Below are 144,179 nucleotides of genomic sequence, written 5' to 3' on the forward strand. Positions count from 1 at the left end.
ATATCTGCATTGCTCAAAGTATGTTTTATTCTCTAGCTCTAACTATATACTTTGAAGATGAAAAAGTATTTTTAGTTTGTTTTATTTTTGTATTGCACATTAACAATTTTAGTATCATTGGTGTATTTATCTGTTTCTGGATTACAGCTACACTAAATATGTGAGTTTGTAATTCAGAAAAACACCCACTTTCTTTTGTCTGTCCAATGATTATTTATGTAGAAAACAGAAAGAAGGAAATTTTGATATTGTGTCGGGGACTCGATATAAAGGAAACGGAGGTGTGCATGGATGGGATCTAAAACGAAAACTGATCAGGTCAGTGTTTCATCTATTGCTATTGAACCACTAGCAAAAAGCATCTCATGAAAAAGACCATTTTCTTTCTCTGAATTACTTTTGAGAGGGTTCCCAGGCTCAGATTCTAAAAAGATTTCTTTAATTTTGAGAACACTGAAAGAAAAATTCTCATTCTCGTTTCTATCCTGCCCAGGTACACATCTTTTTATCTAGTTTTATTTTATAAACATATTCTCCGCATGGGATATTCTGAAACTGAATACCATGTTCTTAAACATTCTTGAAAACTCAGCTCAATATTATATCCAGATTGGAGAATCTTAACCTCAAAATTACTAATGCACTAATTGCAGGAAATGAAGGTAGGAGACATTTATGTCTCCATCCTGTTTGCAAGAAGCAAAACATTGAACTAGCATTGGGCCTTATATTTCAGGGATCCAACAGAGTTGTGCTTAAAATTATTTTGTTAATGTAAATTATGTTATTCTGTGTTATTCTAATCCTTTACTGAAACATCTTTAAAATGGGTAAATAGCTCGTTTTAAAATTCTGATTGCATATTAAAACATTGTATCTTACTTTGCAGCCGGGGTGCCAACTTTTTAACTCAAGTTTTATTACGTCCAGGTGCATCAGACTTAACAGGAAGCTTCAGGTAAGCTGGTTTCTAAATGGCACGGAACAATGATGAGCAAGAATGCTTCACGATAGTGGCCAGTCTGATAAAGAGATCTACTGAACTTATAAAACGGTTAGATAACATTTGGGAGGCACCTGCACACAGGCTATTGCTATTATTTATTTATTTTTTACTACTTATTTATTACTTGAAATTATGTGTGTCTGTAACTGACCTGTTGTAAACATTTTATGTGTACTGAATTTCAGGTTATATAGAAAAGAGGTTCTACAAAAACTGATGGAGAAATGTGTTTCAAAAGGATACGTTTTCCAAATGGAAATGATTGTCCGGGCCAGACAATTGGGTTATTCTATTGGAGAGGTATGCTAAAAATCTAAAACGTAAAGAACATAACTACATTTACATTTTGTGCTCAAAGTTTACCTTCTGGCTATTAGAGATTGAACTGATTGACAAGTAAAAACACTGAGGATTCAGATAAGATCATATAGCATGAGTGGCTTTCACTAAAGTTCAGTTACTGATTTACCCGGTAGTTTAAACACAAATGCTAATTGGCCATAGCATCATAAAGTTAATCAGATGATGAATCTGACTTTCAGTGACACACAAATATGAACAAATAAGAGGTGCTGTTACAATGTGAACATTTCTTCTATCATTTAAAGATGCAGGGATGAGAAAGGCACCCACTTAAATTCAAAGAAGCTTAATGCCATATTTCCAGCTGTAGCTTCTACAATTAGCCTGTAATACATCCTCTCTAATATTCCGGCATCATGGTAAATTTGGTCTGATGACTTCATCACTAGTCATGTAGTGAAGGTGAAAGTTATTAATCTCTTTGCCATGGTATATTTAAAAAGCCATTTTAATTACCAAGGACCTAGTATTGTGCCTGATAAATCTTTGTCTAATATTTTATCACTTGTTACATTTCACACAAGTTTCAGGTCACAAGGTACTGCTTCTATAGAGAAGTTATTTTTTATTTATTAAAAATTCTTATATATTATTTTTGTGTTTGTGGAATTCTTAGCAATGTAGAGTGCAAAAACAAAAACAAAGCTTACTTTTTAAAACTGTCAGATTTTTTTTACCAGTTGGGAAAGAGTAAAAAAAGGTTTTGAGAAGGAGTTCTTGGTTCTGTGATTTGCCCCATAACCAGCAGTGAAACACAGTTCCTTTTTTCACTTCTGCTGGCTGAAGTCCATCAAGATGTTTAGTATCTTGGGATAGGGTTACATTCATCTGCATTCCATATTGTACATTACTTCGCTAGTTGTAGATTGTCTTAAATTAGCAATGTCTGAGAATCCTATTTAGTGTAAAAATTCTATACCTTTCATTCCAATTTGAGATATGCCCCTGGGATTCTTGAATCCTTTAGCCATGTTTGTTCATGAATTTATGCCAATGTCTGCTGTGTGTCAACAGAAAATTTACAAAGCAGTCTTCATTGGAATTTCCACAGGCAAAAACAAATATGCATAGAAATGCAATATATGTTTGGCAGAATAATTTGGGTGTGGGAATTTTTCCCTCCGTTTCTGTTTGCCAGTTGATTTCTAGCAGAGTATACTTACTGAAAATTTCTAATTGGATTTTCTTGTGAATTCCAAAGACTGAATTTGGGCTTTGGATAATTTTAACATATAATCTTATATGCTGAAATGTTACCATTCTTGTTTTGTTATACTGAAAATAAGCTGTAGCTTAAAATAATGCAAAAACAGTGTTGGCTATATTTAATGAACAGTTAGTGAATTGAAACCATGTGCAATTTCACAAAACCATTACTTCAGATATTTGCTATAAAAAGAAAATAATGCAGGTCAATATCTCTTGAGAGTAAGAATGTTTTACAATTCCTTTTGGCCCTTTGAGACATTATATGACTGTATTCTGCAAAAATCAGAAAAATAGTAATTTCCACAAGGTATATGAATTTACCACTAAATTGGGAACCTATACTTCTTTAGAATAGATACACTAGCCACCATAATTTCCACAAGGTATATGAATTTACCACTAAATTGGGAACCTATACTTCTTTAGAATAGATACACTAGCCACCATAACACTAAAATGTACATTTTTGTTCTATTACACATATGGATACTGTATTCAATAAGATATATATGGTATCTTTAAAAAGTGCAAAGTTGTTATTCTGTATTGTAGCAACAATAATGGATTTCATTTCAACATAAGGAAGATACAGATACTTTAGTAGATTTAAAAGGAACCTGATTATTTTTTCTAATTCATTTAAAAGATTAGAATTACACCACATCATAAAACAGCACTAAAACAATCAGTACAGATTATAGCGAATCAACAATCAAAATTAAATGATTTGCAACTTGAGTAAACAAAGAGTTGTTGGCAGTGTTTGAAAGATGATAATAATCAGAGAGAGAAAAGACAGTCCTGAATATGGTGTTTCTTTTTAGCATGCCATCTTCATATTCAGGCTTTGGGTAGGCTGTTTTGCAATAATGATTTTGTAAGAAATGTTCTTTGAGCATATTTAAATGTGAGAAAGCTATTACTTCATACTCTACATCAAAACACATTCCATTAATGTTGTTCTGACCCAAGCCTTGTTCAAATCAAACACAAAGCAAACCTTTTTAATGCAGTGCTGTGAATTCTATGCATTCACAGCCAAGAGTCATTCAAAACTAACTGTCCCAGATAACAGCAATCCCTTTCAAGGTTGCGAAAGGCTGCCAAGAGCAAAAGACTAATTGCAGATAAATATCCAAAGCCAGAAGTTTCAAAAAACAAACTGGAGTAAGTAGGGCTTCAACAAGGACTCTGAGCAGAAAGAACTTATTTGCTTCCTGAAAAGAAGCTAACCCTGAAGGCTGGCTTTTATCCCTTATGGGAGGGGCCATCACCTTCCAGCCTTACTCTTGAGTTGTCCGTGCTGCTTCAGCTGCTCTTTCCTTCGAGCAGCCCTGAGCACAGGCTCCCCGGGGTCCTCTTCGTCACTGCTACAACCTCCAAAGGCAGCACCCCACTCTCCGATAGTTCTGGTCCCGTCCCTGCATCACAGGCAGGCCCCTCGTCTGAGTCCTCGCTCTCAGAGACCTCAGCAGTATGCATCTGCTGCCGGTGAACCACAACACATGTTGGTAGATAAAGACAGAATCTTGAGGTGAAGTGTTCCTGTTTATCTTTTTATTGGATCTTGTAACTGATATGATTTTATTATTTTTTCATTTAAGGTTCCTATATCATTTGTGGATAGAGTCTACGGAGAATCCAAGCTAGGAGGCAATGAAATAGTTTCCTTTCTGAAAGGATTGTTAACTCTATTTGCCACTACATAATAAAGAGATTCAGTACTGTGCCAGTATTTCTATAGTTTGACTGAATAATTTATATTGGACTGTGACAGAGTATGGCTTTAGAAAACAAAATTTCAAGGTCTCTTCCATTTGATGTTATGACAGAGCTGAAAAAAGTTTGTTATCTCACATGACTGCCAGAGCAATCACATGTTCAAAATTTGGATATTTGACAACTGGCATGTATTTATGACAGTACCAGCATTCTGGGGTCACATGATTGCCTATTGTGATCTTCCCAACTGCCTTCTGACAAGCAACGTTAATAGGGAAGCCAGATTTGTTTAACAACCATATGATTCACTTAAAAATATTGAAAAAAGGTTGCAAAATTGGGCATAAGTCTCTTAACAACTGCTTCACTTAGCAGCAGTCCCAACCTTGGCCATGAGTCAAGGGCTACCTATACTTCATATTGGATAATGTAAAAGTTACAGTTTTAATTCTTTACCATTTTAGTTTTAAAAAGTGCTTGTATTTTAAATGAATTACAGGTAATTATCTGGAAATAATATATGGATTTCTGGCAGGACACATTTACATATGGCAGATCATAAAGGAAATTAACACAACTAGTAGATACCTTTCTGACTACATTTGCATATACTACATTTGTATATTTTAGAAAATGACTGGTATTGATTAACAAATTCCAATTGCAGACTATCCAGGGAAAATCAAAATTTACATTCCAATCTTTAGTTATAATTATTATGGAATAAAGTTTTGTGCTTCAGGCATTATTTGCAATTCAAATAAATAAATAAAATACATTATCAGTTTTGGGGGACGGGGTTTTCAGTCATTTGTTTTAATTTTTTGTTTAAATATTCTACTCATTCTGTAAAAATTGACTGGATGTGGGGGGGAAACAAGTAAAAGGAGTACCTAAATAATCAAAGTACCACATTTTTCATATGTGAAAAAGCTAGAACAAGGGGATTTTTTTATTTTACAAAATGAAATGGACAATCTAAATCCATAAAATTATGCAATGTAAGGTAAATACTTCTCTATTTGATAGAAGCTAGGATGACATCATTATAAAATTTCTCATTAAAAGCATAAAACTTTATTCATGTAATGTGATCCTTAAGAATATTTCAAACGTATGTATATGTACTTACAGATAATTACAAAATATAATTGGAATCTTCAGATTTTGAGGTCATATCTTTCTAAATGCTCATTACTGGGGAACTGATCTACGTGTGTGTAATGATTTTCATACAATTTCAAATGGTTCGGACAATTACTATGATAAACTAAATTGTCTTGATCAGAAAGGTTGAACTTTATATGGTAAGCTATGTTCTTTAAATCTCTGCTTTTATCTCAGGTTGAACTGACTCCCTTTTCCATTTATTCCTGATTGTCTTCATGTTCTGAAATTTCCTTGTACTGTTTGTCAGTTGTTTTTCCTTTTTGTAAAATGTAAGTAATTTATTTGATGACATTAATTCTGAATAAATTAATTATAAAAGACAGTTTTTTGTCTCCTATATCTTTGTATGATAAACCATTATGTCTAATATACCAGTAGATGTCAAGACCAAATTCATGTCATGCACAGCAAAAGTATCACCAGATGGCAGCATTTTGCTTGAAGCTAAGCAGGGCCAGATCTGGTTAATGGTTGGATGGGAATCCACTAAAGAATACTAAAGGTGTAGAGTATAGATAAATATCTTGGGGAAAAAAACCATATTAGCAGAGAATTATGGTTCTATCTGCAGAATCACAAGGAGTCAAACACAACTTGAGGCCAACTTTACATCGCAAAGACAACTGTTAATGGAAATATTTGTCCATCATAAGTCAAGAGTAACAGTGATCTCATCTATTTTACCATTTTATCTACAATTCTATGGTAGGTGAGTTGGATCCAACTATTTTTGGCAATTTTTTCTGGGACTTTTATTAGGGATAGGTAGACAGTATCCAGCAACTCAAAATATGTATGCTACTGGTAGTATCAAGTCTTACACATGGACATTGCCTGGCTTTTATCAAGCTAATTAGGAGGGACTCCTTCAATAGATTGTCAGTATTCTGTACAGGAAGGTACTTTTTAGCACTTACGATTGGGACTGGCTGAGGTAGTCACTAAATGTAGACTGCCTATTATGGAATGCTGATGATAAGTAGAGGATGCAATTTTAGTTCAGACGTTTGTATCACTACTTATCCTTAGAACGGGTAGAACTGAAATGATTGGTTTTTGCTTTTTTTTTTTTTGCTCTCCAGGAAGGTTTTTAAAAATGTATTTTTTAAAAATCATATTTTTTGCTATTGCCTACTTTTAAAAATAAAAATAAGATGCTAAAATGTTATTTTTGCTGCTAATGTTTACTGGGTAGAGCTTTAAGAGCATATATGGATGCAGCGGGGGTGGGGTGGGCACAGTACACACCTGCCTATCACCTTCCTGGTCTCTTCTACTCTTTCCTAGAATTAAGGCAAGATAATCCATGCGTCATCCTTCTCAAATATTAATTTGGCATCTTTTGCAGAGTTCAATTATTTGAATATTATAAAGACATGGGATTCAGCCATGATAGGCAGGTTTCAGCTCTAATTCATGAATTATGCTCAGCAGTAATATTGTTTGCTTGGAACTGACTTTGCATGCTATGTGAACTCACTGGCTGCACCTGTTCAAAGTAAACACAGTGGAATAACTTCCGAGAATTCTCTGGTTGCTGCTGTTATGTGAGGTGTGTAAAAGTAACTGATTGTACTAATATAATTATAATATATAATTGATACTAATTGGTATGTCTTCCTATTGTTTAAATAATGTAAGAAGTACTACTGTTTAGTGGTAAGATTTGATGGAACCCTGTATTTCCCATAATGCTGGTCCAGTAGGGTCAACTGATCTGTAAATCCGTAGAAAGTATATCCTGCCACTTGTTCTCTTGTTTTTATTTTACATTCTCCCTGACAAAATTCTAACGTGAAAACAAATTAACCATATTTATTTATAATTTCTCATCTATGAAATGTTTCTTGTGCTGAGAGCCATAAAGATATTTTCAAACATAACCTGGGTTAACAACTATTTCATATTGTCAATATGAAATAATTTTAAGGCATGCCTTAAAAATATTTCAAAAACTACATTAACCTTAGCTTTGTTGTATCATAAGCATCCTTGCTATCCAAATCTCAAATCGTGCCCTTCTAACTCCAATAACCTTCTATTAATTCAAACTTAACAATTAGCTGCAAAGTATAATTTCAGACAAGAACCAATCCTCTTTCTTTTGCATCCTGCAACATCTGATATTTAACTAATGCTTTTTCTCAGCCACACAAATGTATGTATATTTCTGCCATTGTTTAAATGGTGCATCAGTTGTTAAAACAGATATTTTCTGAAACAAAAATAGCATTCTAGACAAAAAAATTTCTTAATCACAGAAATTATCTTCAATATTGACAATTTTCTCATGTTTTTAACTTCATTCCATCTCTGCAAGTGACTTATTTGAAACTAGCATTTTATATTTGTTAATACCTAAGTATTTTACCTTCTTGATTTTAAAGCCTATTTTATTCATTATTTCTATTTGATTTGGATCTACATATTTCTTGGTTCTTTTTGTTAATTTTGAAATCAGCTAACACACCAAATTCTTTTAATTTTCAATTTTTAATAATTTAATTTCTTTTAAGGGATTTCCAAAACCAGCACCAAATCATCTGCAAAAGCTCTCAACTGGATGTTTCTTCTTACATTTTTATTCCCACTATCCTATCATCTCATATTGTCTCTATTCAAAACTAAAATAAACAGAAGAGACAGTGGGTAACCCTGTCTTGTTCTTTTATGTATCTCACGTAGTTTCTCCATTAACAATAATTTGTCCCTTCTGTGACATGTAGATCAACTTTACTCATTTTATAAAGTTTTCTTCAAAGTTCATATCTTCTAAAGCTTTAATTAGAAAAGTTCATATCAGATTATCAAAAGATGCAGATTATCCCTGCATCTAAAAAAGGCTGCTGCAGCTTGATTTTCATTTCACTGTTCTAAACAAGCTAGAATGTCCACTTCTGACATTCTCTTAACTGGTGAACAACTGCTTAACTATGAGTCAGCAATATGCTGCAGCTGTCAAAAAAAGGCCAACATCAACAGATGGATAGCATCAAGATTAAGGGAGGGGATAGTTCCACTCTATATTGCCCTAGTGAAGTCACATCCACTTCTGGTAATCGCAAAACAAAAGATATACTGAGGTCCTAGAAACAGTGCAGAGAATAATAATTAGGTTGATAAGGGATCTGGAGGCTAAATGCTATGAAGAATGGCTAAAGGAACTAGGTATGTTAAGCTTTATGAAGAGAAAACTGAAACATGTTACCAGTCTTCTAATAATTGAAGGGTTGTCACAGGGAAGAGGGAGTTGATTTAAATCTCCACAGAACCTGAAGATGAGCACGTGTTGAAGTTCATCAGAGAGAGATCTAATCTGGAAATGAGGAATTTCCTGACAGAATTATTAAGCATTGGAACAGCTTACTTCCTGTAGCTATGGGTCCTCCATCACGGAAGTTTTTAAAAAAGATTGGTCAATCATTTGAGATGTTCTAAGGATTCCTGCCTTGGCAGGTTTTGGACTAGACGACTATTATTCTCTAAACCAGGGGTGTCAAACTCGTGGCCTGCAGGATGAATGTGTCACATGCTGGCCCCGCCCCTGCCCGGTTTTAGCGAACAGGGAAAAAGTCCCAATACATCACATGATGCCAAGAGTTTGACACCCCTGCTCTAAACTGTCTTTTAAATAACAAAAGACACATTGATCTTCATTAATAGATTCTTGCAAGATTATTTTGTCTATTGATTAGAATCATTGTGAACAATGTATTCAATGATATTGATCAATAATTTCTCATTAAAGTCAGATCTTATTTGTTTCTATATATTACTGCTATTTCCAAGTCTCTGCACTCCAGTAAAATGGAGTTAACATATTTTGCAGAAGTTGTAAAAGCTCATTCTCAAAACATTTGCAATAAGAAACTAATAATCCAAATGGTCCTGGTACTTTTTTTGATTTGATCTTTTTTATAGCTTCAGAAACTTCCCTTATTGTTATTAATGCATTCACAATCTTTCTTTGCTTCTCTGTAATTTTTGGTAAATTTTGTTTTTCATAAAAGCAATCATCTATGTTTTCCAAAGAAATGCAGTGCCCTTTATATAAATAATACTAATGAAATGTTTTTGCAACTGTTTTTTTGCAACTTTTACAACTGCTGTTGTAAAAGTTTAATTTGTTGAGAAATGCTCCTCTGGTGATTTCTTTAGTTCTTTTTATCTCATACAAAATACACTATTTTCTTTTGGCTCTCCTTTTCAGTATTATGTTGTGTGAAATAACTGCTAATAAAACTTTATTTGTATCCCATACCACTCATCAATCAATGCCTTTATTTAGATTGTTTTTTAAAAAAATCTTTGAAAAAATATAATTTCGTCTTACTATCCTTCAATATTATTTACTTGTGTAACAACATTTCATTTAATATCTAACAGATAGGGATTTCCTTTTATAAATCTAACTCACAAATTCATGATCAGAAAGTCTTTGGAGAGGACAGAGGTGAAATCCAAATCATATCTATTCTTGAAGAGGATCTGCCTTTCTGAAGAATAGGTGTATTCTCTAGAATTATCAATTTTCTGTCTCTGTCATCCACTAACTGTAGATGGTCCATCATATTAAAAAAAAAAAAGCCTTTTGATAGTTTCCATGAATAATTTTAATATTTTTCTCTGACATTCAACCTAGTTGTGGGGAGATCATTGCATTCCAATTTTGCATCAGACCAATTTTCATATCAAAGACTTATTAATCTGTACATAAGTCATTTATAAAATGATACTTTGTCCGCATAAATTCCTAGTACTAGACCTCATGAAATTTGGCTTCCACCCCAATAAAAGTATCATGCCCATGACTCCATACATATTCTGGTTGTAGTTAGGGGTTAATACACAGGACAACTCCAGTTGCTTTTTTTAGTACTTGCTGCAATAAATACTTCACCCTAATTTTTATAAATCAAATATGACATATTATTTTTCCTAGTATGAGTCTCTCATAGACATTATGTTTTAATTTTTTTAAATAATGATTTTTTTTTCTTTTTGGGGGTTCATTGGCTTTATTTATATTCCATATTGAACATTTGTAATCCATAGTCAAGATAAAATTTAAAAATGTCCATACTTGTGACACTTAATAATCTCTTTCAAAATCCATTTACAATTGTTGTGGTTTTTGTATAGTCTCTTCTGTGAATGCCATTTAGACCTCTTTCAACTCTCCTTTAATTTTTTTGAAAAAATATCTTAGTCTCTGATCGGAATCCAGTCAAAATGTCAGATATTTAAAAGTAAAAATCAAATCTTCTAATTTAGCCCAGCCAAAAAACCATCACTTTACTCTTTCACTCTAAAAGAAGTATTTATTTTTCTTTTGTAGAGAGCATTTATTTTAGGATAATTCTATCTATATTATTAATCTTCAATCCTGTACTGAAATGCTGTCGCAGAACATTATTCTTTGTCTTTTTCCTCACAAAATGCACCCTCCCCCCCATCAAAGCTTATATAATTCTTTATCTAATACTTTCATACAAGTTCTCTAGAATAGCTCTAAATTTCACACAATTTTTCTCTCTAAATTTCAATAGAGCTAAATTATCCAGCTCTCTCCAATTCTTTATCTAGAGCTTCTGCTTTTATTATCCAAAATTTTAATCTTATCATCAACATTTTGTCTATCTATCTATCTATCTATCTATCTATCTATCTATCTATCTATCTATCTATCTATCTATCTATCTATCTATATTAGATATATAGATATAGTTATATAGTATTTTCCATCTTATCCAGCCTTTCATCTTTTTTTGTGTGTGGAAGGACTGTAAATTTAGTTTCAAGTGCAACAGGCCGTTTGGTGCTGAATTGATCAAAATTTTCTGAAGTACTTTAAATCTAATGAAATTGATTTCTCTGCAGGCTGTTCTAAGGACCCTCTTCTGCCTTCCAGATAAGCCTTACTTATCACACTAGATTCCAAAAGTGAACATGTTAAGCAAGGGGGGGGGATTACCCCCCCCCCCAAGTTTTTTCTCTTTTCTTCTGATGCTTTTGATGCTGGTACATGTCACATCTGCACTTCCATGGTTACAATTAAGAACTCGGTCTACTCAAGTTGCCTTTATCTTTTGTTTTGTAAATTCCACCAAGTATCTACTGTCTTTAGTAAAAAAAACAACAACAACCAAGTCTGAGTTGCCTAATTCAGTTTTTCCATGCAGTTTCATAGAAAAATTAATCTTTTTAATAAAAAAAAACACGTTCCCTTTCATCCATTTTAAGCTTTCTTGTATCACTCCTTGTTAAGCTTTTTGACAAGTAGTCTGTATACTTTAAGTCTTTAAATCTTTTAAATGTGTAATCCAGAAAAAGCAAGACCCACCAAGAGGAGTACTTATCTGTAGTAAAAACAAAAATTGCTCTCAGACTGTAGAATAATCATTTCCAAATGTAACTAAGAAATGAGGCTTGGCAGATCTTGCACTTATAGGTTGTATTGCAGCTATGAATGTGGATAGAATCTTGTGCCTCCCAGCTCTCATTTCGTATGCTAATTATGAAAGGTTCTGTTCCTGGAACTTACTTACAAGGAGTGACTATCCAGAGAATTTAAGTGGGTTATTTTACACTCACTCCTTCATCCCTTCACTCCTGAAGGGATTTTGGCATCCAGTGGTGGCTCTCTGGGTGCCAATCTCCACTTCAGTACAGTCTCCACTCCTTCAAGATGATTAGATCACCATTTGTCCCCACCAGAAGTCCCATATTCCCATATTACCTTTGAGTAATGTATTGCTCCAAGAGACATCTGAGATCAAAATGATATAATTTATAATAGTTACATATTTAAATTATATAGGATTTATTTTAACAATACAATGATTTGTCATTATGAATTACAATACTAAAATACATAAAATTTTTGGAGGGTGGGGATTATACTAACACACAGGGGTGAGATTCAACCAGTATAACAATCGAGCGCGTGCTTTGCGCATGCTTTGCGCATGCTTTGCGCATGCTTTGCGCACGCATGCACCAAACGTGTGTTCCACATTTTAAAAAGATAATACTTACCTTCAGCTGCAGCTGAAGAAAACAGCTGAGGCGTGGCAAACCACTCTGGCGCGTGAATCAGCTGTGCTTTAACAAAAAGACATAAAGCACAGGAAAGAGCAGGGGTGGGCAGGTGGGCCCACATGCTAGGCGGAGAGAACTGGCTCAGATCCAGCTGATCATCAGAACAAGGGGTTTGCCCAAACTGGTCCGAACTGGGAGAATCCCACCCCTGCTAACACACTAAAAAATTCCATCAAAAGGCATAGAAAAAAATCCACTTACGAAGCGATGGTAACCATGAATTCCACAAATTGAGAAAGAAAAAGCTTGCTACAAGGCAGCAGACCAATAGGCTTAATTAATGAAGAAATTTGTTTCTAGAAAGGACATCCAGAGAGCTAAGGAAAGCCTTTAAGATGAACCAGATTGTAACAATATCTTCCTCTTTGTTTATATTAGCAATAGACATGAAGAATAGTGATGTTTCTCCTAGTGGAGATAATACTTGGACTGTAATTATAACTTAAAGTTGCCACCATAATGCTTAAATCAGATAATTTAAAGAAGAATGCAAAAAAAAAAAAAACAGTTAAAACTCAGGCCGTGCAAAGTATTTCAATTCAAATTGCATCACACCAAAAAAACCTCAATTTGAATTCAATAGAGCTTGTTCCAGTTGTGAAATGGACATTTCAAAACAGTGTTTTGTGCTTGAAATACTTCCATGATGTTCAGAACTATTTGAGCGGAATCATTTTGCCTCACAAACTTATTCAAAAAACATTTAAAACATAAAAAATAGCATAATCTAAATATAAAACAAATATAATACTTAATAATTAAAACTTTAAAAAAAGATACATTATGAAATTCCTTTTGAAAGCAGAGGAAGAGGAGACCCATTATAATAAATACATTTTACCGAAAACAAAAGAAGACTTGTGTCCTTCAAAAAAGCTAATCTCTGACAGATCTTAATTTCTTGAAGATAATTTTGGTATGCCACTCACTGAATTATGTATTTATTAAACTTATGTATGATCCAATTCCCAACAACTTTGGTTGGTTCATAATAAAATAAAATACTGGAAAGCTGATAGCCCAGCTTTGAGACCTGAGTGCTGTGTTTTGGGGTGAGCACCTATTACTTGCCCAGGTCCTGCAAACCTAGCAGTTCAAAACCATGCAAATTCAAGTAAATAAATCGATACCATTTTGATAACAAGGTAACAATGAAAAACTCACAGTGCACCTCGACGTTATAAATCATGCTGACCACATGTTCACAGAAAGTGTTTTCAGAAAATGCTGGTTCTCTCAGCTAAGAAACAAAGCCCCCTAGAGTCAGACATGACTGGACAGGGGAAACCTTTACCATGAGTAAAAAACAGCAAAATTGACCAAAGGAGAAAAATCAATAATAAAAGAAACAAAAGAAAGGGGGGCTTTACCACTTTGGCTAAACCTGGGTGAAGAGCCAAATCTTCAAGACCCTTTGAAACACCAGCAGAGGGTGTAGGAGAAATATCAAACAAAACAATACAGGCACACTTTTGAGATGTTATAGGTTCAGTTCCTGACCATGATAATGAAGCGAATATTGAAAAAAGTGAGTCACACACATTTTTTTTGTTTCCCAGTGCATATAAAAATTATATTTATACTAAAATGTAAGTGTGCAACAGCATGCCTGCAAAAAATGAGCTACATACCTTAATTAAAATATTTTATTGCTAAAAAATGCTAAACAGCTTCTAAGCCTTCAGTGAGAGTTTTTTTTTTTTTTTTGCTGGTGCAATCTTGTAGACAAACTGCAATATCAGCAAAAAGCAGTAAAGCAAAGCACAATAAAATGCGATATGCCTGTATATTAGCATTTCTTACCTCCCTCCCCAATCAAAAATCTTCCTTGTGCACAGAAGGATACACAGAGACACAAAAAATAATCACATGCAAACAGCGATAATTTTATTTTGAACAATAAATTGCATCTCAGAAGTTTGCTTTTTCAAACTTTACCAGGGAAATTTACATATCAAAGCTGAAAGATTTCCATCAAAGCATCTTCTCAGGCAATTTACATTAATTATATAACTTAGAGGAGATGTAGCGAAAACCTCTGTACATTGCAAGACCAAGCAGATAGAAATTTTCATTTTTTAAAAAAATCATTGAAATATGATTGATCTGAAAAGTATCTTAACATTTACCCCCCATCTCTCTACTGAAGCCATGTTCTGGGTCAGATCAGAACACTTTTCCTGCAAGAACTGCATTGGCTGGTCAAATCAGGTTGCTTTACTTCTTATAAAGTCTGTTGTGACTCAAATACTAGTTACATTTGAAGCCATTGACTTGTAGAACACACACATCTAGTATTAAATAGCCAAGGGTGTGTGCAAGAGATATCTCTATCTTGAGTTGTGTGATGGGTAAGGGCCAACAGCCACAACTCCTCAGACAGCCCCTTTCTATTAACATTAAAACCATTCAGATGGCTACCTTTCACAGATCCCTTATGCTGTGGGGTACAGGGTACTGTGTAATTTATGGAAATGGTTCATAGGTTATGATTTTTAAAATGGTTTTTACTGATGGGTAGATAGATTCTATCATGGTATTTATTATGTGATTATTGGAACTACTGTTTTTATCATGTTGTAATATAAATTAATATAAATTTAAGTATTAATGAAATAATAACAATCTTTAAGACTGCACCTTTTGATTCCCAGTGTCTCCAATTGTTTTATATGGAAGTCATTGCACATGATTATGGAGGGGACTCAACTGATACATTTGAAACAGACTGTACTCCAGTGGTGTCCAAGTATTTGTTCCATGCAGTTAGCATACATGAAGGAATGCATTTTATTTCAGTGGAGGAACATAAAGTATATTAGTCCTCCTAATCCAGATGGTCTTGTTTCATTCATTCATTGGTGGAAAGGAATCTCTCTGCACCCCTCCTCCCCGCCATCTCTCTGAGAGGATACATATGCATAAACTGTTTTTTATTTGAAGTACACAATGTCCATGATGGGCATCTTCACATACAACTGGTAGATCAAGCCATTTTAAACACAGCTTGATGCTATTGAAATTGTTGAAATAACAGCACCAGGTTATAATTTGAATTTTGTATTCAGAATGTTCTAACATACAAAGTTCCAAGCAACTTGAAAGCAGGATAGCTGAAAGGTTGATTTTTTTTACTACATTGGTAGTCTTTGACTTACAACCATTTATTTAGTAACTGCTCAAAGTTACAACACCACTGAAGAAAATGATTTAAGACTGGCTCTTGCACTTACAACTATCACAACAACCTCACAGTCACATGATCAAAACTTGGCAATGGGAATGTATTTACAACGTCAACAGATCATGTGTAACCTTCCCAAGTCAGCTTCTGGGAGAAACTGGATTTGTTTAATGACATGATTCATTTAACAACTATGGCAAAAGGGGTTATAAAATTCTGGTCTGTATTGTGGTCATAAGTCAAGGACTACCCATATCTCTGTTGAACCACAGTAATATCAATAACTCTTCTTATGACAATAAGTGAATATTGCCTGGAGATATGCACCCATGAAACACTTTAAAGGAATAAGTTATTGTTATTTTACAATTTACAAGATCTCAAATTAAACATACTTGACAGTATTTGAATCATACTCAAATTTGTGTGAATTTTCAGCTGGTCTATCTGAAATGAAAATTGTACTTCAGAAGGTAATGATTCATTTAAACATTGTTGTCACTTAAGTTTGTGCCATCTGCAATTCAGGATCTTCAATATAGTGTCATAAATATTCATACTCATACTGCACTTTATGCAGTGCACACAACAGGTTTTCTACTTAAAATATCAGTCACAAACACAACAGGAAGCTTTTTAAACCATTCATTGTATCTCTGCATGTCAGCTATTTCATCTCTTCAAGATAAAGCTGAAATTAGATAGAGTAACGTAAATGGCTCTTTCAAATGTAATAATTTTAATCTTGCAATCAAATTATACACATATAACTGCATCAACAACATCATGTAACATTTAAAGTAAGGGAAACGATAGGGGAAACATCTGGAAATATGTAACATGGACAAAACATTGGTCAAATTGTTTCAGAATCTTCATCTCTGTTGGAAAAAAAACCTTCAAATGTTGACAAACAATGTGTATCAACAATCCATTACCACAAATCAAATGTCAATTTATCTTTCCAGTGTTGTACAGTAATTCCTCAGGCCATGGTCTGTGCATAGTAAATCTGTAGTTCTTTATATTTTGAAAGATTCCAAATATTGGGGATATAGCCAAAAAGAACAGATGCATCCTTGGCATGTAACAATCAGCCTAAAGTCATATTAATAATCCGAACATGACTTTAGGCTGATTGTTACATGTCAAAATCCTAAATGTGTAGTCATAAAATTCAGGGTTTTTGGAATAGTTAACATTAATGAAGCACTCTGAACAATTGAAATGCAATATATAATTAGATTATTAGTTCAATATTACAATTACTAGTAAAATATCCATCATTATTAGGGTATTTTATGTTGTGGAAGGCACCCATGCTGTGAAGGTTTCGGCAAGGGATGTGCCCTCTCAATAGAGGTGCATAGCATATTCCTAGCTCATTCAGACATTCAATAGAGACCATGCTACCCCAAATCACAGCAATGAACATGTTTTAACACCAACTGAACTTCAATAACTGGGATTGGGAACCATGTCATTTATCAACATGGTTGTAAAGCATTACTTCATGTGATCATGCTGACTTATGACAGATGTTTCAACTGATATTGTTAGGCAAAACTCATATGGTACTAGATATAATGTCAAGTGGCTGCCATTTGTGATTTTCTGCTGGCTTCTCCATTGGCTCTTCCACAAACAACTTTTTAAAATTTTCTAAAATATCATGAATTGTATAAGAATGCGCTAGATAGGAAGCTGAATAAAATTAAAATGGTGGTACTAATACCTTAGATTGGATGCCAAGCCTGTCTTGGGTGTAATTCAGGAAATAGAGGATTTAGCCATTAAATACCATTTATAACTTTAAAGATAGTCCTTGACTTAAAACTGCAATTAAATCCAAACTATCCATTGCTGAGCAAGCCAATTGAGTTTTGACTCATTTTATGACCTTTCTTGCCACAGTAAATAAATCACTGCCGTTGTTAAGTTAGCATTATGGCTTCCCCATTCACTTTGCTTGTCAGAAAGTCACAAAAAGTGACCACATGACCCTGAGGTCTCACAACCATTATAAATACATGCCAGTTGCCAAACATCTCAATTTTGATCACATGATTATGTGGTTGCTGCAATGATTGTGTGAAAAATGGTTATTAGTCATTTTTAGTGCCATTGTAACATTGAATGGTTATTAAACAAATTGTTGTAAATCGAGGACTACCTGTACATAGCTTCCATTGCATATGTGGTTCTTAATATTCCTAACTAGAATATGATATGTTGTTGGGATTATGAACTTACTTTCAGATATATAGGTAGATGGATACAAAACTAAACCTGATTATTATAACGCTGATAAATAGAATGAAAACTTCTGCTGGTGGGTCTACTCTATTGCTGTGGCTAGATACATGTTTTTCAGTAATTCTAGCTTGATTTGCATTTTTGTGTGTGCTGCAGGATATTTGCATGCATGCACAATAAAGTCACATGTTTTGTTAGCTATAAGATCTGGTGATCAACTATACCATTGCTATATAGTCCTTATAACCATTCATTTAGTGACCATTTGAAGTTACAATGGCACTGAAAAAACTTATAAGAGTTTTTTGTACTTAAAACTGATCACATGATCAAAAGAGAATAGATGGGGGCAGGGCCAGTCAGAGGTGGTATTTGCCGGTTCTCGAAATTTCTGCTACCGGTTCTGCAGAACTGGTCAGAACCTGCTGAAGACCACCTCTGGTGCAAATGCTCTCCGTGTATGGTTGGTAGTTTGTAATCTTGGTAGTTTGTAATATATAAAAACATACTCTGTTTTTGCATATTGCCAAAGATGTAATTGTTAGCATTTACAAACATGTAGTAATTATTTATCCTACTCGTATTTAGAGTCATGCTGAACTTTCTATCAATTTCCATTGGGACAGCTCAACTTTGTAACACAAAATTCCACTGTGGAAATTTTTCTCCAACTTGATACCATCCAGCTAGGATGAACTATAACTTTCACAACTTGAGTTGTCCATCCTAATTGGAAAGTATGGGTTTTGTCGCTTAACGCTTTTGGAAGTCCTACCTGCATTATCCATTGGTCACAACTAGCAGTGTTCAGGGCCTGGGACCCGATTGCTTAAGAACTGGAGAAAGTTTCAGCTTCCTTCCATCTCAGATGATTAAAAAGTGGGACAAGAAATTACGCTAAGTTAATTCTAGTCATTTGCTATTAAACATTTTATCATACTAATTAAATACATATTGGAGCAGGCTCCTGCCTCTGAGCATTTGCAGGGCTTGTGAAATCTGTAATCCAGCCCTCTTGAGGAGTCACTGTAAAAATGTCTCCAATTCAGTTTGATGGACTCATGCAAGGACTCTTGGGCTCCACCAGTTACCTACTTTGACATAGTCCTAAACACAACACAGTGGAGCACTCAAGGCCTTTGTGCAGCCATGCCTCACAAACCGTATTTTTGCAAAGGGCACCTGCACTACCTTGACTTAACGTTGCTCAGGGCGCCATGGCTTCAAACTTGCAATTGGTCCACCCATGGCACAACAGATGGGTCCAAAGCCAGGCAGCCCACCCGTAATGTCCAATGAAAGAATGCCTTTCTGGAGGTCCAGAGACTTGCTCTGGCCAAGGCTGGGGCACAGGGATGCTTGTCTTGACCTGCCCTGCAGATGCCATTCACTCCATGCACGAGTGCAAGCCGTGTGATCATCAGCTTAGCAGCACGAGGTGTTATGCTGCTCACTCAGGTGAAGCTTGGGTCACGTGGTGTCCTCCATGCCGGGTCACGTGGAGAAGGCTCATTCTCCCTCCCCCTCCTCCCTTCAGTTCCCCCTTCCCCAGTGACCCTTTCTCCTCCCCTCAGGGAAAGTTGTAGTCCCGGCTGGGGCGGCGGAGGGATAACCGTGCTGCGCTCTTCTCTCCGGCCCCAGCCGCAGGGCGCGGCGCCTCCTAGCGGAGCCGGAGCAGATCCCGCCGCCGGTTCCCCTTCTCGCGAGAATCCCCCCATACCGACGGGGTTATGTAACCCGCTCCCCTCCATCTCTCTCTCTCTCTTTTTTTTTTTAAAGATCCCGCTTCCTGTTAGGACAGGATAAGAGGAGGAGGGATGACGGGAAATCAAGTTCCATTCTTGGGGTTCAGTCACCCCTTTATTCCCCTTCACCCCGGGGGGCTCATCCCCCTCCTCTCCGGCCGGACAATAAGTCCCATATGCTAATGAGGACCCCGCGTCACTTCCGCTCTTTCTCGGCCGCCATCTTGGCCAGGGCAGGTTCTGGGCAGGAGGGACCCGGCTGTATTGTCTGCAGGGCCCCCTCCCCTTCCCCGCGGCCCGGCGCTCGACACCCTTCGGCCCGGTACCTCAGCCCCAAGGAGCCGCCGCGTCCTCCTCCGTCCCAGCGCAGGCCGAACCCCCGCCTTGCCCCACGCAACCTGCCCCCTCCCGCCATCCAGGCCCCTTTGTCTCCCCCGCACCGCCGGCTCCGCTCCCCGCGTTCGCCCAGCCCTGCCGCCAGCCGGGAGCCGCCAGCCAACAGCGCCGCCGCTGCCGCCGCCGGGGGAGGGAGCTCCCGCCCGCCCGCCGCTGAGGAGGAGGAGGAGGAGGAGGAGGGAGCGCGAAACGCAGCTAGGTAGGTGCTTGAGCGCGCGCGGGAGCCCAGCGCAACCCTTTTCCTCCCTCTCTTTTCCCTCTCTCCTCGTTGCCGTCTTTCCCTCCAGGGTTGCCGGGCCCGGTGGCTGCTCCTGGACCCCCTTCACACATAGTGTTAAAAAGAAAAACGTCTCTCCCTTCCTTCTCTTCCGAGGCCGGCTCTCCCGGCGCCAGAGGCGGTCTCCTTGCCGGTTTTCTTGCCTCCCTTTCCTCCACCTCAAAGACTCCCCCCACAAGAGTCCCCCCCATTTTTTTAAGGGGTGGGGGGAAGAACCCAGAAAAGCTTCTCTGATCGCGTTCCGGCTCAATGCCGCCTGTGCCTCCGCTGCATCTCGTTTTTTTTTCCTCCCTCCTTCCGTTCCTTGTAGGGAGGTGGCCCAGAGATGTTGCGCCCTCGAGTGTGGCTGTGATTGCACGGTCTGCGTCGTGGAAGAAGGAGGGAATCGTTGGAGGTGGTGGCGGTGGTGGTGGCGGCGGGGAGGGGGAGAAGAAGAGAAGACCGGATTGCGAATGCTGCCATCCTCTTCGACATGCTTGAGGCTCCCCCCTTTTTTTTCCTCTCTCCCAGCATGTGCGGCGGGGAAAGGAAGGGTGTCAACGAGGGAGGAAAGCCCCGTTATGACTGCAGAGTTGGCGCTGGAAATGTGGAACAGGCTGCGGTGCAATCAATGGGAGAGCAGCCTCCTGTACGCCAACCTCCCCCCCCCCTTTCAATAGCTAGAGGTATCGGGTGTTGTTGGAAAAGGCGGGATTCGTGACTCAGTCAGAGTATCCAGGTCTCCGAGAGAAGCAGGCACCCTTCTACACCTCTGCAACTCTTTGCTGCATCCATTCAGGGCAAAATAGTTGTATTTAACCTATTTCTCAAACAAAGAAGGTGGGGAAGGAGGATTGCTTCTGCTTCTATAAGGGGAGAAAAAGTCTTCCTCCTAGGATGTCTTGTCTATGCTTAGTTATGGCTTTGTATATCTGTGTGTTGTCTTTTTGTTTTGTTTTTTTTCCCCTGCAGCTCAGTTCAGTTTTGCATAGGCATATACCTAATGAGCATGTGGCTTCACTGCTGCGGTTGCTTGGGTTTATGACCATCGAAGGCAAAAATACCAGCCCCCACCCAAAATGCACCGCAGCCAAGTCCGTTGAATGAAGAAATGAGTGTAGCGAGTCAGTAGGGGGCGCGTTCCCAACGTTGGGTAAGGCTGCTGCAGAGGGGGGGAGGGGCCCCAGATGCACAGATAGGAGTTGCTACACAGCGCCTTCTATAGGCCTGGGAAAATGGGCCTATCACTGCAGGCCGAGTTGCTCTTCCGAGCTGACAGCAGCATAGGCAAAAGGTTTAGTGAGCAAGAGCAATGATTTAAAAAAATCTGGCCCTCTCTTGGAAACTCATGACCAAAGGTGTCATCCTGATGTGGTACCTAAAATCTGTGTCATCCTTGACCCACATTACTTGTCTGAAGATTTTGCTGAAATTCAGTGAAGCTAATCTTCAGTGTATCACTAAAGCTTTCTGATACTAGTTTAGAAAATGGAACTATAGTAGGTTCCCTAAGTCAGAGGCATTAATTCAGGTGGAAGAATGTAAGATTCAATGCACACAGAGTGCTTGTCTCTTTTGTAAACCATGATGAGGAAGAGACTGCACTTAAACTTATTACTGGAGATAAACTTATCACTTATATGGTTGAGTCTCATCATGACAATAGAGATAATTAAGGGTTTCTATCATTGAAATGCTTTTCAAAAGACTGATTTTGTTTGACAGCTACATGTTGCTTGGAAAACTGGATAGTTGAGTAGTTGGTTATTGGGATTTTTTGTGGTTATTATCTGATAGAGACTTGTATTTATAGAAAATACAAAAAACTTTAAAATATGTTTTGTGACACAATTTTATTCTCTAAGTGTCAATATTTAGTAGAGAATATGTAAAATGGAAACAATACCTCATGTGTTACATATCAGCTCATATGGAAGCAATTCTTATAAAACTGTCATTCAGTTTTTTCCTTCAGGAGCTCAACCACCACTTCCTCCATCTGAACAGAAGTGGTCATTTAATTGCTTTTACTGTTATTTTACTCACTTTAAAATGACCAAAAATAATGGTTTCATATGAAATAACTTAGTTGCATTGCAACCAATCAATTTACCATAAGCAATGACATCAGAGTATCTTAAAGAAGTCATAGAACCTTGGCTTCAAAGGTTCATGTTGCCTTTCTGAGTATCACTGGTTTGTGTCATTTTGAGGGAGATTAGAGTAAGTACCTTGGTAAACTAATTGTTTTAGCCATAATTTATAGAAAAAGCAGTAATCTAGTTTGTGCATAAGAGTTTATACAGGCCTGTTCAGATCACAGCCTATCTTAGAAGAAAGTAAGTTGTGTAGCTTAACAAAATGTGTGAATCAGGCCATTGATTCAGGCATATATCTTGAATCCAACTATAAATATGGAAGATTACAGAGCTGCATTAAAAATACAATGTTGAAGATCCATGTGAAACCAAATCATCTGAAAGATATTGTAGTATTAGTTATGTGTGAGAGATACCTGTCCAGCTACTAAAATATTTCTATTACATGTGTTTATGTGCATTTTGAGTAAATAAGCTTTTGCAAGCATACATCTTTTGCAAGCAAACAATGTCAATATCATTATATCAAGAAAGTTGTAAAGGAGTCTGGATTTTTCAGTTATTGCAATAATATGATTGTCTGTTAAAAACAAATATTATAAAGAAAGACATTGCAAAAGAATAAATTGTCTGGCAGAGTTCTTATTGTGAGAATGAAGCTTTGTAATTATTGGGAAAGGTAAGAATATATTTCTCAGAAACATTTGGAACAGAAACAAAACTTGTAGTATATGAGTTGGGGTAAGTTTTCCTTACCTCAGTGATAACAGTCTTATCATCTCATGAACAAAGAGCGCCTAGAACTGATTACATGCTTTGCATTTGGAGAGTGGCATATTCAATTCTTAGCTTCAACTGAAGGATTTCCTGTACTAGTTCTAGAAATATCTCTGCCTAGAAAGCCCTGCATGTTGGAAAGGACATCAGCTAGATGGACAAGTAGTCTGATATACTTTATTTTTCACATTTCGGTTGTAGATAGACTAAATACATTCCATTGTCATGCTGAACCAGAGTTCTGGGGCAAAATTTAATTGTGTGTTGGTATGCCACTGCTCCATCATTCTGACTGCAATGCAGCCAAAACAAAGTGATTAAAAAGAAACCTTGGAAATTCCTTCTATGAATTGTTTAGCAAGATGACTGCACTAATAATTGTGGTTGTTCCCTCTTCACAAGTCAACAGTTGATAGCAATGACTTGTTTTTGCTTTCCAGTTTTAGTTGGTTAGGAGAAGAAAGCGAGAGTTCTTAGTTTAGGCATTACACTACCACTTAAAATGTTTCATTTCAGGGGAAATCTAATGAGCATGATCAACCAGCAATGAATCAGTTTGTAGCTTGGTTAAGCCAAGCTAAATTCTGAAAAATTGTCACTGGTAGTAGATATATTTCTATCTCATTCATGTTAGAAATTCAGACTCTAAATCAAGTTTAAATAAAGCACCAAATTATGCTGCAATTAATTTAGACAGGTGGAAATAGAAATAGTAGGAAATATAGTTTACTATAGTTGAGCTATATAAATAGTTATCCAATCTACCGTGCTACAAGGGCATCATAGTTGGAGGTTCTGGCAAGCTGGACAGTATCAGCAGTTGAAAATCTCTCTGGTTCTCTAGTAGTGATTCTCTGGCTTGGTGAACAAAAAGCCAAAATAAATCCTGTGTGCTTCAGTGATGCACTTTCATTGTAAGTATTTGGTTCATTTTTCAAAACAAGTACATTACAGCTAGTCCTTGACTTATGACCACAATTGAGCTCAAAATTTCTGTTGCTAAGCAAATTTTAAGTGAATTTTACCCCATTTTATGACTTCTCTTCCCAAACTTGTTAAGTGAATAGCTGCAGTTCTTAAGTTAGTAACATGATTGTTAAGTAAATCTGGTTTCCTCATTCATTGCTTGTCAAGGTTGCAAAAGGTGATCACATGACCCCTGGGCATGCAATTATCATAAATATGAGCCAGTTGCCAAGCGGCTGGATTTGGTCACATGACCATGGGATGATGCAATGGTCGTAATTGTGAAAAATGGTCATAAGTCACTTTTATTAGTGCCATTTTGATTTTGAATAACCACTAAATGACTGTTGTAAGTCAAGGACTATCTGTATAGCTGATTGATACATAAAAGCATTTAAATATATTGTAGAATTCAGGTTTCAATATAATTCCCACCTAATGTGTGTAAAACAGGGAATATGATGTTGAAAGCAATCAGTGGCTGCTCTCCTAGTTTTATTAACAGAGTAGGGTAGACTCATGATGAATCAGTGTTTGTACTTTGTTTGGGATTGATTCTCACATTCAAATAGGTCCTATTTATATTAATGTGCCAATCTGCAGCAAAATATTAAGTGGGTTCATACTCTAGACTGGCTGAAACGAATGTTGATGTCTATAGCTCAACCTATGGTTTGAACCTGTTTTATGACCATCACATAAAATCTGTTTTGTATCTCTTTATTTTAACCATTTTAACTGTTTAAGTACTAATCAAATGTTTCTTTACTGTCATCATCACAGAGCATAAGTATTAACAAATTATTTTTGTTTGATTTGGTCACTCAGCCTGTGTGTGTTTCTAGATGCTTAATAGAAAATTGCTTAAGTTGGGAGCGTGCCATTGTCTGCTCATTATTAGGGTTAAGGTTTATGATGATAGTTCTTTCGGATGTAATTGGAATTGAAATGCCCTATGAGCTTGATTCCTACTCGCTATATTCATAAACAAAGATGGATCAAACCACAACTTTCCCTGTTACATTCAGACTTGCAAAATGCTTAAACTTTGAGGATTATTCCTCACTGGAATATTAAACAGCAATTCTATTTGTGAATTGATAGGAAAACTGACTTAATAAAATAAGAAACATTTGATGGGGGAGGTTCAGCTTCACTGTTGAATTTTGTTCTTACAAAGCATACTTCTTTATAAATCATAGTGTCCAAGTTGGCCAACCATTTTGATTGCAGACGTTATATTTGAAGAATGTATACCTTGTGCTTCTTAACTTTTCTGGTTGAATGTATTTCTCTCCATCAAGCTTTAGTTTTAAGTACATTGAATCTTGAGATTGGTAGCCTTAAGATTGCAATTATATTTCAAGAGGTAATTTCTAGTACAATTTTTATAGCTGAAAGTGTTAGATTAAATACCTATTTCCTTAATCCCATGTTGATTTGAATTATGTAAGTTTATGTCAGAGATACTACTGTTTTGAAAAGCTTCATTCATTCTAGTAGCTATAAAACATGAATATACATAAAATAAACTATACTTTAAAATTTAATAAAGTATCAACTTTCTTCTTAAAATGAGAGAGTGACTATAACGGGCAAATTTATCTTCAGTATATTTGGTTTTATTATTTTTGAATGAAATATACAACGAAGATTACCGTGAATTGAAAAGAACTGCAGCATCACTATTTAGGGTACAGTGCAATCAAAGATAATTTTTTTTTGAAATTATTTGAATAGCATAATTAAGTATATATTTAAAACTTTGGGGTAAGGGGATGATCACACCATGGTTTGCTTGGATTTTGTTTAACATGTCTAAACTAAAATACGTTAGTTTGCAAACCATGGTTTATAATTCAGCATGTTATATAAATACATCCAATTATGCTTTTCATTACAACTCTATACAAACTTTATTAGTTGAAAGTTAGAAACGTCCTTTTTCCTATTCACACAACAACTTTAGAATGCTTATGGTTTGTGCCACAAGTTTCTTATTCTTTTGAGATTAATATTTTGCTCTTCAATTCTAAATGGCTTTCCAGGTTGACAGTTTTAAGAACTGTATAAAACAAGTATTGATTTGCTGTATCTCATAAATGCTCAAATCATTCTATATAAGCAACTGCAGTCACAATTGCTCAAACTAACAAATCTAGCCATTTTGTTGGCTAGATTTGCATATAATACTAAGTTTGGATTCATGCATTACAGTAAACTACAAAATGAGCAAATTATTATACAAATTATTCCATTAGTATCATTATAGATAAACATGATAATGGCTTGTCTAAGATAACTCAAAAGAATAGGATGAACTTTATTTGCAGTTGTCAAAAACATGTTACAGAGATTATAATTATACATTTCCTACAGTGGAGTTCTTTCCACCAATCAATATTCTATGAAATCACTTTCCATTATTGGTCTTTTTTTTTAAGAATGTAAAATCTTACATTTTAGGCAATTTTCAGTAGTTGACAAATCAAAAATTCTTTTCTCTTTACATATGATTCAGGTATCATTAGATTTATTTAAATTGGCCTGCAAGTTATAGTTTCTGGGATCTATCTGTTTGGGATCAATATATGTACAATTATGATTGACAGGTACCTGTTTTCATAATGGCACTTTCTTATTGCTTACACATACACACACAGGCGTATATGTAGACAAAAAAGGTTGCTTTCATGAATGAAAATTATATTCTAGTAACCTAAAACTTGAGATCATTTTGAAAAGTTTCAACATTTTCCATGTTTTTATCATTGAATAAGTTGTGTTTTTATAAATTTTGCAAGCATGAATACTGCATTATAAGTTACCTTTGTGTAACTATTAAAAAATGGTTAATTTCTTTTATTTTAAGACATTGGCTACATGTCCACTAGATGGCATTTTAGCTGCTAGTGGAAAATTCCAGAACTTGCCATGAGTGAAGAATATGTGAGTCCGGAAGAAAGAGCAATTTGCTGGGCTCCAGAACAAATGGGAGAGCTTATGTTAAATATGGTTTTTATTTTAATGTCTTATTACAAACTACCTATGAAATTGGAAGCACTTTTGTTGACCATATGATCCATCAGCAATCTAACTTGAGATGAACCCTCCCACCCAATATTAATATATGCATTATCTGAACAAGGGTGAGGAGGTTTATTCAAGTGCACACCAGTTCAGTCCTTAGTGAGAACAAACCTCTGTTCCTGTGTTTTTAATAGAAAGATTTCCTGATCATTATTGAAATCTTTAAAAAAAGTTTTAGAAATTAAAATATTCAAACTATAATTTGTTCAAATGAATCTAAAAATGAGTGTGTTTAATCTATTTCCAAGAATGTTGCCTTAACTGTTAATGAGCCACCACTTAGTAATTCTGGGACATACAATGAATAGATAGTGACCAAGTTACAAACATGATCAAAATGATAAATGTTTGTTCATAGTTCAAAATGTGTAATATTTTATCAGCAGATAAGTCTTAAAAACATTGGCTCTCAAAGTTATTTTCAATAAAGGCTTATATAGGAATGCTGCTACTTTTGCTACAAATATTGTAGTTTACATTCTAAATAGTTTTATATGTAAGTAAAGATGCAAATTTTTGTTTCACTCCTGAAACTAAGTTGTTGAAGCTTACACCTGAAAATGAACTAAAGTGCATTATTATTTGGGGTTTGTTTTTTGATTAAATATTGGGACTGAAAAAGTGTACATGATAGCATTGTGGCAAGAATAACTACCTTTTCTAGTTTCAGTTTGTTTATTTATTCTGGTTTTTTTTTGTTTCTAACTAAATCTGTGTAATGAAGATTGTAAATTAATATTTCAGTTCTCTTTGTTTTCATTTTATTTGCTTTTAGATTGTAAATCTTTTCTATGAAAGAGTGTTGCTTTGTCTCCCCATCCCTATCATTGCTTTCAACATTGTCCTTAGAGGACTTCCCAGAGCCAAATAAAGTTTTTTTTCAAGTTTTGGGCTACAGGAGGAAGGGAGCTATGACCAAAGCCATGCCTTCTCATCTTTTGCCCTATGGATAATCTACATCATGAAGTTTTGGTCTACAATACTGTTAATGCAATTCTTTATGTAGAAATAAACTCTGCTATGGAGGAACTGATGCAGATTGCCATGAAAAGATTGGTGAAACCAAGATTAGAAATGTATTCTTTTATAGGGAAAAAAGCATAAAATACAATAAGGGAATCCTAAAATTAGTATACTTGTGGATCTTCGCTCTAACTTGAAATCTTTATATAGATTGTATTTTTACAAAAGATATACATTGTTTTGGCATATTTGTGAATTACTCTAGATAAAGCATTTGCTGAATCCATTATGGAACCTGGGAAGCATGTATTCTGCATTGTGGCACCTATCCTGTGGAACACCTTGCCTCCCTCCCTTCCCCAGATTGGAATATCCCAGCCTGGTTGCTCTGTTGTAAAGCTGTAAAGACTTCACTGTTCTCATGGGTGTTGGTCTAGACCAGGCTTGTCCAACCCGCGGCGGGGGTGGTGGCGGGGCAGAAATGGCGGCGGCAGAAGCGGCGGCGGGGGCAGAAGCAGCAGCGGCGGCGGGGGCAGAAGCGGGGCGGGGCAGAAGCCTTCCCGCCGCTGCTTCTGCCCCGCCGCTGCTGCTGCTGCTTCTGCCTTCCAGTCCTGCCTCATCCAGCTATTTGCAGGAGGAGAGGTAGGCGTGAGGCAGGCGAGCTTCCCCCGCAAAATTTGGCCTGAAAATAAACTGTGATAAAAAACCGTGATAAAAAATAAATAATTTTTAATAAATAATAAAAACATCTCACTAACTTTATTTCCAAATAAATTTAATATATTAACTATGTTTTCTATGGTTTTTTGGGATGATCGGGTATCGTTACTGTTATTTTATTTTATGTGCGGCTCAAACCAAATTTTCATCTTCTAATGTGGCCCAGGGAAGGTGAAAGGTTGGACACCCCTGGTCTAGACTAAATTATTTGCTCTTCTAGATGCACAGCATAGTGTATCAGTGATTTTCCCTAAATAATGAAATCCTTTTCTATAATTTTAAAATAATCTAAAACATTCTAGCGTAGGATTAATTTAAGTGGGATAATATATTGATACAAACCTTTTTAGGAATCCTAAGAAGCCCTGTTCACCCGGACTCACCAGAAAAAAAATCAATCATTAGTCTTGTCTCTGTTGTTGTATCAGTTATATCTATTAAAACGCAAGCATCTGCCTATATAGCATTCTGGATGTCTTTGTATGTATACTGGGGCCATTTGTATAGACTGGTGCCTTTCTTTTGCTTCTGCGCATTGAGTCTTATGCGATCCATTTTTTTTTCATCTTGAATGGGAAATAAAAGGGGAGATAGAGTTGTGTGATTGAACCTTATTTTGTCCACCTTTGATCTCCTGTATTACCTATTGATTATTTGCAGATCTCCTATGTAGTCTGGGATAGACATGTGGTGGTTGAATGATCTTTATCCTTATCTAATTCTTGAATAACCTCTTCCAATTATGTTTTCCCAAAATAGCTAGAGGCAATATGCTATTAATCCAGCATAGAATTTCATGATTACACAGGTACACTTCATAGTGTGGGATTTGAAGACTTGCTAATATATTAAAGGTGAGCAGAAATTCACTGCTTGATGACAACCTGCCAAACATTTTACATATTGAGAAATTAGAAATTGTATTTTGCTGTTTTGCCTAAAATACAGGGAAGTAATGAATGCATTTATATTGTGCGGTAGAGGATTGATAGCTTACCTTTTAATATCATAGTAAATGTTCAAGACACATTAAATCATCAATATGGATGAGCTTGTATATTTTCCTGTTTTGTCATATGTACTACTTGTTTTCCAATTATTATTTATTTCTGTTGTGGTTCCTAATTACTTAAAATTAAGAATAAGAAACCTTTAACAATAATTGTCTTTTTATTTAACACTTTGCTTTGCTCAGAAGTTTTCTCCTTGACCTCAAGTTATCATTGTTATGAATTTGGGGGGCATTTTGTATAAAATGTCTTCAGTAAATCTAAAATTCTGAAGCACTATTAGTTTGAAATACCAAGTATCTATGCTCTGTGCCTCAAATAATTAAAGACTTGTTGTTAATGCTCAAGTAGTTAATATTTCTGGAATTTTTAGTTATGTTGAAAAAATCATAATTTTGTTGGAAGTTATGTGTTGTGGTCTACAAAGATATGCAAAGGAGCACAGTGGCTTACATGGTTAGGACCTTGGTTGTAAGTTAGCAAGCCCACATTCAGGACCCATCTGCTACCATGGGGCAGGGTGAGCTCTCATCTTTCACTCTAGCTCTTGCCAGGGACATGAAAGGACCCCCCATCTGGGTGTCCCTAGGCAATGGTGATATCACCAGCCAATCTTTTCAACCCAGAAGCACCTCAGCTTCTGATATGAGTGCAATGTGATACAAAGACACATTTCTATAAACTGGTACCCTTCATTAAAAGATATGTCATTTAACTGCCTGGAGACGATTATATGACCTAGATATATTTAAGACTATACCATTAGTCCAATTTTTACTTTTCAGGCACTATCCAGCTGTGTAGGAGTGTGCAACAACCAGAAGATATGTTTTGTTTTAAACTTGGAAAAAGCATTATCCTTCGTAAACTCTGCTGAAATATTTTGGATTAATAGCAGTTCTGCAGAAATAACCTCCAGTATATTTTGATTTCAGCGAAACAAAATCCAGAGAGATCCCAGAACGGCCTTACTTGAATAGTTGGCCGAACTGGCATACCCCTCTCTCCCTTCAACAGTTCCTAGCATTTTGCCAGTCTTCCTGATATCTTCCCATTCCTCTCCTCGCTTTCCTTCGTCTGCTGTCAATATATTGGTCTGTGTGCCTAAATATTATTCTAATGGTCTCAGCAATAAGGATTCAGCTTTCCAACATAGAATACCTAACAGTCCCAATATTTCCCCCTTCTTCCCCATGATTGCTACCAATGTGTTTCTCCCCCCCCCATTTTAACTCTTACACCAGATTACTTCTGCCCAGAATAGCTACATTTCAGCCTATATGCAGAACAATATGGTCCTATTTCATTCCGTATATGGATTAAAACATCCATAATGAATGTGTTTTATTCAGCTATCATCTGAAATGAGCATGTAATAGTTACACATGGATTATTTTGCACATTTGTGTTATTATCACTTAGCAGAATTTGTGAAATTATCACTTAGCAGAAATGGCAACTATACTTTCCATCAAGTGGATTGATGAAAGGTCCCAAAGGTGCTTTTTTAGGAGGCAACTGGACTTTCCTGTTTTTTCTTTGAAGACATTTTGCTTCTTATCCAAGAAGCTTCTTCAGCTCTGACAGGTTAGTGGGGAATGGAAGGATTGATATTCCTTGCAAACAGCTGGTCATGTGCATCCTTTTAGAGCAGGGGTCTTCAAATTTGACATGTTTAAGACTTGTGGACTTCAACTCCCAGAATTCCTCCTCCAGTCATGTTAGCTCAGGAATTCTGGGAGTTGAAGTCCACAAATCTTAAACTTGCCAAGTTTGAAGACCCTTGTTTTAGAGGATGAAGGATAGTCCTATTGAGCAAGTGAAACTCTATTCCTGTAAATTTCACACTGGGCACAAATGCTGATTCTGTAATTAGACCTCAGGGAAAAGGGATCTCACCACATGAGGTAAGAATTTGGGGTGTGGTTTATGAAGTTAATTCATTTTCATTGGTTGAGAACAACAGTTGCTAGACTCAGGACCATAATACAGTGGCATTGTAATGATGGAGAGATGTAGTTTAAGATTTTGCATAGTAGTAGTATGTGATTTGGTGATTTGCTCCAGGGGGTCTGGTGCTTATTTAAAAAGATCTTGGAGCTCCTAATGCCTCTTGAGTTGCTCTACCCCCATATGTGAAGAAAATAAGAATTTCTGATGTAACAGAACAGATTTAAAAACCTGACTAATAATACTTGGAAATGACTGTTGAAAATAATCCAGATGTTTCAAGCTTGGAATGTTGATTGTGTTTTAGTGGAGTTATTTTTAGAAAAGTTGCCAGGCTAACCCTGATGTAATTGCAACTATTTGGAAGCACAAATGAAATGTTCCTCAGCTTGATTTCCATCATATTTGTGAATGGCAGTTCTCAATTGTGCTGAGTAGAGAATCCAAGGAATGGGTTAACTCTGTCCTTCTGCTTGGAGACTGAGTTATTCTCCTTAGAGCTGCTCGGAGTATCCAGAAGTGGGTGGTGCTTCAGTCTCTGCAGTTGTAGGCTGAGCTTAATTTTGAGGAACGCTCCTCCTTCTACCACGTGACTCCACTGTAGCGTTCCCCAGTTTAGCTCAGCCTCGTGCGAGACTAGGCATTGATTCGAAGTTCTCCTTGGCCGTTTCAAGAAATCCTTAGTTTGATTCATTGTTTTCACTCCTCTCAGGTTGTCTTTTTCTTTCCTTTTTCCTCTTAGCCCTGCGCATTTGGTCTGGACTGCCAATTCCCCTGGGAAGCGTTTTTCTTGCCCCAGTGGGTGACAAAGGGGAGGGCTAGCAGGGTCCCCCGCTGCCCCCCCCCATTCCTTCCTTGTTGACTAAACCCTGCCGTTCCTTTTGCATTTTTTTTTCTTTTCTGATCTCGTCTGACGATTTGATTCAGTTCGTTTCGATTCGCTCCATTCACCCCACCACCACCACCACCGAATGCAGTTTATCTCTTACCGGAAGAGTTGTTTACCTCTTCCTTTCCTGTCCTCCTCTTTGCGGACCATGATTGTCCCTGGGGAGGTTTTTTCTTGCCGCTGCTGAGAGGCCCCGTAATTCCACTTCGCAGGCGGCCGCCATTTTAAGCGCCACCTTGTGGTCAGGCGCCATTTTGTTTTTTGTTTCTCTCGATCCGATCGCTGCGGTGTGATTCCAGCTCAAGCAGCAGGACCCTTAGGCCTGCTCAGAGCCAAATTTATTTCCTTACTCCAGCCTTTCGCTTTGGAGACTAATTCCCCACTCTACTTGTTGGCTTCCCGCAGCCTGTCTTAGATGGCGCGGCAGGGGGAATATTTTTTTTTTTTTTTTTTTTTTTTTTTTTTTTTTTTTTTTTTTTTTTTTTTTTTTTTTTTTTTTTTTTTTTTTTTTTTTTTTTTTTTTTTTTTTTTTTTTTTTTTTTTTTTTTTTTTTTTTTTTTTTTTTTTTTTTTTTTTTTTTTTTTTTTTTTTTTTTTTTTTTTTTTTTTTTTTTTTTTTTTTTTTTTTTTTTTTTTTTTTTTTTTTTTTTATAGCACCACTTCTGCCTAGTCCCGCCTGGAAAGGCAGTTGGTAAAGGCCTAGCTTTCTCTCCAAGGCCTCTGGCGTTCATTGGTCGATTGGACCCGTTTTTTCTTTATATTTTATTCTATATTTTATTTAAAAAAAGAAAAGAAAAGAAAGAGGAAATATTATTTCTAACAATAATAGAGAAGAAGTAGGGGGGGGGGGCGTGAAAGAAATTTTTCAGGGCTCCCGGCCTTGTTGTAGGTCAACCCCTAGGCGTGCCAACTGCCTTATATTGATTCTTATCTTCTTCAATTATTTTTGAAATGGCAGAAGGCAATCCTTCCAGAGGCCCTTCTTTGAAGGCCAAATCTAAAACCCACCATCTGCGCAGGCAGGCTAAGGATACCTCCAAAGCTTCCCAGAGGGACGCCTTAAGACGCCACAAGGCGCTGGAAAAAGAAATAGATAGACGCACCAGGCAGGCAGGCTCTGTGCCTCCAGTACTACCACCTTCCACTCCCTCTACCTCTACTCAACCCCCCCCCCCTTTAGTTCATTCCTCCCTATCCAGGCGCAGCTCACCCTCTCAGGGTCATCAGGCTCCTGGAACACCGGCCAGACGAACACCAGAGGCTACCTTCACGCCCACAGCAGCCGGCCTATGCCAGGAGGAACCACTCATACAAGAGGTTCCGGAACAACTGAGATCCTGGATGGAGTTGGCCATCTGCCAAGGAATCGCAGAAGGACTCCAGCAGATAGTTAGGCCAGGCCTACATCCGCTGGCCCCTGAATCTGAGTCTCATTCTGTAAGATCCCTCCCACTCAGATCGGAACCGCTCCAGGATCAGGTACCCCCTCAGGGGGATGTTTCCCCTTCAGTAAGGGAGGAGGAGGAGGCGGCGGCAGGGGACTTAGACCTATGTAGGGAGGAGGAGGAGGAATTTGACTTGGGGTCCTTACAATATAATGAACCCCTTTCCGACATGGATCCATCAGAGGCGGAGATGTCCGAGGATGAGGGTCTCACTCCCGACCAACCCGCCTTTGTAGGGCTATTCAAACCCCAATTATTCAAATCCCTCCTGTTCAAGGCCAGAAACATCTCGGGGCTAAAGACTCAGAACCCCTCTGATCCCTCTCCTCTTGTCCAGGAAGGTCCAGGGGACTCCATTTTCAAACAGCCAGTAGTGGAAGCCGAGGTCATCCCAACTCCTCCCATCTTCCTTGGCCTCATCGGTGGCCCCCCCTACCCCGTCGGCCCACGATAAAAAGTTTTTCAATCTAGATCCAGAACTTTCCAACTTATTGGGCACTTCGGAGGTAGATGAGCCCATTGTAGGCCTGGCCTCTTCCTCCACCCTCAGCGACCCTTTAGAGGCCGGAGGAGAAACGGGCCGAGCTGGCCTTGCGCCGAGCTCACCAGTCAGATGCTTGGGCAATCAGATCGGCCACGGCCGCCTCCTTCTTTACCAGGTCTTCCATTCACTGGCTCCGTCAGCTTAAGCAGCATGTCCCAATCTCCAATGTCCGTGCTCATCAGGACATAGCCAAGATTATGGCCGCAGCTGAGTTCTTGGCCGACACTACCTTCCACTCTGTCAAATTTTCCACCAGAGCTATCTCCTCCCATGTCTCTGCCTGCTGTCTGTTCTGGCTAAAGCATTGGCAGGCAGACCTCAAGAATAAAGTAAAATTGGCTTCTGTTCCCCTCGTGGGAAATAAATTGTTTGGACCATCTTTGGATCCCCTTTTAGTGGAAGGGCGGAATAAGAAAAAAATTCTTCCATCCCTCACCCGGAAGTCAGAACCCTGATCCCTGCAGCCCTTTCGGAGAGTTCCCTTTCGGAAGTCCCTTTTTCCAGGCCTACTTCTCTCCCAGGTACCAAAGGTCCCCTCTCTTTGGGTCGGTCAGCCACCGGACAGGACCGACTCTTCTGACAGAAACAGAAGGGGCGGTAGCTTCAAAAGGCCCTTCCAGGGCTCTGGCAGCATGCCCTTCAGGCGCTCCAGATAGGTGACATGATCTAATTCCCATTGGCAGGCGCCTTAAGGCTTTCGCCAACCAGTGGGACGCTTCCACTTCTGACGCCTGGGTTAGGGACACCATCAGGTTTGGCCTTGCCCTCGAATTTCAATCTGCCCCCCCCCCCCCGACTTTTTCATGCCATGCCCTCTCTCCAAGAACCGCACTAAGCGCAGTCTCATGGACTCAGCCATTCAGCACCTACTTGACATAAAAGCCATCCAGCCCGTCCCTCAGTCCCAAAGAGGGCAGGGATTCTATTCCCACTTATTCGTGGTCCCTAAGCACTCGGGGGGGATGGAGAGCGATTCTAGACTTGAAGCGGTTTAACCGCTATCTGGTATATCGCAAGTTCAAAATGCACACATTGCAATCCATCCTGCTGGGCGTTAGACAGGGGGACTGTCATCTGTTGACCTCTCAGAGGCATACCTGCACATACCAATCCGACCTTCTCATTACAAATTTTGCGTTTTTGTTACAATAACCTTAACTTTCAATACGTGGCTCTCCCATTTGGGTTAGCCTCTGCCCCCAGAACCTTTACCAAGGTTCTGGCCGCACTAGCTGCCCACCTCAGAACCCTCCCTGTATGCCTCCACTGTTACCTGGATGACATCCTCATCCTATCCCCTTCTAGGGATCAAGCAGTGAGGGATACTCAGATTACCCTAGCCACTCTCCAGGAACATGGGTTCCTTATCAATTGGAAGAAAAGCCAATTATCCCCTTCCACCAGGATAACCCACCTGGGGACAGTAATCTACACTGTGAAGGGGAAGGTGTTCCTATCTTCGGAGAGAATCCTCAGCATCCAAAAATCTGTCAGAACCATCAGGCGCCTTAAGAGGGTTTCCCTTCCAGAACTATCTCAATTACTGGGTAAAATGATATCTTGTTTTTCCATTATTCCCTGGGCCCATTTACACTCCAGATCCCTCCAGTGGTTCCTGCTCCCGTACCAAAGAACCGGATCAAGCAATTCAAAAATCAAGGTCAGGGTTCCACCAAGGGTGCTCACGTCCCTCCTTTGGTGGAGCAAATCGTCCATCAACAAGGGCTGCCTCCTCAAGGAGCCCCCAAGACTCACTATCACCACAGACGCCAGTCTGTCCGGATGGGGCGCTCACCTTCAGTCCCTTACAGCACAGGGCAGATGGTCAGCGACAGAAAAACTGCAACATAAACTGGTTGGAGCTTCATGCCATCCACCTGGCCCTCCGCAGCTTTCTTCCCCAGGTACGCAGCTACCACATCTTCATCCTCACCGACAATATCACTGCCGAGTGGTCCTCCGGCTTGACCCTTTCTTCTTGCCCAAAATCAATTCGGTTTTCCACAGGGCTCAAGAACTTATCCTCCCCAATTTTTGCCCCAGGCCAACTCGGGAGAGGGAGAGGCAATGGCACACTCTGGACGTCAGACGTGCCTTGCGGGTTTACATTAAACGCACTGAGACCTTTCGTAGGTCTGAGGCCTTGTTTATATCATTCCAACCTAAATCACTAGGGCTCAAGGTTCCTCCACCCACCATAGGCCGTTGGATAAGGGCGGCCATTGCCAAAGCATACCAGTCACAGGCCCTTCAGGTACCCAGGGGTATTACGGCTCACTCCACTAGGAGTGTGGCGACTTCAGCTGCCTGGGATACCCAGGCCCCAATAATTGACATCTGCCGGGCAGCGACGTGGGCCTCCCCGTCTCCCTTCATTAGGCACTACAAGATTGACAGGTATGCCTCAGCCGAGGCTTCTTTCGGTAGAAGGGTTCTTCAGAGGGTTCTTAGGGAACCCAAAGCGACTACAGACCAGACGGCGCCCCTCCCGTAGGACAGGCCCAGCTTTGGTATGTCCCACTCTCTGGATGCTCCGAGCAGCTCTAAGGAGAATGGACGTTGGTTCTTACCTGACACGCCATTTCTCTTCGAGCTGCGAGGAGCATCCAACCCCTCCTTTATCTTGCACCGTCTGGTGGGGTCTTGTTTCGGCCAATGAACCTTTAAGTCTAGTTAGATGAGAGCACGAATTTTTGTTTCCTCTCGTCTTCGCTAAACTGGGGAACGCTACGGTGGAGTCACGTGGTGGAAGGAGGAGCGTTCCTCGAAATTAAGCTCAGCCTACAACTACAGAGACTGAAGCACCACCCACTCCTGGATGCTCCTCGTAGCTCGAAGAGAAATGGCGTGTCAGGTAAGAACCAACACCCAATCTTTTGGTCATGCTTCCCTTGCCTGTACAAGACTGAGTTTTGACTCAGTCTTTGCTCAGAAGAGATGCTCTTAGAACAGGACAGAGTTATTCCTTGGATTCTGCAAAAATTACAGTAAGATCCCGGCTCCGTGTAAGCCTTCACAAGACAGTGAATGGCTAGGCTGGCTCTCATGGTCCATCTGGCATAGCCTCCTCATCCCATCTGATCAGCTGGCTCCCTCAGTCTGTCCAGCATAGCCGCCCTTGCCATGACTGGCTTCCCAGCTGCCTGATTAAACTGCCTCTGCCCTACCATTGGCTTCTGGTTCATCCAGCACAGCCATCGTTGCCCTGGCTGGCTCCCCAGTCCATCTGGCATAGCTGCCTTTGTTCTGGCTCCAGAAGAGTCAAAGTCCTTAACTGAGGAGGGGGCGGGAGTCACTGCCTGGTTGAATCCTGTGGCACACTCTGACTAAGAGAGAAAAGCCGTGGCAACAAAATTCCGCTTAGGAACAAGCCTGCCTTGTCCGAAGGGGCAGAAAACTAAAATGGCGGATACTGGTGACTCGGAAATTCCATAGGCGAGTGGGGAGGGTCAGGGGTTACAAGTTCAGACCCAAAGTAATCCAGAAAGCTCTGCAGGATCAAAGTTGGCAACTAAAGGAGCAGTGGCCAGATTAAAGACTAAAGCCCTTTACTCCCAAAGAGCTTCAAAAGCTGAGGACGCCTGGAGGCACCAGAAAGCCATTGACATTGGTCTGTAATAAGGCTTTTGTTAATGATTTAATCATTGACGAGAGGGTTAGGATTGTGTTTGGAAGGTGTGTTGCCCTTTCTGAGATATGCCCAGTGGGGCTTGGGGTGTGGCATTAGTCAAGGCTCTGGTCAAGGTATGAGTGTGGTGATTGTCATCCAGGAATCCATTACAGCTTTCAGGAGGCTGTGCAACAGGTCAATGAATGTTAGGCTGTTCATTAAAGTGGACTCTAGGGATTAGTTGTGATTGTTACTGTTATACCAGCATCTCTTCTGCATAGCAACTTCCCTCCCTGAGCACCTTGATTCCATTTTTGGGCTGGTAGTGGAATTCCTCAGACTTTTGGTCCTGAAGGACTTCAATCTGCCTTCTCTAGGAAGAGGGGCTGAGGTGGCATGGGAGTTCATGGCAACCATGTACCCATTTCAGGTTGTCCAGAGTATGGGGCAGTGGTCATATTCCAGATCTGATGTTCCTGTCAGAATAATCCCCATGTAATCCAAAGTTGGCAAAGATTTGTTACCGCCCTTGTCCTGATCAGACCCCAGCCTAATTTCTATGAGATACTCTAGTGCTACTACTCATCATATTGCTTTAGTTTTTAGTTGCTAGTTTATAGCAGCAACACATATTTAGGGCATATTTACTCTACTCTCTGCTAAGTAATTTTATACTTGTTCTGGTGAACAAAAGAAACGTCTCTTCTATTGTATCCCCAACTTTTAGGATGAAAGGAGTAAATTACAGGTGGGTGTGAATCTGAATATATAAATTTGGAGATTATTTGTGGAAGTCAGATTTATAAAATATGCCAGTCATCTTGGAGATAGGATGAAAAGATACAAAGCAAGCCAGATCTACATCATCTTAACGCAAGTAGCAGCATTGCACTTGAAAAACTGTAGAGAATAAAATTATTGATGGGGAAAATGTGCCACTTTCATTTTTATGTCTAAAATCAATCTGAATGTTCTTAACTACTTTAGGAATGTACAATACAAAACGTTGGCAAGATTGAAATTGCTCAAAACAATTGGATCTAAGGAAGGCTTCTTGAGAAAAGGACAGGCCACTACCTTATTCCAAGAAGATAGGATTGTCCACTTCCATAGAGAAGCATTCGCCTCAGTTGGGATCCAACTACATAATGTTTTCCAGAGACATGATTCTGAAGCACAGATGACAGCACTCCAGGGATTCCCTCCCCCCTTTGTCAGATCAACTGGCTGAAAAATATTCCCTCATAACTAAACAAGGCCATGCCTCAGTCAGGTTTATAGGACCTGCTGACCCAGAATCTGAACAGATTTGTAGTGGATGTAGGCTTATGAGAGAAATCTGTTCCTTCAATGTGAGGTGCTTCTGTTAATAGAAGATACCTTTGAATTGAACCCTAAATTGTTTCTTTGTTACATTTGAGGCAATGGAGTAAAGGATTAAAGTGCAAGATAGTATTGATATATGAACAGAGTTGTCAAAGATTACAGTAACACAATTCTCTACAATGATATGTGACAGGCTCCAATCTGGGTCAGTCACTGGGACCAGAGGTTTACTCTTTCAGACTCATGCTGGAGCCCATCCTCGGGGAATTTTTTCTCACCAGAATATGTGTAGAGAAGTTCCTTGAGGATGGGCTCCAGCATGAATCCAAAAGCTTGGAATACTAAATCTTTGGTCCTGGTGACTGACTCAGATTGGATCCTGAAACATCCTAGGATATGTATATTTTCCTTCATTTGTAGTAATGTGAATTCGCCCAATCTACCTCAGGAATGAAATGTAAGTTTTCTATATACAGACTACAGAAACTTGGATCCAGAAAAATCAAGCGCTTCAATAAGAACTATTGACTCCAGATTTCTGCAGCCCAAGTACAGTAGCCCTACAAAAACTGTTGTAATTAGTGGATGGCTTTAACTTACATTTCCTAAAACTTATTTTGACTTTGCTTCCTGTTTTGTCAGCGTAATGCCACAGCAGTCATGCTCGAGCAAAGTAGGAATGTTTCTCCAGTGTGCTGGAAGGATAATCCAATTGTGTGGGTGTAGACTCCTGCTTGGAGGCTGAGTCAGTCAGATTCCTGGTCACACATCCTCCTCCTGAGCATGCCCAGTTTTGACTCAGTTTTCAAGTGAAGGAGACACATGGGAGAGGTGCTGGTGATCAGCCAATAGAAATGGAGCAGCAGATTCCTTGTTTTCAAGAGGGGCCATTGGGTGGCATTGGAGAGCAGTTTCTCCAGCCTTCTCTTTGTTCAGAACATGACGACAATATTGCTGTAGCACAGGAGATTTCTTTGTAATCAGGTAGCCAGTGGGAACTGATGTCAAAGAGAAGGAAAGTGTTGCCAGAGGCAACATTTAGTCCCACAGTAGCAGGGTTACGCACAAGAGAAAATCAAGACCTGGAACCAATGGATCAGATGAAGTTTCTGATCTCAATACTGGCCAGCTGCAATGGTGCCAGACAGCTACACTGCCACAGGAAATACCTGGTAGTCAGGACCAGTTCAGGGCACCAAAACAAGGAGAGCTGGAAGGCCACCAAAGGGCACAGTCAAGTTTCTCCTCCACACAAAGTGAGGCTTCTTTTCTCGGGAGAGGAGGATCAAAGGGATTCAGATCTTTCAGAAGATGAGGGGAGGAATCCTGAAGCCCCAGCTTTTGCTGTTTTTTTTTTAACCAGCTTTTTGAGTTCCTTGCTGTTTAAGGCCAAAGCAGCAACAAATCTGGGAGTTGAACCAGCCACAACGGAATCAAATACAAAACTGTCAGAGCCAGAGCAGAACAACTATTTGATATACAAGAAATTCAAAATGCAATCTCTTCAGTTGATACTGGAGAGCATTCAGGAAGGCAACTTCTTGACCTCCATAGACCTTACGGAGATTTGCCAACACATTCCTATTCTATCAGCTCATCGAAAACTCCTGCGTTTTCAGTACGCTGGCCAGCAGAACCATGGTTGGCCACTCAGAGTGGTGACTACATCTAGACCTGTTCAGGGAGCTGTCAGGGAGGTTCGGAAGTCTGTTCTCCATGCTGCATCGAGAGCCCTGGATGGGTTGACTCCTTCCTATGATGTCATAGCTGAGTCTGTACTAAGATATAAAAGCCAGCCCCCAGGAGAGACTCCAGCTTTTGACTCAGCTCCTTTCAGTCAGTAGCTGTGTCTCAAAGTGTTCTGTTAGATAGCAATCACCAGTGATCTTCAGTACTTTTTTCCTCTCTTCAAGCAGCTCCCAGGGATCTGGACAGCTGCTCTTCCAGGAGAGCAGGTCTCTCCCTCTCCCTCTCCCTCTCTCTCCCTCCCTCCCTCTCCCCTCTCCCTCTCCCTTGCAAGTTGGGAGCAGCTTTACACAGCTCTGTGCAGGCAAGCTGGGCAGCGTCTGCAGACCTTCACCACGCCTGCAGTTTGGAGGGATTGTAAACAAGATCAGCAAACTGATAAGAGCTCAAGCCAGCTGATCGTGTAGCTGGTTGCTGTGTTTTTCCCTTGCTGACTTCGCTCGGGGCTCTGTATAGCCTAAGGAGCGATTCTTCAATCTTGGAGCCTGTTTTCCTGTAGTCAGTGGCCATCTTGGATTCAAGCCTTCCACCACGAAGTGAGTGGCCATTTTGTAAGCCCGGAGGCCATTTATACCCTAAGGGGCTTAATAGAAAAATTTCTAAACAGCTTTTTTCCAATGCAAGAGCCTTTATTTTACAAATGGAGCAAGATAAGGCTCTGGCAGAGCTTTCCCCCCCCAGTGGAACAGTCTCTTAAGCCCAATAGGAGAAAAAGACGTAGGCAAGGCACCCAATCAGTCCAGAGGCAGGTGGCTGCTAAAATCAAAACTAAGGCTCTAGCCCCTAAGAAGGCAACTCAGGCTGAATTGAGGACAGAGAAGCACAGACATGCAGCTCTAGAGAGGCAGTTCAACAGAACTATTCAACAGAAGGGAGTGCAACTACAGCGTGTTTCAGGTGATACTAGTGGACCCCAACCAAGCCCTCCCAGGGGAGGAGAAGTTATCTATGAGCCTTTCCATCCTCCATCCTGGTCTCCTGAGGCTCTTGCTGTACAGTCAGATCTTCAGGATTTAAGCAGATCTGGGCCTTATTTCCAACAGGTTTCTGTGCCCTATGCTCCTCCCCCTCCCTCCAGGCCTCGAACCTCTCCTCAATCTAGGCCTGAAGCCACCTTCACTCCCACAGCAGCGGGCCTTCTGCCTCTACCTTTGAGCATAGAGCAAGGGATATCCAAGATGTAGTCTCATCAGCCATTAGGCAGGTATTGGCTGAAGGCTTCAAGCAAATTCCTCAACCTCTGGAAAGGGTTCAGGCCCTTCTCCCTTCTCAATCTATAAGTTCCTTGCCTGATCCTGATTTACACAGGCCTCAGGACCTAACCCCACCCCAAATTTTTTTTTTTATCTGTCCTGTGTCTTGGGACATTTCCAGGCAAGCCTTCATGAATCAGGCCATTCAGCAGCTTCTTGAAATCAGGTCTATTCAACCTGTTCCCCTGTCTCAACGGGGATGTGGGCTTTACTCTCGCCTTTTCATCGTTCCCAAAGCCTCAGGGGGGTGGCGAGCCATCCTTGATCTAAAATTTCTCAACCAATTTGTAAAATACAGGCGATTTAAAATATAGACTCTGCATTCTATTTTAGAGAGCATTTGGGGGGGCGACCTCCTCTCTTCCATTGATCTCACTGAGGCTTACCTCCACATCCCAATTTGGCCTCATCATCGCCAGTTTCTCCGTTTCTGTTATCAAAATACCCATTACCAGTATCGAGCACTTCCCTTCAGCCTCTCATCGGCTCCAAGGGTCTTCACAAAGGTTCTGGCAGCATTGGTGGCATCTCTGTGTTCTATTCCAGTGAGGATCCAATGCTACTTGGATGACATTTTCATTCTTTCCTCTTCCATCCTTGTGGCCCATCGGGATCTGCAAATTACCCTGTCATGTCTCCAAAGCCACGGATTTTCCATCAACACCAAAAAAAGCCAGCTGTCTCCTACAACCAAATTGCAACACTTGGGAGCAGTCATCGATACCATGTCGTGTGAGGTTTTCCTGTCCCCAGCTCGTGGAAAGAGCCTTGCACAGATCATCAGCCAGATCCAGCAACATCAAATTGTCTCCCTGTTGCTGCTGTCCAAACTTCTGGGGAAGATGGTTTCCTGTATTGGCATCGTCCCGTGGGCTCGGCTCCACTCCCGAGCCCTCCAATGTTTCCTGCTTCCCTACCAACGAGCAGGAACCAGACACTCATCCATCAAGGTCCCACTCCTGTTCAGGGACCCAGACAGGCTAGTGATAACCATCGATGCCAGCCTCCTGGGTTAGGGTTCCCATATGCAGGGCCAGATAGCTCAGGGCGTTTGGTGCAGATCGGAACAGACCCTTCCCATAAATTGGCTAGAGCTCAGAGCTATTTTTCTGGCTCTCAAGCATTTCAGGCAATCAGTGACAGGTTCTCATGTTCTAGTCCTTATGGACAACATGGCTGCAAAGGCTCATGTCAACTGGCGAGGGGGGACGAGGTCCAAAGCCCTCATGAGAGAGGCTCTATGGCTGGGGTTATGGGCAGAGAAACACCTGTTATCGATCTGGGCAGACCACATCTCCAGGGTCGACAACGCCCAGGCCGACTGGCTCAGCAGGAGCCTAGTCAACTAGGCAGAATGGTCCATTCCTCCATCTCTATTCAGGGATCTTTCCCTCAGATTTGGAACACCGGAGGTGGATCTTTTCTCCACTCCTCAAAACGCCCAAATCACCAGATTCTTCACCAGGTTTCCTTGCCAGGGAGCAGAGGGGACCAATGCTCTTTGATGCAGATGGCCTAAGGGTCTCCTCTACACTTTTCCCCCCGCTTCCCATCATTCCGGCAGTAATTCGGAAAATGTTGGAGGAACCTGCGGAGCTCCTCCTCCAGGCACCCTATTGGCCAAGGAGGCCCTGGTTTGCGGACCTGGTCAACCTATCGGTGGCTTCTCCTTGGAGGATCCCTGCCCATTTAATCTCCCTTCACCAGGGGGCCCTGCTCCACCCAGAGCCCCAGTGGTTCAAGCTGACCATGTGGCACTTGAGCGGCAGCGGCTAGAGGAGGCTGATCTTCCAGAAGGGGTCATCCTCACTATCCTGGCTTCTCGCAAACCTACAAGGCGCATCTATGATGCCACCTGAAGGCTTTTTCCCGATGATGCCTCAGGGAGGGTCTTTCTCCTGCTTCAGCCCAGTTGGCAGAAGTTTTTAGCTTCCTTCAGCATGGGCTGGAGAAAGGTTTGGCCCCCAACACCTTAAGCAGGCAGGTTGCAGCCCTCTCCTTGGTCCTTTCATGGGGTTCGCTTCCTTCCTTATCCCATTGCACTTCAGTCAGGAGGTTTTTGAAAGGGGCTTCCAACCTGCACCCTCCGTTGGTTCACAGGTATCCTTCCTGGGACCTTCATTTGGTCCTTCATGCCCTTACTAAGCCCCCCTTTCAACCCCTTAGAACAGTGTCTCTCCATTTCCTGACTCTGAAGGTAGTGTTCCTTGTTGCCATCACTTCTGCCAGGAGGGTTTCCGAGCTTGCTGCTCTTTATCCATCAGACAGGACCTTTGCTCCTTTCACAATGATAGGGTTGTTCTTCGTCTGGACCCCTCATTTATTCCGAAGGTTAACACCTGGTTTCACAGGTCCCAGGACATTGTTTTGCCTGACTTCTGTCCTCTCCTGCATCATGACTTAGAGCGGCAGTGGCACATGCTAGACGTAAGAAGAGCTCTTAGAATATACATTAAGCACACTTCCTCCTTCAGGAAGTTGGAAGCCATGTTTGTTTCCTTTTTCTCTTCTCACTTGGGGCACAAGGCCTCTTCTACTACTATTAGCAGGTGGGTCAGGTCTTGCATTGAGCAGGCCTACAAAGCTGCGGCCCTTCCAGTTCCCCGAGGTCTGATGCCGCACTCTACCAGAAGCGCAGCCACTTCTGCTGCCTGGGCGACCCAAGCATCCTTGGAGGAGATTTGTCCTGCGGCCACGAGGACATCCCCGTCTCCTTTCATCAGACACTACTGTCTGGATGCTTTTGCCTCGGCGACTGCAGCCTTTGGCAGACGGGTGCTTCAATGAGTGGTTCCACAGTCAGTGTGATGAGCCAGATGAGGACCCGCCCATGGACATGCAAGCTTTGGTATGTCCCATCCTGGGTTCTCAATGCAGCATGGAGGAGAATGGGCGTTGGTAGAAGTTACCGTGAATGCCCTTTCTATCTATGCTGCGAGAGAACCCAGCCCCTCCCTTGATTTGTCCGGAGAGGGTAAGACATATTCCTGTATTTATTTTGGGCTTTCAGAGACACCTTTCAGTCTGTCAAGTATCTTCGTCAAAGCTGGGGTCTCTTCCAGGCGCTGGCTTTTATATCTTAGTACAGACTCAGCTATGATGTCATAGGAAGGAGTCAACCCATCCTGGGCTCTCTCACAGCATAGATAGAAAGGGCGTTCATGGTAACTTCCACCAACACCCAATCCTGGACCTCTTCGCTTCTCCATCAAATGCCGAGTTACCAAGATTCTATTCCAGATTCCCAGCAGCAAGGGGGGAGAGAGTCAATGCTCTCTGCATTCCATGGCCCCAGGGTCTGCTATATGCCTTTCCCCCACTTCCACTAATCCCAAGAGTTTTAGAGAAACTGATAAGAAGAGAGGGTGGAGATACTTCTCCTGGCACCACACTGGCCAAGACGCCCATGGTACGTGGATCTGGTCAGCCTGCCAATAACCAGACAATGGAGGATCTCTCAAGACAGAATGGCTCTCAGTCAGGGAGCCTTACTTCATCCAGATCCCAATGGTTTCAGCTAACAGTTTGGCACTTGAACGGTCAGCTCCAGTAAAGTCATACAAACACTACAGGCCTCCAAGAGGCCTTCAACTAACAGAATCTACGATGCCACTTGGAGAGCCTTTTGCAGCAGGTGCTCCAGAGAACATATTAATCCAACTGATGTGTTGGTGAGCCAAATCCTGGTGTTTCTACAGGAGGGATTGGACAAGGGCCTGTCCCGCAACACCTTATGGAGGCAAGTGGCGTCTCTGGCATGTGTGTTAGGCTTTGGGAAGTTAGAATCCCTTGCCTTACATCTGCTGCTGTGCAGCTTTATTAGAGGCGCAACCAACCTAAAGCCCCCAGTGATACACAGATATCCCCCTTGGGATCCACCTGAAGTATTGAGGGCGCTCATGACAGAACCATTCGAATTGTTATGATCAACCAGCCTACTATTCCTCACCTGGAAGGTAGCATTCCTTGTAACCATGAGTTCTGCCAGAAGAATATCAGAGTTAGCCCTCTCCATGAGGGAGGACTTTTGTAAAATTCACTCAGATAGGGTGATTATAAGGCTGGACCCCACCTTCCTTCTGAAGGTAAATTCATCATTTCACAGGGTGCAGGAAATTATCCTACAAGATTTTTGCCCGAAGCCAAATCACAACCTAGAGAAAAAATGGCATTCCCTCGATGTCAAGAGAACTATTCGCATTTACCTGAAGACAACAGCCTCTATCAGGAAAACTGAATCACTGTTTGTGTCATTCCAACAGAACATGTTGGGTATCCAAATCACACCTTCAACCATATTTCAGTGGGTACAATCTTGCATAGCAAGGCTTATGAGACTCAGGCTCTACCATTACGCAAATGGGTAACAGCTCATTCGACCAGAAGCGGGGCCAAGATGCCTGTGTGGAATACACAGGCCTCTATTGAGGACATTTGTAGGGCAGCAACGTGTTCTTCTCCATCCCTATTCATAAGACACTATAAATTAGACATATTTGCTTTGGCAAAAGGGTTCTACAAAAAATGCATTCAGAATCAGGGACTCAAGACCAGACTGCTTAGGGTCTGTCCCACCCTTAGGACAGTTGGCTTTGGTATGTCCCACACAAATGGATTATCCTTACAGCACACTGGAGAAAGAGCTTTGGTCTTACCTGAAACACTTCTCAGTAAGGATAATCCAATCCCACCCTAGCAACTGTCTAGTCTAGAGTTCAGGGGTAGTCATCACTAGCACCAATACTATTCAAGTCAATCGACACATCTTCATCTAAACTGGGCATGCTCAGGAGGAGGAGGCTTGGCCAGGAATCTGATTGACTCAGCCTCTAAGCGGAAGAGGAGAATATACCGACACAATTGGATTATCCTTCAGCCCACTGAGAAGAAGTTTTTCAGGTAAGACCAATGCTCTTTTTTTTGACAACATATCCACTTTCCATAAGTTTGATCAACTAAAAGGGGAAAAAAGCAGATGTCCTGGCTCCCAATGACCCACATCTTATGGATCCATGGTGTTTAGGTTTCTATTCATAATTTTTATCTAAAAGATTATAAGTAATCTTCAATCACCAACTGCCTAGTTTAGTGTCTGTTTGAACAATGTGAAAGAATAATTTTCTCACCAATCAACATATATGATTGTTGTAGCATCCTGTCATCACCTAATCATCATATATGTGCTTCACAACTGGCAGAGTTAATAGAGAAGGTGGAAGTAAAATTGTATGCTGCAGTCACATGATGTTTGCTTTAATGACCACAGCACTTAATGATCAAAGGAGAAGGAAAATAACATAATGCCAATTATATTATGGAATAATTGATAAATATTGTAGTTCAAATTTGGCACTTAGTGGGATAGATGAGTTAAATTGTATGTAATTGAACTGGTTTTTTTACTGAAGTTATAATTAACTGTTTCATGGCAAAATATTTAAAACTTCATTTATCACTATTCTGCAATTAGCAGAGTATCTGAAAAGTTGAAATCCTTTGCCATTGTTTTCTGTATGAATGCCTGACTTACTCAGTGTGTCATTGGGCAACAGAGAAAAGAAAGGAAAATAAAATCAAAATCAGGAAATGCAAGAATAATACATATCATTAAATGGAAGTAGACAATAAACCCAGCTAAAATTTGTTATAGACCCACTTCTCGGTAACCAAATTATGTTCTGACGACCAGATGATTAATCCGAATGCTCAAAAGATGAACATGTGACTAAGAAAGAAATGCTACGAAGATCACTCGTTGCTGCTGTCTTATTCAGATAAAGTTTTCTTGTATAACAAGATATTCTGACATGCTGTTAGGCATGCAAACTTTGGTTGTAAATGCATTTAGGTTAGAAAATGACTTTTTTCATTATAGTCTTATTTGCAAATAATCTCTGGCTGAGAAGTTAAATGACAAGTTGATGTAACTCCTAAAAATGAAGTTCTCTATTTTGTGGGCCAAAAGCATGGGGAAGAATCAGGTTTTAACCAACTTCCTGAAAGTCCAGAGGTGAGATATTGCATTTTTTTTGTTACTATATCAGTTACTATATCAGTGGTAGGATTAAAACATTTTTACTACTGGTTCTGTGGGTGTGGCGTGGCTTTGTGGGTGTGGCTTTGTGGGCGTGGCAGGGGAAGGATACTGTAAAATCTCAATTCCTTCCCCACTCTTGGGGGAAGGCTACTGCAGAATCCCATTCCCTCCCAACCCCACTAACCTGCTTTCCCACTCCATTCTTGTGTGCAGGGCAACAAAAGAAGACCAAGCCGATCAGCGGGGACTTAGGAGGCAAAGAATAGATGGGGGCGGGGCCAATCAGAGATGGTATTTGCTGGTTCTCCTGAACTACCCAAAATTTTTACTACCGTTCTCCAGAACTGGTCAGAACCTGCTGAATACCATCTCTGCCTTATATCTATATATTCTTATGAATTAGATGCAAGAATTAGCCCTATGTATATAGTGACATTGTTTTAGATTATTATTATTATTATTATTATTATTATTATTATTATTATTTTATTAATTTTATTTTAATTTTTAAATACTCTGTAGTATGATGTGGAATTTGGGGCACTGTGCTGGAGTAGCTTTCAAATTTCATTGTATTTGTAGAATGCAATGACAATAAAGATATTCTATTTGTGTGTGTGTGTGTATTTATTATATAATTTTTTCAGCACAAGATTCTTAATGATTTGGTAATATAAACTTTGAAACAAAAAGTTTAGTTTTCTGATGTTTTCTGTTCCATTAAATAAGTTCTGTATCAGGGGTGTCAAACTGGCAGGCTACGGCCCAGATGCGTCATGCGCTGGCCACGTCCCCCCCAGCTCTGTGAAGGGAAAAATTGTTGCGATTTGTCATGTGACAACAATGTGATGCAATGAGTTTGACACCCGTTTTCTGTTTGGTTTTTTGCATGTTTATAGTACTTAAGTGTTTCCTGATACTTTTTTAAAAAGGTGACCAGTTTTTATTGGTCTTTTGTATTATTGAATGAGTTTATGCTACTTTGTTATAGAGGTTGTTAATAAAATTTGTTTTCAGATAAACAGGAAATAGCACAAGAAAAAGCACTTGCTTTGATAAATTCTTCTTAACGTGCCAGCCTAGTTTGTAATTCAGTTTTTTTGTATTCTGTCACTCTCAACCTTAGCAGGTTTCTGCCAGCAGGAAATACAGATAGTCATGATCTCAGAACAGTTAATTGACATAAAGCTCTACCTTTTAGCATTTGTTTTTTGTGGCACTTAATTCTTTCAGCCATAAATTTTCACTACTTTGTTTATTTACTGTATTTTTATTTGAAATACTTATATAACTGCCACATGGTGACCCTTGAAACATGAATAAATAAAGTGTAGGATAGTTTTTTTTAATATCCTTTGTTAATTTTATATTTGCAGTAGTAGAATATGAGCTAGTCTCTTAAAATTTAAACTGTTAAATTGAAATTCAGAGGATTTCGGCCTGATACTCTATTGGCAAAAATGAAATGTCTCATGAACTTTGAGGCCATTTATATAATAACAGTAAATATGATTTGTTAGAGAATTTGTGCTACACATACTGTTACTATCAGATACTGTCTTCTTGAATCGGAATCAATGAATTAGCCCTTGGTGCTATAGCTTTTGTTATTGGGGGTTCACTGGATTTGAGAACTGGGTCCATTTAGATGAAGTATGACCATTTTTCTAAGAGAAATTTTAACCTTTGGTGAAACTATTGCATTAGTTTCCATTGGTTCTTATTGCTTTATTGAAATAAAAAGATCAATTCTGTTTTTCACTTTTAGAGCACAACTTTTAGTAAATCTATTCAGAAGTGATGCAAAAGCAGTTTTTATGCTACACTGTTTAAATTATTGTTTGGGATACTATCGGTCATTTGATAATTGAATTTGGAAGCTTTAAATTTATGTTTAGTTTCTCAATTAAAAGCTAAAGGGATTTTGATGTCTGGCTAACGTATTTTTCTTCTGCAGTAACATTTGTGTGTTACTTTGGCTATATCAATTTATTCAGTTATAAAGAAGTTTTATTCATACTATAATTAAGGGGATATTGCAGTCCTTTAACCAATCAGTAATTGCTAAGATCCAGTAAAAGTATGCATTACTGTGCATCAGTTTTGAAACATAAAGGACCTGGGAAAGCTTAAAATTAAAAACAGATAAAAACAGCCTGGTTCAATTAATTGTTTAAATTGGAATACTTGGTTTTCAACAACATTATAGATTAAAATAATTAGATCCAGTTTATCCTTCCTTTTATATCTTACAGTATGTAATAAAGTTGATTTGTACATTAGCTATTTATTATTTTGTAGTTCATTCAGTTAGGAATATAAGGTCTGAATTAGTCCATTTGCTTTCTCAAAAAACTGCAGGAAGAACATCATTCAAAAAAGAACTTTTTTTCTTATAGCCCCTTGTGTTCATAGAATACCTACCTAAGTAACATGGGGCATAAATTAGCAGAAATCACTCATCACCAGTTCATGCAAGGGCTTTTTTGATTGAAGCTTATGAATGAACTTTGATTTCCATTTTTTTTATATTCATTCTGCTATAGCATGGGTGCACAGTCTGTGGCCCAGGGGCCACATGCGGCCCCTCAAGGCTTTTTGAGCGGCCATGAGACCTCTCCTCAGTGCTCAGTTGCAGCCAACTTTCGGTAAGTAAGTAAAAGTTCGACTTAATAGTTTTCAGAATGAATAAGTTGGGAGAGGGTGGCTGGGAGAACCTAAATGTTTTTTTTTTTTTAAAGTTGAGGCTTAAGAAATTTAGTCCTTTACTCTGGATACAGCCATTTTCTGTTTTGAACACACACTTTCCTCTTGCTCTGCTCATATGTAATCTCCCAAATATATAATCCACATGTGGGGTTTTTTTTTTATTAAAAAGAAAGAGTGCACCTGTATGCTATAGCAAATATAAAATTATACATGTTTAAATCTTTTTTCTCTTTAAATGATTAATAGTTCCTAAGAATAAGATGCTCATTATCGCCAGCTATAATGCGGCTAGGTTGTGGTGCTTCATAGAGGATTTTGTTCAGCTTGTATGTCTCATTCTGATACAATAGTTAGTGAAATGCAAATATATTTAAAATGGATAAGCAGTCTTTGACTTCCCAGTAATCTTAATTTCCATTGATGCTAGTTCTGACTGGGTGCATCCCCAATCTTGGTTGGTGGAAATTGCAGTTCATCAGTCCTGGAGGGTGACGAGTTCTTACCAGATCTAATAGGTCAATTCACTTGAATAATTTGTTTTACTTTTGACTCTGATACAGTCATTGTAATTGTTTTTATTTCAACTTGTACTTAAGTTGGCAATACTTTTAGTCTTTGTAAGGATCCCAAATCAGTATTACATACACAGGTTGTCTTAAATATTTTGGTAAAAAAAAACACATTTAGAAATTACTGCTGTGGTATTTTCAGTGTTAGTGCAGAACATCTATCTGTTTTGTAGGACATGCTCTTCCCACAGTTTGTGCAGGTTTCAGAACTCCAGATTTAGAAATAGATACCAATAAGCAGTACCCATTTGAGCAACATGGAATGCTATTGGTATAAATGTTTCACTTCTTGAAATTCAATATTGTTTTTTGTAACCATGAAAATATATAAATAAGACACATTCTGTAATAGAAAATATTTTAAATATCTATGCATCCTTAAAATGTATACTCAGGAAATGACCTTCTATATAATAATCCCTAGTATTTAGGACTACAGGCAATTCTCAGGTTACAGCCATTCACTCAGGGTTACAACTATTCATTCATTCAATAACCATTCAAAGTTAGGACGACATTGAATGAATAGTATTTATGATGGGTCCTTGTACTTCTGGACGATGCAGCATCCCCTCAGTTACGTGATCATCATCAGGGCACCTAGTCAGGATTATGAGGTTGCAGCATGCCACAGTCACAGGATTTAGATTTCTAACATTCCCTGTTGGCTTCCTGCAAGCAGGAAATAGGGCAGTTGGCGGTCATGTGACCTACTGTGTGGACATGGGGCTTACAGCAATAAGTAAGCCAAGGACTACTTGTACATCCTCAAAGTGATATACAAGCTGAATTAGAGATCCTCTCTAAGGAAGATAAGTGATTTAGAAATAGGAAGTAAATAAATAAATAAATAAATAAAACAAGTAAATAATAAATATGCTACAAAGAAAAAGAAACAAAAAAAACCCATAGCAAAAGCAACATCTATTATCAATTTCCATTTGCTAATAGAAAGTAGAGGCCAGCACACTACTGAAGGGTGATCCTGAAGTATGTTATGTGTTAGTAACTCCTTAGTGTCCATTCACCCTTCGTATGACACAGACACAATCTGCACTACAGCATTGCACATTCAGACACCATTTTCTTTCTACTCAGCCTCCCCAGTATAACCTCCCTTTTTTTTACAAAAATGACTCCCCCCCCCCCAGCTATTTTGCTAATTGCTAAAGCTTTATTATGTCTGCCTTCTGGTGCTTCTGTCTTACATAAGTTTAAGAGGGAATGCTGAATGTCCTTTATTGGAGGCTGAGAATGAAGATGTTTGCTGTTACTTGGCCTAGATAAATGACAAGAGAGGGAAAGAATGCTAGACCTTCTGGCTGGCTGGTTGTCTGCCCCATACCTGTGGAAAACAGCTTCCTTGCATGATCAAGCATTTTGATGATGTGGCTTAAAAGACTACCTACCCAGGTGTACACTAACTGCCTGAGCTTAGGACTTGTAGAGAGGCTTTTAGCTAAGAATGTGTGACTTATATATTCTGTGTTTTTACAAATACTAACAGGAAAGGAGATGAGGAAAAATATATGGACTGCTTGTTAATTATTTAAGAGATAGCGAGTGAGGAATGAAAAACAGCTGGAGAGTGAACACTGAACTAATAACTAGCAAGGGAGATATGTCTGAACTCTGAAGCAGCAAAGAATGTGTCATCTCCAATGCATCCACAGATCAGGATAGCATTGCGTTATTTGTGGGCAGAGTTAATCAGTTCCATCCTCATTTTAACTCTTATTAAGTCAGATCTGGGCTTTCTTGTTACTTTGGATTCTTTATGGCTTTTAGATCTTGGGGATATGGCTAGAGAATGGAGGGCTGCTATTTAATTACTTAACCGTTGCGCTTTCTGCCATATTAAAATCTTGTTTGATGCAGAGAATGCATGCTTCTTTGCTGGATGGAAATATATTACTGAGACTACTAATAGGACTTCTATTGAAGAAAGCTTTCCTTTGACCCAGAAAATCTCTATAATTTTGGCCAGTCTCAATGATAGCCTCCAAATACATCTAAATTGCTGATTTTCTAGATGTATTTCAACTATGATTTTATCCAAGATAATGTTACTGAAACTGTGTTGATTATCTAAATAGACGATTTGTGTCTGGACAACTAGAAAGAGTGGACTGTGGCCATAATATTTTCCTGAGCTTTTCAACAACTTTCTGTACCATCAGCCATGATAATAAGTACAATCATGAATGTATGGGCGCGTGGTTGTAGAAATAGAAATATTAAATAGTCAGCCTTTTGAATTTTCTTGTGGAATTCGCCATTGTTTCAAGGTTTGTATTTTTTTGTGATGTTCCACAGAATTTTCTCATGCTATTCAGGATCTACATGAAACTGCTGGAATGTTGGAGATTTTGAGTAGAATTTTGCTTCTTAATCACAGAATATTGAGGAAGAGATTGCTGCTCTTGAACATTGTCTATTCTCCAGCATGCCTATTGGAGAATCCACACACGTAGGTTGAATCTACCTTTCTGTCCAGAGACTGAGTCATCAATCTTTGCCATGCCTCTTCCTGTCAGGGCCAGGAAGCCCCCAGTCACAACTCAGTCTTGGCCCGATAGAGACGTGGTAGAGGTTGGCTCCGTGTTTTTGAAAAGCAGCATTCAGCTACAGTGTGGATTCTCTAAAAAGGTTGGAAAGACATAGAAGACAGGCAGCAAAGGATTTTAAAAGCCTGTTCTTCGCTCTGCTATAGCACGGCTTCTCCAAACCACCAATAATGGCCCAAACAGGCCAGGCAAAGAGAGGGCAGCTCTGTCACTAATTCCCACCATTTGGGGGGTGCACACCAGAACCACAGCCGCTGCTAACAGAAATGCACAGATTTGCACACTCAGGCTCACCCAGATAACTTGGGCATGGCCACCCCACAGAGCCCCACAGCTGATTGTCAGGGCCATCGGGCATCATTTTGGAGGCAAATGCATGATGAGTTGTGCAGGCTATCCCAGGGATCTGGTCTTGCTGCCACTGCCACAACCCAGGGGAGAAGACCTGGGCTGAAGACTGCCCCAGGATTAAAAGGGAATTGAGCCATTAGCCTCTCCTCCCAGGGCAGTCTCTGGGCTCAAGTTACAATAAGGACTGATCACTCAGCAGATAGTGTGAAGCTCAGACATTCTAAAAAACCTTCCAGGAAGGCTAGAACTGCAAGCAAGGATGCAGCAGACAAAATAAAGGGCAAAAGCCATTTATTCCAGGAAACCTAGAGCAGAAGAAAGGGATGCAAACAGAAGATAAAAAGCCCTTGAAAAGCAGCTTTCCAGAGCTGACAAGCAAGCTGTGCAGGAGAGGTATTCCCCTCCCCCCAGCTAGAGGCTACCTTTTCCCGCTCTCAGCAGCCATTACTGCAAGCCTTCCCTGCAATTCAAAGAGCATGGTCACCAGAGGGAGATAGAGAGCAGGTTTATGTCCCCTTAGCAATGGAAATTCAAATAGAATCATTTCCCTTTGCTTGCATGGCCCCTGATCCTGCAGAATCACAGATGAGGGAGAGAACCAGGGTTCCAAGGCCACTTTTACCCCTACTGCAGCGGAGCTCCGCTCAGCAGAAACATTTGAACCAGAGTTGTCTGCGGAAATTAAGGCTTTTATATCCCAGACCATTTCACATGGGGTTGTCTCTACCCTGCAGAGGAGGAATGATCCCTCTTCCTTGGGCTCTGAGCCTCCATTGCAAACCATGTAATACCAAGTTCCTATGGAGGCACTTAGGCACCAGAGGGCAGAATCTCCGGCCCACTCTATTAGGGGTAGGGCATCTGTGATAGAGGAGGAAGACCAAAGAGAACAAGGGTTCTCAGAGAATGAAGACTTAATTCTTAACCCCCCCCCCCTTCACTGGGCTATTCAGCCCAGCATTCTTTAAATCTCTACTGCACAGGGCTAGAACCATGGCCCAGATAGGCACGCCTTGCTCTTCAGCAGTGCCAACTGACAACTAGGCCCTAATAACAAGGTGTTCTCTGAACCCACTGTCATGCAGCAGGACATACCCTGCCCCAAGCTGTTCCTAGACATTGTTCAGAGACAATGGATGCTGTCAGGTTTCCTTTCACAGATCCAAATGACTTCCGGAACCCTCCCACCAGCAGCCGGCTGGCCCTATTTGCAGACTGATGGGAGAATATCACCTCCAACTCTTGGGTCCTGAAGACGGTGCAATTTGGTCTCACTCTGGACTTTCTCCACGACTCTGAGGACCTTCACCCAATGCCCCACCTCCAAAAACCTTTTAAGAAGAGGACTTATGAACAAGGCAGTCCAACACTTGTTGGTCATCGAGTCGGTGCCGGAGGATCAGAGAGGGCATGGGTTTTACTCTATTCTATTTGTAGTCCCAAAGACCACGGGGTGGTGGTCGTGGTGGTGTAAAGCAATTCTGGATCTCAAAAAATTAAATGTACACCTAGAGTACAAGAGATTCAATATGCAATCTCTGCAGTCAATTTTGAAGGGCATAATGGGGGGCAACCACTTGATATCCATTGATCTGAGGGAGGCCTACCTCCACATTCCCATCTTTTCGTCCCATCCCTGCCGTTTGGCCTATCATTGGCCCCCAGAACCTTCACAAAGGTGCTGGCAGTACTGGTCGTCCACCTCAGAACAATCCCAGTGCAGGTCCAGTGCTACCTGGACAATATTCTCATTCAGTCATTCCAGCCAACAGGCATAGGCCGATGTGGGAACTATAAAAAAGCCAGCTATTTCCATCCACCTGCCTGCTACACCTGGGCGCAGTGATAGACACCAGTCTGTGCAAGGTTTATGTCACAGGAGCGTCAGGACAGCATCAACCAGATCATAGCGGAACGAGTGGTTCCATTGGTGGTGCTTTCCCAACTCCTGGGAAAAATGGTATCATGCATAGCCACAGTTCCCTGGGTGCATTTACATGACAGAACTCTCCAATGGTTTCCCTTGCCATTTGAGAGGGCAGGGACTAGCACCTCCAATATCAGGGTTCGGGTAACTCTAGATACCCTCAGGTCCCTCAAATGGTGGGTTTCCCCAGCACTAACCAAGGGAACCCAAACGTGTGACAGTAACCTCAGATGCTAGCCTATTAGGATGGGGAACCCATCTACAGTGTCAACTAGCACAAAGACAATGATCCCCAGCGGACCTGAAACACAATATAAACTGGTTGGAACTCTAAGCAATTCCTAAGGCAATTCTATCGCACTGTCTCAGGCCAGCATGTATTGATCCTGACGAGCAATGTGGCGGCCAAAGCACATGTCAACCAACAAAGAGGGACCCACTCAAGGTCCCTCATGAGTGAAGCAGAACAACTGGGAATCTGGGCAGAAGCTCACTTTGGCCATCAAGGTAGAGCACATATTGGGTGCAACAAAGGCACAAACAGATTACCTGAGCAGAACCAAGGTGGACAACTCTGAGTGGCATCTCCACCCGGATCTCTTCAAGGAAATGTCCCAGAAATTTGGAAGGCCGAACTGGACCTGTTTGCCACTCCCAGCTTCCCCGATTCTTCTCCAGGTTCCCAACTCTGGGTGCAGAAGGGGTCAATGCCCTTTACAGCCAATGGCCCAATGGCCTATTATATACCTTCCCTCCTCCAGAGGTGATACGGAATGTGCTACTTGAACAGGTGGAAATTCTACTCATTACTCCCCATTGGCCCAAATGGTCACGGTATGCAGGTGTGGTAAGCATGTCGGTGTCCTGTCCTTTGAGAATTCCTCAAAACAGGATTTCCCTCAGCCAGGGGGTCTTGGAACATCCAGATCCTCAGTGGCTCCAATTGGCCACCCTGCACTTGAGGATCCTGAGGAAGGACAATTTCTCACGGAAGGTAATACAGATGATCCAGGCGTCCAGGAAACCTTCCACTAACAGAATCTATCTACCTGGAAGATGTTCTGTAAGTGGTGTGCCAGGGGAGAGACGGATTCCACGGTGACCTCTATTTTGCAGATCCTGGACTTTTTATAGGACGGACTCGACAAGCACCCTACGCAGACAAATGGCCATCTTGTCCACTGTGCTGTGCTACCTGACATTGAAAGTCGCCTTCTTAGTGACTATCACCTCGGCCAGGCACATATTGGAACTGGCAGCTCTTTTTGTCAGAGAAGAACTTTGCACCTTCCACACAAACAGAATAGTTCTGATTGTCCTACTGGATTTCTGCCCTCCATCTCACGACCTGGAGCACAGATGGCACACTCTGGATGAAAGGAGGGCAGAGTCAGATATATCAAAAGAACATCATCGTATCGCATAACTGAAGCCCTGTTTGTCTCATTTTAACTGTCTTCCATGGATACCAAGGTCTCACCATCAACCATAGGCTGTTGAATAAGGGCTTGTATAGCCAAGGCCTACGAGACTCAAGCTCTTCCTGTACCCAGATGAGTAACCTTCCATTCAAAGTGCAGCTATGACAGCTGCATGGGTGACGCATCTGCAGGGCGGCGATATGGTCCTGTCTCCCTTCGTAAGGCACTACAAACTGGACACATTTGCCTCCGCAGAGGCGGCTTTTGAACTACGAGTTCATACAGACGGGGGGATCATAGGACCAGACTGCTTCCCACCCATAGGGACAGCCAGTTTTGGTATGTCCCATGTGTGTGGATTCTCCAGTAGGCATGCTGGAGAACAGGCATTGGCTTACCTAAATGCAGTTTCTCAGCATGCCTTTGAAGAATCCATTCCCACCCTGGCAGCTGTCTGGTCCAGCGTCCAGATGGGAGGCCAAGCCAATACTGCAATGACGATCATCAGGTGGTTGCGCTTTCTTCATGACTGGGGGCTTACTGGCCCTGACAGGAAGAGGCATGGCAAAGATTGATGACTCAGTCTCTGGACAGAAAGGCAGACTCAACCCATGCGTGTGGATTTTCCAAAGGCATGCTGAGAAACTGCATTCAGGTAAGGTAACACCTGGTTTCAATAATGGACTGGATGTGGTAGAACAAAAATATTTAATTTAAAAATAAATCCAGGTAGAATAGTGATGCTATTATTATGTAAGGAAATTAGAACACCGTAGTGAACAGTTCATCCTCTTTTGAGTTGAGTTGTACACTCCCAAAGCAGACTGGGAGCTCTCTTTGATGCTTTGCCATGGAGGATTTGCAGTAAGCTTTCTATGAAGAAGCATCTTCATTTAATTATGGCCACTGTATCAGCTACAATTCTTACCGAACTACTCAGATTTCACTATAGTTATCCATGCATTGATGCCCATACTGATTATTGAAACACTCTTTATGCTTGAAGACCATGTGAATGTTACATGTATGGCTAAATATGATATATAGGCAACTAACTGATGTAAGACACAGGGGTCCTACTTACAAAGCATAAAGGTCCTAAACAATTTAAGTCCTGAGATCTCCCATCCCCCATTGCCAACCTGATAGGCCATTAAAATCTTCAAGAGATATCCTTATAACGCTTCTCCTGTTCCTGTCTGCTTGGCACCTAATAGAAGACCACCTGTATTTTCTCATGTATATAGAACATACTCCTTCATTAATGATATTTGGAGTCTACTTTCTCAACAGTCTGCAAACTCTTAGAAAATTTTGTTAGGCCTTTAATTGTTCATTTTAATACCAATTTCAGTATCAGTTTAATTTCTTACTCTGCCTTAAATTATCACTGTGAGAAAGTGGGGCATAAAATAGTCAAATAAATACGTTACACTGCATGCAATATCAATATCTTGGCCAAAATATGCTTGCTTGAGCACACTGATAGTGGTTATTTGGATTACAGTGGTCCTAAACTTAGAACCATTTGTTTAGTGATTGTTCAAAGGCACTGGAAAAGGTACTTATTTTTCACTTACTGACCAATGTGGCATCCCCATTGGTAATGTGATTAAAATTCAGGTGCTTGGCAATTGTCCTGTGTTTATGACAATTGCACTGTCCTGGGGTCATATGATCACCATTTGTAACCTTGCCAGCCAGCATTCTACAAGCAAAGTCAATGGGGGAAGCCAGGTTTCCTTAACTGTGTGATTCATTTAACAATTGTAATGATTCGTTTAACAAATGTGGCAAAAAAGTCATAAAATGGGTCAAAACTCACTTAAAAATCGCCATGCTGAGCAATGAAAATTTTGTGCTCAATTGCGGTTGTAAGTTGACAGCTAGCTGATGTACTATGTACTGTTTCATACCTTACATATTGTTTTCAAACTCTTAAGTAATTGGAATGTTTCATAAAGCATCCCAATACGTTTAAGAAACTGAAATAATGGCTAAATGGCTTTCATTGAAACTAAAACTAGCTATACACAAGTTTCAAATAGCCTATATTTCATCTTTGAATTTATACACTTTCTGCAGTTTGAAGGAATATTTTTTATTTTTGCACACAATCACATTTTTTGTATTTCATTCAATTTATACAGCCATCCATTTCACATACATGACTGTGGGTGACTCACAAGTAAAAATGATAAAAAAAAACAAGTTAAAACATATTAACCAAAAACATGATGCTATGCTATGATACCATCTTTTATTTTTTGTAAAAATAACATTTGTATAAACACTTCAATTATTCGAAGTGGTTTTAAAATATATACAATAAGATTTTTTTTTCTTCAAAAAATGATATCAATGCACAAAACACATAGTGAATGTGCATAAAGGGTTCCTTTGTATTATGATATATATTAGTGCATATGTCAAGAATGGTAAATATTTTGTCGTTAATGGCTGTCCTCATTTTTTATTACTTCTTGAAGGCTCTGAAGGTGCGTTCTGGTTGAACAGTTTACATTCAATTCTTTGAAGGCTTTAGCATTTATGTAATTTTCTTTGCTGGTTGGGAATGTGTAAGAAATTGTACTACTAATATTCTGTTATTTTGTGCTGGATTTCAGAGAAAGAAATCTAGAAACCAGAAAATCATAGATTGAAATTCATACTTTGTCTGCTCCAAACTTGTTGAGTATTGTTCCTTTTTATTGGCAGCTATTCTTTATTATCCCAGGCACTACCATTGGAGATTTTATAATTAGGGATGTCTAGGATAAAGTACAACTTTTCATAAAAGGCATGTTCTGTCAGCGAGCATAGGGAGTACAGGTGGCTTAAAGAAAAATTGCTGTTTTTCCTGAAAGGGGTAGTGAGTATAATTTTGTTTTAATGAATCAAAACTAATCATGTTACTGAAGCTTGTTTTTTATCTGCTGCATAGAGGTGTGAAGCAGTTTTGAGAGAAAATATTTGTCTGCTTGTTGTTTTTGGATCTGGGAAACTTTACAAAAGTTAGCTTGTCCTTATGTCAAGAATAATACTTCAACTGTATTATTTTATGTGGTTTTTCTATTAGTGGTACCTAAATATGAGCCAGTTATACTACATTGTGCTACAGGCCATACATAAAGAAGTGACACAAATGTGAAAAATAGATATGAACTTGGATCTACCTAGTCACTTGCATTGACTTGTTCACACGCTATTGCCACAATTATTTTATTTGCTTAATGTTAATGTTTGCAAAATTTACCATTTCCACTACAAAATACTGCTCGTTCCTATTTGTTCTTCCTTTCCATCCTTTCTTAGATATTCTATTTTCTATCCTTTCTTATTCTATTCTACTTATTTATTATCTAATTCTACTGATCCAATTATTTAATTTATGTTTCTATATTTTCTTTTTTCTTTTTTGAAAATCTACCATAACATTGATTACTTTTTGAATGAAAACTTTAAAATTTTATTTTCATAATTAATATTGATTCAACATAGCTTAATAAAATACAATCATAATGTAATGTTACCCAGTTATTTCCCAAGTAGCTAATGGCATTGGTTTTCTCCCCTTTATATTAGCTGCTGCTTAAGCTTTTTTTTAGTCTATAATGAAGATAATTTAATTTCAAAATATGTCTGCTGAGTTTTTATTCGATAAAATGGATCTTATTTCTAGTGTTCCCATGTTCTGTTGGATCATTCTCTTTGATAAATGTCACCCCCCTCCTCTTCTTATGTAAAGTCCTTTTGATGGTAAACCAATGTTTCATTCTGATTCATTACTACAGGCATTAATGCTACTTCCTACCAGAAGTCATAAGATTAAGAAGCTACAGAAGAGGAAGTTGCATGAATAGAAAGGCTCCAGGAATTCATTGCCTTCAACAGCTACAAAGGGGTAGGTATATGATTCTTTATACATCTGGGTTTGAATTCTTAGATACTTGATAAGGTAGAGGTCAGTGATTCAGGAGGATGATTTCCAAAACAAAATTGTGAGTATTGTTGTGTCTGTGATCCATGAACTGAAACTTGGTACATTTTGCATATTATCAAATGAACATTTTTGTAATATAATTACATATGGATTTTACAGTATCACTCATTTCCCTGTCTGCACTTCCAGTATTAACTGGTCACTGAGCCATTGAAATATTTCTTACAGAAATGTGAAAAAGAAAAATCCCCTTTGCTGTCCCTTTTAAGGGGAAAAAGTGGTCAACATTACAGGAGTAAACAATGATACCTTCGGTCTCCCCATTTTCTCCTCTTTAATTCTTTTGCCATAATCATTTGAGACTTGGTAGTTTTGACTATTTTTGATAGGGATACAGTATATGAGATTTAACCAAACCTTCCTTTCCCTGATCTTTCCACCCCTTTGCAGAGCAGAGAAATTGGATTTCAAGAGAATAAGTTTTTTTTGCTGTTCTGCACATTGAGAGCAATATAATCATGCCAGCAATGGGAAAGACTGCCTACAGAAATTACTTGCAATCTCTTTCTCTCCAGCCTTTCTGGTCTGCATCAGGGGACATACACATACTGACTGTAATGACAATCACATAACTGAGAGATTGCAAGGATCATAAATGGGCCATAAGGTTATTTTTTCAGTATCATAATTTGAAATAAATAGTTGGTAAATGAAGACTATCTATATTTGGAGCGATATTCAAATATTTATGTGCTATGGTTTTGCAGAAACCATTCTTGTCAAAAGAGCTGATGTAGAGAGGCAGTCCTTCTCACTCTACTTTATCAGGATAATAGTGCATGTAGCAGTTGAGCCCTAGTTATTAAAGAATGAGAGAAACATACAGCTGGAAAAAGATTTCATAAAAATTAAAATTCTGTAATGAAAAAACATTTCTAGAAAATAAATAGATATCGGGCTCATGGAAAAGAAAAAGTCAACAAAGAAATCCACAATTTAGCCATCTGAAATATATACTAAGCGATTCATTGTCACTATAGAATTGTACTGATTTATGCCTCTCAAATATTTTCAGAATGTGTTATTTCTGAAGCTTTGAACTGGGTCTCCAAATCACATCAGTTTATTTCTGAATGCCTTTAACTTCATAGATATATATATAGAGATAAACATAGAGGTAAACACACACACATATATGCCCAGACATAAAAATGAACATTATGAAACAATTTAGTCAACATTTTTTGAAAATGACAATTTCTGTTTTTGTATTACATAATTTTATACAGTTTACATTTCAGCATCAAATTACTAAATATTTGTATTTAATTGTTAATTAAAAGAAGTGAATTATAAACTTCCGATTTTTCATAATATATGTAAATAAGTCATTATGGTTTTGAATCATTTTGGATGAACTTCATTGCTATTAAGTCGATGGTGCTGAGTATAATTACAGGTCTAGTAACCAGATGAATGTTGATGGTTGATACTGAAATTTTATATTATTAACAACTGAGAATATTGTTTTTTGTTTGTAAATTTTATTTGAGTTTTCACAAAAAGAAACAGAATTAAAACATCTTTTTTGAAAGCAGCATAATCCTGGGTTACATTTCTTCGTGCAGACACAAATTCAGGTTCATGCTCATTTTTATATTCTATTTCATATCCTATTACAATTTTACATTTTCTACATAGCTTCTCCCCTTTTTTAATTTCCTCAATTTTATTGTATTTATTTCATCTCAATTCAAATCATTATATTTATATTTTTTTTGTCTGTCCTGTTTCAATTGTCTATTGTCTTTTCTCATTAAACAAAATTTCTCCTGTAGTTACTGATTGGAGCATGACGCCTTTATATTTTTCCCCTAAAGTTATAACACTCAATATAATACATAAGTTCCATTTGGATTCTGCTTGGTACATTCTTAAACTACACACAGTATTCTTTAAAAAAAAAAGAAAAGATTATAAATGTATATAATTAAAACAACATTCCATTCCAATTCAATTCTATCATTAATATTAATATTCATTAAAGTCTTAAGATTTTTCACGTTACTTTTCAATTAAATATCCTACTTCTATGGGAAAAAAATTATAAACTTTCCATAATCAATTCCCCCGCTCTTCACTTATATTTTATAAAACATTGACTAATTAATGTGTTCCCATTCCTTCCTAATTCAATTTTCTCATTTATTTTATTTCATTTACTTTGTTCACAAACATTTCACTAAGTTACACTAACCATTCTATCCCCCATTCTAATCGTATGTTGTTTCCAATTTTCTAAAATTATTTCTATTCCAAATATAACAACACAATCTCATATACCTTTACAGAATCCCCTTTCAGTTAGATTTTCACCCATTATCTCTAAATAGGTCCTGTTTCTTTATATCTTGCTCCGGACCTTTGTAACTTCTTTTCCTTCCCTTCTTTCCTCTCTTCTTCTCCCTCCCCCTTTTACCCCTTTGTCTCTCTACCTCTACTTCCCTCTTCTGTATTCCCCTTTTCTGTTGCTTTCCAGTATTATACTTATTTTTTGAATTATTTTTCTTTTCTTTGGTTGTTTTTTTAAATCTTAAATTCTCCATCCTCTTTCCCCCCTTTCCTTTTTCTTCCCCACTTAGAGTTACTTGTTCATTAAAGATGGCTTCTTCTTTGTCCCAGTCTTCTTGTTTTGCAGTCTTGTTGTTTCTCATAGTTCCAAATCTCAATTTCTAAGAATTGAAAAATGAAGCCAAAGGAACCCTTCCCTTCTTGTGCATCTTCTTTGTACTTTTTAAGTTCCATTTTCAATTCATCCAAGAGTAATGCCATTGTAGAAATTTTTAAACAACTACCCGATTGATTTTAGTCATTCAAATATAATAGCCAAAAATCCAAAAGTCAGTAAGTAATCCAAATACACACAAACTGTTTCTTTTTGCTCTTCCCCCCCCCCCCCACTTTCTCTTCCTGGGGTTACTATTTAGTTGCAAAGTTTCAGTTAAAATGTATCTTTTAGAAGTCTTGTTGAAATTTAACTTTAGATTCTTTTAAAGTCCAGGCAGTCTCCTCCCTCTTCCAGATCCTGCCCTTATTCTTTTTCTCTCCCTTCCAGCTTATAGAAGAAATAGTTTTTAATGTCCAGAAATCTTTATTGTCCCTTTGGCATTTAGTTATATTTTCAGCTTAATTGCATATTAATGCCAAAGCAGATTTTTCCAATTTCTTATTCTTGTCAATATAAGGAAGGAGAGAGAAGAAAAAAAAAGGCAAACCTTTCCCTTTTCACTTTCTTTCGCTGCTTCTGACTCTTCTTTGGGAGCGATGTTATTTCGTGTAAAATTTAATTTCCAGGGTACCTTAGTTATTGCTTTTTCAACTTAGCCCGGTCAGCCAAAACTTTCACTTCTTATCTTCCCCCTGCACGTTCTTTTCCGTTTGAGTACTTCTTTGAGGTGGCCATTTCTGACCACCGCTCCTACTGCCTTCAGGAAAGGGAGTTTGACCAGCTGAGGAGGAGAGATACGGCTCTCCTCGACCCTGCTGGCAGTCTCCCCCTTCTTCACCACCTCTACGGGGTGGCTTAGCCCCGAAACCAGCCAGCTCGGGGTGCTCCAGTGGCGAGCCCAGGCAGAAACCGTGCACGATCGCGGATTCCTGTCTTTCACCAAAGCCACAACTGAGAATATTGTTAAACTGTAAAGTTATATTGAAATGTATTATGTAAAATATTGGGAGGGGGTTATAAGGCTAATGAAAGTTAATTGCTTCAACTTTTCAAGGTATACATTAAAGTTTAAGATTTTAAGCAGAAAAGCACTATACTTTAAAAAAGAATGGTTTCAATAACTTTTTGAGGCATTTATCTCATTTAAAATTATTTATTTATAATTTAAATAAAAGCAGTTATTTATATGGTAGTATTTTACTTTATTTTAGTTCACTTTAGATGGTAGTATTCATTTCAACAACAAAAGAAAAATACCAAGCTGTAGATGAGAATAAGAGAACTAGTGACAGCATGAACATTTTAATGCTTCTGAGACTTTCCATAATTGCTCTTCAGATATATTTTTATGTTATATTGACTATTTAAATTTGTGAAAGCCAGCATGTTTCTTATAGATAAACTATTTAATTGTTAAGCATGGTGACTGCTATATTTCTAACATAAACATCACTAATTGCACAGGTCAATTCTTTTATGATAAATTGCCACAGTTTTTAAGTGAACCAATGGTTCGCTATCAGTTTGCTATTGACTAGTTTTATGAAAACCAAAAGTAAATGCTGGTTTGTGACAAAAGTAATGGCATGTGACTGCAAACACCCATAAATGTGGGTCAGTTGACAACCACCCAAAAATGCAGTGACATGACCACAGGGGAGTGATCATTAGAACTTCGGAACTGAGTCATAAATGCTTTTTTGGGGTGGTCCATCATAGCGTAGGTCACCAGCTGTAGGTCGAGGACTACCTGTATTCTCTAAATCACTTCAACTTTGTCAGAACATTGCTTAAAAGTTCTTCTCTTGATGCAACCTAAAATTACAATTGTCATTTTTTGCAAAGACAATATAACTCACTTTGACAGAGATTTAGCTTTAATAGAGACAATACTGCTTATACACAAATGCTTTGCATTTACTTGTTTATTAGATTTATAGAGTATCCCAATCTGTTGGCCATACATGCTTTGAAAACTCCATCCTTTGCAGATTATTTGTGCTACTGTTCTTGATTGTATGTTCTGCCTATTTTGCTACAAGTGAAGCTTTTGTTACTTATTGCAGCTGCCTGTTTTACAGTCAGTTATGGTGGGTAACTTAACTGTGAAAGTCGGACTTCATGACAGCATGAATGATGTTATATACATCATAAGAATCAGTGTGCTTTGCATTTTTTTTTTTGCACAGTGAAAAATTCTTAATGTGTTTTCACAGTTTTCTGTCAGAATGCTATGTTGTTTGTCAGATTTGTACTTGAATGGTTTTTTTCCTATATTAAAAATTGTTGCATATTAGGTTAGGGCTATCTATTCAGCATCCTAGAGATTAAGAAATTATTTTTCTGTGATTTGTGAATAAATGCTTCATTTTGTTAAGTTGGGTGGAAAAGTGAGGGAGGGTATTAATATTAGCTTAAGATAAAGATCCATTAGTTGCTTCTATTCAGTAAATGTTTCTGGCTTGAGCCAAGTTACTTTTTATTAAAAACACTTCTTGGTTTGAATCAAACTAATTTTATTTATGCAGTGGGAGAGAGCTTATTGTTTTTAACTTGTAATAGACAGTCTCTTACTTATATGTCTCAAAATATTTGATTTCCTGCCATAAGCATAAAATAAAAGGATTGCCTTTATAACAGAATACAGGGTTGGAAAGAGACATTGGAGGACCTCTAGTCCAACCCTCCTGCTCAGGCAGGAAACACTTTCAGACAAATGGTTGTGCAATCTCCTTAAAAACCTCCAGTGTTGGAGCACCCACAACTTCTGGAGGCAAGTTGTTCCACTGATTAATTGTTCTAACTGTCAGGAAATGTCTCCTTAGTTCTAGGTTGCTTCTCTCCTTGATTAGTTTCCATCCATTGCTTCTTGTCCTGCCTTCAGATGCTTTGGAGAATAGCTTGACTCCCTCTTCTTTGTGGCAACCCCTGAGATATTGGAAGACTGCTATCATATCACCCATAGTTCTTCTTTTCATTAAACTAGACATACCTAGTTCCATTCTTTATATATTTTAGCCTCCAGTCCCCTAATCATCTTCGTTGTTCTTCTCTGCTCTTGTTCTGACCCAGCTCCCCAAACACAACAAACCCTCTGACGTGAACTCAGAAGATTCCTTTATTAGGAATGCCAGCAGCATTTCTCTTGCTGGCTAACAAGTCCATCTGGCCGGAAGATGAATAGTTCTCTGCCATACCTATTCATCTCCACCCCCTGCCTTTTATCCTTAGAGCTAGGGTGGGGCCTTGCTAGCAGCAGTGGCTCTTCCTTCCCCAGGATTGGCCCACAGCTTTCAAGTGCTCTCCTGTTCTCTGCCTTCTGCGCAACCATGCTTCAGGCACTGGATCCAGCTGTTCCTCCTCTTCATCAACCACCTCCAAACCTGGGGGCTGTTGACTCTCCATCTGAGGGCTGACGGAAGGCCCAGGCTCTCTTCTGTCTCTTTCTCTGCCAGCTCCATCCCCTCTTCTTCCTCGGAGCTCCCAGGTTACCCTAATGCTGACCCTGATTCCCACGCCGTGTCCTCCTCTTATTTTTCTGCTGGAGGGGCCAGAGGCCGACAGGCCACAACAATACTCTTAGAGTCTTAACATCTTTTTTATATTGTAGCGACCAAAACAGGATGCAGCATTCCAAGTGTGGCCTTACTAAGCCATTATAAAGTGGCATTAACACTTGTTGTGATCTTGATTCTGTTATTGCAGCCTACAACTGTGTTGGCTTTTTTGGCAGCTGAAGCACACTGCTGGCTCATATTTAAGTGATTGACTACTAGGACTCCAAAATCCCTCTTTACTTTTGCAGTCAATTTTTTTCTGCTTCCATCTGTATTTTTATATTGTTTGTGAGCTTGTTTGTTTATTTACTTACTTATTCATTCAATTCCTATACCTGCCCATCACAGGAAATGACTCTGGGCAGCTTAGAATTCAAATTACATTCAGAAACTGCCATGTTTTGACTATATGGAGAATGATATGAAAATATGACCAGTTACTAAGAATCACATGTGTAAAATTGGGTAATATGGTAAAAGAGTAATGCAGTTGCTATGTCTGAAGGCATAGGCATTTTAGAGCAGGGGTGTAAAACTTGCAGCCCATGGGCCGGATGTGTCACATGTTAGCCCCATCCCTGCCTGGTTTAGTGAAGGGGGAAAAAGTCCCGATATGTCACGTGACGACGCTGGGATAACTCGAGTTTGATACCCGTTTTAGAGTGATTTTAAAATTTCAATTATAAATTAAGAACATGAAGTTAAAATGCAGAATCTTTGAAACATTGTAATCGTGAATGTATTTATTAATTTGTGAATTACATAAACAAGATAGGACCTGAAGAATCTGGAGTTGATTTCAATTTTGAAAGTTTCAGTAGTTGCTGCTTGGTTAGAATGTCTTAGGGATATCTTCTTAAAAAGCGAGTATTGTTGTTTAATGATTCTAAAGTGTTCTCAAGATAGACATCTAGTGGATTCTCTCTCTGATAGTTTCCTCTGAAGAAACCACAGGGTGTTGTATGCACTATTGAGTGTCTCTCAATAGCAATATTTAGCCAATATGTTTTATTTCTATAGTAGGTCTCTTAAACCAGGTCAAGGTAGCATTCTGCTTTTGTAGGGGAGATAGAAACCTATTGGGATAAAGATTGGAAAATTATACAGTTCTCAGTTTTTAAATCTAATTTAGCATTTAATGATCACAGATATTCATTACAAATACTTCAAGTGTAAAATTCCACTTTTGTTACGAGTTTGGCTTATGATTTATGAAATTCTGTGTGAAAGATAATTCTCTCTGCAGAAGTATATCAGATCAAATCTAGGCATCATGATCTCTGTTTTTGTATTTATGTTTTTATTTTTAAACGCAATCAGCTTCCAGGTTCATCTTTACAAAGCAAAATATAATGATGATGTTTTCTTTTGATTTGTGAAACTACCTAGAAACCAGAAGAATGCACCGTGTATAATAGTAAAAAAAAAGATGAAGAGTGATCTCAAATGTTTTTTGTTACTTTGAGTTAAACTATTTTGAATAAAACATTTTCATTAAATTAGTTTCTCATTTTCCTTCTCTTAGAAACTATGTTCCAGCTTCCTGTCAACAATCTTGGCAGTTTAAGAAAAGCCCGGAAAACTGTGAAAAAGATATTAAGTGACATTGGTTTGGAATACTGTAAAGAACATATAGAAGTAAGTATCATTTTGTAGGGAACATTTGTTAAACTCTAATGTTGGTAATATATTCAGTTGAAAGTAGGGGGGTGTTTTTTAGAAGAAAGATTATTGTTAGAATCTGAATGATTGTAGCCTTCACCACTGAACTAGGATTTACAATTTTTACTTGACCTTAATTGCTAACCAAAACCTCTAGCAGCTGTAGCATTCGGAGTGGCTGTCAGGGCTGTTTCTTGATGCCATGATTGAACAGGAACTTGGGTCCTCTGTTTCTTTTCCTGATGAAAAGAGATGCGGAGTAACTTACAACTATTTGTTTAGTGGCTGTTTGAAGTTGCAATAGCACTGAAAAAAGTGACCTCACACTCAGACCATCAGACCATCCCTACGGTTACATGATCAGAATTTGGGTGCTTAAGAACTGCACTGATTCACTCATAATGGCCATGGCAAAACAGATGGTAAACAGATTCGAACACATGCAACTCAGTTAATAACCACCTTGCTTAGTAATGGAAATTTTGGTCCCAGTTGTGATCATAAGTCAAGGACTACCTATATATAACTGCTTGTTTGGGACAATGGTGGCCATTTGATCAGCGTTATTTGGATATTGCCGAGAGATTATTCATGGCTTGAGACTTGCTCTTTAGTTTTATGCCTACCATGCAGTTCTTTCCTCCTTACGTAAAAACTGAAAGTCAAGGACTAGCACGAATGATATTACCTAGTTTGGGTAATGAAATGCCTGCAAGAAAACTACCAGCTCAGAGAGCACCAAGGACCTCTCATGTATCTATCTGCCATGGGAACCTTTCAAAGAAATACTTCGAGTAAACATGAATAGACCCGCAAAGTTTTAATATAAATATTTGGTGTTGTATTCTTAATTCATACTATCTTTGGTAAATACTGTAATATTTTGAGATAATTAATAACCACTATAATAGAACAGCAATGTACACTATTCTTTTCAAAGAATGCCTTAAACATCTCTGCTTGCATTGAAAATCCATTTGTTGCCTCCTAACGTGTGACTCTACAGAATTCCTCTTTTTCAAAAGTATGTGAATCATGCTTTCCTTGTATTCACACTAATAAGTTGAAGGTTACAATTACATGACTGAAGGGAATTTTTCCTATAAAACTAACAATGTAGATTTAAGTAAATGAAATATAAATATGGACAATATGTATTTATATAAGTTTCAGGAGTGCGGAATGATTGATGACAGAGCAAATGCTTCAAGGGATAAATCTTTCAAAAACCAAGTGTATAAAAGGGATAGTAAAGTCTAATGCTGATTGTCTATTGGGCAGAAAATGAACTTCATCTTCATATGAAACACTCCTCTGTTTTTTTCCCCACTTGGTATACTGTATATTAGTCACTTTTCCTTCTGCTTTCTTAGTTTTATGCCGACAAGATACAGGGATTTCTTAGTTGCAAAATGGAAAAACAAATGTTGGAAGTACTTTCTCTGTTCAATATGGAAGCTTTATTCTGCTAGGCATACTCCAAAAGAGTAGCACAAGCACCTTTCCTGCTCATATTCCCTTTTACTCTTTTGGGTCCAGTACTACAGGTAGTCCTCGACTTACGACCACAGTTGAGCCCTAAATTTTTGTTGTTACGTGCGACATTTTTTAAGTGAGTTATGCCTCATTTTATTACCTTTCTTGCCATAGGTGTTAAGTGAATCATTGCAGTTGATAATTTAGTAATATGGTTGTTAGGTGAATCTGGTTCCCCATTGTTTTGGCTTGTCAAAGGTTGCAGAAGGTGATCACATAACCTTGGGACACAGCAACAGTCATAAGTATAAACCAATTGCCAAGCATCTGAATTTTGATAAACGATAATAGGGATGTTACAAAGGTTGCAAGTGTGAAAAACAGTCAAAAGTCACTTTTCAGTACTGTTTTAACTTTGAACAGTCACTAAATGAACTGTTGTAAGTTGAGGACTACCTGTACAGCATTTTTGTACAATTGCTACTTAGTCTAGATTTAGATTTTTTTTTCCTTTCTGGTATGAAAAAAAAAATCTCAGATACTAATGCTATAACAAAATAAAGGATTTGTAGTGCAGAAAATAATTTGTTTTTGCAAATACAGTAGCCCCAAATATTGAACAACTGATTGAAGTCAAGACAGCACTGCAAAAAGTGACTCACAGTTACGACTGTAGCAGAGGTCCTGCGGTAAATAGGGCTCTTAGTGATCAGCAGGTAGTTATGGCAGTTGCATCATTCTGGGTTTCCCTGATTGTCATCTTCAACCTTTCCTTTCAACAAGCAAAGTCAACGTGGGAAGCCAGATTAATTACTATGTGATTGGCTTAATCCCTGCAAGAAAAAAGTAATAAAATCTAGTGCAACTCACTTAATTTAGCTACAGAAGTTTAGATCCTAATTTTGGTTGTAAATCAAGGACTATCTATTAAGGACTTTCATGCCTTCAGAGTATACTGGAAAGGGTCGGGGGAAGAGGGGGCGATAAACCAACTGAATTAAATCCAGATTCATTTTAGAAGGAGTTTTAAGTGTCGTTCTTTCATTAATGGTTGAATCCTAGGTTTCTTTAATGAAGTTAGTTAATTATCTTGTATTCTTTTGGATTTGGTCTCTGAGCACTGCTTGGTTTTTGGATTATGAATTTAGATATGAAATTAATAACCAGTCAAAAATTAATAGTATGTTATTTCTATTTATGGTTCATGCCATTTTCTCCATCTTTTCAGGATTTTAAGCAGTTTGAACCCAATGATTTCTATTTGAAAAACACTACATGGGAAGATGTTGGATTATGGGACCCTTCACTTACAAAAAATCAGGTTAGTACATTAATGGGTGAAAGATACCTTATCTGAATCCATTAATTTTTTAAAAAAAAACATAGCGAATGTTTGTTGCTTTACAACACAATGTTAATTTGTACTTCCATAAACCTGAGTCCATGAGACTCAGTGTTCAGTAATTTAAATTTGTTTTGTGGAAGAACTGAGAATACATTAACAAACTGTAGTTACAGCCGTTGCTTCCCATCCGGAAGTTGTCTTTCAGAGAAACAACTGAAAATGTGAAAGTATGAACACATATAACAAAAATTGGTTCTAGTGGTTCTAAATGATTTGATTGCCAAATTTGGAAACTGAAATAATAGTTTGGCATTCTAAACTTATAGTTACTGCAAATAATGATTTAAAATTTAATGTTTGAATTGTCCGTTTTATTTAGTTGCTCATTCTGAGTATATATATAGAAATACCTAAGCAATCTGTTACCTCTCTTCAAACATAATCAATATACTGTAAATATATAAATGTTTCTTTGTAGATTTATCAGGATGAATATTCAATCTTTAAAAAATGAATTTAATTATCAGTGTCAATAAAGTAAACTGAGGGATACGTAGGACAGTATAAGACAGTTGAAGATTATTTACTTGTTTGCCTTTTTGGAACATCATGAACTTAGAACTATTGTGAAACATTTTGAAGTCTTTCCATTATAAAATATAAAAGCAGTCAGATGCTTTAATTTTACATGTCAAAGCTTGAAATGCATGCATGTAGATAATATGAGTATAGTAAATTGTTCCTTCATACTGGTATATGTTTTTGATGCATATTTCCATGAAGTACTAGAAATGTGAATTCCTTTTTTAAAAAAATGATAATGTCCACTAGATTGTTTCAGCATTATCATGAGAAGCTCTGAAGAACTGTGAATTATTTATTTGTTTATCTCACAGTAATTATTATCTGCCCTAATCCCAAAAGACTGGGAGGCATATAATATCAAACCATTACCCTAGCCTGATTTTGCCAGTATAAGGAAAAACTGCTAAATGGATGATGACCCTACTAATTTAATAATGCTTAGTAGAAGATATTTAAACTATATTAAAATGAATTTTTTATGATACTAACTTTTTTTCTTTTTCTTTAAAAGGACTATCGGACAAAACCATTTTGCTGCAGTGCGTGCCCATTTTCCTCAAAGTTCTTTTCTGCTTACAAAAGTCATTTCCGGAATGTTCATAGCGAAGACTTCGAAAACCGGATTCTTCTCAATTGCCCCTACTGTACTTTCAATGCAGACAAAAAGACTTTGGAAACGCACATTAAAATATTTCATGCTCCCAATGCCAACACACCAAGTGGAGGCATCAGCACTTTTAAAGATAAAAACAAGCACGATAGCCTTAAACCTAAGCAGGCTGACAGTATAGAACAAGCTGTTTATTACTGTAAGAAGTGCACTTACCGAGATCCTCTCTACGAAATAGTTAGAAAGCACATTTACAGGGAACATTTTCAGCATGTTGCTGCACCTTATATAGCAAAAGCAAGTGAAAAATCACTCAATGGAGCTGTATCCTTGAGTTCTGGTTCCCGAGAAGAGAGTATGATTCACTGCAAACGATGCCTTTTTATGCCGAAATCATATGAAGCTTTAGTACAGCATGTTATTGAAGACCATGAGCGCATAGGATATCAGGTGACAGCAATGATAGGGCACACTAATGTGGTAGTCCCAAGATCCAAACCTTTGATGTTGATTGCTCCAAAACCCCAGGATAAAAAGCCTATGGGACTTCCTCAGAGATTGGGACCCCTGTCTCCTGGAAATGTTCGTTCTCTTCCATCACAGCAAATGATAAATCGACTAAATATACCAAAGCCTACATTGAATTCAGGAGTTAATATGATGTCCGGTGTTCACTTACAGCAGAATAACTATGGAGTGAAATCTGTACCACCAAGTTATGTTAGTCATACAGGACGGCTAAGTTTAACTGGTAGCTCCCCAGTGTCTCTATCCCAGCAATCCTTGAAACAGTATCCTCCCAGTGGAAATGGGAGGCCGTACCCTCTTGGAGGAGAACCAAGACCACAGACTTCTGCAAGGTACTCTCTTCAATCTGCCAACGCATCTACACTTTCATCCAGTGCATTGAAATCAACACCATTAGCCCAATCTCAGGCAGCATCCAGAGGATTAGCGCAGTCCACATCCAAACCCCTCGGAGCAAATGCTACAGCTGTCGCTTCTGCTGTTAATACTTCATCAACGCAGAAATGGAAAATTTGTACAATCTGCAATGAGCTGTTTCCAGAAAATGTGTACAGTGTTCATTTTGAGAAAGAACACAAAGCTGAAAAGGTGCCTGCGGTTGCTAACTACATAATGAAAATACACAATTTTACTAGCAAATGTTTATACTGTAATCGCTACTTGCCCACTGATACATTACTTAACCACATGTTAATTCATGGCCTGTCCTGTCCCTACTGTCGCTCCACTTTTAATGATGTTGAAAAGATGGCTGCTCATATGCGAATGGTTCATATTGATGAAGAAATGGGACCTAAAACAGATTCCACTTTAACATTTGATTTGACATTACAGCAGGGTAGTCACACCAATATACACTTACTTGTAACTACCTACAATTTGAGAGATGCCCCTGCTGAATCTGTTGCTTATCATGCTCAAAATACTCCTCCAGTTCCTCCAAAACCACAGCCAAAAATTCAGGAGAAGACAGATTTACCTGTCAAAAGTTCGCCTCAAGCAGCAGTTCCATATAAGAAAGATGTGGGGAAAACTCTTTGCCCTTTGTGTTTTTCCATCCTCAAAGGACCCATCTCTGATGCACTGGCGCATCACTTAAGGGAGAGACACCAAGTTATTCAAACAGTTCATCCCGTAGAGAAAAAGCTCACATATAAATGTATTCATTGCCTTGGAGTGTACACTAGTAACATGACTGCCTCAACTATAACTTTGCACCTTGTCCATTGTAGAGGTGTGGGGAAGACACAAAATGGTCAAGACAAATCTAATATTCCCTCTCGGATAAATCCGTCTCCAGGTACAGGACCTGTGAAACGTACTTATGAACACATGGAATTTTCTCTTTTGAAGAAAAGAAAAATAGATGATGATGATTCACCCTCGGTTTTTGAGGAAAAGCCTGAAGAACCTGTAGTACTTGCTTTGGATCCCAAAGGTCATGAAGATGATTCATATGAAGCCCGAAAAACATTTCTCACCAAGTATTTCAATAAACAACCATATCCCGGTCGAAGAGAAATTGAAAAGTTAGCAGCCAGTCTTTGGCTATGGAAATCTGATATTGCTTCACATTTTAGTAACAAAAGGAAGAAATGTGTTAGAGATTGTGAAAAGTTTAAAATGGGTGTTTTGCTAGGATTCAACATGAAAGAATTAAATAAAGTGAAACATGAAATGGATTTTGATGATGAATGGCTATTTGAAAACCATGATGAAGAGAATTCTAGAGTCAATGCTAGTAAAACGGTTGATAAAAAAATAACCTTAGGTAAAGATAATGAAAGTTCTTCAGACAGTTATGAAAATATAGATGAATTCAATGAAAGCAATAGTCCTTTTGTAGAAGTTGTTTCTGATCATAAAACATCTATAATTAGTATAAATGAAAACACAGATGAAAACATATCTGAGGAGGCACCCTTGGAAGCCGTGTTGGAGCCTCCAGAAAAAACAGACCAAAAAGAGAATGGAGGAGATTCAAAAATCCAGGAAAGTTGCTCTGCAGCAGAACCAGGAAAGCAGGCGGCTAATGGCTCAGACAGTGAAGGTGACCAAGAAGATCAGGATGATGTTATTGAATGGAAAGATCCAGTATCAGCCTCTGAAAGCGGACCTGGTTCTCAACAGGCGTCTGACTTTGAAGATAATGCATCTGAAGTGAAGCCTGAAACTTGGACTGATGAATCATCCCAAAGTGAAGATGCTAATAGTAAACCAGGTGCAGAAACTAAATGTGTTGTCTCTGAGGGTGATGGAGACCATTCAAAATGGAAGAATAGTTCCTATGGAAAAATAGGTGAGTTTTGGTCTAAGGACCAGTCACAGTGGAAAAATGTAACAGAAATTAATGAGAAGTTGTCAAATCCACAGATGGAGTGGCAAAATAGCACAATTGACAGTGAGGATGGAGACCAGTTTGACAACGTGACTGATGGGGTTACAGAATCAATGCATAGCAGCCTAACGGGGGTAGAGCTGAGTAGCCAGCAAGCATAAAAGTTGGTTAACTCCATGACCTCAATATCTCCCACTTGACAACTGTCTAAATACTTTCATTTACAATGAATTCTAAAGTTCATTATAACTGGTACTGCCTTTTGAGTGCAAGGTCATCTGGCTAGTGGCTACAAAGCCAATTCTAGTACTTATTTCAAAGTATGCTGTTGGCAAATCTCACTTGAGAGTATGTGCTGTGATGAGCACAGTAACTTAATGTGAAAACTGATAATGCTGGTAGCTCCCAGTTCACTGAAGAAAAGGTTTATTTTATTGGCATTTTCAACATTTATTTCACTGTATATGTTCAGCTGTATGTCTTTTTAAACATTACCTTTTCCACATGGTAGTTATAGGGCCAACATAAGAGCTACCAGTTCAATGTGTATAGTAGACTCTGGGAAAAATTGTTTTTTCATGTATCATTCTGAATAGTTGAAATGTATATTTGTACAGTCTTTTAGACCTACTCAAGTGATGCTTATGCTATTGTTCTTGTGTATCCATCATAGATTTGGTTCTTTTCCCCTTTTTTTAGTGTTGCCCTGCTGTGTAATAAATGCTGTATCTAGTTTACCTAGCAAAAAGCTTGAAACTGCTATAGTATGAATTTTGACAGATTTAGTTTTTGCACATAACCTTGTACAATCTCAAAGAGGCCAGCAACATAAAATATATCTGGACTCTTACTGTATTATAGAATTTTCTTGTTCTTGAATATCCTTGACATTATAACTGATGACTATGAATTTCAGAGACATTTTCTGAAATCTTTTAAGCTAAAATCACATGCAAGAAACAAGTTTGCAGCTACTAATTTTGACACCTTTTAGATCTGTATAAAACTGTACTGTGTTAAAAGCAGCATACGGAAATGAGTGCTGCATTTTTTTGGATATTTAGTTTTATCTTTAGTTAACACCTCATGGTGTTATTCATTTATACCATCTAATATATGACACATTGTTGTAGTATGGATAATTTTGTGATCTTTATTTCCCCTTTGTATTCATTTAAACATCTAAATAAATTGCTGTATTGTGCTTAATGTAAATATTTGCTTTTATTACAAATTCTGAATTACCTGTTTCCCAAGTCATTGTGATGGCTTTTGTTGAAAGAAAACAAAATTCAGATGCTAGAATTTATGCCTTGAGAAAATGAAGTTTATCTACAGAGTTCTGTATTAACAAACATAAACTATCTATGTGCAAGCTAGTGTTAATATATAATCTACTGAACCAAACAGATAGAAATGTATTAAAATTACAGTACTGTATATGGATTTGCAGATGCAGCATAAAACATCCAAACATTTTAAAATTCTGTTGTTTTCAATGACAGTTTAAAGATGTGCTTAACACTCCTATTGAAATCATATTTAAAAGTACTTTTTTTGCAAGTTGACAGTCCTTAAGATTTGCTCCTTGTAGTAAATCAGTGAATGGATTTAAATGTGTCTCATACCCATTATTTGCAGATACGCTATTTGAGTTTTTACACACATCAGTGTATGGGATTGAAGGGTGGTGAGTTGGGGAAATAACAAGTTTTAACAGTATTGTCAATGTGTATTTTTGTCGTAATGAGGTTTCTACTGTAGCAGACTTAATTGTAGAGCATTTTATACGATCTTTTTTTTTTAATTTGTCTAGTTCTCAAACCATGTTTTCCTTTTTTCATAATATTTTGCTTATATTTAAATGCCTAGTTTATTGCATTGTGATGCAGTCTGCTGGAGTCAAGGATGTATTTATTATACGTTCTAGCAGAGGGGGGAAATTGCTAAATCTGTACTGGTGTAAACTTGACAATATTTACATTAATTTCCAGTAAAAATACTTAAGAAAGATTTGTTAAAATTTAAAAATCCCGCTAATGCTGTAACTTTACATTTGAATTATTGCAGAAAAAAATTACACCTCGATGGTAAAGTAGCAATCTTCACCTTACAGTTTCTAGGAGATTATAAATTGGATACCAAATGATCACAAAATCCAATTCACCAGAAGTTGGCAATCTGCTATTTATGTTTGGCTCATTGAAAGTATGTTATGGATATTCTACCCAAATATCTGTCATAATGGTTCTGGCCCATTACAAAACACATTAAGCTGTACCTATTCACCCCTGGTTGTAGAGCAACACTTACCCAAATGTGCCCCCCGCCCCCAAAAGGCTTAGTAAGCAGAATTCCAGAGCTGCAGATTAGAAAACTGAAAAAGAATTGGCAGAAGATAATGACAAATCATGTATGTATAGTTGCTTAGAAAACAACATAGCTTGTCCATGAAATTCCAAGATATATTAAAGATTGGCTTGAAGGGACTTTACTTTTACAATCTCCCATATTTTTCTTTATAAGAATACATGGGGAAATGAGACCACCTGGTAGTCACCAGGAGTTGAGTTCAAGTCCAGGTAATCTTTAAGACGTGTTCATTTTCTATCCGCTCTATTCCGATCTGAAGGATTTCTTCCTCTTCTGAATAGTTACGTGCTATTAATTAGACTGCTTGCCTATCTTAGCTTTAGCAGGCATAAATGCCTTTTCATTTATGGTTCCTCTCTTTATGTACAAATATTCCCAAGTCATTTTATTTCCATCAAATATATTCATTGATTTGCATGAGCACCAGATTGCTGATAATTTTTGCAGATTTAAATAGGATGCAATGACCTTAGAATTCCTGTTTATCCAGTTTCAAATAGTGAAACATTTTATATTTTTAAACACAACAGTTGTGTGTTTGGGAGTATGATAAAAAAAATCAAGTCATTTTGGAGTTAATAGTTCATAACAATTGCATATATTCTAGTTGCAGATATCGTAAGAAGTGTAAATAGAACCTGACTCTTAGTTTTCATTGTATTTTGTTTTGTCTTCAGGTTAGTGTTGATTGACTCCCTGGACAAATCCTTGAACAACATTTTTCAGAAATAGTTTGTCACTGCCTTCTTCCTAGGTCTGAAAGACCAAACTTTACCTTGTCTGATTTTATGCATGCAACATGATTAGAATTCCTGGTTTCTAGACAATATATTGCCCTTAATTAGTACACCAAACTGGTTTGCATACTGTACACTATATTAATGGTGCAGAGAGTCTCCTGCTTGCACCAAATACACTTCAGAAAAAGTAGTTTCCAGCATGTCTTCACAAATCTTTTTTCCTTCCATTTTAAACCTTGTTTCCTGATATTTCTTTTATTTATGTAAACATACCTCAAGTATCAAACACAAGAAATAAAAAAAATTCATTGCCCCATAATCAAGACTAGAACACATTGAAAATAGCAGTTTTCTTTCCCATGATGAATTTTGCCCTAATACAAAATGTAAAATAAGGTGGGAAGGAGAATACCCAAATGGTTTATTTGACTATAAGGCAATAAGCATAAATACAGAATTAATGGTTCTGATATTTGCTACCAATATATTTGATAGGAAAATAATCTTCCGTTCTATAAAGTTCAGGCAGATTATAACTCTGCTGTGCATCTGGAGTACATGTCTGAAACAAAAACAAAAAAGTTAAGTTGGACACCACAGAATTAAAATATTTAATGAAATAGCTTTTAACAACTTATGTCTCTCTGTGTACACACACGAGATTGGTTTATGTGGCAAAGATTTCTTCATTATTTCTAACAAGTTAATTTTAAAATCCTTTTCTCTGCTGCGGATTGTACTACAGGGGTTCTGAATGCCAAAAAAGGAGCAAAATTAGCTCTTGAGAATTGTGTAAAACAAAGCTTTTGATGCACAATACAGAAATAAAAGGAGCTCCTTAATCAATAGAGATGATGTGCCAGATGCCCGTGTGAAAAATTCATCCCCTCATGTTTTTTCCTCACCACTGTCTTAGATCCCAGAAATTGGATGAGTTGAACCAGAAATTTAATTCTGTTGTAAGGTTCACTTGCTTTGTGTTCATTTGTGACTTATGTCACTAATTTCCGGATATGTTGAATCAGATTTACTCAAGCAAATTCATTGTGGAATAAATGGAATGGTTATACAGAGTATAATACAGATGTAGTGTTAAAAGCAGTACTTTATGCAGTAAATGTTTGATTTCTGTTATGTATATGAGTTTGGCCTAGAGGGATTATATAAATTCTATCATCAAAAATATCTTCCTAAAGCATAATCGCTGCCATCATTTATTACTTTTTTCAGGTAGCCATCCATTTCTAAGCTCTCAGCATGTAGACCTTTTGGAAGACGTAACTGCCAGCGTAAATCTTTTTCTTGACTGTATAGGTAGTCCTCAATTTATAACAGTTTGTTTAGTGACTGAAGTTGCAATGCCACTCAAAAAAAGTGACATGATTTTTTCACCCTTTTTGCGATCTTCTGACAGGCAAAGTCAATGGGAAAGTCAGATTCAGTTAACCATGTTACTATATTGCATTGATTCGTTTAACAACTGTCAAAGGTCGTAAAATGGGGAAAATTTCATTTAACGTCTCCTTAGCATCAGAAACGTTGGGCTCAGTTGTGGTTATAAATTGAGAACTGTCTATATTCTGCTTTAGGTTCAATGCACAGGTTTCATGATTCCAGTTACACTTTGAATAAAATATTGAGAAATTGCATTTAATGCATTTTTTTTTAAAAAAATCCCTATCTTTAATTTGATACAATGAAGTTATACTGACAGACCAAGATATCCCATCCAGATGTTAAAGGGGAAATCCTTAACTGTGGCTCCTATAACATGTAACAAGATATGAATGACAAATGGAATATGCGTATTTATGTACAAAGATAGGAATACCACTCATCAAAATGTGATACCCAACACATTCTTAATTAATGCTTTGCTTCAGTGCCCTTAAAGCATCTACATTTTGCTGATTTACTCTGCAAGAACAAGTCACTTGAGAAAGCAGGCTGTCTTGTATTTTTGTGAGGTATCGGAAATAGGCAAACCTTGGTATTTTGTTATTCTCTCCCTCTAAAGTGCCTCTGGGTTATTAAAGAAATAGAACTTAACATTAAACAGGTTGATGGTTCTGTATTGTAGCTCATGCAGATGCCTGCTGCTCTCACTTGGAAGTTGGAGCGTACAACCAAAGCATCTCCATACCACTCAACTAGATTAGCATGGACTCTGATGAATAAAATAGATCAATGTTTTAGTCCGCCTCAATACTGGAAAAGGGTTTCAGAATTTCTGTTAACTCACAGAGAGGCTTTATGGATAACCATAACTTGCATTTTATTATGGAAGGTTTACTGAAGAATGAGCCTACTTAGTCATATTGAATATGGAAATAGAAGTTTCTGGAGGTCATAAGTAGGGAAAGAAAGCAGCAACTTACTGCTGTCAACATGTACTGAAAGCACTGTCTCTGAAAATAAGAAATCTATGCCTCTTAAGGCAGTTTCTCAACCTTGGCAAGTTTTAGGATGTGTGAACTTCGATTCCCAGAATTCCCCAGCCAGCTAGAGTTGAAGTCCAAATATCTTTAAAAATTGACATGGTTGAGAAATACTGCTTCAAGGGGCTTTCCTGTCTTGTCCTAGGTAAATAATGGAGTACATAAGGTTCTTCCTTGTGGGGGTAGGGGTGGGGGAAATGGAAAGAAAGTAGAAAGCATTGAGTACTTAACCAAATAGTTGCAAAATCCCAATGCTTAAGCAGTTACTTCTTTTGCAATAGAAGCAGCACTGCAGGGTATCTTCCTTCATCTCTCCAGCCTAGCCTAGGAATATCACTGCATGATACTTCCCTAAGGACTGATAATGTTTAAGCTGTTGGTAAGGAGGTATGCAGGAGTATTCCACCTCTCAAATTTTCAACCTGCATCTCCTCAGCAACCATAAAATGGCAACCAGCAGAAACAAATTCTCATGGGTGACAACTGACAAGCGGTGTTTTATGAAAATACTCCTGAAGCATTCCTTACTCCTTGCTTTTTCGCAGCTACAGGGTGGATGGTAGGCTCTCATACTTCCATCTGGCACCAGGCTGATGGTGTGGAAAAAGCCAAACAGCCATTCTGAGGCCTACTAAGTATGGTGAAGAATGTGCATGCCCGAAATGTTGTGTGGAGGAGGGGCCATCTGCCTCCTGGTTTGAGTAAAGGAATATCCTGTTGTGTTGCTGCGTGCAGCTCAAGTAGCTATGCACCAAAACGAAGTGGCTGGAAACCACCCAGGACTTCTACAATTCTTTTTAGAGAAGAAGGTCAACTCTTCCACTTCTGAGATAGCAGCTAGCTCTCCCCTTTCTTCATTGACAAAAGAATAAATGATTGCCAAGGTTAAAATACTAAAAAAACACACCAAGATAGGAACACTGTTTCTCCCCCACCCCAAAAAAGAAGAAAGAAAGCACCCTCTACTTTCACATGCTTCACTTCTCCCTTATGAGACCAGACCTTCCACTAGAATACTGCAAGAATCAATAGGCAGCCTTAAGGATTAAGCCTTTAGCTTCTGAACAAACCTGACCCTTTCTCCTTTCTTAAGAGGCAAGCAATACTGGCTAGGAAAAGAGAAATAAACGTTTGCATGGTTTTGCTCATCCTTGGCACTAAATTAGTACATCCACATTTGTATACCCATATTCCTGACCAAAAGCAACTTAAATAGAAGTTAACTTAGCACAAGATTTCCAGATAAGTAACAAGGGTGCTGTTAACTAATGTGGACAATCCTGGCCTACTTACAAGCAACCTCCTGTAATCAACTACAATAACATTAGCCTTAATACTCAAAATATCTGAACAGCCGAATGCACTATTATTTAAAATCAAATAGCACAATATGAAACAAGGCAGTGAGCAGTGTGCACAAATGTACACTGATCATGCTAGGCCCAAGAACATTTTACAGATAGCAGATACAACGAACAGTAACTATAGCAGATACATGGTTTTATATCTGCTGGGGATAGTAGATGACAGGTGGCTTTCTAAGCATCCAAGTCTAGGACACCAGTTAAAGATGGGAAGTGAAAACTCCCCTCCTAAATTCCATGTTTACTCCCTCTCTTGGCAATATTTAACACAAAAGGCATACAAATAAAACTTTAGCAAGAGAATCGTTCCATATTTTTAATATTAAATATGCATTCATAAAACATCTCACAGGTACCAAAAAAATGCAAAAGGATCTGATAACCAGATTGTCTAACACAGAAAGCACGTTTAACATTTGCTAAGGATTGAGGATTTCCCTGATGATTGCTGCAAATATTTTTTGAGAGCAGCAGGCAATAGGAACCTCCATCACACACTGACAGAAAAAAATGCCATGCAAAGAAATATGGAGCCACGGAGAACCCTAATAGTGGTTGGATCATACAATCCCAGTTATTATATCCATTAAGAAGCATCCTTCAAATTTTTATTGCATATCACTTTTGGCATGGATGTGCATTTTGTTCCATGCTGGGCTGCAGATGGTTTCTTAGTAATATGCCAGGAGGCATTCTCCCAAAAACAGTTAATGTGACTAGGACAAAAACAAAGTATGATTTCATTTTATATGAATGGCAATTTAGATATGAACAGCTAGTAAGAATAGTCTCTTATCATGCATTTATTAATTTTCCCCTCTATCCAATTAAAATTACAATTTGATTCCAACTTCTTCAAGATTCTAGGGTTTTCTAGGAGCCATACACTGCCAAGAGGAACAGAATCTCTTTTCTTCTACCTAAAGCTAAATTTTAATCTGGAAAAGAAAGGAGAAACTGACATTTCAAGAAATCACCTGGGCTAAACAGATACTATTATATTCTCTGATTCTTTAATTACATTACAAAACATAGAACTAGGTCGGTGTTGTAAACCTACATGATGATAAACTCTCCTCATTTTTTAAAATCTACATTTGTGATTAACCTGACAACCTTACTATCTCTACGATCACTCTGGATTTTGTACAAGGAAAAGTTGGCTCTTGCTTCTGCATAGAATATGCAGCTTGAACACCAAGAAAGATGTGAGGTTGTTGGCTGAAAACTGAATCAATATTTTTTAAAAAAACACAATGTGGCTGCTTTAATAAAAAAGTTTAAAAGATATCCGAGATATCCAAATCTGGTTCAAGCTTCTGAAGCAATAAGTGATTCTTCCACCTTGATAACCAAAAATTAGGAGTCTGGCAATACCTTTTCTAATTAGCAAATTTTTATTACAAAGCATGAGTTTTCCTGAACTGCAGTTTCCTTCAACAGATAAAACCAGCCATCTAACTTTTTGGAGGAAGTGATAAGATCCCCAACCCCATTTCAACCCCGGGACAACATTGCTGGTTAGAAGCAAATAAAAATAGTTGGTGTACAGCTACAGGAAGAGACTCATTCTCTCTCTCTGTGGAATTGGCACTGCGAGGGGGAAGGGCACTCAGAACGGAAGCGACAGAAATCATGGAGACTTCTGCAGACTGAATTCTGTCTGCTAAGTAAACTACCTGAAGAACTGCAATAGCAATTGCTGGCCACAGCAATTGCCCCCCAAATAATAATAATCCTAGCTACCCTTTTCCAGGCAGACCAGGAAAGCTCTGTTACTCCAACACACATATCCAAAAATAATTCATATTCATATTTAGTGGCAACACAAACTGGAAATGGAATCACTTTGCATTAAACTGCTTTTGTTGCCAAGATCATCATCTCCCAGGAACATAATCTACTTCCGAAAATAGCTATTAACCCCTCCAATTGCATGGAATCCATCACTTATGCCATGATCATTTTTTAAATGGCTTCACTTCTTAGGCAGCAGAGGGCAATGGCATTTATGTAGGCTAGCAACTGATTGTCTCTGTTTCCCTTTGAGACTTCAAGGTTTCCCTAAACCAGTATTTCTCAACCATGGTGGACTGAAGATACATGGACTTCAAGTTGCTAAGATTGACAAATATAGCCTTAAATCCAAACACACAACTTTGAGTTCATGTCTTGGTCAGTAGCTGATTCCTATTATGCTGGCTAACTAGATTATGAAAAATAAATAGTAGCTATTCTTTCTAATAAACACATCTCTCAGCCTTTCAGATCAATCCACTATGTTTATCACGGGGGTTGGCTGAACAATTTGGAATGAAATTTATTATGCCATGTAATCTCTTGTTATTGTAGTCTTCTACAGTATGCTAGCTGAGAAATTCTAACACTGAAGTCCATCTGTCTTCTTATGCCAAGATTGAGAAACACTGCCCTGAGATGGCCACAATCTGAATCAAGAAACTTAACTTTCTCATACCACTGTTCTCCTAAAAGTAATATTTGGAGACATGCCATGGGGAACACTGAATCTTACTGAGTCTATCCAATCCCTTTTTACTCATACATCTTTTAAAAGCTATCTTCAGTGATTCTGACGTTCTTGCAATTTATATAAAAATACTTTAAAAAGATCACATAATAGTTTGGCTTGCAAGTGTGATAGCAGTTTCTCAAAACAATTTTAATTCTTGCTTTGAATGAAAGTCTTTACCCTTAAAGTTACCTCCTCTAATATAGGATGCAGTGTCTGCCAGGACATCAGAACACCAGCTAGTTTACAGAGTATACCACATCATTATACGCAACTAAATTTTAAATTCAATTGGCATTTTATTACCCTATAAAATTGTTTATGTGCATACAGGGCAAATCGATCTAACTTAGCAAACAAGATGATTTAAGAAAAGTATATAAAATGCTGATCATGAAAACATCAATTAGACTACTAGAATAAGTAAGAGAAAATGCTAAGTAAGGATCACAAGGCATGCTCTTGGAAGGCCAGCAAATCCTCAACAGATTATTTTTGCAAGAATTTGCTCACAACATACTGTAATACAGTCTGCCTTAATGTATATGGAGGAAAAAATACTAAGAAGAAAACATCAGGAAGATAATTATGATAATAATATTCAAATTACATCTGCTAAGAATTTATTCCAAATATCTACAAATCTCACAACAGCTTAGGGCATTGTAAATGTTGTACAGCAAATCTCTACAGTTTTTGTTTGTACTAATTTGATATGCCAAGAATATATGGAATTTTTTGTGAAAGCCAAATCTCCCCCCTCCCCACAGACACAAAATACAATCATCTTACTGTATTACCTTTCCCAAAAGCATTAGGTTTGCAAATCATTACCAGGTTTAGGGGAAAGAAAAGTACATTAGTTTTAGTGTGTAAATTATGGGCATGAATATCAATTACAAGTGCAAAATGCAACCCTGATTCAGTCCTGTATTAATTTATGCTGCTCTCTTTAGGGGCAGTGAAGTTTTTTTGTGAAATCAAATTCTTATTTTTAAGAATAATTACCCTAAATGTGCAATGCAAATGTACAAGAAAACACTATCAATTTTATTTAGGCCCAAAAGCAAGTTACAAACACAATCATAATAATCTGCAAATTATAAAAAAACTTGGCATTGAATAAAAATTATAAGTATAATAATTAGATAAATATTGCATAATAGATTGGACCAGCTCACTGATTTATTATTTAAAAAATTGTTTTTATACTCATAGTTAAAAATTTGGCTTTCACTGAGATAATAAGATACTATCATTACTAATAAATGCTTCTCGCTACAAACACTCTACAGAAAAATAGCAGTACCAGTGGAATCAAAAGGAATCTGTTTTGTACATCCTTTTATATTTTCCCCAATTTGACAACACTAACATGACTAGAATATCCAGTTGGTCCTGAACCTCCATTCTTCTTCATTATTCCTCAAGGGGTCACGAATGGCTGAATCTCTACTTGTAACAAGCATTTGAAGTGCAACAAATCCATTAACTCCTAAGCAGTATTAACTAACTAATTTCATGACAGAAATTTACATCATCCTTAAAATCAGAATCAAGAGGCTCTGGCTATATTTTGACTGCTAAGACTTGCCATCTGCTCATGTTACATTTTCACCTCAGGAAATAAATTGGGATTGTAAGACACACACACACACACACAGAGTTTTAGTTAATGGGGAGATACCGTGCGTTTTTAATGCAAAGCTGAACAAAGCAACGAGCACCATCACTGGAAAATTGAACCCAAATGGAGGGAGGGAAGTGCCTTGTTACACAACTCTGGGAAATGCCTTGGACAGAGAGAAGGAGGAGGGAAAGTGACTGGGCATATCTGATCCTCCCTCAGCCGGAAATTTGCCTTGAGGAGAAGCTCTGTGGAGGAAGATGGGGGAAGGGCAGAGTGCTAAGGGGAGAACAAGGAGTTTAGAGATCAGTTCAACGTTTGGACTCCTTCAGGCTATGATGGAGAAGAGCGTCTTTGCTACAACCACCATTACCTCACAAGCAAAACTGGGAGCTGCTTTAAAACATGAAATCTTCCCCAGCAGAAGCTTATCCTACACCCATACCCGATCTTTACCCCGACCCCTACATCATCCCCCCCATGACCCCAGACTCTCTTGGACTACAAATAATCCTTGATTTACAACCACAATGTTTCCATTGCTAAGCAAGACAGTTGTTCATTGAGTTTTGCCCCATTTTATGACCCTTCTTGCCATGGCTGTTAAGTGAATCACTGCAGTTGTTAAATTAGTGACATGGTTGTTAAGTGAATCTGGCTTCCGCATTGACTTTGTTTGTCAGGTTACAAAAGATGATCACATGCCCCCGAGACACTGAAACTGTCAACTGCCTCTCCAATCCAACTAAGCATATTCTTTCCATTTCTGTTTTAAAAATGTGGCTTCTAAATCTGAACAGACAGTGGGGGAGGTTTTCCTTTTATCATTAAAAGTCGCTCTGTGGATAAAATGGGCAGTTTCTAAAAATTAAATACATGCCAGTTGCCAAGCATTTCAATTTTGATCACATGACCATGAGGATGTTGATCGCAACTATGAAAAATAAGTCCCTTTTTCAGTGTTGTTGTAATTTTAAACAATCACTAAGCAAATGTTTATAAGTCAAGGATTACCTGTATTATAAAATGCCATTCTCAAACTTAATTACTCTTTGAAATTATTTAGCAGCTGAAGTTAAATAGCAGCTTGTTTTTCATTTTTAGATTAAGGTAACTAAACTACTACTATGGAAAGGATCAAATTGCTTCTCCAATCCAACTAGGCATATTCTTTCCATTTCTCTTTTAAAAATGTGGCTTCTAAATCTGAACAGACAGTGGGGGAGGTTTTCCTTTTATCATTAAAAGTCGCTCTGTGGATAAAATGGGCAGTTTCTAAAATTAATAAGTAAACAAAATTAATTGGGTGATTCTATCACTTTATAGATCTCTAGGCAGAAAGATGGCTCTCTAGAAAATACAGTGCAAATAAAAAGCAGTGCACTCTCCTTGAATTATCAAACAAGTTCTGACAAATGTGTGTTAATACCGTCTGGACTTTCACAATATAAAACAATAGTAATGATATGGATGGGCAACTTCCTAGGCTATAATGGATTTGATCAGCATGTTATGTGAACCAAGCCATAACTTAAACCATAAAATCATGTGTTATGTGAACATCAGAAGTGTGTTTGGTTAATCGGCCCAACTACATTTATTAACTTAGCCTCTTGATATTTACAGAGTTCTCATAGCCATTTTATCTTTCTGGTGCCTATTTCTTTTCCATCTCTGTCTTGAAAAATTTAAATCAGATTTCATTAATGAAGCAGGGAAGTATCTTTCTGACAGATATCAGCTCTTTTTTTTTTGTAAAGTTAATATTGCATTAATTTTAAAGGCAGTTCAACCAACTTCTTAAAAAAGTGTAAACAAACAGTTCAGGCAGGCATTTATATAAACTAAAATACGTGTGTAATCCACAACATAGTAAGCCTAATATATCCATATACATTCTTTCAAACTTGATTTAGTATTCCAACAGGTTTAAACACATTTTAAGATCCAAATTGGATAATAAATGTAAAGGCATTGTATTTTTTAAAGTCCTGAATTTGCAAGTAGACATATTTTGAAAAAAAAAAACTATTGTTGGTTGTACAGAGTGTCATTGGAACTGGGCAGCTGATAAATAAAGAAATATTGCATTTTGTTTGTAAAAGATTCTGGGTTCTGTTCCTCTAATTTCAGGGCAATCATTCATTTAAAAACTTTGGGGAGTTACTTCTAAGGAATGTAAATGTAAAATTGAACAAGGTGCAAAGCAATGGTCTGATTCAGCATATTATCATCTCATGTTCAACTTCATGCCATATAAACCAAGATTCAACAGGCATCTTCTGAGCTGCATCTCAGAACAAACTAATTTCATCTCATACATCCTGCAGCGTCAGTATTACCTGTGCACAGCAGGATGATTATAGTCAGGGCAGAGCAGTTGAATCCTGCAAAAATGCCACAAGTCTCTCTTCTTGAATAAGTACTTTGGACTCCCCTCTCCTTTAATTAATTTCATCCCAAGACATATTAGCAGTTCTCTAACTGGACCACTTTTTGGATCACAGCTACAAATTGCCAGTCAAAACGTCATTTCATTCCAGAGCACATCAGCAGTGATGTGATTTTCAGAATGGAGCTGTCCCTGGGGGCAACAGCAGACTAATAACAGTTTTGCAACCAAGCTGAACATTATCACTCCGAATTAACATCACTTTTTGAATATATACCTTTCTGATACTTTGTAGAAATGCTCAATATCTTAATGAGACAGGGATCTAGGGAAGGGATGAATATATCCATATACATTCTTTCAAACCTGATTTAGCATTCCAAAAGGTTTAAACACATTTTAAGATCCAAATTAGATTATAGATGTAAAGGCATTGTATTTTTTAAAGTCCTGAATTTGGAGGTAGACATATTTTGAAAAAAATATTGTTGGTTGTACAATAGTACAGCATGTCTCTTGGAACTGAGTAAGTAATAAATTGAATAAAGAAATATTGTGTTTTGTTCACAAAAGATTCTGGATTTTGTTCCTCCAATTTCAGGGCAATCACTCACACACACACACACACACACACACACACACACACACACACTTTACTATTGTATGATTCCAGATGTTTATAACCATGGGATAGCTGACAGATGCAAAAAGTGGGGGGTCCCACCTACCTTGTCACAACTTCCCCTGCCTTCTCTTTAAATAATTCAATCCACCCCAAATTCCTCCACCTTCTTCCCTTCAACAATGATGTTGATTATATTGTTAAATATAAATGGATTTTCCACATTCAAAGGCAGAATAACCCTGCATATTCAGTTCAGGGCATACATATAATTATCAATGTAGACAACTGCCAACATCATGGAAATAATTTTCAGTAATATAGTATAAGAGGATTGATTTCTTCTCAACAACTACTTTTCATAAAACACAGAAGAACAGGAGATGCCCAATTTCAGGTTTCCATCCTTCTATTTTGGTTTGGCCTTAAACAGTAAAATGCATTTCCCTCCACAGTGCATCATACTGTGCACTTTTGAAAGTGGTTGCAGAATTAAATTATTTAGCATGAAATACCTGCATGAGTAAATTAAGAAAATGCATAATCTGATGGGTAGTAAAACTTGTAAAAAAAACAAAATGTAAGAATTAACCTGATTATTCTTTTAGTAAACAGAACTCCTAATCTCTTTTCCATAAAAACTTCTACCTTTCCTCAGCTCTCCTTGGGTTGCAGGAAGGCGAGAACACAACTTGTACATTCATCAGATTCAAAGGGAATCCAAAGGAATATGCCCACTGCAGGCTTACTGATTATGTACTATGAAGTCATTTTCAATCCTTAGGGTTCACATAGATAGAATTTCTCAATTACAACCTGTCCCATACCTGGTCTTTCAGAACTCCCCAAAGTGCACTCACCATCACTCTAATTGAGTCCACCCATATTGTTGCTGGCCATTGTCCTCTTCGCTTTTGTTCCACTTTAGACCCTTTCCCAGAAAGCTGGGTCTTTGCATAATGATGTAGGATAACTTGGGTTTGGTCACTTGTGCTTTTAGTGAGAACTACAGGTTGATTTGTTTGATGATCCATCAATTTATTTCTTGGTTGCCCATGATATTCTCAGGATACTTCTCCAACAGCAAAGTTCAAAACCATCAATGCTCCTTCTATTCTGCTTCTCCAAAGTCCAACTTGCTTTCATAGAGCACCACAGGGAATACCCGGGTTGCCTGATTCTGATCTTTGTAGGTATAGAGGCATCATTGCATCTGAATATCTTTTCCAAGCTTTTCATGGCTCCTCTACAGAGTACTGATTTGTAGCATATTTCTCCACTTTTGTTCCTTTATTATTGATAGTTGATCCAAGTAGGCAGAAACTATCTACCACTTCTTTATCTTCATCCGCTGATGTCATTTAGGTTCTTGATAATGATTTTCTTCACTTCCTCCTTAACTTGTGTTACCAGGGCTTGCAGATCCTTTGCATTTTCAGCTATCAGAACAGTGTCATCAGCATTATGCAAGTTATTGATGTTTCTTTCTGCAGTTTTAAAACCCTGCTCATTCAATTCCAATCTAGCTACTTTTAATAGGTATTCAGTATATCGACTGAATAAATGAGAGGATGCAGCCTTCTTACACTCCTTTGCCCACTTGGCGCCAGTTTGTTTTGCCATGTTATGTCTGTGCTGTAAATTCCTGATTTGTACATAACTTTCTCATCAGAACAATGAGATGTACTGGGATTCTACATTCTATGGCTTGATGTGATCAACACAAATTGACGGCATTTCTATAATTAATGGAACACACAGCGACTTTCTTCTGGCATTCTTTGGCTTTCTCAATTATCCAGTGGACATCAGCTATGTCTAGTGTTCATCAGCCTTTTCTAAAGCCGGTTTGGAAACCTGCCATCTCTTTTTCCAGGTACAGCTCTAATCTACATTGGATGATCTTTAGTATTATTTTGCTAAAAATATTGTATGATAATTTGTACACCCTGTTAAGTCTCCTTTCTTTGGTGTTGGAATGTAGGTTGACTGCTTCCAATCAGTTGGCCACGGTGTCAGTCTCCAGATTTAAAATATGTGGATAGCCTTTATTGTTTTTTCTGTTGCTTGTCCATAAAATTAAATGTTTTGTTCAAAGTGCTTGTTTTGATGTTTACACCCTTAAATACATTTGGTTCAGTTTACCTGAAAGTTTTCCTCATATAGCAAACTGAGAACTCCAATTATCTTCAGAGGATTTAATTGCACATGATCCTTTGGAAAAACATCCAAGATAGGAGGATGGCATTTGTCTTGTGGAATTCTTGTGCCCCTGAAGTGCAGGTAACTTTCTTCTTTGCTCTGCTTCAGGAAGAGACTAAAAAAAATTGTTTCCCTTTTCCTCCATTAAGATTCTGTGTCAGGCTACAGAACTTTTTCTCATTCAATTAACAAGAATGAACTTCTGAAAACCAAACGTATCAAAAATAATCCTTTATTGAGATGAGACAATTCATGTAGGAGTTCAAAGTAGCGTCTGAGGTCCCTCAGGCATACAGGGATAGATAAGGGAGTTTAGAACCCTTCCCCTTATCTCGAAGTGTATTTAGTGAAACAAAAGCCAGTATGTTAATTCCCCCACCCCACCCCTTCTGTAGAAACGATCTTTTTCACAGTTTCCCAGGGCATACCTAATTTTCCCCCATCCCCTTTTTAGAACGAACTTTTCCAGATATTCCCAGGACACATCTCACTGTGGAATTTTTATGATCTTCCCATCTCCTGGCTGTGCCTCTCAGAGGTGATAGGTTCTGGCCATCTGGGTTTTCTCCCTCCATTGTATCATGTGTAGGTTATATAAATTCGATATAAAATTAAATATATTCAGGTTACATCAAGAAAGGATTTCTTTATCAGTCCCCCCCCCACTTTTCTTCTTCCACTGAAGAAATGACAGCTACATGGATCTGACATCCTTGTTTTATAAATGGCACATGTATTTTATCCATTTTTTGCATTTGATAAACAGATGGTATGGTAAAGTTGTGGTTCCTCTAAATAGGGAAATAAATCATTTATAAGGTCTACAAAGTTTTAGAGTTCTTTTTCCCCCAAAAAAACTTTTTTAAAACCAGTTTCAAGATAATATAGTGCATCTAGAAACCAATTCTCTAAGTGCTTCAACACAGCAAATTCTGTATTACGGGGCTGCAGAAATTCTATTTTAGAACTGGCACACAGGTCTCATAAAGTGACCTCAAACAACAGTTGGTAATCCAGTTCATTCATAAACCTAAGCCAGAAAGTGGGGTGGGTTTTATTGGGCTCTGCATAAAACTATAGCTAGTAATGGTTTAAAAATTCTGTTTAAATTATGTACAAATATATTGACTATTTTCTCCACTCATAACTGAGTCCCTAAGTTTGCTAAAGTGATGTAAAACCTGTTACTGTTTTTTGACACAATGACTATGGGATAGCTCCAGGGGTGGGATTCAAATTGGTTAACAACTGGTTCTTTGGGCGTGGCTTAGTTGGTGGGCATGACTTGGTGGTCATGTTACTGGCTGGGCATGGCCAACTCAACATCATTCACATCGAAGCACACATCTCCTCGCCTGGCCTCTCATGACTGTGGGGATGCTGCAACAGTCGTAAGTGTGAAAAACGGTCACAAATCACTTTTTTCAGTGCCACTGTAACTTTGAATGGTCATTCCACACAAGCAAAGTACCAGCAAAGGAGGGGAAATAAACTCCAGAGACGTTACTGAGACAGGAAGTCTAGTCCTGCCAAGAATGTAATAAGGGTTAACGGAGAGGCAGTTTCTGTAAGCAACACCAGAATGTTTCCATCCTGCCTTCCTTACAGGATTAGGCCAGTAATTTCTTCTAACAACCGGTTCTCTGAACTGCTTAGAATGTTAACAACCAGTTCTAGCGAATAGGTGCAAACCGGTAGAATCCCACCCCTGGATGACTCTAGAAGTTACTAGTGGGAAAATGAACGAAGGAACAAATTTTTACCAACTAGGCACTCCTGAATAGAGCCAAAATGTCAACTATAACCCATATTCTGAGTCTTGTAGGCTGCACACAGTTTGTGCAAAATAACAGTGATAAGTTTTCAACTGCAGTCAAGGTTTCCACAAGGCTATGTGAAGGCTGAGGGTGGAGAAAGAGGAAGGGAACAGAGTTGTCATATAATTTTTCCAAGTTACCACATAATTCTCTTAAGAGTTTGGTTTTCTAACTTACTTCAGCATCTCTGGCATTGTTCCAAGAAGCCCTTTCAAGCAGAATTGCCAGGAAGGACAAAAATAACATGGTCTTTTGGCTTTTGGAAAGACCTAACCTGTGCTTGGTGTGTTGTGGGAACAGACAGATTAGTCTGCTTTAGTCCTTGTCAAATGCACAGGCATTCCTACATAAACACTCCGCAATGAACCTCCTTCAAACATACCAGAAAGTTTGACCTTTGTAACAGACAAAATACACATTTTGTATGCCTTTAACATTAAACAGTGTTGTCACCTGAAACCACAGTTTTTGTTTGCAGGCTGGCCTCTCTCATACTTTTTTTTTTTTGAGCTGAGGCTTGTACTGCAAAAAAAGAAAAACAAAACAAATGTACCCAGATTTGTGGCTTAGTTCTAGAAGCATAAATCAGAATAATTCACTTAACAATGAAAACCTAACAAAAACTCCCAGGTGGCTAAAAGGGAGGTGGAAGGAGGAGAAGGGAGACAAATGAATAAGGAAGGTTTTCACCCTCTTCAAGAAAACCTTTGTAATTCTTCATTTCCTTCCACTCTTGCAATTCTTCTCATTTGCCATAGTCTTGAAAATCTGTCTTAGGGTCCAATTCAAGGTTATAGTTATCGCCTTGAAAGTCCTTTATAGCATGCGTCCAGAGGACGCATGAAGACCCATCTTGGCCCAATGGATTGGCCTGCCCCACTTGTTCTGAAAGAAGGGACCTGCAAAGGACTCTGTCAGTCAAGGAATTTCAGCTGGAAGGATCTAGGAAAATAATATTTTCTGCTGTAGCCCCCACCCTTTGGAAGAGCTTGCTACTAGAGGTGAAATCTGCCCCCAATCTTCTGACCTTCCAGAATAGTCTTAAAACCTGGCTCTGCCAGTTGGCTTGGCGCACTAATGAAGGCACTTTAGGATGGAGATGGTTGTGCATTGACAGAGAAGGTACCTCCATCCCTCTTGAGGCCTTGATTTTCAATGAGAAAAGAGAATAATTATAGCTCAGGGTTGAATTGTGGAGTCCTTGGTGGTCTCTGTAGTTGGTTGTTTTCTTACAGACATTTCATTACCAAACTAGGTAACAACTTTGGTGCTGACGATGTTACCTGGTTTGGCAATGAACCATCTGCAAGAAAAATGCCAAGAAAGCATGGGCCCCTTGGTATTCAGTCTGCATTCAACTCAAATTTTATAATTTAAAGTTAAAATTTAAATTTGTAATATTTATAAATTGTGTTTGTATTTATATTTTTATTGCATTGTAAACCTCCAGAGTTGCACTGGAAAGCAAGATGGCGGCATATAAATAAAATAAATAAAAATTTAAAAAGTTACAGAAATGGGTAACAAATGGAGCTAAAGACAGTCCCAGCCTATATTTTCTAGTGCCTCTATATCAGATCTGCACAACGTATGCCTAGCCATCTGCAAAACTAATAAATTCATTGTTATCTTCAGCCGCCCAAAATTGGCCCCCAACGGCCTTCAAACTCCATCATTGCTGCTACTCTGTTGGCTGATCAGCGTGCCTGGTATTCCTTTATACCAGGGGGCCCCAAACTTGGCAACTTTAAGACTTGTGGACTTCAACTCCCTATGTTGTGCTGGCTGGAGAATTCTGGGAGTTGAAGTCCACAAGTCTTAAATTTGCCAAGTTTGGAGACTTCTGCTTTATACCCTGCTAGGATTTTGCATTTATCAAAATGATCCTTTCTACTCTACAAGTTGTCCTGTCCTTCTTAGGTCATGTTCTTCTTAGAACATAATGCAGGATTACAGTCACCCCAATGCTTCCCAACTCTGGCAACTTTAAGATGCCTTAAAGCCTACAATATCCCAAGGCAGATTTTGAGAGTAAACTCATTGGAAAAAGCTACATCAAAATTTAAATAATTCCAAAAAGTGCTTTCTTTCTTTTCTTAATTGTGTAATTACTTTTTGAAAACATATCTCAAACTCCATCTCAAGGAACAGACCAATATGATAAAAACTTACTTGAGATATTTTTTAAAAATATCTTTGCATGTTCATTTATCTTGTTTTCATTCTTCGGTAACTTTGTTACTTCCTTTGTACCCACACACAGACTTTCCCATTCACATATTTACCCCTTCAAAATTCCCCCAGAGTAAAAAAAATAGTTATGCTGTGACATTTTAAAAAATTAACAGAATCCTGTTTCTTTTTCCCAGAAGACAGCATATATCATTTTAAAAATGGTATCCAAAAGCATGAATAATCCAATTTGAGCTAAAGTAGCTGCATCGCTCAACCACAAAAAAGGAAGAAAGAGATTAACAGAGGCCCAAACACAGTCTTGCTTGAAGGAGGAGGGGGGGGGGGAACGACACAGGAAAGCAAAAGTCAGCTGACAAACCAGATCAGGACGCAGGGCTGAAGTAAAGTGTTACAATCCATGCAAGTCTGTTCCAATATATTTAGGAAGGGAGCTCACACTTTGCAAAATTTTTCCCCAGAATATTTTTTCTTACACTGATTTAAACCACATTAGGATGACAATAATAATACAATAATTGGAAATAAATTATTAAATAAATAATAATTATCAATCAAAAGTTGATCATACATGAGCTTGTGCAGGAAGATTGCACAAAATGATTAAAACAGAAACACAGTATATTTACCAAAATGATTCACTGGAACATTGGTAAAAATTATCAATAGCCAGTAGTAAAAAATTGGTGGGAATATACAATTGAAAAAATAGTCAAAAACAGTCAGGTTAAAATATTTTAGGATTTCTAAATACAGGTAGTCCTCAACTTGCGAACTACAACTAAGCCCAAAATTTATGTTGCTAAGCAAGACAATCGTTAAGTAAGTTTTACATTACAACAGGGGTGTCAAACTCGATCCTATCACAGACCATGTCAGGATTTTGTTTGTCCTTGGGGGGCTGGGGGGCGTGGCCTGCTCATCGTAGCTGCCTGGGTGGGTGTGGCCGGGCTTGGGGCAGCAGGGGTTGGTCCCTCACCTTCTCCAGGATAGCCCACAGGCTAACTCTCTGGCCTAGCCACAGGCCGCATGTTTGACACTCCTGCATTACAGTATCCTAGGACAGAATTTTTATTTTTATTTTCTAGATGCAACTTTATTTTCAACTTCTACTGTTAGGTATTATTCTCAAAGTATATGAAATTGTTATTTGAATATAAGTCATGCAATAAAACCAAAACTATGAGAGCCTTTTAAATGTTCATATATCAACAGTGACATTACAAGAATGGCACTCCAGAAAGTTTTAATTTCTAATGTTTTTTTTCTGAAATATTTTACTTGTCAGACAGTATATTTTAAAATTCAAATAGGAAAAAACACATAAATTCATGTCTTTAAGAATTGCCACAATTGTGGGGAAATACCTTTCATGTACAATTTCTATCAGAAATCTATATTCAAGCTTTTCTACACCAAGAAGGTCCATTTGTTTTAAAAGGGCAAGCAAATCAAATGTACTTATAGAAGCATTTAAACAGATATTTATCTAGTCAGAGATCTAATCCAGCAGCAGATCATTGTAATTCATTATATCTGAGATTTTTCTCTAAAAAAAAAAGTATTACGCAACAAAGAGTATTGAGAACATATTAATCCAATGCTGAAAGAATTCCACTAGTAGTTGATTTATTTCTGATTAACAAGCCAAAGGGTTGGTTTTGAATTTTAAAATGCTAAACAGTTTGAATTGCAGGATCACCTTCTCCATACAAATCTGCCTGATAAGCAAAATCTAAGGAGATTCTTCCCAGAATGCTTTACTTTCAGACACAAAACAGATGCCTTCCAGAGAGAAAGTCTCTTCTGTAAGGCATCCCAAACATGGGACTAACCTCTAAATACATTCACCTCATGCATTTCCTTTCTTTTAGGACCCAGAAAAGCATATATCCCAATGGTTCTCAACCTTTTTCCTTCACCATAGACACCCTTTTGTGGCCATAGACCATGGCTACAGACCCCCAGGCTTGAGATTTAAATCATGACATTTCTTCAAGCCTTCGTGGACTTCCTGTGATGATGTTGCATCCTCCCTCCCACTGGTCCACAGACCACAGGTTGAGAACCACTGATATATCCTGTTCTCCAGTCCGTCTAATATTAATATTTTGAGCTTTGTCCACTGCCTTGTTTATTTGACAGATTTTTGGACACTTGAGTAATCCAGGGGTCCCCAAACTTAGCAACTTTAAGACTTGTGGACTTCAACTCCCAGAATTCTCTAGCTAGCCTAGCTTGTGTCCACAAGTCTGAAAGTTGCCAAGTTTGGAATAACCTATTAAGTTTTTAATGCTTTTTTCTCATTTGAAGACTTTATCTAAAAGATAGAATTCAAATAATTTAAAGAATGAACAATACACAGGGTTCCCTTCTCACTGCCTGTCTCCTTGCTCACTGAAATATTTGCCCAGTCAAATAGGATAGGATACAAAATAGGATGAACTGAATACCAATATAGTGTAATGGAAAAAGTACTGAATTAGGACTGGGATTCACCATAAGTCATGAAGGTTCTCTAGGAGAGCCAGCCAGTTGTTCACAGACCATAGCCTTGTTTTGATGAAATAAATGAAGGAGCACTACAATATTTATGCTACCTAATGCTCCCAGAAGGTCAGGATATACATCCAACAAATAAATACCCAAATTCATAGAGTGTGTTTACTTATGCCTTTCAAACAATTTTGTTTTCCATGTTGAAAACAATCAGGATAATCCAAGAACCTCATCCAGGAACTGCTGTGAATTTAAATTGGAATGGTGATTTACAGAATAGATCAGCTTTCTCTGTACTGCATATAAAACTGAACTGAACTTGCTCAAAGAAACTGTCAGAGGTTTTCGCGGTTAGGGTATTTTGACGCCCAGAAATTCTGAAGTTTTCAATAATCTGTGAAATGCCCCTCCTCCAAAAGAAAATAATTGTCTATAGCTGAAAAGGAATCCTTTTTAGAAAAATGGCAGAGGAAGTATTGTTCAAAGCAGCTTTTCCCCATGTCTGAAAATCTTTCATACTTACTTTTTTAAATAAAGGGAAAACTAGTGACCCAAGCAGCTTTTGAATAGAGGAAGGACAACCAGCATGGGTCTTCTCTGCTTGGAGAATTTGTTCTTCTAGGAAAGAAACATGATGGCCAGCCATTTTCACAAATGCCTAAGAGACAGAAACAGAGATTAAGCCATCAAAAGAATTGATTTGATATCTTCATTTTTGAAAAGATTTTCCAAAGTTAGTTTTCAGCAATTGGAATATTTGTCTGTGTATGCTCATGATCAATGGGTATACTGAAATTATGTCTGACATGCTAAATTGACTGAAGCAATATTGATCTCTCCTGTTTGCTGTTAGTAACTTTAAAAAAAGGAATAATCCATTTTGTTATCTATAGTTTGCACTATTCTCATTTTCTCAGGGTAGTTATATCTTAAATATTTTTTTTAAATAAAAAAGATAAATCTACATTTATGAAGGATAGACTTTGGGTCATTTTCCTTTGTTACCAACTAATAACATTCAGGTCTAAATAGAGAAAGTGAGGAGAGTAATTTTTTGAAGTATTTTTTAAAAATAAAATTTATCATTATTTCCTTCTATCTTAAAACAAAATATAATATCGCAGCGAAAAATTATATTGACAGCATATATAAAATTTGCAACATGGGTTTATAATTCAGCTATAATTAGTTCATGACCACAGTTACAAGGGCCCTGAAAAATGTGACTTATTGTTTTTATGACCTTTGCAGCAGCATCATGATCATCTGGTCCAAATTCAGGTGCTTGGCAACTGGTTCATATTTAAGACCATTGCTATGTTCCAAGGCCACCTGACCACCTTTTGCTATCTTTTGACAAGCAAAGTCAATGGAGAAGCCAATTCACTTAACAACCGGGATACTAACTTATCAACTGTAGTGATTCAGTTAACAATTGTGGCAAGAAAGCTTGCAAAATGAGGCAAAACTCATTTAACAAAAGTCTCACTTAACAACAGAAATGTAGGCTCAGTTTTGATCACAAGTCAAAGACTTCCTGTATGGAAATGACAGTAGAAGAGTAGAATAAAAAAACAATATTATATTAGTATTTAAGAGAAAAACGTTCAAGAAAAATTCATACATTGATGTGTCTTGAACATATAGAAAAGTGTTGGCTAACCTTTTTGGGCTCCTGTGCCAAAAATTGTGTGCACACTGGCACTCGCGCCCCAGCATCCAGAAGGCAATGCGCCTGCCCACGCACCCTGTGCATGCGCATGCAATCCTCCCCACCGCCCCCCATGCACCCTTACCGGCACTGTGTTTCACAGCTGATTTTCGGCCAGTTTGAGGCCTGTTTCGGCCTCCCCAGGGGCTTGAAAAAAGCCTCTGCAGGCTTTGCAGGATGAATAATAGGCCCAATTTGTCACTTCCGGTATTACAGGAAGTGATGAAACGGGCCTATTATTCAGGTTGCAAAGACTGCAGAGGCTTTTTTCAAGCCTCTAGGAGGCCGAAAAAGGCCTCAAACCAGCCAAAAATCAGTTGTGAGGCACGTACATGCGCAGTGAGGTAAGTTTTGCCTGCGGCGTGTGTACCGGCACAAATGGCTCTGCACGCCACCTATGGCACCTGTGCCATAGGTTCACCATCATGGATGAGGAATGTCTATGGAATAAGAATAAATGAAGAATGTCTATGGAGATTCTCAGTCATTCAGGTTATGGTTGTCCCAAAGGTGCTTTTCTAAAAAGCAAGGGGACTTTGGGGTTTTTCTTTGAAGACATTTCGCTTCTCAAAAAAAAACCAGAAAGTCCAGTTGCCTCTTGAAAAAGCACCTTTGGGACAATAAATGAGGTCTGAATTATAAAACAAACACGTGAATAGTGACTGCCTGATAGAAAATGGAATAGTGAGAAAGTCCTGTTGAATTGAACTGAGATCCTCAAAAAGGAAGATGTGAGTTTATTAAAAGGCACAAGGTAGTAGTAAGATGTGGCAGAACCAAAAATGGTTTACAAAGGTAGAAAGCTACAAAGAGATATAGTAAATACTAAAGCTGGAGTTAGCCACATTTCCTTTTTTTAATTCATACCTAACTTGTTTCTATGTCTGTGTGGTGTTTTGTAGTCTGGTGCACAGTGTAAGTTATTCAAAATTGGTACGACTGGTATCTGTTACATTATTTACATTTGCTTTTAGTGAATTCTAATTAAAAGTAATTTCTAATTTTTTCACCTAGTTTCTGATAACAGTATGATAATTCTTAATGGTAAGAATCTTTTTAAATACTTCAACAGAACTGAATCTACTTGAAAGCATAGATTTCTGGTCCAACCTTATATAACGTAAGCAACAAACCTCTAGTTTATCCACTTTTGTGTAGACATTGTTCATTTCTGAAACCTTGGCCTTAATAAATGGGATCATCTCTTCCAGGAGATTGGATGTATCACTCCTAATCTGCATGGGAGGGGGGAGACAGTAGCAGAAAGCATTGTCAATAAATACAAAAACATATTTAGTACTGTAAAAATACAACATCATTTTATGTATTATATGGTACCAAAAACTTTCCTTTAGAAAGTTCAGTATAGATGAATACACCAGTAGATTTCTTCCTAGGAATTATATGTTCTGTAGCTATCCTCAATTACGCTACACTGACAGCTTGTTCCCTTATCAGCTACTTAGGTCTCCATACTATGTAAGCCACAGAATGTTTCATATTTTAGCTTAAGGTTGCAAGAATATATACATTTCTCCATCCATAGCTGATTCTTAGCATGCTTCCATTACATCTGCTGATTCATTGCCAATGGTGCTGTTCTGAGTCTTTGTGTGCAGCATATTATGAGAAAAACAATTCTTTGATATCTGTTCTGGCTTTACTGTCCACCCTCTTCTGCCTATCACTAATTAGCTGACAATGCATCCTCCAACTGTAAAACTGGAGCAGAACTGGGGTGGGTCTGGCTCCAGGATTATGGCTACATCTCCTGTGCTAGATTCCTTTCTGTGCTCTTCCTCTACACCCTGCTATGTTGTTATTGTAGTTGAAGAAAGCTTTAAAAAATAGATTGAAATAAAAGGGATATTCAGAAGCAATGCTTCTATTGGATTTTTATTTTTTCTTTATTTTTCAGGACAACACAGGTTAGCTCCATTCTCTTTTCCAGGTTGCTCTATTCTCTGTTTGGGAGTGAGTAGTTGGAAGAGTTGTACCCATTATTTATTGTTTTGCATTTCCAGACTTGCATTAAATCCAGCAATAGGCAGAGTTAGGCTACCTACAGCATTGCCATTTGAGCAATATAATGCTACAGACAGATATAATTAGTATTTGGGTACTGGAGAATCAATAGAAAAAGTTTATTGTTGTAAAAATGCTAAATAAGATAAACAAAAATGCATCTAACAAAAATGTGAAAGATTCTGTAGCTAAAGATCAAGAACTGCTGTCCTTCCAATCTACAGTCTATATTGTCTTAGCATAAAAGGTACAGCATCTTTCAGATAAAGCTCAATTTCTAGTGACTTCATTAACAATATTGGGTTTTGGTCAACAATAGGGAAATAGTTTGCGACTGTCTTTTTTCAAAATGCTAAATCAATGTCTCAATCCAGCCTACAGCCCTGGCCTTTCCTGGAAATTTTCATTCCACATTAACTATCAATTATGCTTAGTTTTCCCTCTCTTAGAGAAATCTTTATGCACTTTGTAAGGAAAGAAATGTGTAGCAAATACTTTTCTTTTTATGCACATCTTTGCTGAAATAAGATCCTTTTAAAAAAAAAACCCCACATAGGTGGAAATCCCCTTGGTGCCACATTAAAGTTTAAACCACATACAATGTATGGACTGGCTATTGTTCCTTGTGGAAAATTGCAACCTTTCCTTAGATCTATGCAAAAGAAAATGTAGCAGCCAATAAACAGTTTCCAAACTCAATTCTTCTGTAATTCCTCTGCAAACCACTCAGAATCACTTCAGTGAAATGGGTGGTGTAGAAATGTAATAAATAATAAAAAGTAAATTACCACAAGGAAGAGTTGGTGTGGGGAGAATAAGAGGCAGATGTAGTAGCTATGTATGCTTCCTTGAATTTACCAAAAAATTAAAAAAGGCAGGATAAAGTAACAACTATAGTAATGTAATAACATATTAAATCATTTTTGTTATGTTGCAATTTTTTCTATATTGTAGACTCAGTGGCTTCTTCTGATACCTTCTACTTCCTTCCACCATTGGAATTGTTTGAAATTATGTTTATAACTTTATATTTTGGGGGAGTTTCCACATGAGCTTCTCTTGCCATTGAATTATACTTTTGTTTTGGATTTATTAACCCCTGCTTCTTTCATGTTCCATCCATCAGCATTTTTTGTTACCTTCTTCAAAGCTCTCACTGGCTCTACTTCTTCTAAGTCTCCCAATTAATGAGGATCAATTTAAGCTAGTCAGTCCTCTTTTTCTAGATAAAGACTAGATAAAAGTGTTCTGGGAAATCTGAGTGATTTTGGATTGTTAACTAGTCAAAAAACTCTCATCAGAACAAAATGTATCTTATTCAACAAACATAATATGAGCAAAGTCTCAAAGACATTGTCCATGAAGAGAAGCTCATCAGGAAATCATATTACTTTTGAGTTCTAAGCTTTTAATTCTCTTTCGTTTTGCTGTATTTCATGCTCTTGTTCTGTTTAACCATTATTATTTTAATGTATTATAATATAGTGAACTGAAGACTGTAAATTTTTTTAAAACCCAATAAAAATAATTGCCTGTTCCTTGGATTCAAGAGACAGCAAAGAAAACAATTACAACAAAGTTACAAGGCAAGACACTAACAGACTAATTCTACCATTATCTATGCAGAAACATATGTCCTTGAAATCGATATGAGATAATTCCCAGGAAAGTAACTTTAAATATTTTGTTGGTTACAACTGGAAGAGACAAATCTGAAATGGCAGAATCTGAATACCTATGAAAACAATTTATGTATACTTAGGAAAGGCAAGTTATCCTTTGAGAATGCACTACATGCCTGATAAATATATAATGCTCTTTGGAAAGCCTTTTAAGCATCGTTTTCTAAACTAAGCTGATGTGTGTCACACTACTTATCAAGAGTTAGAATGCAATGATTAAAAAGGGGCCCACAAATCATTGTAATGCAGCGCACTGCAGAAAACCACCAGGTGAAGTTATGCTGTATTTGCACGGTTGATATGATCAGGACTGTATCAATACCTTCATTTAAAACCACCAGTTGCAAAGTACTGTAGTTAATTTTCATGACACAAAATCAGTGGGCCTCTTGGGAATTTGTCTTTTGGCCCTAAAGTAAAAAGTACACAGCGACTTTCCAAGGTGACCTTTGGACAGCTACCAACTTCGTGGCATTAAGTTATTTTCTCCACTGAAACACAGAGGAGAAATTTTGGGTAGGGTGCACAAATTTCTCTCTAGAACTAACATGGGGAATCTTTCATACAATATTCAAGCATCCTCAAGGAGAAATCTGTGAGCAGAGCTCCTTATTGTGTCTATGCATGTAGGTAAGAATGGTGCACATAAAATTTACAAGTAAAGAGCACTTGTCTAGGCCCGTAAGTATTTGTGCACCATGGTGCCACCTTGTGGCTTAACCATCACTGTTCTCAGTAATAAAAACCATTTCAGAGAAGGTTGTTATCAAGATGGCTGCCTCAGGAAGAATGTGAGCATGTGTATGTGTGTGTGTGTGCTTGCTGGAGTGTGAGAGAGAGAAGAGAAAAAGTCCTGTAGCTCCCTCTTCCCACACAGCTCACTGCAGCTGAGCTGCTGTTTCTAAATCACTCTCAAGATGGCCTCCAGAGGAGATAACATAAGAGGAAGTATTTAGATTCTTCAAGGTCTTCAGGAGGTAAACATACCATATCAGTCATAGCACAGAACTCATCCAGCCTTATTAACATCTCTTCTATACATTCTTCTATTTCTTTCATCTGAAAATAAAGAGATAATTTAAAATTACAGCCCCTGCAAAGCGAGAACATCTTGTGTATCCCAAAGTTGAATGACTTATTTTTAAAAAATTAAATTCTGACAGCTGAACACAATTTTTCTATTTCAGGTTAAATTATGTGAACCAGACACATAATTTACATACAGAATGTTTTTTTTTTAAATGCCATGCTTGACAAACTTGATTCTCCACATTTTCTCTCGAATGACAAGCATGCAAAATTTTCTTGTTTGGATCCTTTCCAATATCATAGCAACCCACTCTCCTTGCAGAAAGCATTTTGTTGGTGAAAACCCATTTAAGGTGATGGAACTCACGTATAAGAATCTGTTTGAAACAAGTCTCCCAATTTACAATGATTATTGGAATTTCAATAGAAGTCTTTGAGTGAATCTGAAATAAATATATAGTTAAATGTTTAACAATTGTCCTTTCTTCTCATAATGTCATTTCAAAGAAACATGTAACATAATCTGCAGAAAATCACACAAGTTTCCAATTACTTGTGTTTTTGAAAAGAAAGTGACAGAAAAAGCTAACGGCTGAAAATTTCAACCTTCTTCTTTCTTTTGGCCCAGCAGAAATTTGGAAATGAACAGCAATATTTTCTTTTGGTGAGAATTCTGCTGTAATATAATCTAATATCTTATGATGATCTTCTGCAACTTGGTACCTTTCATTTTTTTTGTTTCTTCATAACTTCAAACAGTTGCTAAGTCACCATAAGGTAAGGACTACCTTTATCACTACATTTCTACTCTATTAAAAGTTATCAGTCCAAGATTAAACTTTTTTTGCCTACTTCTGTATTTTAGTATATATCCATTTTTACACACACACATACACTCATGAATTTCTGTAAAGTTCAACACCACCTTTAAAAACCTTAAATAATCCCTAATATCAGAGTTATATTTAACTTTTTAGGTCACAGACTATCACTTGAAATCGTTCTCTTCTAATATTTCAAGGAATAGGCCTTGCATAAACATTCCATCATATTCTCTTTATTTCCTCTGGTCGCTTTTCCACAAGCAGGCAGGATGTTTAGGAAAACTTTACATATGACAATTGTTCACCCATACCCATTGCCTGTGGGTAGCCCTGCAATCACCAAGCTATTATATTGTGCTTATAGTGCATATTAGAAAATGAACATGGTAACAAATGGCATAAATATACACCTTACGCTCTTGTCAATAACAGCCTTGCAAAAGTCTGTGACATTTAAATAAACTCCTTTTAGAATTGAGCCTATGAAGGATAGAGAACATCTATGATATAGCTCAACATCTATTATTAGTCAAGAATTGTCTTTTGATATTTCTGTACTGCTTCAAAACACAAAGACATGCATAAAGATTGTGAACAGAGTATTTTCAATAATTCATCGTTTACTTGAAAAAATATTTAAATTGATATTCCCAATGAGATTTCATATAGACAGTGGGCTAAATTTACAGAATATACTTCATAAACACATTTGGGCATTATCTCTACTAATCTCTGAAGCAGTAGGCCTTCTGAATGGCAGTGTTGGAGAAAACAGATTGAAAGACTACTCCTTCAGGGAAGACCCTTAAATTCTGCAGTGTTTTCCTAACCAGAAATAAAATTATGTTACCAGGTAGCTCAGTATAGTGCTATAATATTTGGCAATGCCTTTCTGATAGATAAGATCGCTCTAAAATATGTTCATAAATGTTATGAATTATCGTAAGCGTTCCTAAGCCAGATTTCTTTTTTGACTCAGTGGGATTTCAATTATCACTTTCTTCTGTTAAAATGAAAATTATTATTGCCATGCCACTGTGAGAAACTAATTTACACCAAACAAGAAAAACTAAAGGCAGAAAATATTGCTCATTGTTAATGACACTCTCAAGCAAATGATCCATATTATGTAATTTGGGTCAGCTGCAAATTTGGAATTCAAAACTGTAATGGTATCACTTGTTTTCTTTGTCCCCAGTGTGACATGAATTCAGATTAAAGAGTTACTGTAGCAGGCACAAATGTATTAAATTTGCAGTTTTACTGATTGTATTTATTGATACAGTTTGTTACATTGATAATAAACTTGGGGGAAAAAAAAAACACAGGTTGGTTTTTTTCAAGAAGGAATTAAGAACATACTCCTTCAGGAGATTATCATTCTAATTCAGATATTATTGAATCACATCCATCACTGGAGGTTTTCAAAAACAGACTGGACAACCATATGAGTGGGATAATATAAGGTCTCCTGTCTTGAGTAGGGGGTTGGACTATAAGACCTCTGAGGTCCTTCTAGCTATATGATTCTATGTTTTATGTTCAATGTTCTAATTAAGGAAATCACTAAAAATTCCATTTACTTTGCTATTCATGTTAATATGGCAGAACTCCACTGGAAAGGTCCACAAAAAATCCACAAAAAATCTAACAATATTATTTCTCTGATTTAAGTACTAATTAATTTTGGACAATTTACGTATTTTTAATAATTTATCTTCTTTTTATTGTTTAACTGACAATTTTCCAGTGCCGGCTTCTTCTATACATATTTCTTCAGTGTAATTTTTGACTGCTTACTACTATTTGTATACTACTTTCCATAAAATATACAGGTTCGTTTCATATACAAGTTTTCTGCTTAGTTTTGCTGAAAAACAAACACTGGTATTATGAAGTCCGGCAGAAGCAGAACACACAGATTCTCCAGAACCCACAAATTCAGTGTAACCCACAGCAAAATTATTTTGCATCCCTAATTGAAATATTCATTTTGGGTTCATCCATCATCCGTAACATAAACAGGAAATAAACTTGTGCCTAAAGCTTTAAATGTTCACTTTTCTTTCACTTGGTCAAGCAGTAATGGATCTGGTTAGCCTTGGTTGAAAACTACCAGAAATTCCCTAGATCAAAGGTGTCAAACTCACAGGCCGCTAGCTGGGTGTGTCACATGATGGCCACGTCCATTCCTGCTTTAGCAAAGGGGGGAAAAGTTGTGATATGTCATGTGACAACAACATGATGCCACGAGTTTGACATCACTGCCCTAGATTGTAGATTAGAAGGGAAAGTGAGGTGACACAATCTTGAATAACCAACAAGTCATTCCCAGGAAACAAGCTCAATAAATCTACTCATATAAATTTGTATTTAAAAGTAGCCTCACAAACATGTTCATTTAACCCAATTACTAGGGAAGAATCCTATTTAAAGATGGTTTACTTCAGCAAAAATGTGGCCAAGTTCATGTAGTTAATTATAGAATATCTAAACCAATCTAAGGTAGTTAAGCTTATGACATCTTGTATTTTGCTTTGAATGGGGAATGATGAGTATTAACAGACATGTTCAAAAGCAATTATGCTAGATTGTTTTTATTAATGGAGGCATGGAAGTTTAGTATCCATTATTCCACAATCATAAACAAACATGATAAAAGTTAAGAGTATTAGTCATCATGCAGCAGTAGATAGCATGGACTTTGAAGGATTAGCAAAACCAAACCTGACATTTTCTTCCCTTGGGCTAATCTGAGCACATAAAACAGTATTGATGATATTATAAAAACAAAGTAGGAGAAATCTGACACACTAATTCAGGTATTTATCTTGCTCTTAACAGTCTTGAGGGAGATAATTTCTTGACTCTAAACACACATACACACATTTAAACATCTGAATAAGTCTCTTCGTGAGGTGTCAGTTGAAGTTCACTGAATTTATTCTGGGAAAATTATTATTTATGAAGTAACAAATAATAAGTCTGCTCTGCAAACCAAGTCACAGGGACAAAAAGTAGATTGAGACGAAGTGTAGAATAACTTCATTCAGTTGCTCTGTTCAGCCTTCCCACCCCAAGTCAAACTGTTCACATCTATTATAGTAGTGTCAGACTGAAGAATATTTTTATTTAACTAGCAGCATGCAAATTCAAGGACTGGATTGGGCTTTGTGAAGCATGACAACCATCACACTTCCCAAAATGGATGAGGCCACCACCAGGTGAGGCAAATTGACAGTTTTGATTTTTTTTAAGGTGAGGTTCCTGCACATAAGGCACCTATTTTACCACTTAAAATTAATATATTAGATTCTTTTTATCCCACCTTTATTGTTTTATAAATAACTCAGGGTGGTGAACATACCTAATACCCTCTCCTCCCATTTCCCCCACAACAACAACCCTGTGAGGTGGGTTGAGCTGAGTGAGAATTGACTGGCCCAAAGTCACCCAGCTGGCTTTCAGGACTACTGTAGGATTTGAACTCACATTCTTCATAAACAAATGATTCTGCCATCACTCATTTAGCTGAACCTACATTTCATAGTAATTTAACCTGTTGGAATTAGACAGTTGGAGAGCAAGGATTTATTTGCCCAGACAACACTTGGAAATACAGGAGAAAACTATACTTTAAAATATCAACAGAATTCAGGTATTAAGCGTTGAATAGTATAAATTCTCTCTCTTCTTCCTTACATCATTTGTTTTGGATAACCTTCATATATATTATAGATAGAGACATACAACAACTCTTAAATGTATGGCAAAAGTAATGCTTTCATTTCATTAATCACGTGTGTCTATTATTTTTTCTCACATGTTTCTTTTTATTAACACTATTGCTTTAAACACTACATAAAGATCTTTAAAAATGCAATTCAATCTCATCAATTAAATCTTATATATATTTGACTTGGATTATTTGCCACCAAGTTGGTGTCAACTGTTAGTGACCACACATATTTTCTCTGTGGCCTAACCTGCTTTTTCAGTTCTTCTAGCTGTGCACCAGAGTTCATCGGCTTTGTGTGTGTGTGTGTGTGTGTGTGTGTGTAACTATGTCTGTCTGTCTATCTATCTATCTATCTATCTATCTATCTATCTATCTATCTATCTATCTATCTATCTATCTTACTCCCAGATTTCAGGACACTTTTCAAATCTCTGTTTATAAGATTTGCCAATTGTAGCAAATTACAAAATTATGTTACAAAATTTAAAACTGGAAAATTCACATATACTCGCTTATATTTGTTCTATGCACATATACAAAGAATGATTTACCAAATTATTCTCAATAATCAAATTTCAGCATTGTGTTTATGATTCATGCAAATCTTAATTTATTCAACCCTCTCAATGAGAGATCTTTGAAAGTTGCTCTCCTTTTGATGTTTGTCTCTTTGCAATGTTTACAAAATATTTCTGGATTCACTCAACAGTAAGCTTAATATAGCCAGCCAGTTTGGTGTAGTGGTTAAGGCACCAGGCTAGAAACCAGGAGATGGTGGGCTCTAATACCACTTTAGGCACAAAGCCAGCTGGGTGACCTTGAGCCAGTCACTCTCTCTCAGCCCTAGAAAGAAAGGAAATGTCAATTCATTTCCAAAAAGGTTGCCAAGAAAATTGCATGGAGTTCTCCAGGCATTCAACACTGATACTAAGACACCAACATAAAAAAGTTGTGCTTTGTTCAAAAGAGATCACTTCCAATATACTACAATAAAACTATGTGCCCTGAAAAACCTTAACTAGGCTTAAATGCTTGAAGACATTCCTATTTGTGCGTGTGAGGTTAGAAATATAATTCAAGTGCAGTATTTTATTAATCGGCCTGTTCATTACTTTGGGTATTAAGTTTTTAAATCCACTATTCTCTTACATGGCCCTCTTCCAATTTTTTTAAATGTATAAAACTGGGTGCTAACAATGCAAATTTTTGCAATTCGCATTATCCAAAAATTCAGTCAACTGAAAATACTTTTGGATGCTAATAGTACAATATTCACAGCTCAGTTATTCAGAAAGTCAGCCAATTAAAAATAAATTTAGCATAACAAAGTAAACAGCCTTTGAAAACAATTTGAGAAAAAAAGTTTTAAATGTCTTATCTAAAACTGGGCAGAATGTGAACTCTATAAGAAAGTTACAACTTGGAAAAATGCCCTATTCCTTGTGCCTGTTGTTGCTAACAGCCAAATGGGCCCACAGATGCAAATAATGTTCAATAATTTAACTCTTTAGATACTAATATCAATATTTTAAACTGAATTTGAACATTAAGTGGAATATAGATATAATCTAATCTTGCAACCTCCAGGTTATAAGTCAATTCCATCTTAAAATTACATTTCCCAATTAAATATGTATAGGCCAAGCAGTGGCCTCACAATACTGATGGGACCTTTGCCCTTGGTGACTTGTTCCATTTTATTTAAATATTGAACTGTAGTGGAAACAGAAGAGAAACTTATGATAGTTAATATGAATCTACAGGATGACTGACCTGGAAAGATTGGAGATAGCTTAAGAAAAGCAGCATGCAAACTTCCAGTTCAATGATTCCCAAGGATGTGGCGGATCAAAACACTAGTGAAAAATTGAGGAAGACCAACGTGTAATGTTCTCACCCCACGGTTAATCAATGTTTTTTTTGTAAGTATTGGATAATTTATATTTTTATATAGGGTTGTTGTATGCACTGTAGAGTAACTGCTTCCAGAGGTAAAGAAAAAGCAGAAGGCACGTTCATAATGAGGCAAACCCACAAGAGTTGAGAGGGATCTAAAGGATGCCTTTCAATCGGCCAGTCTGCAGATTGCCTCAGTATTCCACATCCTCGGTGGCTGGTTCTTAGTTCCTGGCTCTAAGCTGCGTCCACCCGTGCTAGTCAAGGAACTCAGTTCATCTATGTCAAAGAATTCAGTGTCGTGAATTTACACAATCCACGGAATTAGGCAGAGGGGCTAAGTTCGGACAACGCGCTCAACTAAAACGCGGTAGGCTAACCTGGGATTCGGTGGGTCGTGGGGACCCAGCCCAAGCATCTCCTTCCCTCCCCAAGCGAGGCCCCGAGGTACACAAACCCCTAAGGATGCCTAGAGGGACCCTCCCCTTGCAGTGCTTCGCTCTACTCGGCCACCCCAGGAGCCTCCCACCGTACCTCCTTCCCGGTCTCAGGGGGAAGACAGTAAGCGAGCGGGCGAGCCCTGCCGGCCTCCCTCTCCTCCGCTGCCGCCTTCCGCCGCGGCTCTCCGTCCTCGGCGACATCTGCGATCAGCTCCGCCGCCCAGCCGTCGATTGCGGGGAAGGCGGCGGCGGAGGAGGCGGGCGGTGAGGGGCGGCCTCGGGAGGCTGCGGCTCCCCCTTCGGCGGCTGCCTGGCTCATGTCAGCCGCGCGCCTTCTCTCGGGCCGGGGGCCGTGGCACAAGCCGGCAGTAGACCGGGGCCGCTCCCGCTCTCGCAGCCTTGCAATCGCGGCTTTGAAGCGGCTCCTTTGGGCACCTGGTTTTCCGCGGACGGAGTCAGGGCTCCCCCTAGCGAGCAAGGACCAGAATTGCGCTTTCGGAAGCTCCGGATCTTTAGGCCACCGGGTTTTTTAAAATTTAATTTAATTTTTTAATTTAATTTGATTTGTCAATCGCTTACAAGATAATAGGTATAAGAATAAACATAGTTATGAATACATGGAATGGATACATATAAGAAAAAATAAAAAGAAATAATAGGACAGGGATGGTAGGCACCTTGGTGCACTTACGCACGCCCCCTACAGGCCTTCTTAGGAAAGGGGTGAGGTCAATAGTAGACAGAATAGTATGGTAGATGTTACATGGGGGTTAGTTACTCACTGGCTGTAAGCCCACATGGCACAACATAGAAGAACAAACCCATCGGGACAAGATTCAGCAGCCCACCTACATTTAAAAGGCAACGGCCACTCTTTTGAAGACAGCAAAAGTCCACATTTTGGACAGAGAGGAGTCAAAGAGGCCATCTATGTCAAAATTGAACAGCCCTCTCAACAGAGGGTAAGAGACAGGACACCATCTTTCTTCCGACTACAACACAGTCATTTCAACAGTTCCAAGAAGGTGCCACACCCATTTGCACTACTCAGGTAACCCTGAGGACACAGATAAATCTCCAGATGGCCTCAACCACTCTCTTAAAAAAAAAAATCAAATGACCAGCTTTCTGCAAGGAGTATAATTCTTCCATTCCCCACCATTCAGTCAGAGCTGAAGAAACTTCTTGGATAAGAAGTTAAATGTCTTCAAAGAAAAAAACAGAAAGTCCAGTTGCCTCTTGAAAAAAGCACTTTTGGGACAATCGTGACCTGGATGACTGAGAATCTCCATGGACATGTGAAAACCTGAATTTTCACCCAAACCGCCTTTGAGTGAATAATATGTTAGGTTTCTTTTTTTCTTTTTACAAAATCTCTTTTCTTTCTCCTGTTGCTGAATGGTTTTGCTTTAACAGTTTTAACTACTCTTAAAATTTGAATTGCTTTGGGATACTCTACGGGAAAGACTCTCAACAACTTTTAAAACTTCTCAACAACTAAAATGCCACACACAACCAGGCATCATATAAACATCACACAGAGAACACCCCAAAGCACACCAAGAGCTTAAAGATGGGCTCCAGCATGAATCTGAAAGCTCAGAAGACTACACCTCTGGTCTCGGTGACCAACCCAGATTGGATCCTACAACATTATCCTGGGACATGTATATTTGCCTTCAGTTGTGAGAAGTTTTAAAGAAATACATGTTAGAAAGGTTGCAATTGAATTCCAAGACATCCTCTATATAGATTCACATTAGCAGAACTTTTATTATGCAATTCCAACTAAGAGCAGAACAGACAGTGAATCAAATTAAATTTAGTCTGGTCCTAGCTCTCTCTGCTGTGTATCTGCTTGCACATATATTTTCGTTCAATCATGTTTGATTCTCAGAAACTTCCTGGAGAAGCCCCTGCAGATTTCTTGGAAAACTTTTTCAGAAGTATTCTGCCCTTGTCTCCTTCCCAGAGCTAAGAGAAAGTGACTGGTCCAAGGTCAGACATCTAGCTTTGTGCTAACGTGGGACTAGAACTCACAATCTCCCAATTTCTAGGCTCATGTCTTAACCACTATATCAAACTGAGTTGTGTGTGAGTATATATGGGTGTACAATTATGTTTGTTTTATAAGCAATCAAATCCAATTTATAAAATGCATGTGTATGCGCATAGACAGCAAGCAGAAGTACAATCCTTCATAGAACGATGGGACAGCTTTAAGGCATCATATTGCAGCCAGACTGTTCAGCACAATTTTGTCATGCTACAAGCCATAGCTAATTCAGAGGTGATAAGATTGCAGTTGAGGAGCTGGGTCATCGTTTCAGAGATATTTTCTTACCTAAACAGAGATCCAGAATGTTCATGAGTAGGCAAACAAATCAATAACAACATGTGCTATAGGTTTGCCATCATGGCCCTATTCCATTTCAGAAAAGTGACTGTCCAGTCTCTTCTTAACAACTTCCAGTGATGAAACACCTACAATTTCTGACACAAGCTATTCTACTCAGTTTCTGACTATATCTCACCCTTAAAACCTGCTTAGATTTCGTCATATATTTGGTTTTTTGGTTCAGTCCATAATTGCCTGTGTACTGTACTTAATGTACAGGTAGCATACATTAAACACTCTCCTTAATAAGCCCAGAATGACAGTTATGTAATTGCAGTTGTTGAATGGGTCACCATGTGACCAGACCTGATTTTGCTATTTTTATGGTGGTAATTAAGTGAATGTCAACCCATTTTGCCAGGAACCAGACGTAAATGCTAGAAACCAGCAAAACAAAACAAAATGAAACGAAACAAAACAAAACAAACCCATCAAAAATTGCCACAGGACATTGCAAACACCCATAAAGGTGAGCTGGTTGCCAAGTGCCCAAAATGCAATTATGTGAGTATCAGTGGTGGTATGCTACCGGTTCAGCCAAACTAATAGTAAAAAAACCTCTGAGGATCAGCTGAGAGGAGGAAGAAAAGCAGGGGTGGGATTCAATTTTTTTAAACCACAGTTCTGTGGGTGTGGCTTAATTGGTGGGCGTGGCTTGGTGGTCATGTTATTGGCTGCGCATGGCCAACTCAATATCATTCACATCGAGGCACGCATCTCCTCACCTGGCCTCTCATGACTGTGGGGATGCTGCAACAGTTGTAAGTGTGAAAAATGGTCATAAATCACTTTTTTCAGAGCCATTGTAACTTTGAATGGTCACTCCACACAAACCAGCAAAGGAGGGAAAAAAAACTCCAGAGATGTTCCTGAGACAGGAAGTCTAGTCCTGCCAAGAATGTAATAAGGGTTAATGGAGAGGCAGTTTCTGTAAGCAACACCAGAATGTTTCCTTCCTGCCTTCCTTACAGGATTAGGCCAGTAATTTCTTCTAACAATTGGTTCTCCAAACTGCTTAGAATGTTAACAACCGGTTCTAGCAAATAGGTGTGAATTGGTAGAATCCCACCCCTGAAGAAAAGCCCCTGACAATCAGCTGAGAGGATAAAGAAGAGAAAAGCGCAGGATTGGCCATCCCACCCACCCCTGCGCTTTTCTCTTCTTTACTCACTTTGCTTATTGCTGCTGCAGGTCTAAGCTGGTGTGGGGAAAGCTGCATGCATGTGTTAGGTGTGCACGCACACGTGATCAGTGAACTGGTAGTAGAACAGGTTGGATCCCACTGCTGATGAGTATACTGTGTATGTGGTGGGGGGAGGGGCTGTCATAACTACGAAAGTGGATCATAAATAGATTTTGGGGGTCCATCATTACTTTGAATGGTCATTAAGCAAAACAATGAGAGTTACATGATTATTAATAACTCTAACAAGTTATTGAATATACTCCACAACTACCTGTACTGTATGTTATTTATTCAAGCAATTACTTTTTTCATCACTAGATGGCAACCCTGCCCCCCATTTTTATGACAAGGAAAATTATCTCTGTTCTATCACCAGATTTATCCAATGCAGACTGTTTAATACTACAAATAGTGTCAATTTAAATGCAATTTAACTGCAAGGTTTTTGTAAAAAAAAAAAGATTGTCTCAATAGTCTTTTTCCTTTTTCACTGAAGGAATAAAAAAAATAATTGTTAGTTGTCGGTCATTCAGAGTTGTCTGCTTAAAATGGCATCTTGGGCTTAAAAATATAAAATGTATTTGTAGCTCCTCTATATGGAAAATGGAAACCAGATAAGTCATAGGGTAACACTGTTTACCAGCCCCAGGTTCACATGGGTTGGCTAGAAAGAATTTTTAACATCGGGGATGTAGTTGCTGTCTGGATTTTGAGGGAAATTAATCAAGGAGAGAAGCAATATAGAGTTAAGGAGAAATTTCCTAACAATGAGAACAATAAACCAGTGGAATGGCTTGCCTTCAGAAGTTGTGGGTGCTCCATTACTGGAGGCTTTCAAGAAGAGACTGGACAGCTACGCGTCTGAAATAGTATGAGGTCTCCTGTTCATGCAAGAGATTGGACTAGATGACCTCCAAGTTCCCTTCCAACTCTGTTATTCTGTTCTATTTCCAGCATCAGTTTGGGAATGTCATGTTTCTTCCTTCCAGCAGAGAGACTAGGATAGGAAACACCGAAGGACAATTCTATCTTAAAATATTACATTTTCAAACCATTTCCTGCTAGGTTACCATGTTCTTCTTTTACACATACAGTATATACACATTTACACATACAGAGTAAGCATAGTGTCCTCTGTCACAATCTTTACTTTGTCACGGTCTTTAGTTAGGCACTACTGAGTTGTGTCTAATTTCTAATGACTGTATTTCTACCAACTCACCCTGTCATTAGTGTTATTTCATCATAGTCTTCCATCCAAGTCTATGCCGACTTAGCTTCTGAGCTCAAGCAATATTTCTGTCATCATCATTGCAATTCTCTTTCCCATTATCCTTCCCACACATATATCTTGAGATGTTTCTAGGTTTAAGGAATGGTGATGTAAGAAGACACCCAGGGTACTAAAATTAAGTCTGTTTAAAAAATTTAGAGGGTAGATTTAGTGCTAGTGCCACTTCTAATGGTTCCTACGATCCATTTTCAGTAATCAGTTGCAAATAAATTCCTTATTTTTCCCAGAGATAGGCATATCATTTGCTTTGCTAAATGAAAATATCTATTTAATGTGTCACAGAGAATAAAACAAAGGTAAACTCTCATTTCAAAGGCCTTCAAAGCCATCATCAGCTGGATAGGACAGCAGAATAATATTGTTATTCTCTCTTTTCTCCTACACATCTTTTTGCATTCACTGAATACAAAAAGAAAATTTTAAAGAAAGGGGGGGAAAGGCTAAAAAAAGAAACAAAAACATACAAGGCACATATTCAGAGACAGAGATAGAAGCATAAAACATATAATAAACATTTTAATGAATGGTAGTAATTATTAATTATAATCATAATTGATAACATTGGTTTGTAAATTGTACATATAACTTCAATTCTACAGTTCACTGCATAGAAGACACCATATGTTTATCTTTCCAGTATGTATTTCACCTTCAGTCAAATGTGAGTTTCTATATTATAGGAATAAAAGAATAGGAACAGCTGATATTGAATCATGAGAATAACTGGATTAATGAATACTGTATTAGACACTGTAGAAATGTATATTTTAATGAAGCATTGATTTCATTGCAACTCCAACTTAATAGTTTCTATATAAATGGGGTGTAATAAATATGAAATATTTATCTTTTGAAAACAATATATTATAAGGAAGGAATGCAAACTTTATTTGATCAAGGTTAAAATACGTTATTATTTCTGGTAATCTGTAATGGAATTTCTGTGACATTAGGACAGAAAAGATGCTGATTTGTCCAGAGATAAAAGGAAGGATATTTGATGAAGAGATCATTGGTTGTAAATTAAGAGGGGCTGAAGAGTTACCAAAATAGTTTTAACTTGTTGTGACAAAGATTTCCTTTGCACCTTTATCTACTCTTTTTTCAGTTTGCATTGGATTTACCTATTGTAATTAAAATCCTTAATAAAATTATAAATGTAATGATGCATTCTATTGAAGTTTATTTTTAAACTTTATATTACTGTATTTATATTACTGTATTATATAAAATGAAGCAAAAACAGAGATAAAGGAAAGGAATGCATATACATTCAATAGATATAAAAATGATTATAAAAGAGAAAAGCATTTTTTAAAAAACAAAAGGCAAAACAAACAAAATGATAAAAAGATGATTAAAAAGGGCCTTTGGGTAGCTCCCCTCCCTTCCTCCCTCCCTTAAGCAATTCTTGTTATTTTTAGTATGTTTTTTGAATTCAAAATCAACCAGGTTGGCATATATGATTAGATCTTTCTTAGTGTAATTGTCCTTGAAAAAATATTCTATTATTCTGAAGGAAAATATATATGTTATTCAGTAACACGGCATGTACTGGACATTTGAAACTGGTGTAAAATTGGAAAGGAATGTGATTTCTGCTTGCATTTTTATTCTGTAACTCCTTCTCCTATTTCACATTGCAGGGTTTTCAGTTTGACAATTTCCTGCTCTTCTTGCTCATCCCCACCTTGTACCCTCCCTTTTCAACGCCTGAAGAATTTTCAGTGTAAATACGAAGAACAGGAGAGTTCAGATTGCAGAAAATAGCTTGGGTACAAAAAGACAGCTCAAGAATCAAGGCATGATGCAGTGCAGGTAAAAGCCAACCTATAAAAAATAAGCGGTGAGACCAAGGTACACACCCATGGTTACACAAGAGATACCTGCAAGTATTTGTCCAACAGAACCTGTTCTAGGCTTTAATCACAGAACACATAAACACAAAGCAGTTTCTATATAGTTTTAGGCATCCAAGGTAACAGTGTTGGTGTAGCTTTAGTTATTCAATTGTTTTGACCCAGTTATACTGGGCAGTCTGGAGTAACATTTGCTCTTGTATGGCTCTGTGCTGTGCTCTTAAGTCAAAGCCTCTGAAAACTTTCTTATTCAAAGATCAAATGCATGTGTCAACCCGCAAAAGGATTTAAAGTGATCCGAGAATAAAATTAATCTTCAGGGAGATACTCCCCCCAAAAAAGCAGTGCTAGAGGGAAAAAAATTTTTTACATTTGAATTTATTTGATTGATATCTGAACGGAATTACAAATGAATTTAATGTTGAATGTTTCGTGCTTCTTTATCATCTGAATATGTATCATACCCCCACAGCTTAGGTTTTTTTCTGCTGTGGTATCTTCATGCCCCTCCAGCGTTATCTGATATACCATGCAAAATCCCGAAAGAGATTTGTTTTGAGGTTTTGCTCTTGTCAAGCTTTTCAAAGGTGTTCAATATGATCTTCATACCACAAAGTAACAGCGAATTACTGGGCCTGACAAAATTTCCGAGAATGCCTAATTTGATTTTGCTGGCCTGTCAATCAAATACCCTCCCCCACACACCACACCCTACAGAAGAGAAACATTTCTCCCTCCCTTCTAGGCCACGCTGAACAGTGGCACTTAGTGGCAACATTGCGGCTGAACCTGAAGTAGGCCAACCTCAGTCCTAGGGCCAGTACATATTCCCAATGGCAAGTTTAACTCCCCCCCCCCACACACACACACATGACCCAGTGGTCTTTAGGATTTGCTGCATGACACTTACCTTCTCTTTTTGTTCACACGACCCTGTGGCCTACCCGAGGCTGCTGGGAGTCGCACAAGGCCTTTATTCTTGAAGTGGCTTTGGAGAATGCTCTTCTGCAGACTCTGAAATCCTCAAGAAAGCAGGCCCCATTCTCATGCAATTTTCGAAGGCTCTGGCAGCTTCATGTCTGCAGGCCTCCTGCATGTTCGAAGGATCCAGAGGCCTCCTGGGAGGGCCCCCCATTCTCATGCAGCCTCCACAAATTGTGCAAGAACAGGGCATACTTTTGAGAATAGTTTATTCTTTTGGTGTTGATGAATACTGGTGTATTACCCAAAACATTGTGACATCATGTTTGACATGTGTGTCATTGGTTCACCCCACTGACCTACCCTGACATTAGTCAGGCTGCCAATGCTTATCTGTATTTTTGTTTTAAACAAAAGATATTTCTCAGTTTAGAAAAAGAAAAGAATGGGATGTTGGTATGCTGAGAAACAAAAGGTCTTATTTTTATGTTCTCCAGAAGAACCTCATAGTTAAATATGTTGGCAGTGGCATGTGGTCTATTTCTTCTTTATGGTGTCAGATACCATGACCTTTACTAGGCAGTGTCAAGTCAACAAACATTTAGCAGGAAAAAAAAATAAAACTGCAAAAAATTTATCTTGCTGAAGGAGCTTAAAGTATCTTGTCTCCCAAAACTCATTTTGATCTCAGCTTTCTCTGATCTCATATACTTTTGCACTCCTAGTTTTAAAATTAGAACCTCAGCTACCTTTTCATTAATGGGTTCATCAATTTTTACCCATATTCAAGAATGAAATTTAAATGACAAAATTCTATGGACTAATTGGTTTTGTGGATCACAGCCATGGACTTTCCACACAATCATTTCTGAGTTATAAAAGTGGCCATTTTCATCTGCACACAGACCAATGTGTACCATTTATAAATTGATAATGGAGTCTAAAAGAAATAAATTTCACCATGTTGACAGTGCACCTAGTCTACATCTAGTCTGAGACTTAAATAAGAACTTTCTAATTATATTATAAAGTTTTACAGAGTATGCTGTTTATGTAATATTGGAATCTAAACTGTTATCTTCAACATTATACCATTCTAGTATTTCAATGTTCCATTTCTCCCACTCCACACCAGTTGAAAATGACTTGTTTTAACTTTTCATTTTAACCATGTTTGAAACAGGTGTCAATGATTTAAATAATGTACCTGTGTTTTTAAGCTAAGATATTTCATTATTTAGATAGTGGAATTATCTAGAGCTATATAGAGCTATATGGTGCTTTGGAATATCCAGTCTCCAAATGATGTTTGGGAACATGCACTACTGGACAACTTGCAAAACTTTAAAGCAGGTGCAATTTTCCCTGGGCTTGGGCTGGATAATGAATCTGAAGTGCTTCAGTAGACCTACTAAATATGGTAAAACAGCTGAAAAAGAATCTCAAAGGAAAGTAAGTGTTCAGGAAGCTTAATCTTATGGGTCATTGGTGCTCTGTGAGCTTGGTGGTTTTCTTGTAGATGTTTCATTACCAAACAAGTAAACAACTCAAGGAACCACCAACACCAGTCTCAGAAATAGTGATAGACAAGCCACTATTATATAAACTGAGAGCAAACACCACTCCCTTTTAGCATTGATGATGTTACCTAGTTTGGGAATGAAACATCTGCAAGAAAACAATTAAACTCACAGAGCACCGTTCAACCTTGAGCTACAAATAATCTCTTCTATTGATGAAAACTAGAGATTTGAGTGGTGTGGAGTTATTTTCTCTATCACTGCATAACAGGGCTTGCTCCGAGAAATCTCCCCTTTTAAAAAGCAAGAATCTTGTCGAATAAATACATCTTGGAGGATCAGCAAGTGATATTTCAAAAATCTACAGCCTACATAACAAATCATTCTTTCAAGCTTCAAATTAGCAATAGTCATAATTTTTATTACCAAGTTTCTAAAAAATATGACTAGCATTTGATTAGTGCCAATTGATTTTTGTAAAATCAAAGTTCATTTAGTCGTACATCATACATTAAAGTGGTAAGAAAAATACTGACATTTGAGATTTTATACATGTTCATGTAAAAATTATGTTGCATAAAGTTTTTAATTAGAAAATATGTAAGTCGGAACGGTACATGACAAAATCCTACACAACACACTTATGGAAGAACAAAGATTTCACAGTTTAGCTTGACTTCATCAGGAGCTGGAAAAGCAGCTCCAAATAAGAGTATCATTGTAGCCACATTTTGCTTTTGTTCAGATAAGGTGCACTTAAGAGGCTAATCTGATTCTATAAGGGAAGAGATTTAAAATTTTCATCTGTTCTAGAGGATTAAAAGATCTAAAGAATTTTGATTCTCTGATGAAACAATACAATTATTCACTCTTACATATAATAGAGAAGCTTTAATAAAAAGCAGGTCTGATGCATATATAAAGTATCTGGGAGAAAACCAGGGCGCCTTGCAGACCAAATATCTTACCTTTTGGGGGGGAAGTATTAAAAGTTGCACACAGGCTAACCCCCTAGATCTCTCTCTCTAGTCCAATGTGCTGCATCTTTAAAACATGTGGACTTCAACTCCCAGAAATCCCCAGCCAGTTTTAAGTCCTATTTTAAAGTTGCTGAGCTTGAAAAACACAGCTCCAGTCGGAGGCTGCCCCTTCTCTAAGATGCTAACTGATAAAATTTTTTAGAGGTAGTACGTAGAAGTCTATGTCAGTTATTGTATACTGAAGCTCACTCAGTACTAGGACTGAGATCTCTCTCTCTCTATATATATATAGTTATACATCTCAAGCTAATACATACTATATTATGTTTAAACAGCTTGATTTTGAAGATTTGGTAAGAATGCGGTAATCATAAAACTCTCTATAGTTCTGTCATCCTGGCAACTGCATTACATTGTAATATTTGATGCAGCCTGTCAATTTAGTAGCAGTAAGCACTAGCCTCTCTCCCTCTATACTAGAGTTCAAAGATTTTGCCAAACTCAAAAAGAGCTCTGGTTTCCTTGGAAATGATGCTGCCTCAAAAACGAAGGAAGTTTTTACAGGTACATGCACACACGGGTGTGTGCATATTTATATACAATATATATTTATAACATACACATTCCTCTCATAATACAAGCTACCTGATTGAGGCTACAATCTTAAGGAATGGAAATTAAGCACAGTATATAATAAACATTTCCTTAATGCTATAATTGTAAATACAATAGGTGCAAAATGATAAAACATAATCAGAATGTTTACAGAAATGTCAAAAAACCAGAATCAAGGAGTTAAGCAACACGGTAACCAATATATTTCCACAATAAATTAACATCCAGTTCTTCCACTAAAGTTTTGGATTCCATGCTTCCATGATAGTTAAAGGTTTAACATCTACAATATAATTCATCAAGTTAATTCACAGTAGTACCGAACATACACACAGTAATTTTTATTGTGGAATATTTTTTTCCTGCAATTCTGGATTGTACCTCAATCACAACTACATAAAGAAAAAAGGTATAAACATATCCCTATAGGTTAAATATAAAAATTCCTTTGCTTAGAGCTTTATATTTAAAAAAAAGCCTTTTGTCAAAGGGAAAGAAGTTCAAATGATATTTCCCATGTTTATGATTATACAATTTGCCTTCTTTAAAGTTCTCTTCACTATAGAAGATACTTCGGATTGTTAAAAACAAATCTATATATAAGACACCTGATTGCCAAATCTATCCTTAAAAACTTGTACTTGGAATTAAAAACACCACAAAAAAAATTCACATTATAGATATAATAAAACCCCAGAGTCAATTTCTTGGCCTGGTAGCCTTCTGGGCAAAGGGTTCTTTAATGGACCTGCTCTTCAGTAAAGGAAGTTGCTTGCTCACTGGGTATATTGGTAGTGCTCCAAGCAGCAATGAGCATTCTCAAAATTACCTTAATTCCATTGAATGACAAACGGTGGTTAGGTTAATTCTAGTTCTGAATATTAAAACAGGTAGGGGTGGGGAGCAAGATAAAAAGAGTGTCTCTATCAAGGCTCTTGCAGCTGCTCAAGGACACCAGGTCCTGACCAGGTCCACAACAACCACTGAAGTCAATAGAAAAATCCCACTGCTTTTAATAGGCTTGGATTGCAATGCAACAATTTTTATGACATTTTTTTTTAATGAACGGGTAGATATAAGTGATAGACCTAGAGCAGGATGTCAAAACTCCCAGCCACGGGCCAGATGCATCACACGCTGGCCACGCCCGGTTTAGTGAAGGGGGAAAAAGTCCCAATATGTCATGTGATGACACCGTGATGTGAGTTTGACATCCCTGATCTAAAGGAATTATTTAACTGGCTTTCATTAAATTGCCTTATCCACTGGAAATTTATTCCTCCAGCATCAGGAGTAAATGACAATACAGTCAAAGATTCATAAATTAAAAACAACAATAGTTATACCTCCCAACTAACCATTCCATTAGTAAATCCAAAGTATAGTTGTGTGAACAGTTGCACTAAGATTCATGAAAACTGAAACTTGATCTATTTTAAACCATTCTGTAACTTTTTAATTAATACATATTGGAACATTGGTTAAAATGGTGGTAATCTTGTGTTTAATTACTTTTATTAATATTTTTAGGTTAAAATAAGGCATTTTCGGGGCTGGATCTCATTTGACTTCAAGATGTATGCAATATGCAGACAGACCCATGATAAGAACCAAAATCTGGTCCTTATAAATGGAAAACAGGACATTACACTATTTTGAGCAGTAGGATCATTGTTCCGTCTTGAAAATGTAAGATGAGAGCCAGCCCATGTTTAAAAAAAAAAAAAAAATACTCAGCTAGATTTCAAAATGGAACAAATGAAGTGAATCACAACTCCATTCTGTTAATATAAAAAAGCCACTGAAATATAATAATTGAGAGGTATATATTGTATAGGTGCCGCCAAGTAGGTATAGTTTTTGGCCTCTTAATTTGAAAAAGCAAATGAAACACTTTCACAATGTGATGATTGTCCCATCTTCTTCTAAGGTCTTTTGGTCAGAATCCTGAATTTTAAATTCCACATTAATGCTGCTTGTTGAACAGTACAGGTTGACTTCCCTGGAAGAAATGAAGCCGTTCTGCATGGATTCATGGTGGGTCTCAGTTTGTGTCAGTGAATCCAGACTTTCACTGGATGGAGCAGCTTTTGGGATTTGCTGTGGCTCCCCATTATCTTCAATGATTATATCATCTTCATCACTGTCTTCTTCCTCGGGTTGGTAGCGTGGCACAATGTGTGGAGTGTAACTTGGAAGGCTGTTATCAGTAGACTGTCCTGAGCTACCAGAAGTCCGGCTGTTCCTAACAACATTGTTCCTCTGGTTTGCTGGTCTCACAGTAATGATCAGATTGCGACTGTTGGCAATCATCATATCTGTAACTTGATCGAGGCTTTTTCCTGAAACTTCTATACCGTTCACTTCTAGGACTTCATCATTAACAGCCAGTAAACCTGTGCTTTGAGCCAGGCCTCCAGGAACCAGCCTGGATATGAATATACCAGGAACTTTTTCTAGCCCATGTGGGGTTACTCTGACACTGGAGCCATCGCGTATATAAAATCCTAGAGGCTTTTCAGTTCCATATTTATAAAGGCGCACTCTACGATGAGTTTCTGGAAGTATGTCCACATCAATAATAGAAGATACTGGCCTGAAGTCTTGTGGCAAACTAATAACAATGTGTGGCTTTTTCCTATGGTTGTCAGGACGGAGCACATTGGATAAGACGTTTTTCTTCCTTGTCATGGTATCTGTCCCAAAGGCACTGTAGTCTGCATCTTCTATAGGAGAAGGAGAAAATAACGTGTTAGTAATTATTAAAAGGCAAGACACATTCCAAATAGTCTCTAAAACATCATTCATTAAAAGACAATTCAGTGATTAGAAAAGTAAAAGAAGCTAGAAAAACCAAACAACAGTGGTGACTATGAGAGAGATTTAGGTGTCATAGTGGACAATCACTTATATTTAAGTCAGAAGTCTGCTGCAGCTGCCAAAAAAGCCAATGCAGTCTTGGGTTGCATCAACAGAGGATCACATATTGCTTTATACTACACTGGTAACTGGTAGATGCACGTGGAACACTGCATCTAATTCTGGTTACCATAATACAAAAAAGATACTGAGATCCTAGACAGGGTGCAGAGAAGACAACAAAGATGATAAGCGGTTTGGAGGTTAACTGTACAATGATTGTTACGGGAACTAGGTATATCTAGTCTATGGCAGAGAAGGACTAGGAGTGATATCGTAGCAGTCTTCCAGTACTTGAGGGGCTGTCACAGAGAAGACCGAGTCAACTTACTCCCCAAACTGCCTGAGAGCAGCGCAAGAAGTAACAGCTGGAAGATCATTAAAGGCAGATCCAACCTAGATCTAAGGAAAAATTTCCTGACAGTGAGAAGAACAATGATCAGTGGAATGGCTTTAAAGACCTCCAGAAGTTGTGGATGATCCATCACTGGAGGTTTTTAAGAAGAGCCTGGACAACCATTTGTCTAGAATGGTAAAGGGTCTTTTCCAGCCTGTTATTCCAATGTTCTGTGAATTTCTTAAAAAAGTTATTTCATTTAAAGATAATATTAGGACCATTATAGATTTTGGATCTTTTTTTTTTGTTCTGGGATTGTAGCACAAATATGACTGCTAGAAAAGCAGAAACTCAAAGTATTTAAACAAAGAGTCAATCATTTGAGGTAAGGGATGTATTTGAGCATTCTTTATTCCAAATGTACTTCTATGTTCCATTTTTGTTTTTACTTTTCAAGTTTCAGTATATGAGAATAAAAAGCATGAGGATGGGCAAAGTGCCAGGGGACTCATTGCTGCCAAGTATCTGGATAACAGCTAAATGACCTGGTTTTAATCTCCTGAAAACAAATACCATTCCACAAACTTTCTTCTCTGCCCTCTTCCAGAGTAAGCAAAACAGACTAAATAAGTAACATATTTAAACACTGGAAGATACTTTTAACAAGTGGCTGAACCACAAGCTAATATTCCTGGCAACCTGCATAGAAAAATGCTCCTCAGTTACTGCAAAATACTTCAGTTCAAAGAGAAGAAAATACAGTTTGATGAAATACTTGTATTTCTATAGTCATTGTAAATATTGCAAGTGAACTATTTTGTCATATTTGACAAAGTGTCTTCTTTCAGAGCAGTGTGGTTTGAAAATTAGAGCTGAGGTAACCGGTACGCAATGGTACAGCATAACAGAGTCATCTGAAGTATGCTAAAACCACCAGAATCTTGAAATCTGTTTTGATAAGGGTATACATACTTCCAGGAAAATTATCTACAGATGTCTCGAAGATATTGCAAGACTAAAAGTTGCTTTATTCTGACATAAACATATTTGAGCTCATTTTCAATCAAGTTACACATTATCATTTATGGTCTTTCACAACTTGGCACTGAAAAATAGTATGTAAATTGTTTCTCCACCGGGAAACAGATAGTAAATAATTCTGTTTTGACTACATAATTTGACAAAAAAAAATCTGCATTCCTTACAAAAGCCGTCATAGTGATGTTCTGTGACGGTAAGAACTCTAAGCAAAACGCCATATTCATGAGGAACAGTGATAAAATCCATGAGATCTCATTTATTCCTGTAAACTCAAACACCTAGAAAAAACAGGGGAGAATATCAGTAATGCCGAGAAGCTGTTTTCCATGGAATCTAATCTGTTCTACTTAACCCTCTAGTGGAAGAATCCAGATAATATTTCAAGTTCCTAAACAGTTAGAAAATAATCCAAGTCTGTTATTTGAGCAAGGAAAGAGTGCATTCACAGAAATAGGAAAAGGATTTTTTAAAAACAAAATCTGCATCTACATATCTACCTATCAAAATTTGATTCATTTGTACTTCCATATCACATATCAATTTAAAGAATTTTATGCAAACATCTTTTTTTAATCTGCAATACAGCTTTCGCTCTTTGTCTTCCCCCAACTCACTTTCACTTATAACAACTACGGAGCATAATTGGGCGTACATAAAGTGAACCCATGGATAAAAAAAAAATCAGTTGCATAATAGTAAATGTGTATAAAACGAATCCTGAGTAAAGAAAAAGAAACTAGTACGTGCGACATGCCTCTTTTAAGTTATTGTCAAAATTGGGTCCAGGGTATGGAAGAAAAGTAAAGTAACTGGGGTGAAGACAGAACAATTTCAGAAAAGAAAATCCTGTATTAACAGATAAATTTTTCAACAGAATAAATGGAAAGTGAGCATAAGGAGAAAGGATACGGAGACAGCTTAGAATAAAATGAAGAAATATCTTTAAAATGCATCAGAAGTATTTTGGTTTGCTTATTAGGATCTTCTATAGTATTACATTTTTTTCTGTTTTTATTTTTTGATTTTTATCACTGTCCACCATCCAGAGTCACAAATTGTGAAAGCAGCAGCTTCAGAAATCCCTTAAATAAATGAAAAATGGGAGCATGTAGTATGGTTTTAGGTTAGACAGGTATTCCGGGAAAAATATGGCAATTTATTACATATTTTAGAAATATAGAAATGCCATTTATTAGCGACAAGAAAACTCTAATGGACTTTTTGCTGAAAAATGAACTTATGATTTATGGCTTTCAAAATTAGAAAGGGTAGCTTATAGAAAGAAGGAAATTATGATGTAATCTTAGAGAAAGAGGATAAAGTATAAATCTGTAACTGCTATCAGGAAGATCAAAAGCCTTTTCTTTGGAATTGTCTCCCCCTCCATTTCTATTTCTTCCTCCCCCATATTTCTTGTTTATTTTCTTATCACTTTTCTTTATACTTCTTTCATCCAAAATTTGTATTTTTTAATTCTGTTGAAAAAACTCAGTAAGAATTAATTAAAAAGTACAAAGAAACAGGGTGGATAAAAATCGATGATTAAAAACAAAACGTTTTTTTTTTTTATCAAATTTATTTTAATAAAATGTTTCTGGAGTAAAAATCTATCTAAAGGTAGTTTTCTATTTAAGATACATTAATAATTTAGTTTATTCAGCATGAAATGGAGCTTAGTTATGTAGCATAAGGCTGTATATTCTGCAATACTGGGACTGTCGGTGAGTCAATAGCGGGTCAAAGGTAGAGCTGCTGTGGGACAGAGATGACAGTTACTCTTTAAAAATTATGATTTAAATTGAGTTGATTTAAATCAAGCCTTTTTACTAGTGATTTAAATCAACTTGGTTTAAATCAAACCCACCTTACAAATAAGTGTGTAAATGTAATTAAAGCTACTGTCATTTGTAGGTTTGAATGATGCTTTTGATAAGCTGAATACCTTGCATAAATATGGAGTTAAAGGTTGGCTGCTGAACTCCTCAAGAACTTTTCATAATGGGAGTAAAATATGATTACAACAAATGGAATGCTCAGGGAACAGTTTAAGCAGGTAATAAAATAAAGATGAGTGATGTTCCTTGACTGGTTGATATAAGAAATACTTACGGTGACATTAGAGATGAGCTGGTTGGGGTTGTGAATATATGTTTATGTTTATACACAAATGACCCCATGTTGTTGGTTGAGAAACCAAATGATTTTCTGCAAATCTCAGATACTGTACAATGTAACAGGAACTATAGAACTGAACATTAACGTTCAAGAATTAAGGAAAAATACTACGAATAACTAAAAGTGAGAAATACCTAACAAGTAGGGTAGGTAGTCGAATTTCTGTATTTTGACAGAATACTTAGCAAAGATGGGGAAATGGATGGAGAGAGAGATTTAAAAGAGATCATATTTGTGATGTTTTGTGAGGGTATCAAAATGTTGGGAACCAACCCAGGTAGGAGGACTCAAGTGGGGAATTAGCATTGAATCATTGCATAGCTGCAAGAGATCTAGATTCTCTCTCTCTCTCTCATACACACACACACCTCCATGGAACCTTATCTATCTGTTTCCAAAGGAAGCCAAGAAGTCTGGGGAGATTCCTGTATTATAGGCAGAATATAATAAAGCAGTTATCTTGAATTCTACATGTGTGGATCAGGTTGCTTGACTCTGACATGAAATAAGTGAATGGAGAGAGCTAAACCTCACTATTTCCTTGCCTCTTCCTCAGCCAGGCCTGGCAAGCTCGTTGGGCAGAGTAGGCTCAATGCCTTCTTGCCCTCCCCGTGAGTATCCGAGGACTGCACCCTCACCCAGTGCCTAGATCTTGGGCCATTAGCAGGAGGAACAAGATGGCAAAGTCAGCTGTGGGCAGTGGACGGTGGCAGTGGGGCCAGTAGAGGCATGTGGAGTAATACAGGATGCCCAAAAGAGAAGATGGGGGGCGGGGTTTAAAGATAAGCAATGGGAGAGTTGAAGTGAGGGCAAGCACACCAGGGCAGGAGAAGCATGAGATTCTCACCTAAGGTTATTCAAGAAAGAATATCAGCCCCACAAAAAATAAACATCAAAATCAGATAAAAATGCTAGCTTTATGGCTTATCTGATCTGGCATACATGATTTCTTTCTTTTCTTTTTCTTTTTTTAATTTGGAGGGAGGTCCTCTATTTGTTAATATGAGCCATTTTAGAAACCAATTATTTTCCAAAATTTGGGATTAAAACTATAGTTAAGTACATATCTTTTGTATTTTTCACAATTGAATGAAAACCTATTTTTATTACACAGATTAAGATGGCTAAGCTCCTAAAAATTGGGGTCACAGGTTACCTCAATTACAATGTTTATACTGCTACCATTCTCCCAGTATAGTTTAAAATATTTTTTAGACATCCACTAAAGCTAACATTTTAGTTTTTGATCACTTTTGATCATTTTGATATTTGATCCAGAAAACATTATATATCATTTTGAGCAAAGAATGTTAAAATTTACTAAATGAAATACAAACTGTTTTGAAAGCTATTCCAACATAGCAGTAGGTAAGCAAATTTTTAAACAAGATTAAAGTTAAGTGTAGCTTTCTCAGTGTTCAGCTTCAATCCAAGTTGAAAGTTCTTTCAAAAGCGACACTGTTATCTACATTTAAATTAGAAATGTTCTTTAATCCAAAATAATGGAAAAATGTATATAGAAAGAAAGAAAGATCTTGTTCTCAAAACATATATATTAGATATTCTATTTTGACAGATAGGAAAGGCATTTATCACTATACAATTGGTCACAAAGTTACATTTAAATCACTATCATAATTACTAGTGGTCTCCGATACCTCACTAAATGAGGATTATCTGTATCTATTTTATGGCACAACAGCAGCACGCAGTAGTCTGGAGATAGTGCAACCAACTCTCTCACACACTTTTTATTAAAAAACAGTGTTCATATGACCCCTAAAACTGGTTTCCTCTTCAGACCATATAATATTCTAAGCATCTCAAAAATTACAGCTAAAGTATGTCAATTCCTCTTTGGTGATACGTCTCTCAAACAGTGGGGAAAACAAAGTAGCAGAAAGGAAAATTATGTTCTGGGGTTGATCCTATATCCAAGAGGTCTTCAAACTTGGCAACTTTAAGACTTATGGACTTTAACTCCCAGAATTCTCCAGCCAGCATAGTTGGCTGAGGAATTATGAGAATTGAAGTCCACAAGTCTTAAAGTTGCCAAGTTTGGGGACCCCTGCTATATCCCATATCTTTTTTCTAGATGATTGATGTTTAAGCATAATTTAATGGATTCAGACAATATGCCAAGTGATAGATGACGCTGCTTAACCAAGAACAAACTTAGTCACATACTATTATTGAAAGCTTCTTAGCTTACCATGAAATAACTATATTTCTGGGTCTGAGTGACATTCTGACCTAAACCAAAATACAGCTGAGCATGCAATTCTGTAAATATATACACAGTATAATTAAAAACTCAACAGGGTGGCATGCATGACTGTATAACTTTGTGATAACCCTTGAATAATTTATTTTAAAGAGTATTCTTCCACACAGAGGAACCATTGTTCTGACAACAACAAATCAGTTTAAATTTGCAGCAGTAAGAAACCAGAAGTAAAAGCTGTTATCATAAGAAGGAATGCCTACAGGGCAGAAAAGGTGGACTGCTTTTAAGAAATATACTCACTGATATGAACCAAAATCTACATGCTGAATATGCAACACCAACTACACTGATTTAAACCACCCAAAGCCTTTATCAGACATCTACAACACAATATAGATTTATGCTGTATTGTTTGATTGCTTGTTAGCTCCTCTGAAAGAATGAATTAACAATAAGAATTGTGCCATTATATGTCGTACATGCAACCACTTCCCCACTTCTGCCCTTGCTTTTGGAACGCTTTTTATTTGAAAAGTGATTAAAAAATGGTTATTTTGTCTGAATATTTTGAAAGTCCCAGTAAACTTTATAAGGTTGTTTTAGCATTAGCTTGTGCTAATGCAATCTGCATTTGAGGAAACAGGGTTAATAAACCATTTTATGTAGGTCTCAGCCTTTTCCATTATTAAGACGCCAGAAAACAAATCCATGAACAAACTAAGAACACGTTTTCATCTCTTGAGAGGACACATCCAGAGTTTATGTTCAGTATTAATACTTGAGTTGTCTAACCAAGCAATGATTGGCTTATTAACACATTCATTCATAAATGAATTTGCCGCGGAGCCAGTCTTTTTATTGTTTAATGTGCACCAACTATTAGTCATATTTTGTATCTTATCATGAACTTCCATTTGTACAAAACTTCTATGGTACTAGAGGTAGGAATTCATAAATGTTCTGCCAGTGGTTATACAAATAGTAAGGAAGTGAAAAGCTCCCCGCTTCCATATTTTTTGCAAGCATAACAGTAAATGCAAACACTTGCAAACATTAAAAGAAAAGTGCTATTAAAGTGTATCACCTTATGCTAATATATGCAAGGTTTAAAAGCAAAGATTGTGTGAGGGTTTTTTAAAGTGCATATACATCTATTTATATCTCTTGGATAAACACATAATTGAGAAATTACATTCTTTGCTTAATTGGAAAGTAAAACTAGACAGAATTTCTTTATCTGCATTTAATGAGGTCATTTCTCTAATGAGATGATGTCTGCTATCAGAGTTTAATATTTCCTGCCCTTTCCATTCTGCCTCCCACAAAATTACAGGTTCCAGAGAGGCAGTGTGTGTGCGGTGGGGATATACATTCATACACAGATTTCTTGCATAACTTTGGAGGTACTCCTTATCAAGAGACACACATTCTAAATTCCTTAGCAAAAATTAAGCCTGATAAGAAAACACAGCCTTTTGCAAATGTGTAGAAAAGTTGCATATGCTAAGGAGTATCATTACAAAATGCTGATTTCAGTGCAAAGTCTAAACTATCAGATTACTTCTCTTATGCATGTTGAACTAGTTTTTTTCACTCTTAACATTTCAGCAAGCATGCCTTCTTTCACTGTACTATAATCTATCATTCTGAATATTTTATGTCAGAAAAACTATTTTTAACCATAGAGTTGAAAGAAGCCAGCTAAGACAATCCCCTGTTTAGGGTTGGAATCCAAATTAAACCATCCTAGACAGATTGTCACCTAGCCTCTGATTGAGCCGATCCAATAAAAGGGAGACTATCCTCTTTAGGTAAATGATTTCACTGTGAACTGCTTCTATTTTAGGAAAGTTTTTTTTGTAGCATTCAATGAAAATCTATTTCCCCTTACCACAGATCTATTATTCTATGTCCTGCACTCCAGAATGAGAGAGAACGGATTCTGGTTATCTTCTTCCTAAGCTTCCTGAGATCATCATTTTATACAAATCTCATTTAGCATAACTAAATGTAATGTGCAGAAACTTTGCACTAAGTTCAGATACATAAAAGTAAAAAGCAACCTACTCTCGAAGGATCAAGTTGGGTTAAAGAACTGCAATTAAAACATAAAAGTAACGGTTTTCCCTGTTGAGTTTTGTCCTACTCTAAGGGGTGTTGCTCATCTCTGTTCATAGCCGAGGGAGCCAGTGTTATCTGAAGACACTCCCATGGTCACATGGCTAGCATGACTATATGCTGAGGTGCCCAGAACACTGGTATATTCCCAAAGAAGTGATTCCTAATTACCTACTTGTATGTGCATGCTTTCGAACTGCTAGGTGGGCAGAAGAAATAGGCTCTGTTGCACGATGTTTGGGACTCAAACCCAGGCTGTCAGCTTTCATTTCAAAATAATTGTTTCATATATTTTAATGTACCAAGACTTGTATACTGAAAACATTTCTGTACAGCATAATTGTAAATGACGTCCTTTACTACATACAATCTCTGTTTTTAGAATTTGTACAAAATATTAAATTACCAAGCAGTTAATGAACAGAAGCTAAGAGGACACAATTATTTCAAAACCTTTCCTACAGATAAAATACAGGCTAGGCTAGGGGGAGGTAAAGGATTAACATTTATAATGAGCCTAGCCACGTTAGGAACTAAAACCCAGAAGGTTGCCACATACGATCCCCTAAAATGTACTAATATTTTAGCCAGTACAGTGCTGTGATTAAAAAAAAACACTGAACAAATATACTGTAAGAATCAGTTCTCGGTATTTGTAAAAGCAATATAAAATTTTGATGTCTTTGGAAGAAACAGAAACTGATTCCTATCCTAACTTAGAACTGCAAAACTCTTTAAGGTAGTTCACCAGAAAATATGGATGCATTATATATAAATTGTTAGATAAGCAATATACATACATGGAGCTTAAATGTTTAATCCCAACCCTACAAAGTAGATTATTTGCCCTCATCATATGACTATTAAAAGACTTTAGCCACAGTTGCTAAATTTGACTTATGAATCAGTCTCTTACTTCAAGAAATTCAGCTTAGATCTTATCAAAATTGACACTGGGGAAATACACAGGACAGAAATGCTGGGAAACTAAAAACACAGCAAAAACACCAGGAACAATCTTTGATATCAGAAAACAAGAGGGAGCAGAACTGCAAACATCTTTTACTTGTATGCATACAATACAATGGGAGTTACTTCTGTTAGGACTGTGGCCTTAAATATATGGTTGTGTAAACAATGGGATTATTCGGCTCTGGGTTCAATAATTATGACTTGCCACTGAAGGAGAGTGACTAGGGCAACCAACTGGCCTCTGCTTTCACTCAGAAGCAGAATGGATTCTTTGTGTGACTGTAAAACACAGAAATAGACACTATCTTGGCATATCCAAGCTATTTAGATTCCAGAGTACAATACAATGACCTGATACACTGACTATACATGAAATTGGCCACTGGAATGTGTATTCCATTGTTTCTAATGTTCAGCCACCATTCACTATTCAGCGTCCCCATCATTATGTTTAATACATATTTCACAGTAGCCAAATAAGTTTGCTCTCAAGGGTACGTTGAACAAGAGAACATCAGTCAAACCTGACTCACAGAAAAGTTGAAATACCAATGGATTTTTCATTTTATTAGCTATATCAGATAAATATATTTCAAGCCCTGTCAAATAAACTTACATTTGAACTAAGACGACAAAAGTATTCCCAAATTTTCTTTATTCTATCTACTCTATCTTCTCTATCTATCTATCTATCTATCTATCTATCTATCTATCTATCTATCCCTCCCTCCCTCCCTCCCTCCCTCCCTCCCTCCCTCCCTCCTTCTATCTAATCTCTCCATCCATCCATGTCCCATTTTTCCTTCCTGGGAGTGGGGAGGAAGGGAGTCAAAGCAGTGGTCACTGGAAACAAGGCTTTTTCTGTCGGTGTGTCCAAAATCAGAAACTCCCTCATTCCTCAGCACATTTGCCAAGAACCATCGCCCAGTTCCCAAAATGTATTTATAGGTTCTATTGCTGATTTCTACCTCTCTAGTCCTTCATGTAAAAAGTATAATGGAGTCATAAAAATGGTTCTTCCTTCCTTCTTTCTTCTTGAGATACTTCCCTTTGTTCCAGATCATTCTTATCTGTCCAACATTTCATAGAGAGCAACCACAGTTCTCGCTGCTTTGATTGGAATGCACGTATCTATCCTGAGATAATTTACTTCGGTGTTTATTACAGATAGGCTTTGATTTATAACCATTCATTTAGTGACTGTTCAAAGTTACAGGGACACTTTAAAAAGTGGCCTATGGCCATTTTCTCACACTTAGAACCATTGTGGCCTCCCATGTTAGTCTAGTGAAGAGAAGGACCAGGAGAGACATAATAGCGGTCTTCCTATATTTGAGGGGCTGCCACAGGGAGGAAGGGGTCAAGCTATTTTCTAAAGCGCCTGTGGCCAGACAAGGAATAATGGATGGAAACTGAACAAGAAGAGATTTAGCCTGGAAATAAGGAGAAACTTTCTGACAGTGAGAACAATCAACCAATGGAACAGCTTTCCCTCGGAAGTTGTGGGAGCGCCATCAGTTGAGACTTTCAAGAAGAGAGTGGACTGCCATTTGTCAGAAATGGTGTAGGGTCTCCCGCTTGGGCGGGGGGGTTGGACTAGATGATCTACAAGGTCCCTTCCAACTCTGATAATCTGTTAAATGTTGCAGTGTTCTGGTGTCACATGATCACCTTTTCCACCGTTCTGAAAAGCAAAGTCATTTGGGGAGCCAGATTCATTTAACTGTGGCAAGGGAAGTCCTAACATGGGGCAAAACTCACTTAACTGTCTCGCTTAGCAACCAAAATGTTGGGATGAATTGTGGTTGTAAGTCAAAGACAACCTGTACTTCCACATTTAATGCAAGATCAAACTGTGCTCTCCTGCTAATTTGAGATTCACTTCCTGTAGGAAGTTCTCCTTTAGCTGCTCACTTATATAAGCATCAGATATAATCAGCTAACTTTATTTCCTTCTCCTCTTTCACGAGACTCATTCCGTTCTTCCTGGGAAAAACAGTTCATAAGAATTGCAATCTAATTCAAAGAATTTTTTTAGCTTAATATAACATGTTTCATGTAAAGAAGAGCTAGACTCATTTCACACAAAGACAGCCAGATGTTTTTTCTTCTTTGCCTAAGGAAGCAGTGTATCTATCTGGTTGGTAAACAGCACTTAAAAACAGCAGCTTCTTCCATTTGGGCAAGAGTTGAAAACACAAAGGGGCCAAGAGGCTCCTTCTTGATCCAACTTCAGCTGACTGGATCTGAAGGGCAGAATCAGAGATGTTACCTCTGGCATGAAAGCCGGCTGTGTCACTTTGGGCCAGTCCCTCCCTCTCAGCCCAACCCGCCACGAAGGTTGTTATTGTGGGGGGAAAGGGAAGGAGATAGAACTACCCCATTGAGTTACTTGTGAAAAAGTGATAACAACAGGATAAAAATCTAATAACAAAAATAAAAGATGCTTTTCAATGGAGCTTTTTAAAAAACAACAACTAGATAGCCATGAATAATTTTAAAACTTAGATTAAGGCTCTATTTCTTAATATGCTAACTAAGATAATAAAATTACATTTTTTTCATGTAATTGTGCTAATGTTTTTATTTTGACATTTAACTATCACTATTGTGCACCTACTCCTTCATGATAAAGTTCAGCAAACAAAATTCAAATGCTGCAAAGGAGGTGAGGATGATATTTAAGTTATAAGGCATGATCCAAAGATTAAATTGAAGGCGTTTCTATTGACAAATCATGTGCTGTGAAAAATGTGGGGGGAGGGATAGCACCTTTCTATTTAATCTTGTGTACTGAAACAAAATAAAACAAGATGGAACCCACTGCATTTTATACAAGCCAGCACTAAGTGTAATTACAGCAAAAACAAAACAAAAAATAGCACACATTTGACATAAAGAAGCTCACTAAAGGCTGTAGCACTAATTAAATGCTTACCTTTTCTCTGAATAAAAATCCGAAGCAAAGGATTAGCAGTAGAGACTGCTTTGTGGTAGTTGTCATCATTATTAATTGGTAGGAGATCTCCGTGAATGTCTGTATATCCAACTAAGACCTCAACATTGGGTATTTTGTGAACATGCTGAAGTAATCCATAGAATTCCTCAAATCTGCCAGGCTTTGATCTTTCCAAAGAAAAACGTCGGAACTCTGCACCAAACTATAAGAACCAGAAAACATTAGTCACACTCAGACAACAGGAAATGTATCAGAATACTTTATCACTGTCTAATTGTCAAATACAGGGTGGGGATTGCACCCAAGATAAGAAAATGAAAATTGTTTCCAATCATTTTTGAAATGTCTATCTAGCTTTGCATTATAGTACCATTCTCATTCACTGATGTTATGTTCCCTCTTTTATCCTTCTGTGGTCTCTACATCCCAAAACACTTCATATGTGGTATATAGTGAATTCCCACTTATCACGATGCAATAGAATATATGTAGCTCAGGGTTGAACTGTGAAGTCCTTGATGTCAAGTGTGGTTGTTTGCTTGCAGATGTTTCATTACTTCATGAAATAATATCATCATGAAACATCTGCAAACAAACAACCAGGCACAGAGAGCATCAAGGGCTTCTCTTATCGTGACTGTTTACACAAGAATACCCTACAAGATCAGAAATATGGGCTGAATAATTTTCCATTTCAGGCAAATTTGTGACTCACAAGTGATTGAGCTAAAATCTGAGAAGCTAAAAACACACTGAAACTGCATATAATTTATTTAACTTTTAAAAAATCTAGCCTAACCACAATGACTCTGGGCAGTGTACAATAATGAAATATAAATTTTATTATCAATAATGAAAATAAAGCACAAAACAAAAAAAGTTCCCATACGCCTTTAAAACAGACCCACACATTAAAGGAAAAGTAATACACAAACACAACATGCCCAGAATCCCATTGAAATAAGATGGGGAAACTGCCAATCAAACATGGCAAAACAGGGCAACTGTTTCCACATTATATTGGAGGGAGGAAAAACATCCAGAAGGACCAAGAAGGAGGGCCTTTTCTGTGGTGGCTCCATTCTTGTGAAACATCATCCGCATGAAGATGGTGTTTGGTCCCCATTCTGACACTCTTTCACAAGGCTCTGAAGACCTGGTTTTGCCAGCAGGCCTAGGGAACCCAGAAAGGGATGGAACTCATCAAGTTGTTTGTTTGAGTGTTGTTGCCAGGGGGTGGGGTGAGGTTATTACTTTATATTATTTTTATATTGGGTTTTTATTTTTGTAAGCTGCCAAGTCACTAAGAGTAAGAAAATATACATTTTTGTCAAATAAATAAATAAATGTCAAGCCACTGGTCTTTCCCAGTCTCACTAGCCCCAAGCTTCTTGACATTCATACAAGATCTGACACACGATATTCAATAACTTGAAAAGCAGTAATTATGGCACAGCAAACAAATGCATCCATACATTTGTATTTTTCTCTTTCCAAAACACAAACCCACAAATGAGTTCTCTATTCAACACAATCTGGCTATTCACAGGATTACACAGTAAATCTTCTAAGCCGTTTCCCCTTTTCAGGTTCCACTGCAATTGAATTTTATATCCTCTTCTGTTACAAAATGCTCCTCCATGTTCTTGCTCGCTCACTTCATAGTCTGAAATTTATTTTGAAAGGAAATACCAAAGTAGTTCTCTACATCCTTCTAAATCATTACCTTCCTAGCTTTGGAGGCTATTATTTAATAAGGAATGTAGTAACAACATTTTACACCTGAATGGACAGGATGCTGGATTTTTTTGGTTCATGCATGTCACCTACACAATTATTTAAGCCTGTATATCAGGTATACAAGTAGAAGAGGAAATTATAAATATAAGTTTCCTTTTCCAATAGTAGCACCTGTGGATATTCCATATGCTTCACTCTGTACACTTCACAATGCCTTTGACAGAAATAGCAGCAGAGAAAAGATTCAAATGATATTGTCTACATTTAAGTTCAATCAATTGAGAAACCCTAAAGATAAAAGATGTTTTTCCAGCTCTACTGACAGCATCAATTAAAGCAATTGGTCATTACCTTCTTCCAGGGTATTTTTTCAACTTTTTCTCTGTCTAGCCTAGCAAGGTTTAAAAACATATCAAGATAACATGCTAAACCTTTAAAACCAAAGTAGTCAAAATGCAGAAAACCAAGCAAAATACAAACCAACCGCCCTCACCTATCAAAATCTAACAGAAATTATAATGAGCCAAAGTAACAGAAATTAATAGTTTCAGCAGTAGGAAATTTTTATATATGCATGTTTGATCAGTTTTTAAACTGAAGTTCAAGTATATGTGCATTTCAAAGAACATTTCAACTTGCCTGGCCTAAATTTTTAAGAAACTTGATACATTTCCAACTTCACTGAGGCCCGAATTTAGTTTAAATTTTATAGAGGCTTATATGCAGACTTGCTGCTGGAGATTTTTGCCTTAATCTTCAAGACATTCCTGACCACCTTGATTTTACAAAACCATTTTACATAGTCAAAGGCAACAAGCATTAATGGGGATCTACGAATTTTTAATGTTGATCGGTAGAGAGATTTAAACTCTAGCCCTTCCTTGTTTAGAACAGACTTATTTTCCGTAGTTATTTTCTTGTCCAACTCACAGAAAGCCTTCACTTGCTAGGTTTGATGAAGCTGGAAAGGAGTTTAAAAGCACTCCAATTTGTCTGCCTCTCTGACCTGATGAAGTAGAATTAGTGTCATATCTGCTTCTTTCTCTCCTTTAGGACCTGGCCAAGCTTTTAATAAAGATTCTGTCAATCAACAATGATGGAGCTCAACAACAGGATAGCAATCAAAACAATATAACCAAAATCCATATACAGGTAGTCCTCAACCAACATTCATTCATTTAGTGACTGCAGTTACAACAGCACTGAAAAAAATGACTTATGACTGTTTTTCACACAATTCCTACAGCATCGCCATGGTCAGGAGATCAAAATTTGAACACTTGGCAACTGGCATGTATTTATGATGGCTGCAGTGTCCTTTCATAAGCAAAATGAATAAGGAAGCCAGATTCACTAATCAATCATGTTACTAATTTAATTGCAGTGATTCACTTAACAATTGAGGCAAGAAAGATCATAAAATGGGCCCAAATTCACTTAATTGTCTTGCTTGGCAATGGAAATTTGGGGCTGAATTGTGGTTGTAAGTTGAGGACTACCCGTAACAGCTATACTAAACAAAATTTCACAGATAGGCTCAACCAATTTCCAGAAACCGGGACCTAAGAGAACATCCAGGTTTACAAAGATATATAAAATGATCAGGATTATGGTCAGGTGAATCTTAAGGGACATGGTGTTTCAAAGGACAGGCACAATGACAGAGAAGACAAGCTTCCTAGTCCCACCAGATGGTATTGCTTAATAGATGGGACTTGGCGCTTGCCAGAGTTAGTGAGATAGACAGAGATAATCAGAGAAGGAGGTTCCACAAATAGCCCTGCCTCATGAAGGTCTTTATAGGTGGTAACTGTTGCCTTGAAGCCAATTTGGGGGATCAGGGGACCAATGGTACAACAGAGCATACTGAGGAGCACTCATAAACGTCTACATTACTACATATTGGGTCAATTGAAGCTTCTAAGTGCTCTTCAAGGGCACTTTGGTGTAGACCACACTGCAATTAGATGATCAAGGCATTAGCAAATATGAATGGCTCTTCCTAATTCAGGAAAGGGTAGGGTTCATAATTTTAGCAGTCAATAATATAATGATGTACTTAGAGCTAGTTGTGAAAAGAGTTATCACATATAGATGAACTGATCAAAAAAATAAAAAATCATCCCTGTGAAGTCTTTATTAGGTTTATATATCACCTTTGTTTAACCCAGAATACCTCCTGCCTTCTATTTTCACCACAATAATCCTATAAGGTTGACTAGTCTGCAAGAGATCAACCTCAATACTCCACCTTGGTTGTAAAGCATTTATATAAATTGCCTTAATTTCAAACGATCTTGCTTCCTTGTAAACATCTTAATTGTTTGTAAGCTGTCTAGAACTGCTATGGGCAAGTAAGCAACTATATAAATTTTCTAACTCAATAAAATCCTATACAGTATATTAAGTTTATATTATACAATAATCAAGCTAAACAGATGTGTTGTGTTGTCATACTTGTGTATCTATTTTTTTTAAAAAACTGCATGAGTAACTTCTACCATATTGGTAGAATTATAGGCTGTTTCCAGATATTTACTCTGCAACATTTATGTTTTGTTCCCTCACTTTTCCATGATCCAATCCAAGCCAATCTTGTTCAATATTAGTATTTTTATTCAGTGTGTACTTATATCAAAGTAACAGAAGAGACTTATTTTTGTCCTATAACAGCAATAATCTTGTATGATATAAAAAGTGGATTAAGAGAAAGCGATTGGTGCAAAGTCATCGAGCCTTCCAGAAAGAGTGAAAAACTAGATCTGAGACCTTAACCATTGACACACATTGGCTTTCCATTGTCCACTTATTTGTTTGAGATTTGATACTTTTTCCACAGGCCGGGAAATCTGATTTTTTTAGTAAAGAAATCTGAGTCGGCATTTATTATTACTCTTCCATCTTTGTTAGAATGCTATGGAAGATTGCTCCTTTAGCTTATCGCTTTTCTTCTTGCATGCCATTTCATTTCCCTCCATGCTGTTTTATATCTTTGTGTATTTCTTGTATTTATAAAATAATTACACACATAATTTTTCTGCTTTGTTTTACTTTATTCTATAACTATTTTTGCATCTATTTTTTATTAAGCTTCATTACAGATCATTAACAGATATATACTTAAGAGGGTAATAGAGATTTAAATCTCTTCTCCTGACCACATCATCATGCCATAGTTAAAAGATCAAGGATCAGATGAAAAATGAAAGGGAAAGGGAAAAATATGATATTTCTAGGCTCCACGCTTGTTCAGGATAAAAGGTTGTCTTAAGTCTGTCCCACACCTTCAGGATTGTTCAGTTTCCCAAGTTAACTTTGTAAGTATAAAAATATTTATAGAGCTAGATAGCCTCTCAAAGTGCAAGTACTGTTGAAGATGCTGTCATGAAATAATTGTATTTGCTACACAGGAATATAACACGGATGGAACATATTCACCTTGACTGGTGCCAGTCAGTTTTTCCCAATTTGGATTATTCATGTACAGTGAATTCCTGGACTGTACAAAATTCAATGTATGCATGTACAAAAAATATCCCCAATTCTCTGCTTTATTATCCTTTTGTATCATTCTATAAATATTTTCTCATCTATTTTCATCAAGCTTCACTACAGATCATTAACAGT

At 37.9% G+C, this 144,179-nt stretch overlaps 5 protein-coding genes and 1 long non-coding RNA gene across 12 annotated transcripts in view; 3 read left to right on the forward strand and 3 right to left on the reverse strand.

Moving 5' to 3' along the window:
• The window catches only part of DPM1 (dolichyl-phosphate mannosyltransferase subunit 1, catalytic), an 11,406-nt gene extending 5,614 nt beyond the window's left edge, over positions 1-5,792 (forward strand). Inside the window, exons 6-9 of the mRNA XM_026697486.2 lie at positions 223-318; positions 890-958; positions 1,192-1,306; positions 4,183-5,792. Of these exons, the coding sequence (XP_026553271.1) occupies positions 223-318; positions 890-958; positions 1,192-1,306; positions 4,183-4,287 (385 nt within the window). The 3' untranslated portion in view covers positions 4,288-5,792. The remainder of the gene's footprint in view (positions 1-222; positions 319-889; positions 959-1,191; positions 1,307-4,182) is intronic.
• An 8,644-nt stretch (positions 5,793-14,436) lies between these two features.
• LOC148126020 (uncharacterized) lies at positions 14,437-19,758 on the reverse strand. The gene is made up of 2 exons (XR_015742689.1): positions 18,787-19,758; positions 14,437-16,446 (listed from the first exon to the last, which is right to left on the reverse strand). It is a non-coding gene; the product is annotated as an uncharacterized LOC148126020 (long non-coding RNA).
• Positions 19,706-78,352, forward strand: ADNP (activity dependent neuroprotector homeobox). 4 transcript variants are annotated; one of them, XM_087928999.1, is made up of 7 exons: positions 19,975-20,351; positions 51,379-51,480; positions 62,171-62,280; positions 62,548-62,614; positions 70,130-70,242; positions 72,971-73,063; positions 74,184-78,352. In XM_087928999.1, the coding sequence occupies exons 5-7, from the start codon at positions 70,135-70,137 to the stop codon at positions 77,307-77,309; spliced, it is 3,327 nt and encodes a 1,108-aa protein (XP_087785125.1). In that variant the 5' UTR covers positions 19,975-20,351; positions 51,379-51,480; positions 62,171-62,280; positions 62,548-62,614; positions 70,130-70,134; the 3' UTR covers positions 77,310-78,352. The 4 variants fall into 4 exon arrangements, with proteins under 4 accessions (XP_087785123.1, XP_087785122.1, XP_087785124.1 ...); XM_087928997.1 differs by lacking the exon at positions 62,548-62,614 and having other exon boundaries at positions 19,706-20,351; XM_087928998.1 differs by lacking the exon at positions 51,379-51,480 and having other exon boundaries at positions 19,964-20,351.
• On the forward strand, positions 33,722-36,803 carry LOC148126021 (uncharacterized). Of its 2 annotated transcripts, none has more exons than XM_087928995.1 (2): positions 33,722-34,350; positions 36,460-36,803. In XM_087928995.1, the coding sequence occupies exons 1-2, from the start codon at positions 33,823-33,825 to the stop codon at positions 36,709-36,711; spliced, it is 780 nt and encodes a 259-aa protein (XP_087785121.1). In that variant the 5' UTR covers positions 33,722-33,822; the 3' UTR covers positions 36,712-36,803. The 2 variants fall into 2 exon arrangements, 1 of the variants encoding a protein (XP_087785121.1); XR_015742687.1 differs by lacking the exon at positions 33,722-34,350 and adding an exon at positions 35,427-35,612.
• A 2,308-nt stretch (positions 78,353-80,660) lies between the features above and the next one.
• BCAS4 (breast carcinoma amplified sequence 4) lies at positions 80,661-113,734 on the reverse strand. 3 transcript variants are annotated; one of them, XM_087929000.1, is made up of 6 exons: positions 113,386-113,734; positions 106,351-106,422; positions 102,790-102,891; positions 100,469-100,603; positions 98,426-98,503; positions 80,661-80,823 (listed from the first exon to the last, which is right to left on the reverse strand). In XM_087929000.1, the coding sequence occupies exons 1-6, from the start codon at positions 113,608-113,610 to the stop codon at positions 80,719-80,721; spliced, it is 717 nt and encodes a 238-aa protein (XP_087785126.1). In that variant the 5' UTR covers positions 113,611-113,734; the 3' UTR covers positions 80,661-80,718. The 3 variants fall into 3 exon arrangements, with proteins under 3 accessions (XP_087785126.1, XP_026553086.2, XP_087785127.1); XM_026697301.2 differs by lacking the exon at positions 98,426-98,503; XM_087929001.1 differs by lacking the exons at positions 80,661-80,823; positions 98,426-98,503 and adding an exon at positions 81,352-81,883.
• A 9,135-nt stretch (positions 113,735-122,869) lies between these two features.
• The window catches only part of PARD6B (par-6 family cell polarity regulator beta), a 24,275-nt gene continuing 2,965 nt past the window's right edge, over positions 122,870-144,179 (reverse strand). The window contains exons 2-3 of the mRNA XM_026697487.2: positions 138,792-139,014; positions 122,870-126,790 (exon numbers count right to left, since the gene is read on the reverse strand). Coding sequence (XP_026553272.2) covers positions 125,961-126,790; positions 138,792-139,014 — 1,053 coding nt within the window. The 3' untranslated portion in view covers positions 122,870-125,960. The remainder of the gene's footprint in view (positions 126,791-138,791; positions 139,015-144,179) is intronic.

The sequence above is a fragment of the Pseudonaja textilis genome, chromosome 3, assembly GCF_049901715.1.
Source record: "Pseudonaja textilis isolate UNSWEBS1 chromosome 3, rPseTex1.2, whole genome shotgun sequence".
Classification (NCBI taxonomy): domain Eukaryota; kingdom Metazoa; phylum Chordata; class Lepidosauria; order Squamata; family Elapidae; genus Pseudonaja; species Pseudonaja textilis.

Bases quoted from the DNA above. Each gene is read 5' to 3' on its own strand.
- BCAS4 (XM_087929000.1), bottom strand. From the start codon at position 113,610: ATGAGCCAGGCAGCCGCCGAAGGGGGAGCCGCAGCCTCCCGAGGCCGC. The intron at 102,892-106,350 runs GTATGTTTACCT...CCTCCCATGCAG, and splicing joins TCTGTGCTATGACTGATATG to ATTAGGAGTGATACATCCAA. The intron at 80,824-98,425 runs GTGAGGGACCAA...TTTTTGTTTCAG, and splicing joins TGTGGGCTATCCTGGAGAAG to ACATGTACTCCAGATGCACA.
- ADNP (XM_087928997.1), top strand. From the start codon at position 62,232: ATGAATAGAAAGGCTCCAGGAATTCATTGCCTTCAACAGCTACAAAGG. The intron at 62,281-70,129 runs GTAGGTATATGA...TCCTTCTCTTAG, and splicing joins CCTTCAACAGCTACAAAGGG to AAACTATGTTCCAGCTTCCT. The intron at 73,064-74,183 runs GTTAGTACATTA...TTTCTTTAAAAG, and splicing joins CTTCACTTACAAAAAATCAG to GACTATCGGACAAAACCATT.
- LOC148126021 (XM_087928995.1), top strand. From the start codon at position 33,823: ATGGCAGAAGGCAATCCTTCCAGAGGCCCTTCTTTGAAGGCCAAATCT. The intron at 34,351-36,459 runs GTACCCCCTCAG...TTTACACTCCAG, and splicing joins CGGAACCGCTCCAGGATCAG to ATCCCTCCAGTGGTTCCTGC.